The sequence below is a fragment of the Paroedura picta genome, chromosome 13, assembly GCF_049243985.1.
Source record: "Paroedura picta isolate Pp20150507F chromosome 13, Ppicta_v3.0, whole genome shotgun sequence".
Lineage (NCBI taxonomy): Eukaryota > Metazoa > Chordata > Lepidosauria > Squamata > Gekkonidae > Paroedura > Paroedura picta.
This window is the reverse complement of record NC_135381.1, coordinates 46,577,089-46,715,775: the sequence shown is the minus strand read 5'-3', so window position 1 is coordinate 46,715,775 and position 138,687 is coordinate 46,577,089. Positions and strand designations below refer to the sequence as shown.

Genomic DNA, 138,687 nt, shown 5'->3' with positions numbered 1-138,687 from the left:
AACCGCACTCAAAGAGTTGTTGTCAATGGTGTTTCATCAGACTGGAGAGAGGTGAGTAGCGGGGTACCTCAGGGCTCGGTGCTCGGCCCGGTACTTTTTAACATATTTATTAATGATCTAGATGAGGGGGTGGAGGGACTACTCATCAAGTTTGCAGATGACACCAAACTGGGAGGACTGGCAAATACTCCGGAAGATAGAGACAGAGTTCAACGAGATCTGAACACAATGGAAAAATGGGCAAATGAGAACAAGATGCAATTTAATAAAGATAAGTGTAAAGTTCTGCATCTGGGTCAGAAAAATGAAAAGCATGCCTACTGGATGGGGGATACGCTTCTAGGTAACACTGTGTGTGAACGAGACCTTGGGGTACTTGTGGACTGTAAACTAAACATGAGCAGGCAGTGTGATGCAGCAGTAAAAAAGGCAAATGCCATTTTGGGCTGTATCAACAGAGGCATCACATCAAAATCACAAGATGTCATAGTCCCATTGTATACGGCACTGGTCAGACCACACCTGGAGTACTGTGTGCAGTTCTGGAGGCCTCACTTCAAGAAGGACGTAGATAAAATTGAAAGGGTACAGAGGAGAGCGACGAAGATGATCTGGGGCCAAGGGACCAAGCCCTATGAAGATAGGTTGAGGGACTTGGGAATGTTCAGCCTGGAGAAAAGGAGGTTGAGAGGGGACATGATAGCCCTCTTTAAGTATTTGAAAGGTTGTCACTTGGAGGAGGGCAGGATGCTGTTTCTGTTGGCTGCAGAGGAGAGGACACGCAGTAATGGATTTAAACTTCAAGTACAACGATATAGGCTAGATATCAGGAAAAAGTTTTTCACAGTCAGAGTAGTTCAGCAGTGGAATAGGCTGCCTAAGGAGGTGGTGAGCTCCCCCTCACTGGCAGTCTTCAAGCAAAGGTTGGATGCACACTTTTCTTGGATGCTTTAGGATGCTTAGGGCTAATCCTGCGTTGAGCAGGGGGTTGGACTAGATGGCCTGTATGGCCCCTTCCATGATTCTATGTAATATGGTCATTGAAGGAAGGGAATTATTTTATTCCAGGACATGGCAACCTCTTTCACCAATTGCAATTCTAAGAATATTATATATTTATTATTGCTTTGTCCATAAGGTTGGAATACATTGAAATGTCTACTGAATGTATAGGGAAAAGTATTACACAGATCTAAAATTAGAGAGAAAACTGATGCTCCTTTAAGTTCAACATTTTGTTTGCAATGAATCATTCAGCCGATGACATTAGGGTTTTTTTTTGTGATTTATAAGTTCATCTCCAATTCATTTCACCAGACAGATGTCCATAATATTTTATTTTTAAAAGGACGCTTTCTGAATTCATAAATTATAAACAGTTTCCCCTCTGGATCTAGATAGCGATCTTGACTTATCCTGTTATTCATAAGTTTGTGCTGAAGCATTCTCAGTCTTACAGTACTGTAGTGGCTTTCCCCTTTAAATTTAGTCACTCCCATTTGCTGAGCAAGAGCCTTACTGTAAACATAACAGGCAAATTTGCTGCTTGTATTCTGATAAACTTGTGGTCTCTGTTTTAGTTATTTCGGGTAGACTGCCAAGGTACATTTTGATAACAATATTGTAAGTTTTGCTTGCATGCTGGTGCTTTAACTCGGTTCTCGGTTTACAGTTCACAGCTTATCAGGAAAAAAGACTGTTACCCGAAATGCTCCTGTGACATGCGGGTTCAAGTTTTGGGCTACAACTGGCTTAGCTTTGTGAGAGGTTGGGTAACTTAGCGTTATAGGATCATTACCTATGTCCACGAGGTAAATTACACCCGTGAGCAGACTCAAGATGGACAAGTCAATAAGTTGCAAAAATAACGGTCTTTATTGAAGTAAGAAAAACAATAAAAAGCATAAAATACACTAACACGCTAACATACAGTCGGATAGGGAAAGTAATAGAGTGGGGACAAGAGGTTCAGTATAGTTACCTTCCGTCAAGTAGAGAGGCAAGAGAGCAGCGACACGTCCTGCGTGAAGGGAAATTTCCAAGGGTCCCAAGGTGGAAAAACTCATAGTGACGGTCTCGGGCCACTATTTTTATGGGGTCCCAAAGGGGAGGGGACCTAGGACTGGGGCATGGGCGGTGTAGGTGATTGGACAGGAGGGGTGCAGGTGGGTGGACATGCGGTGTGCATGTGATGGGGTCTTCCCAGGGTCACTGCATTGGGAAATGTCCTTGCCAGGACAGGAGATGGGTGTTAATGGCTCTAGACAAAGAGTTAATGGGCTTAAACCGGATGGCTGCAGGGTGTCAATGGTAAGTGTTTGAGGAAGAAATTCCCCTGGCAGACAGGCTTAAGTCAAGAGACAAAGAGATATGCCCAGGGTCCCTGGGGCATACTGGCTAGAACCAAATCACTCTATCAGTAGTACAGTGGGGGGGGGGGGTCGAGAGTAGGGCATGGAGGCACCTGGATTTCCAAACCTGTAGCTGAGAACAAGCCTGGGCTTGTCCTGGTTCTCAAGATGGAGTCTGCTCTGACATTGCCCTGCCAGAGTGACTTGGTCTGTCCTGTAGCTTGCTCCCAAGTCTAGACTGTTGTGTTGCGCTATTGGTTAAGGAGTACAGTGTGCCAAGGCATAAGGCAGGGATCCTGCCATGCGTAACAAGACTGTGCTGGATCGTTTACCACAGCATCTCAAATAGGGAGTATTCCCAACGGCACTACACTGACTCTTGAGCAAAGGCAAATATTTTTGTCCATATTATTTGCCTGAAGTCGTATTGAAACATGCATTATACAGAATTCACATAGCATAAACGTATTAGAATTTGTGAACTTTTGGAATCCATTTGTAAAATGACTTTAAATTTGTTTATCTCTAAAAAGGACTGTAAATTTTGAGCATTATTTTCATTGTGCATAAATTGGTCTATTGAATTTCAGTGTATTCTTATATGATACTTTCATTCTTGGTCATTTGACATTCATTATATGTTCTATTCATATATTTCTTTTCTGACTTCCGATTTTTGTTTTGTTATATTCACCATGTAGTCTTTTGGATACAGGGCTGTATTTGAAGTCCATTCCGCATGACTTTAATGTAGCGGAAGGCTTTCAAATTGTAAACGCTACTAATTTGCAGTTCTGCAAAACGTCGCACACAATCTGCAACACTCCTGCAACAGTTCCACGAAAAGCGATTCGTTGTAGCGCTTCTAGGGAAATCAGGAAAAGTGGATTCACCCTCCGAAAAGCGCTACACTCTTGCGAACAATCTGCAACACTAGCGAAAAAGACCTGTGCATTCCCATTGTTGCAGTTCCAACGAAGTCCCTCCCCCTGGCTCTCTCCTCCAAACTTCCAGCGAAGCAATCGCCATTTTTTTTTCTCGGAGCGAGCGAGGAAAGCAACGAACCAGCGAGGCTTCATTCACCCAGCGAGGCTTCTCCGGCTACAGTCCCTCCACATAAGTGCTTTAAAGCTCCCCTAAGTCTCCAAGCACAACACAGCCCTGTTTGCAAGTTCACTTTATTTTTGCCTGAAAATCGCGCCCGTGCGGGGGGGGGATTTTTTTTTAACTCGGGGGAGCGTGGTAACGATGACTCACCATCTCACATGCCAGCTAGATGGGTCTCTATGATAGGAAGAATCAAGGCATATTCATTGCAACGTGTGTGTGTGTTTTTTTTAAAACTGTGCTTAAAGGGAAAGGGGCTTTTTGGGAGCATGATAACAACCGCCCGTTGGCTGTTCCGTTTCCCGCCAGGGGCGGGACCAAGCACAGAAAAAATCGCTTCCTTTCTAGCGATTCCTGCGAGACCGGAACCCTGTGGGGAACGAATGAAACGCGACTGGATTCCACTACAAAGGCAGGTATGCGGAACGCCCAGATTCCACTATTTAAAATAGCGTTTCCACTTTGTGGAACCAATTGGCAACATTGGTCCTTGTGCAGAAACACCCTGAGTTTTCTTTTTTACACTGTGACCCCACCTATTAAAGTGCTTATGTCACACAACACAACTGAATCCCTTATATAATAATTGTTGCTTACTCATTTCTAGAGTACATTTCCCACTCCAATAAGAAGAGACCCCAGCAGCAAATAACGCTTTAAAACAAGAGTTAGAACAGTGGGGTTGAAGCCCCCCATACATAACACCTGCCTCACCTCACAGCCAGCTGCACAGCATCCACATCCAGAAAACTCTGCCAACAGAGAGAGCAGCACAGTGGAAGGTAGGCTCTGCAAGGCAGCCTGGAGACCTGCCTGGGGCCAGGCTCCTGTTTGGGGGGCTTTCCCAGCTCTGCCATACCTACCCCATAGCTGGCCAGGCAGGCAGGCAGGTCTAGTAGCCCTCTCACCTCCTGAACCACCAGGATGCACAGGAAGGAACTACAGAGAAAGGACAGCCAGCTTCCCCATTTGTGGCAGAATGATGTTGTTTAATGGATGTATGGGGCAAAACAGGGTCAGGCTGGATGAGGGGAGGGTACAAGTCCCTGTCAGGGCACATGGATTTCCTGCCTCCTCCCTACAGCCATCTATTTGGAGTGAGTCCCAGGCCCAGGAGGGAGTGCTGAGGCCAGGCCAGGGACCAGAATCCCACATTATCTGTCCATGGCGCAGGGCGGAAGGCCAGAAACACTAGCCAACAATTTGCATCAGAGGGTCAGACCAATGGGGTGAAAGTAATTCAGAAGAATTTTTGGCTAAACCTCCGGAAGAAGTTCCTGACTGTAAGAGCGGTTCCTCAGTGGAACAGGCTTCCTCAGGAGGTGGTCAGTTCTCTGTCCTTGGAAGTTTTTTAGCAGAGCCTAGATAGTCATCTGACAGAAAGGCTGATTCTGTGGACTTAGGCAGATGGTGAGTGGGTGAGCAGAAGGGATTGTGTCTGAGCTTGGCTCTTGTGGCCCCTTCTAGTATGCCCAGGGAGATGCCAGTTGGGAGGCAAATTTCCTCCAGACCAAACTGGCCAAGGATTCTGGGCTTTTTTGGGGGGGAGGGCATAATCTGGGCATGAAATTGGGGTCACTGTGGGTGGGCAGGTAGTTGTGAGTTTCTTACATTCTGCACGGGGTTGGACTAGATGACCCTGGATGTACCTCTATAATTCCATGAGAGCTCCCTGATGGATGAAATTTGAAGGAGAGGGGTTCATGCCAGGATTACATGGGGCAAATTGGCAGGGCTGGTAATTCCTCCTGATGGGCTCTCAGAGAGACCCAGCAATATCTGCCCCAGCCCACATTTCTTGAAGGGCATAGTAGTAGTCAGGGAGCTTGAAGTCATCTTGACATAACTGGAACGAGGATATGAAATGCTACTGTCCCAACTTTATCTTATTGCATTTTATTATCTTCTTTTATTGTGCATGTGGCATTATTGCTATGAACCGCCCTGAGTCTCTATGGGACGGGGGTGGTATAGGAATTCAATAATAATATGACTGAGATATGGGAAAGAAGGCTGCAGAGAGGGTGGTTCTGGTGCGCCCTCACTAACGTCCCTCCGAGAGACAGGTGGGGAAGGTGCTCTCGGCTCTTCCTCCCCTTCTCTTGCTCAGCCTTCTTGTGCTGTCCTGCCAAGAACATCAGAACCCTGCATATTTTCAGCACAATCCTGCCCTTTCAGAGAAAAACAGCAACAGTGGGAGACAGAGGCAAAAGAGGCTGTCCAAGACACATCTGGTTTGTCATTTCCCATCATGCCTGAGAGCCGTTCCCTGATCTGGTAATGGATTGCTGATAGAAGGGGGGGGGGAATCGGTGCGGAGGAGTCCCATGGTCTTTCTTTTTATTAAAAGCTGGTTTGCTTTTCTGGCAACCCTAAGCCACAAGCTTGGATGTCGGCCACAGGACATCTTGTTTTTCCTGAGCTACTCTTGCTGGTTACATCTCTTGTTCGTCCCACAAAACTGTCTAACAAAGCAAAGGTAAGAATGAAGCCCCTTTCTTCCTCGGGGGTGGAGGGTGATCAGTGTGCACGGGACAGAGCTGGGTGGGGGGTTTCTAGAAGGGACGGGGTTGACAACTATTGGGTGGGGCATGGAGGAGAAGCCTCCACTGGCAGGGAGGGAGCCAAGCAAACGAAGGCAGCGGCTACCGTGATGGTAGGAGTAGGAAGTCACAAAGTGGGGGAGAATCCCGTCCGTGTTTATATCTGTGAAAGGGGACTTCTTGTCCTTCCCTTTTCTTGCAAAGCATTTCTTGTGAAGCAAGAAATTGTTTGCTGTCTTGAATACTGGATTTCATATTTCCTATTCCTGCACAACTGAACTTTTGTTATGTTATGTTGACAGTTTTGTTGCCAACAGGTCTGGAAAAACGTGTCCCGTTGTTTTAACAGAGACATAATCTGTGGATAGATTCAAGTGGGTCACCATGTTGGTCTGAAGTAGCACAACAGAAATAGACTCCAAGAGCACCTTTAAGACCTACAAAGATTTATTCAAGGCGGGAGCCTTCGAGGGCAGGCACTCTGCAGCCCCAGGACTTTCCACCAACAGCAATTGGGGGGGGGGGGGTTACTGCTTGCAAAAAATTGCAGGTCATCCAGTAACAATTTTTTGTCATCTAATCTGGAGAGGAAAGCTATGCAGTTGAATCATGCCTACAATTGCAGTGTTTGCTAAGGACGGGCACTCAGAAGGTTGGCAGAAGAATTTCTGCTTCAGAGGGTCAACCTATTGCAACAGAACAAAACAGGTTCGGCCGGGCTTTCAACAGAAGCTCTCAAGAGCCAGATGCATCCTCCAAAGACATGTTGGAATGAATTTCATTAACCTTTCCGGTCTTGGTGGGCTCCTGTTTCATTTAGAAGGGTCTTCTGTTTGTGTGAAGCCAAAATGCACTTTTGCACATGGAGTTTTAGAACTCTTTACTTCTGTTGAAGTTGATTCCTGACCATTGTTAACAGAAAAGGGAATAATGAAAAAGGAATCAAGTACATATTGCTTTTAGGTTTTAGACTGCATTCTCCCACTCCTTCCCTCATATGTTATAGATTGTTTCATGTATTGTTCATATGTTCCATGTAAACCGCCCTGAGCCTCCAGGGAGGGCAGTATATAAATATAATCAATAAAAATAATATAAATTTTAAAAAGTGTGAAGCCAACTTTTATGAAAATAGATTTGGGGAACCTTTCGCAAAAATGACTCTCGGCTGGCAACTGGAAGAGCTGGAGAAAAGACAGACCTCCAGAGCAGCTTCTTATGCTGAACTTGCCTTATTCAGAGTTCTGGATCTTAGAACCAATTCGAAGGGATTGCCCCCGACATCTGACATCTCAATCTGACATCTCAATTCTGTCCTCTCCCTCCAACCCAGGGCACTTCCAGAGAGCCGAAGGATGAACTCCTCCAGAGGGAAGATCACCTTGAATGTGGGTGGAGTCCGGCATGAGACCACCCCGGCGTCCTCCAGGCCTTCCCACAGACCAAGCTCTGCTGCCTCACGGAGCCCCAGGCCGAAGCCGTCTTTGACTACGACCGTGACTCCAAAGAGTTCTTCTTTGACCGAAGCCCTCAGCTGTTCAGTGCAGTGCTGAACTACTACAGGACCAAGCATCTCCACTGCCCAGAGGATATCTGCAAGTCTACGTTTGAGGAGGAGCTGGCGTTTTGGGAGATCAGCCATGTGCCCGTGGCTCCCTGTTGTTGGCAGAAGGTGGCAGCTGCAGAGTCCAGGGCGGCTGAGGACCCTCTCTGGGAGGAGAGAAGTGAGGCTGTCAGCCAGAGTCTCCTTGGCCCAGGGGAAGGAAGGCATCTCAGCAGGCAGGCCAGGCAGCAGCCCAAGATCTGGGCTCTCTTTGCAAAACCCTTCTCTAGTTGGCCTGCAAAGGTGACTTGGCTACGTGGGTTCCTTTAAAACGAGGGCAAAGAGGCGGCAGGACGATGGGAGGGGGAGGCTGGAGAAGTCTTGACAACTCTAGGGATGCCACAGCCACCTTCCTCTCACAACTGCTGAGGAAAGTGGGCCCCAGTGTGGGTCTGCAATATCTGCCAATCTGAGCTCTGAAATCCAAACTCTCCCTAGAAGCTAAAATGACCAAGCTGAAGATGTTATACTGGAGTCACATGATAAGAAGGCAAGGGAAATAAAATTCTGTCAGGAAAAGGGGTAAACCCTTCCTCTACTGTATCCTCACAACAGTCCTGTAAAGTAGATTAAAAGGAAGGAGACAGTAAGGTCACTCTCTGAGCTTCCATGGAAGGGTAGAGATTCAAACTTGAGTACCTAAGGCCCCAATCCAAATTCCTTAATTATTACCTCATCTCATGTCTGACTGATTTACTCTACAACTAGAATTGTAGAGTTGGAAGGTGCCCCCAGGGTCATCTAGTCCCACCCTCTGCAGAATGCAGGAAACTCACAGCTACCTGCCCACCCACAATGACCCCAATTCCAGGCCCAAATGATGCTCCCCTCAGAATAAATTCACCTCCCAGCCCCAGACTGGCATTTCTCTCAAGAGCCAGGCACTGACACCGTCCCTCCTGCCCACCCACTCCCCATCTGCCTGAATTCACAGAATCGGCATTTCTGTCAGATGGCCACCAAGCCTATGCTTAGAAACCTCCAAAGAAGTTTCCTAGGAAACGGATTCCTCTCAACCTCTGTTTCCCATCCATACCATGGGAATAATAATGACCAATTGAAACTGGAGTGGATCAAGCCTTCCTCCATTTAGCCTCCGGAAGCTTCCTGCAACTTAACCCTTCGGTTGTAACCGGGAGGAAGGCTTAGGACTTTGCCTGGTGTTTTATTTATTTCATTCACCACCCACCACGTGTCGTGTCACCAGGAGGGCTGAGGATTGCCTCGCAGAAGGGGAATCATAGAATCATTGAGTTGGAAGGGGCCATACAGGCCATCTAGTCCAACCCCCTGCTCTACGCAGGATTAGCAGGATCAGCCCTAAGCATCCTAAAGCATCCAAGAAAAGTGTGCATCCAACCTTTGCTTGAAGACTTCCAGTGAGGGGGAGCTCACCACCTCCTTAGGCAGCCTATTCCACTGCTGAACTACTCTGACTGTGAAAAACTTTTTCCTGATATCTAGCCTATATCGTTGTACTTGAAGTTTAAACCCATTACTGCGTGTCCTCTCCTCTGCAGCCAACAGAAACAGCATCCTGCCCTCCTCCAAGTGACAACCTTTCAAATACTTAAAGAGGGCTATCATGTCCCCTCTCAACCTCTTTTCTCCAGGCTGAACATTCCCAAGTCCCTCAACCTATCTTCATAGGGCTTGGTCCCTTGGCCCCAGATCATCTTCGTTGCTCTCCTCTGTACCCTTTCAATTTTATCTACGTCCTTCTTGAAGTGAGGCCTCCAGAACTGCACACAGTACTCCAGGTGTGGTCTGACCAGTGCCGTATACAATGGGACTATGACATCTTGTGATTTTGATGTGATGCCTCTGTTGATACAGCCCAAAATGGCATTTGCCTTTTTTACCGCTGCATCACACTGCCTGCTCATGTTTAGTTTACAGTCCACAAGTACCCCAAGGTCTCGTTCACACACAGTGTTACCTAGAAGCGTGTCCCCCATCCAGTAGGCATGCATTTCATTTTTCTGACCCAGATGCAGAACTTTACACTTATCTTTATTAAATTGCATCTTGTTCTCATTTGCCCATTTTTCCATTGTGTTCAGATCTCGTTGAACTCTGTCTCTATCTTCCGGAGTATTTGCCAGTCCTCCCAATTTGGTGTCATCTGCAAACTTGATGAGTAGTCCCTCCACCCCCTCATCTAGATTATTAATAAATATGTTAAAAAGTACTGGGCCGAGCACCGAACCCTGAGGTACCCCGCTACTCACCTCTCTCCAGTCTGATGAAACACCAGTGTTCAGTGTTCAGATGTGGTTTGCCATTTCCTTCACATCATGACCCCTAGTGGACGTTGGACAAACTCCATCCCAATCCTCTGTGGTCTCCCATCCAAATACTAGCCACGGTCGGCCCTGCACAGCTTCCAAGATCTGATTAGATTAGCTTGTTGGCTATCCTGGTCAGAGCTCGGTCCAATGGAGGGGCACAACAGGGGCAGAACCAGGTTCCCAGTGACTAGATAAGGGTAGGATGGAGTTCTGCTGTAGGGCAACACTCACAAAATAATTGGGTGAGATAACTGACGTTTCTCTCTCCTCAGTGCCTGGCTGCTGTTTCTCTACTCTTCAACGTTGGCATAGTCATCATTTTTGAGGAGAAGAGTCGTGCACAGATACACCATCTCCATCATGAAGGCATCATAAATGATACAGACCATCAGATCCCTTCTGTCTTCTACCAGCCAGCTAATAACTTCTTATACTTGGAGTTTTTCTGCATCCTCTGGTTCACATTTGAGTTTTCTACACGACTCACATTCTGCCCAGACAAAAATAAATTCCTTATGAACCCTCTGAATATTACAGATTTCCTTTCTCTGTTTCCCGTTTTCATTGAACTCTTCTTCACTGGACATGTCGTGAATATGCTAAGCCTCTTATCTTGGCTGGGCCTGCTCCGGGTACTCTACATCGTCAAACTCTTGAAGGTCTTTCGGCTCCTGGAGACCCCCCTGATGCTCCGAATTCTGCCCTTTGCCTTCCGGTCCCTCTTGAAGGAGGTCTTCATTCTCCTGATGGTTTTGACCTTTGAGGTCCTTTTCTTCGGTGCCCTCTGCTACCACGCAGATCTCCTTGAACCCGACACACACTTTGATGGAATGGTCTCTTCTTTCTATTGGGCTACGATCACCCTGACCACGGTTGGCTACGGAGACATGTATGCCGTCACTCCCTTTGGCAAAGCCATCGCCTGCTGCACAGCAATCTGTGGCATTTTGACCATCATTGTTCCTCTCCCAATCTTTTTTTGCAAGTTCCAGGGCTATTATGCCACTGCCATAACAAAGGAGAAGTTGAAAAGCAACAAGAGGAGCAGCTGAGAGGACCACAGAGCAGCAGGATGAAGGAATACATTTCTGGAGAGTTCACACTAATATACCACAGTTGTATCTTACCATTTTATGATATAGTGCTGCTATTTAGGATTTAAAGATTATTCTTACGTACCAACGGCGATTTTGAGAGCCAACATGTTATAGTTATTAAGTTCCAAGTGTTTCAAGATTCAGACTAGCATCCCCCAATATTAGCTGGTTGCCCAATCCCTATACTCCTTTATGCCGATGATGCAGTTCTTCTTTCAAGAACCCCCATAGGGATTAGGCGAATGCTCAAAAAACTTGCCCAACATTGTGAAAAAGAATACCTCGAAATTAACTACCAGGAGACCAAGGCCATGGCATTTGGCAAACGTCCAAAATCTTGAACATGGATGCTAAATGGGCACAAAATTGAACAAGTGACCAAATTTAAATATTTAGGTGTATATATTCAAGCCTCTGGAGCAAATAGCATCCATTATTCATATGCATTAGAACTAGGGCAAAGAGCAGCAAATAACATATTGAAATTATATCGAACAAAGGGCAGATTCCATATACCAGCAGCCCTGAAACTATATTCTGCTATATCTCTAGCCCAACTCCCTTACGGTGCAGGGTGTCTCTTGTAGGGAGAGGAAGGAGAAAGTGTTGGCAAGCTGCTCTGAGCCTCCTTTGGGTAGTAAAGACCAGGGTACAAAATACCCAACTCTTCTGCATGCCTTGCCTCTGCTGGGTATGGTTGGGGTTCAGAGAAGGAAGATTCCAAATGAAGTATGGAGAGAATCCCAGAGTGGGAAGTCTATCCACTAGATCCAAGAGCTGAAATAGGAGTCAGGCTGAAACTCACCCATTGTAGCTGGGGGTGGGTTTCTCTCACGCTGAGAGAAAGCCATGGCTGCAAGCCAAGTGATGGTTCCGATTTGCTCCACACCCACCTTAGTTGCAGAGCCAACAAAGCTACAAACCTATATGCTCCAAAAAGAACACACAGGAAGGCAGTTTGGATGCATCCAATAGAAGGTTTAAGAGCTGGAATTAGGGTTGCCAACCTCCAGGTGAGGGCCTGGAGAACTCCTGGGACTACAACTGACCTCCAGGCATGAGTTCTCCTGGAGAAAACAGCTGCTTCGGAGGGTGGATTCCAGGGCAGCATAACCCACTGAGCTCCTACCCGCCCCTAAACACCCCTCTCTGCAGACTTCATCCCAACCCAGAGTAAGCAATCCTAGCTTGGATCCAAATTGGGTCATGTTTTTGGTTTTAAATACTTGTGAGGGCAAAGGAATGCAATACCAGCATGAGAGAAAAATAAGCAATTAATAGTTGCAAGACGGATCCTGGGACTGGCTGGTGCGTGTCAAGAGAAAAAAGGAAGCCCAGATAATTCAATGCACGGACTTGTTCAAGAGAATGGACATTGACTGTGTTGGGTGCCCAATTTGTGATAAGGATTCTGACACATCAAATCCAGCTTTGTATAAAAGCTATGCTTATGCATGTTGCATTTTAATTCAAAACATTAAAAAGAGGGTTGTTTTATCCACGTAAGCAGAACCTTTCCACTCCTAACACTACCTGTTGAATACTATTTCCCTCTGTTGTATTTTTTTTGCCTTCACCTGCATTTTGACTGCCCTGGTAAATATTTAGTAAAAGGGGATTAATCAATATACCGTCTTACTTCAAGAAGAGGTACGTTGGGGAAACTGAAGGTGGGAGGCATTTTTACAAACCTAGCAGAATTGGTGCAATAAGCCCAACTGAACCAATGCCCTTGGAGCAATGCAAACTCAGCAGGACTAAGGTCAGAGAATCTTTGTAGTAGAAATTGAAGTGGGGGATATTTTTTCAAGCCCAGAAAAACCTGTGCCATGTACTAATGCCCAGCAGAACCCAATGCCATTGTGCTAATGCCAGCTCAATCACAATCTAAGGGGGGGAGCTGAAAACTCAGCAGGACAAGTGCATTGTGCAGCAGAACCCGGTACCAATGTGGCAATGCCAGATAAAACTCCATCTAAGCAAGGGGGACATTTTTACAAGCCACAGCAGAACCCAGTGTCACTGGCATTGGAAGCTTAAAAGGACTGATATCAAAGATCCAAGTCACAAAATCCAAACAAGAAGGGAGGGGATTTTGCAAGCTCCATGCAAGAAAAGAGCCCAACAAATAGGAAGGGGAACCTCTTGAAACTGACATGACAAGTGTGCAGCTGACAACAATGTTCCCAAGGTTGGAGAATTCCATGTCCCCCTCCCCTTGTTGCTTTGAAGTTTGGTAAACATTTTGCTTGAGCACAGACTGTCTGGAAAGTTATCTATTTACAAACCTGCATGAACCTCCACAAACAGCAACTTTGTGCTGGTTGACCTACCTTGAACTTCACAAAGCACAAGCCAGCCAAAATTCATCACAGAAATTAGTTAGTTCATGCCTGTCTTTAATCACTTGCTCTCATAGTTGTGTGTGCATGTATATAAACAGCCAAAATAGAAGCAGTTCTGTAAACCACTGAAAAGCCAGTAGATGATGAGGTAACCACTATATGTCTCCTCCAAACCTGAACGTTAAGCTTCTTGAAATGGGGCTACCATTTCATCTCCTTAGGCCCCTAAGTCCCACAAGCTGTGTAAGAAACTTTTCTATTATTATTATTATTATTATTATTATTATTATTATTATTATTATTATTATTATTGACTTGGATCCCCCTGCAGTTTTTCAGTATGATTTTGACCACACCCTAATAATAATAATATAGTGATAATAAAATAACTATTTTTATAGTCCGCCCTTCCCTGTTGGCTAATCTGCATGCCCATCTTCCCAGTGTGAAGAGATATGGGGCTACCATGGAATTTGGACAACAATTACCACATTTTGTTTGTGCAGCATCCACATCCAAGGAGTCCTTTCTGGAGAAATCAGGTAGTGCCAACAGTACAAGAACTATGATCTCTGCCGGACTAGAAGAGAAAGTCGTCTCTCTCTAGATTGTTGGCAGTCACTGACCACTGAGAACATTTGGATGTTTAGTGCCTGGAACCTGGAACAGCCTGGAACCTCCAGTTCTGCTCTTCCCCTTGTCCCAAAATTTCTGCTGAAAATATGACTCAGCTCCGTGTCTCCAGTTTTGTAATCCCGAATTATTAATCAAAATCTTCCCTTCCTGCGACCCTTCCCCAGTATTATTGAGTCATTTCTAATGCTTTCTCTTAGATAATTTTCCAGCTCCTCTGTTGTAATCTTTTGTTTTCGAGGGGCGGGAGCACTTTATCCTGTGGGCCAAAACCAGGAAAACTATCCTGGCTTTATAACCAGTAACTTGAGTCTGACTTGGGTTATAAACAGCAATTCAGGCTCCCCGCCTATTGAATCCATCTTTTTTCCATCTGATTTCTACATTATGGCAGGTCTAACTCTGCTCCCCATCCATCTTTTACATTTTATTTTTCAAACCACACTGCCTCACACAGAGACCGCCTCTGCTGTTTAGGCCACGCATCCAAAAGCCTGGGACCCTCTGTCCTAGAAACATTCCACATCTGTCTTGTTCCTCATTGTAGCTCTAGCTTAAAGGTAATTCTTCCTCCAACAAAGGCAGAGTCTGCACTTACTTTCTTTATTCCATTGTCAATCCTGTTGAATTCAGATCGCTTTGAACTCGGGTCTTCCTCTCCCTCCCCCATTGAAACAGGAAAGTCTTCTGCACGTGGTTAGGGAGGCTCAGAAGAGGGGGGAGGAGGCAAATGGAAACTCTTTCTTCGTTTTCTTGAAGGGGGGAGAGGATCCAAGAAGTCAGAGGAGGGAGGAAAAAATCCTTTCTTTTCTTGAAGGGGGGGGTGTAAGAGGATCGAAGAAGGCAGAAAAAAAAATCCAAGACCAACAGAAGTTGAGAGAAATTAGGGGCTTCTCCTTTAAGGCAGGCTTATCACATGACCACCTGTGGCCAATCATGGGTCCCCTACCACAGAGGAGAGCCCAGATTCAAAACAATGCGATTTTATAATATATTCAGGATTAAAAGCACTCTATGATATCGCACAATAAAGGTAGGGTCACTCCGGATCAATCCTTCTTGCTGCAGAAGGAAAATTTAAATCGCCCAAAATCCAAACAGAAATCACATTCTGTGTAGAGGGCAGGGACTGAATCGACCCGGGGTTTACACCTAGGGGTAGCTGTAGTCAATCCATTGTTATATTCAGGTGGGAGGCAGTGTCGTCTGGAGCCACTGCATGGCGTACATGTGGGGAAGTGGTAAGAGGAGAATAAGTTCAAACTTTCTAGAGCATCTTTGCACAAGAGTTGCTGATTGCTTCCTCTTATGTTTGGGTCTGATTATTGCTGAACGAATCTGAGGAAGATGTCCTCCTCTTCAGGAAGATAAAAAATAGATATCAGAGAGAGCAAACTCCTCAAAGCCACAGATGGTGAAATTATTATTATTATTAGATTTATAGCCCGCCACTCCCTTGCGGAATCAACATGGAAGTGACACATGCCACCTCTACGGAAAACGGTAACATAACTGGAGTTCCAGGACAAGAGACAGACATTCCACCTGAGAAAACCTCGAGGCATGAAAAAACAAATGGCTCCAAAGGAATATCCCCGCATATTGAAGGTTCACAGCTGGAAGAACAGGCTACAAATTCCAGCTCCGAGACACCCCCTCAAAATGAAAAGAATAATGACATTAATGGAAAATCTCTACCCATAGGTAACCCACAGCAAAAGCAAAAACATCTTACAAAAAGCGTTACCTCCAAGAAATTTCTTGGAGGTAACATCATTACCTCCAAGAAATGGCTGCGTTTACTCTGACCCAGAGGGACAACTAGATCTGATCAACTGGGATTGACTAGATAAGTCAAAACTCGAGGGTGGGAATGTGGGCATGCAGAAACTTGTATTATTGTCATTCCAGGGGATGGGCCAGTAGAAGTAGTGACCCAGAAGTTCTTAGTTTTCTTACTAAATCTGATATCATTATCCTCCAGGAGACTTGGCTTTTGCTCCCACCATATCTGCCTGGCTATAAAACATTTGATCTCCCTGCAGAACCCTCTCTCCATGGAAGATCTAAGAGGAGGTTGGCTATTTTAGTGTCCACTCAACTGATGATGAAATCAGAAGCTCTACCAAATTATGGGCAGTCATCTATGGCTGTGGCTATCTCATTTCAACATGCATTCTACCTCCTGGTTAACATCTATTGTCCCCCAGGGGGAACTAAAGCACAGATAGAGTCCTTCTGGGAGGGCTTTGAGATATATTTAGAGGATCTTTTGATTAAATACCCATCAGCATTTCTCATATTAGGAGGGGATTGTAATGCCAGGATGGGTTGCGACGACTATACTCTCTTCACTAGCTACAACTTACATACTCCTGACTCTGAGATTTTAACTTCACTACATAGAAGATCCTTCAAAGATACTAAGCATAACTTCTCAGGTCTTAAGTTGACCCAACTGGTATATAAAAAGTAAAGGTAAAGGTATCCCCTGTGCAAGCACCGAGTCATGTCTGACCCTTGGGGTGATTCCCTCTAGCGTTTTCATGGCAGACTCAATACGGGGTGGTTTGCCAGTGCCTTCCCCAGACATTACCGTTTACCCCCCAGCAAGCTGGGTACTCATTTTACCGACCTCGGAAGGATGGAAGGCTGAGTGAACCTGGAGCTGGCTGCTGGGATCAAACTCCCAGCCTCATGGTCAGAGCTTCAGACAGCATATCGCTGCCTTACCACTCTGCGCCACAAGAGGCTCTTTTAATTGGTATATAGATTGGACCTAATTATTCTGAATGGTTCAGTAATAACAGATTACCCAGCAGAATTTACCTTCTGGTCGGGAGACAGAATGAGCACCATTGACTATATAATAATATCTAAAAACATGATGCAGAGCTCTGTAGAATTTGAGGTATTCTCTTTCTATGACAGTGACCATTTTTCACTTATAGTGCGCTGTCCCATCCCTACTAAACAACTCCGCTTATTACAGCGATATGAAGGCATGTCTAATGAGGAAAACTGCATTCCTAAAGTTAAGTGGAATATGAAGACAGATAAATTTATCAGCAATCTGTTAGGCTCTCAGTCCTTCATTAACAGGACAGAAGAGTTCCTATTAAGCAATGAAAATTCTATGTCCATATGTGCCTTTGATACCCTTGCAGAGAGCCTTCAGGAGACCCTAAGAGGCATAAAAACAGAATCGAGCAAGCACGCACATGGCCATTCTAAAATCTGGTTTGATCAGGAGTACAGGTCCCTCAAAAAAACACTGAGGGCCATTCCGCACTCCTTCAAAATTGCACAATGGTTGCCAATTGAAATCGCTACTGATTTGCCGTTATGCACAACGTCGTTGACAATCTGCAACACTCCTGAAACCGATCAACAAAAAGTGCTTCGTTGTAGCGCTTTCTGGGAAATCGCCAAAAGTAGATTCACCCTCCGAAAAGCGCTACACTCTTGCAACCAATCTGCAACACTAGCGAAAAAGACCTGTGCGTTAACATTGTTGCGGTTTCTGCAAAGTCCCTCCCCCTGGGCCTGTCCTCCAAACTTCCGGTGAACTGTTCGCCATTTTTTTTTTCTCGGACCGAGCGCAGATCAACGAATCAACGAGACAGCGCCTGGCTTTCCAGCACAATCGCTTTCGGAAATTGTGCCCGAACAGCACAATAGTATTTCAAAAGCACAGTAGCACACACCGTCAGGGCCCCAAAATATGCCCACAGCTTAAAACACCGTCTACCATCGGCCAGACCTTCGGTTAGCGGAGTCACCGTTCAGGGAGCATTTTTAAAAACTTTTCTCGAATGATCGCCGACCGCAGTCTACTGTTTAGCTTTGGGGGGTGCAATATATATGATGCAATGTAATATCATGAGGGACGGTTTCTGTGTTGTGGTTGTTCGTGTGGTTCTGCGTGCGTGGTTGTGCTGGGGTGTGGACAACCCCTTCCATCATCGGCTAGACCTCTGTCTGGCGGAGTCACCGTTCCCCGAGCATTTTTGAAAAGTTTTCTCTAAGCATAGCAACGAATAATCGCCAATCACATGTCATGTTTGGTGGATTTAAGTTTTGGCTGGCGAATATGATTGGGAAACTGTCGAGTATTGTGGTACTGGTTGCTCTGGGTGGACACCAGCGTGCGTTTGTGTAATGGCAGACATTTCAGCAAAATGGCTCCTGCTGCATGTCCATACTGCTCTTCTCGTGTGTAAATGAATCTGCGCATGCGAGAAGTCAAACAATAAGAGCTCCAAGCTGGCCATTAGAGACAGCTCTGGTTCCCGCATGAGGAGTTTTGAATGTGACATGTGACCTCATGTGGCCAATGTACGTGTCCCCGACTGCCCCCCTCCAATCAGGAGCCGGCTAGTCCTTTTGTCTTTGTGTGCAGGAAGGTATATGACCCGTTGCACCCCGCACCTCCATTTTGCTTAGCCACTTGCGAAGGCAGTATGGACTCCGTTTCCCAGTCGTCGTCCGTCCAGGCAACCGGCAGGGGACCTACATGGAAGGACGCCGAGATACGGGACCTGATGGCGATTTTCGCCAAAGAAAAAATTCAGGACGCCTTCCGATCCTCGCATCGGAATCGGGAGGTGTTCGAGCAGGTGGCCATGCGGATGCATGCCCTGGGCCACCACAGGACCGGCCTTGAATGCCGGTCCAAAACTGAAACGATGCGGGCAGAATACATGCGGGCCGTGAACCACAACAAGACGTCTGGCAACACGAGAGTGACATGCCATTATTTCGATCAGCAGCGGGAACTTTACGGTGAGGGGGACGGAGACGGCCGGCCAAAACGTGTGGGGAGGAGCCTCAAGGTTGTCCAGAGGCCGGCTGCTCCTGTGGAGGAACCAGCCACTGAAGAGGATCCAGGAGAGGGCACCTTGTCGACCGTCCAGCCTCCTCCCCAGGTCCAGCAACGCGGGGTGGACCTCATCACATTGGACCTGCTTGCCATCGTTCCTGGCGAGCAAACCAACGTGTCGCAGCAGACACCCCTTGCCTCCGGTAAGCACTTTTAACTTTGTACAAATGTGTGCTGTGACGTTTAGGAATCGTTTTCGCGTGTATTCGTTGCAACGCATAATATGCTAGGCTGTTTGTAGACTGTTTGCTATGGTAGCTTTTTAAAACGGTTATGTTTAACTAACAACCCCAAAAGATTTGATAATGGAGCAGATATTAAAGGAAGCGATCTGCAAACATCTGGAGGACAATTTGGTGATCCAAGGAAGTCAGCATGGATTTGTCTCCAACAGGTCCTGCCAGACCAACCTAGTTTCCTTTTTTGACCAAGTAACAGGTTTGCTGGATCGGGGAAATTTGGTTGATGTCATTTACTTGGATTTTAGTAAAGCTTTTGACAAGGTTCCCCATGATGTTCTGATGGATAAGTTGAAGGACTGCAATCTGGATTTTCAGATAGTTAGAGAACCGCACTCAAAGAGTTGTTGTCAATGGTGTTTCATCAGACTGGAGAGAGGTGAGTAGCGGGGTACCTCAGGGTTCGGTGCTCGGCCCGGTACTTTTTAACATATTTATTAATGATCTAGATGAGGGGGTGGAGGGACTACTCATCAAGTTTGCAGATGACACCAAATTGGGAGGACTGGCAAATACTCTGGAAGATAGAGACGGAGTTCAACGAGATCTGAACACAATGGAAAAATGGGCAAATGAGAACAAGATGCAATTTAATAAAGATAAGTGTAAAGTTCTGCATCTGGGTCAGAAAAATGAAAAGCATGCCTACTGGATGGGGGATACGCTTCTAGGTAGCACTGTGTGTGAACGAGACCTTGGGGTACTTGTGGATTGTAAACTAAACATGAGCAGGCAGTGTGATGCAGCGGTAAAAAAGGCAAATGCCATTTTGGGCTGTATCAACAGAGGCATCACATCAAAATCACAAGATGTCATAGTCCCATTGTATACGGCACTGGTCAGACCACACCTGGAGTACTGTGTGCAGTTCTGGAGGCCTCACTTCAAGAAGGACATCGATAAAATTGAAAGGGTACAGAGGAGAGCGACGAAGATGATCTGGGGCCAAGGGACCAAGCCCTATGAAGATAGGTTGAGGGACTTGGGAATGTTCAGCCTGGAGAAAAGGAGGTTGAGAGGGGACATGATAGCCCTCTTTAAGTATTTGAAAGGTTGTCACTTGGAGGAGGGCAGGATGCTGTTTCTGCTGGCTGCAGAGGAGAGGACACGCAGTAATGGGTTTAAACTTCAAGTACAACGATATAGGCTAGATATCAGGAAAAAGTTTTTCACAGTCAGAGTAGTTCAGCAGTGGAATAGGCTGCCTAAGGAGGTGGTGAGCGCCCCCTCACTGGAAGTCTTCAAGCAAAGGTTGGATACACACTTTTCTTGGATGCTTTAGGATGCTTAGGGCTAATCCTGCGTTGAGCAGGGGGTTGGACTAGATGGCCTGTATGTCCCCTTCCAACTCTATGATTCTATGATTCTATGATTCTATGATTTGCAGCATGCCTCAGCTATAGGCCTTCTGCAGTTCTATGGTATACTACTTTGGGAGCATGCTGTGTGGTTCAGGTTGTATGCTTGCTCCTTTTTCACTATTGTCTGCTGTTGTCCACAGAGACACAGATGCAATGCACAGAGCCCTGCGAGTCTACAGCTATGGGCGACATAGATAGCGATTCGGGGGCATCGACGAACCTTGGTAAGTATTTATGAGAATAATGGGGGGGGGGTGCTGTGTAAACTGCTTTGTGCTTTTCTGTTTGTGCAGGGGGCAGTTGCCCTGCTAGGAGAAAGAAGAGGGTACCTCTACATTGCTGGTGTTGCATTTTGAAGCTTACTTTACCACCCTTTGTTCCTAAAATAGTTTTTTTTTCTTTTTTACAGATTTCATCCCAGGAACACAGAAGGAGGAAGAGCGTGGGGTGCCTGGACCTCCTGCCCAACGCTGGCGGCTAGAGATTCGAGAGGGTGAGCATGCATGAACTGTTCCTGTCTAACCATAACTGCAGGACAATGATACAAACCACTAACCATGTGCTCCCTAGGCATTGTTGAGAGCCTTGCTGTGAAAATAGGCAACAAAAAAACCCACCATGGGCACCATGGGCGGTGTTGGTTGTATCAATGGCACTAACGGTTCTATTTCTCATTTTTACCAACAGAGGTTCTTTCGGATGAGGAGGAAACCCCCCCGGGTCCTGCCAGCCCACCACCTAGAGGTGCACTCCCAGCGGAGGAGAGGCTGATGAGGGACTCGGCTGAGGCACGTCTCCGTCTTAACAAAAGTTGGGGAAAGACACATCTCACTTTTATTATATGCTGACGACTTAGCCATATTTGCCAGAACCCCTATAGGACTGAGAAGAGCCTTAAGAGCGCTAAACTCCTACTGTCAATTGAATAGCCTGGTAATTAACCATGATAAGACCAAGATCATGGTATGTGGTAAGAGACCTAAATCTCATATCTGGAGACTAAATGGCACCCTAATAGAACAAGTCCAACATTACAAATATCTTGGCATTATTTTCCAGGCAACCTATTCAAGATCTGCCCATATTAATAACATCTCTTTAAATGCACAAGAATACCCAGATGCAATATCTAAGAAAAGTGGTAAATCCTGAGCTCAGGAGATCCTTTACCCTCCTTCATCACAATGCCCTACCCTCTGCTTACTTGAGTGGGAAATTTGATGGACTCCCTCTCAAGGATCAGCTCTGTATCTGCAAAGAGGGTCAAGTAGAGAATACAGAACACATCTTATTTGAGTGCAAGCTGTATAATCATATTCGCACAGGTGCATTAGTACCAATGCTTATAGAATGCCCTCACGACCTGAGAAAGCATCGCATGCAAATATTGCTATCAGATACAGATAATTTGTTAACTAGGAAAGAAGCAAAATTTGCGTGGCTAGCTTTAAGAATTAGGAAAGAATGGGTCACTCACGTATAGCCATAATAGGTCCACAGAACTTCTTATGTTTTTTGGTTAGTAGATGTATCGCACGTCTCTTAATCTTGTCTTTTGTTTTATATTTTAACAGCTTTATTAGTTTTATTGCTTTTATAGCTCATTTTATCCACGTAAAATAGTCAACAGCAGTTAATGCTTCTAAATGTTGGCTTTTATGGTGGAGAAGTTTTAAGTTTTATTGTTAATGCATTTTTAACCTTTTAATGTATTACCTTCCCTTTACAAACTGCTATTGTATAGTAGTGCTTCTATACTTTTGGTCTAAATGACCGTAAATAAATGATTTGAAATATCAGAGAGAAGTATCTAGAAAGAAAACAAGAGGAACAAAACAAGTTGTTCTTGCTTGTTGCTTCCCTCCCCTGTTGCACAACAATTCTGTCCAGCCAAGAAAGTTTGAACTCGACCTACTTTGAGACCCCGGTTGCCTTTGATGAGCCGTGGATGGTGATGAGAACCAATTGGCACAGGGCTTATTGGCTTCTTTCCAAATTGTTCCCTGAAGAACCACTGTTGATTGGCAAGTCCAGTGCAGTGGTGAAGGGGAGTGGTGTTGAAATAGGTTTTTCATCCAGCTCTCTGCTTCTCTTGAAGTCCTCTGCTCTTTCTCCCACTCTGGCTACACACAGCTGAAGGGTGAAGGTAAGGAGCTGCTTTTTCTTTGGGATATTTTGCTGAGAGCATGTTCTTTGTAACAGAGAGGCCTGATGATTTCCGGGCAAATGGAAATGCAGGTTGGCAGGAAGTGGGGCAGCAGAACTGGATGCAAATACTGTTGGTAGTTGGAACAATCCCTCACTCTGAGCGGAATTTGCCCCAAAACTTCAGCATGCCTGCACCCCATTATGGCTTGGCTATCATCTCTCTGGACTGGAAATGTACTAAAAAGTGCCAGTTTCATCCCAAAAGACTGAACACAATATCTGCACGCAAGCAGTCTTGGGAAGAGGTATGCTTCAGCCACTCTCCACGTTGTCCAGCAGGTAATTTTGCAGCCAAACTAGGAAGGGCCCCTTCTAATTCTTCCTTTTCCCAACACAGCAGCAATGCATTATTTACAAGACTATGGCCTGCCCCAGAAGAACTCTTAATCCCAGCTCTGGCTTTCCTAGTTCCTATTTTCTTTCCTATTGCAACCAGAGCAAACACCCCCAGGCAAACCTACCCCAGGAATGTCAAGCACCCATTTGTAATTAAGCATCTATTCTAATGGATCTTTTGTCTTTGCTTGGGAAATCCATCCTCAGGCCTTCCCCAACGATTATAATCAAGACATGGTGTCTGTAGGCAGGAGATAGTGGTCATCTTCTTCTTCTTCTTCTTCTTCTTCTTCATCATCATCATCATATTACTACTACTACTACTACTACTACTACTACTACTACTACTACTACTAGGAATAAAGCCTATTTTATATCTAAATAAAATGGGCACTAGGCCCCCGTCCCCGGGGAAGCCTTCGCAGGGCGAAGGTTTCCGGGGGGAGGGTGGTGCGGGTAGTGGTGGGTGACCTGGGGTGTCCTGGCACCGTCCCGGGGCATTCTCCTGTCCCCGGGAGCAGCCTCATTGTGGTGAGGCTGGTTCCGGAGGCGGGAGAAGGGCTGCGACCGGGCACCCACCTACCCTGAAGGCTTTTAAAGCCTTCTCTGTGCCCTGGGATCAGGTTCGCAGCAGCAAGGCTGGTCCCGGGGCCCAGAGAAGGCCGGCAGGAGCCCCCCCCCCCCCCATGAAGGCTTGGGAAGCAGGGACGCGGGACGGGAAAAGAGCAGGGATGCTGTGTCTTCGACGCAGCGTCCCTGGTCCTTTCCCAAGGTGGAAGAGAGGGCAGGCCGGAGGACTTACCGCACGGGCTGGCTGTTCAGTCTGCTTGGAAAGTCCGCGGCCAGGGCAGGTGAGGCTGGGCCAAGCAGCCAATGGGGAGCCGTGCTTTACACGGCTGCCCATTGGCTGGCTGCCCCTGGATGGACACTCGGAGGGGCCAATCAGGAGCAGGGCCCGCCCTAACTCCTCCCCAGGTGGCCTTACCCTTTTATTTAATCCGCTCCGCAGGAACGGTTAAAGATTGTTGTTGTTGTTGTTATTGTCTTACTCACATACATACAATGAACACATGGCTTCTGCTATAGCTTTTAGCCATTGTGCACTCAACTAATTAAGGGAATATTGCTCTGATATTCCAACAATTCTGGCTTTTTCCAGTCTATTTCAATAACCATTCTTGCTGTTGTAAATAAATTTAGTATTAATTCCAAATCATAGAATCATAGAATCATAGAATCATAGAATCATAGAGTTGGAAGGGGCCATACAAGCCATCTAGTCCAACCCCCTGCTCAACGCAGGATCAGCCCAAAGCATCCTAAAGCATCCAAGAAAAGTGTGTATCCAACCTTTGCTTGAAGACTGCCAGTGAGGGGGAGCTCACCACCTCCTTAGGCAGCCTATTCCACTGCTGAACTACTCTGACTGTGAAAAACTTTTTCCTGATATCTAGCCTATATCGTTGTACTTGTAGTTTAAACCCATTACTGCGTGTCCTCTCCTCTGCAGCCAGCAGAAACAGCATCCTGCCCTCCTCCAAGTGACAACCTTTCAAATACTTAAAGAGGGCTATCATGTCCCCTCTCGACCTCCTTTTCTCCAGGCTGAACATTCCCAAGTCCCTCAACCTATCTTCATAGGGCTTGGAATTAGATTAATACATAATCTATGTAACCTCTCCAAAAACACAATAGTCAATTTTGGTTCAAAATCCCTACCCAGCATTTCATTCACATAATTTGCCAGTGTCTTCCAAAATGTTTGTATTTTAGGGCAACATCAGAAAATATGGAACACACTTACAAAGGAACTATTACATCTCTAGCAGTTATCATCTGTTGTTCTCTATATAAGGGTTAATTTATGAGTAGGTACTATTGGAGAAATAATTTATTCATGTTTATAGACTAGTTGATGGTAGTTAGGAAGAGTTCTTTCCCAAAGCCAGCTCCATTCTGATTCTGTGATTGTAATTGGCAAATCCTTTCCTTATTTTCTAATATAGTTCACTGGATTACTATCCATATTAATTACCCAAGAAAACAATGATGCAATAGCACCTTTGACATTACCAGAGAATGTAAGAGTTGTTTTAGATTTTAGATTTTAAAACTACATATTTCCTTAAAGTTGCAGGTACTAAATGTCTGATTTGGGAGGGGGGAGTGAAATAATGGGGGGTTATCCCTCCTCCTCATAAACACCACTTCTTCATATAATAATATATATTGACCTATAGTTACTTTCTGTAAAGTATCCAAGTTATATTGTTTCAGGTTTGGAGATTACCTGAATTAGATTGATCTTGTATCTATTATTTAAAGATAATAGATCTTTAAATTATAGATACAAGATCTATAATAGATCTTTAAATAATAGATATTTAAAGATATTGATGTCATGAGTGACAACCCTGCACTAAACTACCCTTTCACTTATATCAAACTGCCCATAACCAATATTTCTATTATCATATCAATATTACACCATCTTGAATATTTTCCAAATATTGATTTTCTTCATCATATGTATACCATTCTACCATTTCTACTAGTCTCACTACACTATAATATGTAGTAATATGAAGTACTCCGAGTTCTCCTTTAACTCCTGATCTTATTACAATGTTCATAGCCACCCTAAATGTTTTTCCAATGAAATTAATTCTTTAAATACCTATTCCCAGGCCTTAAAGTATATTTAAAGTATATTTGACAGGTGATGTTAGATAAATAAAAACAGGATTCTAGATAAAATATTCATTTTCAGCATTGCCATTCACCAAAATACTAGCTCCTCTTTGATTTCTTCAAATATTTTTTGGTGAGTTTATTCGACAATAGAATCAAGATCTTATTTTCACCAAATTCCTAGATATTTAATTGGATGCACTGTCCATGGAAAGTAGCAAATCTTAGAACTGTCATTATTTTGCACTAAATATATATTTACCCAACCATTCCAACTTCCCCAAAATTAACCTCATAACTTGAAACAGCCCCAAATAAATGTATCAGATTCATAACTCCCATAGTTGTTCTCTTGGTTTAGATAGTGTGAGTATTATATATCAGCCACATATAAATACATATTAGAGATGTACACAGCTATGCTTACCAACCATATTCTGAATGATTGCATGACTTCTGGGGTTTCTCAAAGCCTGAAGAATGTTTCAGGGGTTTATCAGAGCTAAAAAAGTTGAGAAAGGCTGTTCTAACCTATCAAATGCCTTATCTGCATTGAGAAAATGAAGCATGATTTTATCCTGTGTTAATTGACCTTTATATATTACATTTATACCCCTCCTCAAATTTCCAGGCATCCCTCTTCTCCACAACAATATATTTATTGTTATATATTATAACAATGTATATATTATTTACTAAATAATATATTTAGTAATAACATTATCCTAGATATTATAAATGACCATATTTTGAGGCATCGCCCATCTGTAATAATAATGGTTTTCTGGATATACTTATGGAATCCTACAGTCTAATCCATGGAAACCAACCTGCAAAGTAGGAAATTGTGTTAATTGTATGGTTCTGACAGAAAGGCCTAGCAGTGGGGAGCTGTTATTCTTAACCATCACCACCATCCCCCTCCATTTAGACCACAGGCCAGTTTTCCAGTAAAGCAATGTCTAAGGTATTTGCCCATTTAGTACACCAAGTCTGGCAATGATATGTCTGACATAATTAGCCCCTTGGAAAGATCTATACATGTAGTCCGGCCTGCAAGGATGTGCCAATTAACCCTGTAGTTTGCTTATTTGTGTTATTGTATGGCATGTGTGTCATGTAGCCAAGAGATCCTTCAAGTGCCTGGCAGCCCAGTAAGGGATGTTCAGAAGTTGTCTGCTATTGCCTGCCCCCATGCCGCCACCCTGGGAATCCTTGTAGGTTGCCCTTCCGACTACTAGTGAGGATCAGTCCTGCCTAGCTTGTGAGATCTGATGGGATTGGGCTCCCCTGGCTAAGAGGTCCGTTCTGGAAGGCCAGTGCCAATGGCCAGCATGCCAGTGAGTGCCTGTCCAGGAAGAAGACGGTCTGATTGACATCAGTTGTCACATCTGTTGTGTTAATTAAGACAAGATAAACTTGACAGTTGTGTTCTTTGTGTTTCTGCTAGGCCAAGGGCAAGATGGAGGCCTCCACAGAAACAATTGTCTTGAATGTTGGAGGCATCAGACATCAGACTTACTGCAGCACCCTCAAAACCTTCCCAGGGACCAAGCTGTGCCGGCTCACGGAGCCCCAGGGCCGTGCCCAGTTCGACTATGACACGGACAACAACGAGTTTTTCTTTGACAGAAGCGCCAGGCTGTTTGGTGACGTGTTGAACTACTACAGGACCAAGCACCTCCACTGTGCCGCAGATGTCTGCAGGTCCCTCTGGGAGGAGGAGATGGCCTTCTGGGAAATTCCTCCAGCCCAGCTGGCCCCCTGCTGCTGGATGAAACTGAGCAACCCCGAAGGCCCCCAGGAGGAGTTTCTTCTCAGGGACGACAGTGACGATAGCCAGGAAGACAGCTTGGCTCTCCTGGGCCAGGTGGAAAGGAGGGGCCACCATTCCTGGGATCGGTGGCAGCCCAAAATATGGGCTCTCTTTGACAAGCCCTATTCTTCTAAACCACCCCATATTGAGTCTGGCAAACCACCCCATATTGCTGGCAAACCACCCCATATTGAGTCTGCCATGAAAACGCTGGTGTGATGTATGTATTTTTAAGAGGTTCATTCTCTTAGCACACCTGTGATGCATTAAAGCAACCTTGTTTTTCTGGTGCGGGGTTCTCTCCTTTCGCTATCGCCTTTTTGTTGCTGCTCCAGCTTTCTTTTAATCATCGTGCAAATAAACGTACCTGTGTTCAACAAGACAATCTGGACGTTGGTTCTTGGGCCAGAAGAGACATTACATGGTGTCAGAAGTATGGATTTTTTTCGACCCCCATGTCCGCTTGTTTTGCAAGGTAATTTGGCTGAGAACTGGAAATGCTGAGAGCAAACTTTTCGACTATATTTGACTGCAGCAGGAAATGATAATGTTTCAAACAAGTGGCAAGTGGCTATTTTGTTGAATTGTGTTGGTGATGAAGCTTTGTTAATTTATAATACTTTTGTTTTTTCTGGTGGAGAGCCAGAGGATGTAGAAGAAGTCCTTGAAGAGTTTAAGAAATATTGCACTCCACGAAAGAATGTGATATTTGAACGTTATTCTTTCTGGAATCATTCGTGGAGACAAGGAGAGACTGTGGAGCATTTTGTAACTGAGCTTAAATTAAAAGCTAATAATTGTGAATTTGGGTCTGCTTTTAATGAGATGGTTAGAGATAAAATTGTTTTCAGTGCAACCGAGAGACTGAAAGAGAGGCTGTTAAAGGAACCTAACCTTAACCTTGAGAAAGCAATTGAGATATGCCAGGTGGCTGAAGCAACAGCAAGTCAACTGCAAACTATGGCAAGTGTTTCTAAACAACTGCATGAGGCAACAGTGATAAAGGAGGAACATGATGAGGTTCCAGTACAAACGCTTGGAAATAGAAGACCACGTGCTGAGTGGAGACATGACAATGGAAGGGATAAGGAATGTTTCCAGTGTGGGATGGTGCACAAGACTCAAAGGTGTCCAGCATATGGAAAAAATTGTCACAAGTGTGGAAGAAAAATCATTTTGCAAGACTATGTGCTGTAACATCAATAGGACATGGCAAAGGACAGCAAAAAAAGCATGTTCATAATTTGGATTTACATAGTTTATTTATAGGAGTGTTGTCCCATACTGCTGGTGAACCGGATGCATTTCAAGCCCCTGGATGGTATGCAGATGTAATAATAAGAGGACGTACAGTAAAGTTAGATACTGGGGCTGAAGCAAATGTTCTGCCATTAAAAGTATATAATGACTTGCCAGTTCGGAAAGCATTAACTAAAAGTGATACAACTCTAGTGGCTTATGGTGGAACAAAGATAAAACCTTTGGGCACTATTGTCCTTGCAGTTCATACCATAAAACAGGAAGCTGAATTATTGTTTCATGTAACAGACAAATCAACTCTTCCATTGTTAGGTAGGGTGGCTTGTGAGACTTTGGACTTGGTTCGTCGTATAGATGTTGTAAACCCAATTGAATCGTTGTCACGTGAACACTTGTTCACAATGTATTCTGATGTTTTTGAAGGTCTTGGGGAGTTTGAAGGTTCCCATCATATACACGTTGATCCAACAGTTCCACCAATGATTCAAGCATGTAGAAAGATACCTTTTGCAATATTGGACAGACTTAAGGAGACATTAGAACAAATGGAAAGGGTAGGTGTGATATCTAAAGTTGATGGGCCTACAGAGTGGGTAAATAGTTTGGTCATCACAGAAAAAAAAAATGGGAAGTTGCGTATATGTTTAGATCCCCGTGACCTGAATAAAGCAATTCGTAGGCAGCACTACACCATCCCTACGGTAGATGATGTGCTGAGTCAGTTGGCTGGAATGAAAGTTTTTACAATTGTAGATGAAAAAGATGGTTATTGGCAAGTGAAACTGGATGAATCATCATCACACTTATGTACATTTAATACGCCATGGGGAAGATATTGTTTTAATCGCTTGCCATTTGGGCTCAAATCCTCTAGTGAAGTATTTCAACAGAAAAATCAAGACGTTTTTGGCCATATAAAAGGAGTATTCATGATAGCTGATGATATGATTATAGCAGCAAAATCTTCTGAAGAGCATGATCAGATTTTGGTTCAAGTAATGGAAACAGCAAGGGCTAAGAACATAAAACTTAATAAGGAAAAGATTCAATTTAAAGTGGATTCTGTTAAGTACATGGGGCATATAGTAACAGCCCAGGGTGTTAAGCCAGATGAAGAGAAAGTAAAGGCCATTAGAGAGATGCCACCTCCACAGGATAGAAAAGGTGTTCTCAGGGTTTTGGGGTCTGTACAATATTTGTCAAAATATATCCCAAAAGAGGCAGAGCTTACTGCCCCTCTAAGAAATCTGTTTAAAAAGGATGTCTTATTCCAGTGGATGCCTGAACATCAAGAGGCTTTTGAAATGGTTAAGCAGCAATTGTGCCAGGCACCTCTGCTTCAATATTTTGATCTAAAAAGACCTGTGGTTGTTCAGGCAGATGCATCAAAAGATGGGTTGGGAGCCTGTTTACTTCAAGAGGACAAGCCAGTATCCTATGCATCTAGGGCTCTTACAGCATCAGAACAAAATTATGCTCAAATAGAGAAGGAGTTACTTGCTGTGCTATATGCTATGAGGAAGTTTCATCAATATGTATTTGGTAAGGTTGTTTTGGTCCAGACTGATCATAAGCCATTAGAAGCTATTTTTAAAAAACCAATTGGTAGTGCTCCTGCTCGGTTACAACGTATGCTCTTACAGCTTCAAAGATACCAACTTAATGTGGTGTATACTCCCGGGAAGCAGATGTATCTAGCTGATACCTTATCAAGAGCCACTGTGGGTGCTCCCGTAAGTGATGAGGAGCAGGTAGAAGGCGAAAGAGTGGTACATGAAATAAATAGTCTAGAAATGAGTCCAGAAGGTGTAACAGCTATGCAGGAAGCAATAAATCAAGATGGCCAGCTCCAAGCATTAGTGACTGTTATAAAACAGGGATGGCCACAATACCGTAAAAGTGTTCCTCCATATGTGAAACCTTTTTGGCCAGTAAAGGATTCAATCCGTTATGAAGAGGGTATTCTCTATGTGGGTGAAAGGGTGGTCATTCCTGTGTCTCAAAGGCAGAATATACTTTCTCAGCTTCATGAGTCACATCAAGGAATCCAGAGAACCAAAGCTAGAGCAAGAGATTTAGTGTATTGGCCTTGCATGAATGATGACATTGAGGCATTTATTGGAAAGTGTTCGGTATGTGCACAGCTTGCACCAAGGAATCAAAAAGAACCACTTATCCCACATGAGATTCCTAATTTGCCATGGGAGAAAGTAGGAGTAGATATATTCGAATATGACCTCTCTCCATTTCTTCTAGTGATTGACTACTATTCAAAATACCCAGAAGTAGTCTCACTACCAGATAAAACGGCAGGAACGGTGATTGCCAAACTCAAAGCAATATTCGCTCGGCATGGCATCCCCAAAAGAGTTGTAAGTGACAACATGCCATTTGCTAGTCTGGAGTTTCAGCAATTTGCTCGGGAGTGGGGTTTTGAGCAGTGTTTTAGCAGTCCAGGATACCCACAGTCAAATGGGATGGTGGAAAGAGCAATACGTTCCATAAAACAACTCATTATAAAGGCAGAAGAGGGGCAAATTGATGTATATTTGGCATTGCTTGAATATCAAAATACACCTATCACAGGAATGGCACATTCTCCAGCTCAGATGTTGATGGGTAGAATGCTTAGAAGTAATCTGCCAGTAACCACTGAGCTGTTGCGCCCCAAAACACTGAGTGAGGTAAAAGTTGATCTTCAAAGGATACAGGAGAGACAAAAATATTTTTATGATCGAACAGCAAGATTCCTTAAACCATTACAAGAAGGGGATCAAGTATGGGTGGAAGCTAAAAAGGGGTGGTTTCCCGCCCTGGTAACAGAAAAATGTAATCAGCCACGCACATATTGGGTAATGACCCCTGATGGACGTAAGTACCGGAGAAATAGACGTAAGTTGAAGTATTGTGGTTCTGGAAGTAATGATGTGGAGCAAGAACCGGAAGTAGCTATTGAAGGGCAGTCTAACATTGTAATACGGAGAATGGGAGTATGGAGGAAGTTAAACCGGATGGAAATGATTGTAGTATAATGGGTGAAACACAGAATAGGCGAACTGAAGAAAGATCTCCCAAATATGTAACATCTTATGGTAGACCTGTTTTCATACCAGAAAGATATACACCATGAAAATTGTACAATTTTAAGGAAGATGTTTTTATAAAAGTGTTTTTGTTGTACAGTTCTATGGAAGCTTTGTTATCTGTGAAGGGAGATGTGATGTATGTATTTTTAAGAGGTTCATTCTCTTAGCACACCTGTGATGCATTAAAGCAACCTTGTTTTTCTGGTGCGGGGTTCTCTCCTTTCGCTATCGCCTTTTTGTTGCTGCTCCAGCTTTCTTTTAATCGTTGTGCAAATAAACGTACCTGTGTTCAACAAAACAATCTGGACGTTGGTTCTTGGGCCAGAAGAGACATTACAGCTGGAGGGCGTCACCCCAAGGGTCAGACATGACTCGGTGCTTGCACAGGGGATACCTTTACCTTTACCTTTATTCTTCTAAAGCTGTCATGGTAAGGAATGCTTCTACATGGACCCTTAGTGTGGGACGGTCTGGGAATGAAGGGATGCTTTAGGATGATCCTGCATTGAGCAGAGGGTTGGACTAGATGGCCTCTATTATCCCTTCCAATTCTATGATTCCATCCTATGAATCAAACAAATAACTTAAGAACAGCCCTGCTGTATCAGGCCAATGGTTCTCTTGTCCAGCATCCTCACTCACATAGTGGCCAACCACGTCCTCTCAAGAGCTAGCAACAGGGCAGAGAGTCTGAAGTCTTCCCCTGATGTTGCCTCCTGGCTCTGGGATTTACAGGTTCAATGCCTCTGAATGTGGAGGTTCCCCTCAGTCATCATAGCTCATAGGAATGGATAATTCTCCATGAATCTATCTAATCTCCTTTTAACACATTCCAATGGCCATCACTACACCCTCTGGCAACAAATTCCACATTTAATCCCTCTCTGTGTAAATGAGTATTTCAACTTGTCCATCCTCTAGTCAAGTGCACAGCCTTGATTGGTTGGTGAATTAATTCAGAGTCCTCATTGAAAAATAGTAATAGTGATGCATTTCTAAACTGAGGAGTGTTAAGAAAAAAATAATTGAGTCCTTTATGAGCAAAGGCCACATCTTTGAACTTTAGGCTCAGATTATCCTGGATTCTCCTCCCGAATCTACCCTTAGGAATAACAATTAATAGCAGAAATGTATTTTGGAGGCCTGGAACAGCCATTGTTGCTCCAGAATTTCCAGTTCTTGCAAGTTTAGAGGATTGATGGGGGGGAGGGAGCAATGGAAACTACATTTCCTATGGTATGGCGAGGACTGGTGGTGGTTTGGGGGGAGGGTTAGGAGTTTTTAGATTTTACTCTATTTTTATTGTCTTTTAAAGTATTGTTGTGAACTGTTGTGAGTTGGCAGGTCTAGGAGTGCTGGTGTACAAATGTAGTTATAAATATAAATAAATAAAATAATTGGGTGGAAGGGGGAGCTCACCCATCAATATTTCAAGGTTTCACTGGTTGGTCTCAGGTTAAGGCTCCAGCAAGTTCCCAATGCCCATGTGCAGCCAATGGACATCTCCCTACCCCCAATCTGGTGCATCCATGGCCAACAGGACCATCTAGACATCTATTACCAACTTTGGACACCATCAGATGAGGTTGTGGACATTCACATGTATTGTTCTAGGGAAACTGAGATGTTGGGAAATGGTGAATGAAGAAAAGCTAACATTATTTGGTGCTTGCTCTTCTAATGGGTTTTCCCATCTCTTTGCAGTGCTTGATGATAATTTCCCTGCTGTTCAGTATTGAAATCCTCATCCTCTATTTCATGGAACCAAAAACCTACTCAGCTGTCAACCTTTATGAAATTTCAAAAGACAACGGCAGTGTTACTTAGAAGCGTATCCCCCATCCAGTAGGCATGCTTTTCATTTTCCTTGGCTCCCCATCACAAAAGTAATTCTATGAGGACATGGTCACTTCCCCCTAGGGTCCCCACCTCCTTCACCTCATCCACCAACTCTTGCCTGTTGGTCAGTATTAAAATAAAGTAAAACGGATCACTACCCATTTGTGATGGTCCATGTGGGAACAAATGACATGTCCCTGAATACCATTGCTCCTATTAAAAAAGACTATCAAGATGTAGGGAGGAAGCTCAAGCAAATGGGGGCACAAGCGGTATTCTCTTCAATCTTGCCTGTCAAGGGAAGAGGAATGCGTCGGGAGAGGAAGATAATGGAGGTGAATCACTGGCTGCGTAGTTGGTGCCGGCAGGAGAGATTTGGTTTCTGGGACCATTATTATTATTATTATTATTATTATTATTATTATTATTATTATTATTATTATTATTATTATTATTATTATTATTATTATTATTAATTGGATTTATATCCCGCCACTCCCCGTAGGCTCGTGGCGGGTCACAGCAGTCCTATCCCCATTAAAATACCCATTAAAAGACTTTAAAACAATCCCAACATGGCGGAACTTATTATTCCCACCCCTGCTATCAGAGTGGCAGGGAGGGTGGGGAGGAGATGCTAGGTCCGGGGGGGGGGATGTTGGCACTCATTCGCTGACCCCGGCCTCAACCAAAAACCTGGCGGAAGAGCTCCGTCTTGCAGGCCCTGCGGAAAGCTGGTAAATCCTGCAGGGCCCGCAGCTCACCCGGGAGCTCGTTCCACCAGGTAAGGGCCAGGACCGAAAAGGCCCTGGCCCTGGTCGAGGCCAGGCGCGCTTCTCTAGGGCCAGGAACAATCAGGAGATTCTCCCCCGCTGAGCGTAAAGCCCTGCGGGGGATATAGGGCGGTAGGCGGTCCCTCAGGTATGTGGGTCCCAACCCGCGTATAGCCTTAAAGGTCAAAACCAGAACCTTGAACCTGATCCGGGCAGTAATTGGCAACCAATGCAGCTGCCTCAGCACAGGCTGGATATGGGCCCTCCAAGGTGTGGCAGTGAGGACCCTGGCAGCTGCGTTTTGCACTAGCTGGAGTTTCCGGATCAGAGTCAAGGGTAGGCCGGCATAGAGCGAGTTACAGAAATCTATTCTGGAGGTGACTGTCGCATGGATCACTGTAGCCAAGTGGTCAGGGGACAGGTAGGGCGCTAGTAGTTGGGCCTGGCGAAGATAGAAAAATGCCTGACCTGCTACTCTCTTGATCTGAGCCTCCATAGTCAGGGAGGTATCACCCCCAAATTCCTGGCCTGGGGCGTGATAGTAAGTTGCGTTCCTGCCAGGGTGGGTAAGCGCGCTGCCTGGTCCTGCCCTCTGCTTCCCAGCCACAGGACCTCCGTCTTGGAGGGGTTGAGTTTCAGGCGACTCTGCTCGAACCATTCAGTCACTGCTCCCAAACATCTGGCGAATGGTTCCGGGGGGGAGTCTGGGCGGCCATCCATGAGGAGATAGAGCTGGGTGTCATCAGCGTACTGGTGGCAACCCAGCCCAAAGCTCCGTACCAGTTGGGCCAGAGGGCGCAGAAAGATGTTGAATAACGTGGGGGAAAGGACTGCGACCTGCGGTACTCCACAGGGGAGTCCGTAGGGACGCGAGAACTCTTCCCCCACCGCAACCCTCTGGGTCCGGTTCTGGAGAAAGGAGCGTATCCAGCGCAAGGCTGTGTTTTGTATCCCCGTGCCGGCGAGGCGATGGATCAGAAGGTTGTGATCCATGATGTCAAAGGCCGCTGATAGATCCAAAAGGACCAACACGGCCAACCCGCCTCTGTCCAGCTGGTGACGGAGATCATCCAAAAGGGCGACCAACACCGTCTCCACCCCGTGGCCAGGACGGAAGCCGGACTGATATGGATCGAGTGCCGAAGTTTCCTCCATGAATGCCAAGGGCTGGTCAGCTGCAGCCCTCTCCACCACCTTGCCCAAGAACGCCAGATGCGATACTGGGCGGTAGTTGGCAGGGTCCTGCGGGTCCAGCGTTGATTTTTTTAGGAGAGGGCGAACCACTGCCCCCTTTAGCCGCTCAGGAAACTCCCCCGAACTTAGGGAGGAGTTGATGATGTCTCTGAGCTGGCCTCCTATCCCCTGGCCACCTCCCTTGAGGAGCCAGGAAGATCAGGGGTCAAGGGGGCAAGTGGTCACCCTGACCAATCCCAGCAACTTGTCCACTTCAGGAAGAGAGAGCCGCCTGCAGCCATCAAACCTCACTACCAAAGGCGGCCAACAGGTCTCCAGTTCATTTACTGTATTAATTGTGGCGGGAAGGTCGCGACGGAGTGACAAGACTTTATCCGCAAAATGGCTCGCAAATGCCTCGCAGCCGAGTGCCAATTGTCTAGTATTTTGGCGCCCCTCAAGGGCGGTGAGTGATCTAACTACCCTGAATAATTGGGCCGTGCGAGAACTTGCGGACGCGATTTCCGTGGCACAAAACTCTCATTTAGCCACTTTCACCGCCATCTCATACGCCCTCATAAGCGTGCGATAAGATTTTCTTGTAACCTCATCATGAGTCTTCCGCCACACTCGCTCCAGTCGTCTCACTTCCCTTTTCTTCTCCCGGAGCACCCCCGTGTACCAGGAGGCCCGTTTGAGTCGAGGGCAGAGAGGACGTTTAGGGGCGATCTCATCTATGGCAGCCGTCAGGCGGGACTGCCAGTCCTCCACCACGGCCACTAGTGAGTCGCCAGGAGGCATCAGGTCCCGCAGAGCATTCCGGAATCCAATCGGATCCATAAGTCTCCGCGGGCGGGCTAAAATCCGCCCGCCGCCCAACTGGGGAGGGGGTGGTATACTGAGCCGAGCCCGCAGGGCGTAGTGGTCTGACCACGGCACAGCCAAGGCTGCATCCAGAACCACCTCTATCCCAGCACCAAAAATCAGATCGAGTGTGTGGCCGGCGTGATGGGTAGGGCCGGTAACAAATTGCGAGAGCCCCAGCGTTGCCATGGAAGACACCAGGTCTCCGCCAAGTCCTGAGGACGGCGCGTCTGCATGAACATTGAAGTCACCCAGGATTAAAAGCCTGGGAAACTGCAGCGCCCAGGCGGCCGCCGCCTCCAGCAGGCGGGGCAGGGCATCTGGCTGGATGTTGGGCGGACGATATACCAGCCAGATAGCCAAGCTCTCAACCGAGCCCAACTCAATACCGACACACTCCACTCCCCCGATTTCCGGCCCCGGGAGAGCCCTGTAGGAGAGAGCCTCCCGGACCAGGATTGCCATGGGATAGGCTTTCTTGAGGAAGGCCTACTATCACCTGATGGACTGCACTTATCAAAGCTGGGGAAGAATGTGTTTGGCAGGAACCTGGGGAGATTCATCAAGAGAGCTTTAAACTAAAGCCACAAGGGGAAGGAGACGATCAACATAGGGAGTGTAAGGAAGGAGAACAATCGGAGGCAGCCCAACCGGCAAGGCCAGCTCATAGGGAACCAAAAGTAAAAGGATTCAGTTGTCTTTATACTAAAGCCCGAAGCATGGGCAATAAAAAGGAAGAGCTGGAACTTCTCATGTTGATGGAAAGGTATGATCTAGTAGGCATCACAGATACTTGGTGGAATGATTCTCATGACTGGAATGTAATGGTGGATGGATATGAACTGTTCAGAAAAAACAGAATAGATCAAAGAGGTGGAGGAGTGGCACTGTATGTGAGGAAAGGGCTTACCTGTCAGGAAATTCTAGTGAAGGAGAGCATATCTACAGTGGAAAGCATCTGGGTGAAAATAAGCGAGGGGAAAACAAACAGCGTGGTGGTTGGTGTCTGCTACCGACCGCCTGACCAACAAGAGGATGTGGATGCTGCACTTTGTGAGCAGCTTGAGAAAATATCCAAGGGGCAGGACCTTGTCATCATGGGTGACTTCAATTTCCCAGATGTGTGCTGGGAAACAAACTCTGTGAAGCGTCCTCAGTCATGCAAATTTCTGACCTGCCTGGCTGACAATTTCATTTATCAAATGGTAGATGAACCCATAAGAGGTTCAGCCATACTGGACTTAATACTGACCAACAGGCAAGAGTTGGTGGATGAGGTGAAGGAGGTAGGGACCCTAGGGGGAAGTGACCATGTCCTCATAGAATTCCTTTTGCGATGGGGAGCCAAGGAAGCTTGTAGCCAGACGCGGATGTTGGCTTTTCGTAGGGCAAACTTTAATAAACTCAGAGACATTATGAGTGTCATACCATGGACGAGAATGCTGGAAGGGAAGGGAGCATGTGAAGGGTGGGCGCTACTCAAACAAGAGCTATTGCACACTCAATCAATGACTATACCAGAAAGACGAAAAATCTGCAGCCAAAGATGGAGAAGTTCTATACAGTAAGTAAAAACAAGACCAGGAGCTGATTGTGGTTCAGATCATCAGCTTCTTGTTGCAAAATTTAGGCTTAAATTGAAGAAAGTCAGGAAAAGCACTCAGGTATGAACTAAATAATATCCCCGACCAATATACAGTAGAGGTGACAAATAGATTTAAGGAATTAGATCTGATTGACAGAGTGCCTGAAGAACTATGGATGGAGGTTTGCAACCAGACTGGAGATAGCAACTAAAACCATCCCAAAGAAAAAGAAATGTAAGAAATCAAAATGGCTGTCTGAGGAAGCTTTACAAATAGCTAAGGAGAGAAGGGAAGTGAAAGGCAAGGGAGAAAGAGAAAGATACACCCAATTGAATGCAGAATTCCAGAGAACAGGCAAGAGTTGGGGATGAGGTGAAGGAGGTGGGGACCCTAGGGGGAAGTGACCATGTCCTCATAGAATTCCTTTTGAGATGGGGAGCCAAGGAAGCTTGTAGCCAGACGCGGATGTTGGATTTTCGTAGGGCAAACTTTAATAAACTACGAGACATGATGAGTGTCATACCATGGACGAGAATGCTGGAAGGGAAGGGAGCATGTGAAGGGTGGGCGCTACTCAAACAAGAGCTATTGCATGCTCAATCAATGACTATTCCAGAAATACGAAAACACTGCAGGAGCTCTAAGAAGCCTATTTGGATGAACAGAGAACTTCAAGAGGAACTAAGAAAGAAAAGGAAAATGTTCAGGAAACGGAGGGAAGGACAGAGCTCTAAAGAAGAGTACCTACAGGTTACTAGGCACTGTAGATCAATCATCAGAAAGGCCAAAGCTGAGAGTGAGCTAAGATTGGCCAGGGAAGCCCATTGTAACAAGAAAAGATTTTTCAGTTACGTGAGGAGCAAATGTAAAGTAAAGGAGGCAATAGGCCCGCTGTTGGGTGCGGATGGACAAACTCTAACGAAAGATGCAGAGAAAGCAGAAAGGCTTAGTGCCTATTTTACATCTGTTTTTCCCACAGGTCAAAGTGTTTATGCACATCTAGAGATGGCTGTAGCCAAAGGATAGTGTCTGGGTGGCAGGTTAACATGGATAGAGAGGTTGTCGAGAGGCATTTAGCTGCACTGGATGAGTTCAAATCCCCTGGTCCAGATGAAATGCACCCGAGAGTACTCAAAGAACTTTCCAGAGAACTTGCACAGCCCTTGTCCATCATCTTCGGAACCTCTTTAAGGACTGGAGATGTCCCGGAGAACTGGAAAAGAGCAAACGTTATTCCGATCTTCAAAAAAGGGAGGAAGGATGACCCGGGAAACTACAGACCAGTGAGTCTGACCTCTGTTGTGGGGAAGATAATGGAGCAGATATTAAAGGGAGCGATCTGCAATCATCTGGAGGACAATTTGGTGATCCAAGGAAGTCAGCATGGATTTGTCTCCAACAGGTCCTGCCAGACCAACCTAGTTTCCTTTTTTAACCAAGTAACAGGTTTGCTGGATCGGGGAAATTCGGTTGATGTCATTTACTTGGATTTTAGTAAAGCTTTTGACAAGGTTCCCCATGATGTTCTGATGGATAAGTTGAAGGACTGCAATCTGGATTTTCAGATGGTTAGGTGGATAGGGAATTGGTTAGAGAACCGCACTCAAAGATTTGTTGTCAATGGTGTTTCATCAGACTGGAGAGAGGTGAATAGCGGGGTACCTCAGGGTTCGGTGCTCGGCCCGGTACTTTTTAACATATTTATTAATGATCTAGACGAGGGGGTGGAGGAACTACTCATCAAGTTTGCAGATGACACCAAATTGGGAGGACTGGCAAATACTCCGGAAGATAGAGACAGAGTTCAACGAGATCTGAACACAATGGAAAAATGGGCAAATGAGAACAAGATGCAATTTAATAAAGATAAGTGTAAAGTTCTGCATCTGGGTCAGAAAAATGAAAAGCATGCCTACTGGATGGGGGTTACGCTTCTAGGTAGCACTGTGTGTGAACGAGACCTTGGGGTACTTGTGGATTGTAAACTAAACATGAGCAGGCAGTGTGATGCAGCGGTAAAAAAGGCAAATGCCATTTTGGGCTGTATCAACAGAGGCATCACATCAAAATCACAAGATGTCATAGTCCCATTGTATACGGCGCTGGTCAGACCACACCTGGAGTACTATGTGCAGTTCTGGAGGCCTCACTTCAAGAAGGACATCGATAAAATTGAAAGGGTACAGAGGAGAGCGACAAAGATGATCTGGGGCCAAGGGACCAAGCCCTATGAAGATAGGTTGTGGGACTTGGGAATGTTCAGCCTGGAGAAAAGGAGCCTGAGAGGGGACATGATAGCCCTCTTTAAGTATTTGAAAGGTTGTCACTTGGAGGAGGGCAGGATGCTGTTTCTGCTGGCTGCAGAGGAGAGGACACGTAGTAATGGGTTTAAACTTCAAGTACAACGATATAGGCTAGATATCAGGAAAAAGTTTTTCACAGTCAGAGTAGTTCAGCAGTGGAATAGGCTGCCTAAGGAGGTGGTGAGCTGGAAGTCTTCAAGCAAAGGTTGGATACACACTTTTCTTGGATGCTTTAGGATGCTCAGGGCTAATCCTGAGTTGAGCAGGGGGTTGGACTAGATGGCCTGTATGGCCCCTTCCAACTCTATGATTCTATGATTTTATAGAAAAGCTAGAAGAGAAAAGAATGCCTTCTTAAATGAACAGTGCAAACAAAAAGAAGAAAACAATAGAATGGGGAGGACCAGAGATTTTTTCAAGAAAATTGGAGATATGAAGAGAACGTTTCATGTGAAGATGGGTATGATAAGGGACCAAAATGGTAGGGACCTCACAGAAGCAGAAGGGATTTTAAAAAGGTGGCAAAATGATACAGAAGAACTATACAAGAGCGAGCTTAACATCCCTGATAACCACAATGGGGTAGTTACTGACCTGGAGCCAGACATCCTGGAATGTAAAGTTAAATGGCCCTTAAGAAATCTGAGCAACAATAAATCTAGTGGTGGTGACAGCATTCCAGTTGAACTATTCAAAATCTTAAAAGACGATGCAGTAGAAGTACTACACTCAATATGCCAGCAAATTTGGAAAACTCAACAATGGCCACAGGGTTGGAAAAGGTCAGTTTATATTCCAATCCCAAAGAAGGGGAATGCCAAAGATTGTTCAAACTACCGCACCATCATACTCATTTCTCATGCTAGCAAAGTTATGCTCAAAATTTTACAAGCTAGGCTCCAGCAATATGTGGACCGAGAACGTCCAGAAGTACAGGCAGGATTTCGAAGAGGCAGAGGAACTAGAGATCAAATTGCCAACATACGCTGGATCATGGAGAAAGCTAGGGAGTTCCAGAAGAACATCTACTTCTGCTTCATTGACTATGCTAAAGCCTTTGATTGTGTGGAGCACAACGAATTGTGGCAAGTTCTTAAAGAGATGGGAATACCAGAGCATCTTTTTTGTCTCTTGAGAAACTTATATGCAGGTCAAGAAGTAACAGTGAGAACTGAACATGGGATCACTGATTGGTTCAAAATTGAGAAAGGAGTTCGGCAAGGCTTTATACTGTTGCCTTGCCTATTTAACTTGTATGCGGAGCATATCATGAGAAAGGTGGGATTAGAGACGTCACAAATTGGGATCAAGATTGCAGGGAGAAATATCAACAATCTCAGATATGCAGATGATACCACTGTAATGGCAGAAAGTGAAGAGGAACTAAAGAGCCCGTTGATGCGGGTGAAGGAGGAGAGTGCAAAAGTTGTCTTGAAACTCAACTTCAAGAAAACAAAGATCATGGCATCCGGCCCTCTCAATTCCTGGCAAATAGATGGGGAAGAAATGGAGATAGTGACAGATTTTATTTTCCTGGGCTCCAAGATCACTGCAGATGGGGACTGCAGCAAAGAAATTAAAAGACGCTTGCTCCTGGGGAGGAAAGCTATGGCAAATCTAGACAGCATCTTAAAAAGCAGAGACATCATCCTGCCAACAAAAATGCGTTTAGTCAAGGCTATGGTATTCCCAGTTGCAATGTATGGCTGCGAAAGTTGGACCATAAGGAAGGCCGAGCATCAAAGAATTGAGGCTTTTGAACTCTGATGCTGGAGAAGACTCTTGCGAGTCTCTGGGTCTGCAAGGCGAACAAACCGGTCAGTCCTAGAGGAGATCAGCCCTGACTACCCCTTAGAAGGCCAGATTGAAGATGAAACTCAAATACTTTGGCCAACTCATGAGAAGGAAGGACTCCCTGGAGAAGAGCCTAATACTTGGAGCGATTGAGGGCAAAAGAAGAAGGGGACGCCAGAGAATGAGGTGGCTGGATGGAGTCACTGAAGTGGTAGGTGCAAACTTAAATGGACTTCGGGGAATGAATGGGGACAGGAAGGCCTGGAGGATCATTGTCCATGGGGTCGCAATGGGTCGGACATGACTTGGCACCTAACAACAACAAATCTCCTCATTGACATCTGGTAAGTCCCCAGGGGAAGATCTGATCCCTGATGATCTTTATAAAGTCTTTCCATCATCGTGGTCTCTATACTAGCAAAAACCTTTTCACAAATTAACAACACAGGTCAAATTCCCCCTGGATAGAAACTTAGCATTGTGGTGTTGATTTACAAAAAAGGGGACAAATCAGCTCCAAATAACTACAGACCTATTAGTTTGTTCGATATAGCAGCAAAACCTTACAGCAAGTACTTACTCATTAAGCTGGAAGAATGGGTAGATGAGAATGATATTTTACACCCACATCAAGCTGCATTCAGAAAGGTCCTTAGCACCATTGACCAATGTCAGATACTTCAGCAATTGGTATATTCAGGGATAAATGGCCCTAAGAAAGTGTTGTATGTGGCATTCGTTGACTTGGCTGTAGCATTTGATTCTATAGATAGGCAGCACCTATGGCAAAAATTAGCAGACTTGAATATTGATAGGCGGCTCATATTTCTGCTGCGGGAGTTGCACTTGGACACTTATGCTCAATTTAGAGTGGGAATTTCTGGCTCCCTAACCAACAAAATTCCAGCATGCAAGGGTGTCAAGCAGGGATGCGTGTTAGTTCCCGTGTTGTTTAATTTATACATAAACAACATTGTAGAAAGACTCTCTGGTCCAAAATTTGTTTCTCCTACACTAGGAGGTCAAAAAAATATCTATTTTAGGAGAGACGACTGAAGATGGCGCCGTAACAGCTAGACTTCTGGCCGGTTCTTAAGCCATGCTGAGGGTCAGGAGCAACCGCACCTGGCAGACCTGAACAGATACACAAATCTGCTCGCCGGTCGCCCCAGGAACCGGGAACGGCATCCTGAGGGTCCTACAGATCCGTGGAGTGGGAGGGAGACCAAGCTCTCTGGATCCAAACCGCGGCATGTGCTCAAGGTCATGATGGCGCCCTTGTCGTAAATAACTTTCTTAGCTTGAAACGACCAGCTGACACTACATTCTTCCCAGATCATCTTTTACCATACTGACAGGAGCTGAAATTTACAACCGTAAAGACCGTGAGTGTTCTGGTTTTTCCTCTCTTTTCCCCACAAGCTCTTCCCCCCCTTCTCAACCAATTTACAAGTGAATTCTTTCGTTAAGTGGGAGCTTCCAGATAATCACACCCATTAATCAAACAAAGCAAGAGCTTAAAGAAAAGAGAGACTTTAAATATTTGTTGGAGAGAGTTCAGTCGGGGACGTTGACTTTATACGGAGATCGACAAACTGATAATTTTGGATCGCTCGAGCTCCCGCGAGACCTCACGAGACTTTCTGTTTATAATCTGTGACTGCCTAGAACTATGGAAGAATTAACTAAGGCACAACTTCTCCATTTATTATGCGAAGGAAGCTCAAAGATACTGAAAGCAGTCAACAAGCTGGAAAATGAAATCCAAAAGACTAAGAAAGAGCTTTTAGACAGAACCGACACAATTCAGCCAACAATACTTCAAACGAGAATTCAATGTCTGGAAGTTAATCAACAGGAGGGGGAGAGAGCTAGAGACGTAAAAATCAAAAGCACCTTGGAAGAACTTGGGAAAACAGATTTAAGGAGGGAAAGCACCGAAAACCTGGAAGTCTATTTAGAGCAGGAAGTGATTTGGATCAACAAAATAAATAGAGTCTACTCAAAGGCGACAGCACACAGGAAGCTATCAGGAGATATCTCTGTGCGACCAGAGGAAGAGATCCGGATTGACAAAGTATACAGAGCCTATTTAATGGCGACTGCAAGCAAGAATCAAGTAAGAGACTTATTTGGCCCTGAAAATACTCTACTATGGAAAAAAACACAATTTCATTTTCTGCGACCACCTGAAGGATGTGAGGAACAGTGGAGCATTCTCCTGGTTTCCTGTAGGGAAGACAGCAGCAGTAACTTTTAGGACAGGACCAATATATGAAGGGAACTGACTTTATATCATCTAAGACAATAATAGAATATATTCTTATAATAGACTATACTCTCATATGTATCAACAATTACTCTGCTAAGAAAGATGGTAATAATTTCTAGATCAGGATCAATATGTGATGGGAACTGAATATGTATGCCAATATGTATGTTAAAAGAGGATGGCAAACTATATTTCAAATGTATTAACAAGACAGCAGCAATAACTCTTAGGTCAGGGCCAATTTATGAAGGCGACTGACCTTATATCACTTAAGATAATAATAGAATATATTCTTATAACAGATCATACTCTCATATGTATTAACAATCATTTTGCTAAAAAAGATGGTAAAAACTTCTAGATTAGGATTAATATGTAATGGGAACTGAATATGTATGTTAAAAGAGGATGGCAAACCATATCAGCTGGTCGTTTTTTTCTCTTTATTTTCTGTAAATGCTTCATATAATAATAAATAATAAAATTATATTTAAAAAAATATCTATTTTAGTGTATGCGGACGACATGGTCGTAATTTCCCTCACAAAGATTGGGATGCAAAGACTATTACAACAACTTGGTGCTTATTGTAATGAAGAAGGTCTTAAAATAAACTACGATAAGACAGAAGTAATGTCTTTAAAAAAACATATCTGGAAATTCTGTTAGCCAGTACAATTCATTTAAATATCCGGGTATCACATTTAGTGAGAGCCTGAATTGGAGTAGAGGTCTGGGGATGGAAGGAAAAAATAATACTTAGGCTAGAATCTGTTCAAAATACATTCTTAAGGCAAATTCTAGCCCTACCTAGGGGAACTCCGGCTGTTTTGATCAGGGCAGAAATGGGCAGAAACTCTCTTAGTGCCTGGGTACATTTTGCAATTCTAAAATTGTGGGAAAACCTTAGGTTAGCCAACTCAAACAAATGTAGTCACGGCATAGCCTTATTAATAGCCTTCATGCATGTTACTTCATCCCCGATGATCTCCTAAATCCATCAGCTAATAACTCTCACCTTAGAGACAGGATTTTCAAAAGTGATGCCCAGCTAGACAGAATGCAAATTTTGAAAATCAACTCAGCAACATGGTTCAAGCAGTTTAAATATGACCACCGTAGATCCTCTTACCTAATTAAGATTACTAACCACAAACTCAGAGCAGCTTTCACATCACTCCAATTTGAAACGATGCCCACAGAGGTTTTAGCTGGCCATTTTAACCATGTGCCAAAAAACCAGTGTTTTTGTATCTATGGTGTACAAGCTCTGGAAGATTTACCCCATCATATATTTGACTGCCTACTTTACACTCAACCCAGGGCCAAATTCCTCAACGAGATTTTAAGGGGCTTAAACCTGCCCTCTGTTGCTGAAAAGACAGATCTTTTATCTGACCAGGTTGATAAAGTATCATATAAAACCATTCTTTTTGCTTTGGCTGCAAGGAAAATAAGGGCCAACACTGTTAAGGCAAGCTCTTCTCTTGCACTTTGTACTCATGTATGCTGCTTCAGTTCTTTGGTCTTAAATTTTATATTTTTATACAGTTCTTTTATTCTATTTTATTGTTTTTAATTTGTATTTATCAGATGACCATCAGGTATACTACTGTGGACAAGAATCTCGCAGAAGAAATGGAGTAGCCTTCATAATCAATAAGAGAGTAGGAAAAGCAGTCTTGGGATACAATCCCCAAAATGACAGAATGATCTCAGTTCGAATCCAAGGCAAACCATTCAACATCACAGTGATCCAGGTCTATGCCCCAACCACTGCTGCTGAAGAGGATGAAGTTGATCAGTTCTATGAAGCCCTACAACACCTTCTAGAAGCAACGCCAAAAAATGATGTGCTTATCATCATGGGGGATTGGAATGCTAAAGTAGGAAGCCAAAAGATAACCGGGATAACAGGCAGGTTTGGCCTTGGAGTACAAAATGAAGCAGGACACAGGCTGGTAGAATTTTGTCAAGAGAATACAATGGTCATAGCAAACACTCTTTTCCAACAACCCAAGAGACGACTCTACACATGGACATCACCAGACGGTCAACACAGAAATCAGATTGACTATGTGCTCTGCAGCCAAAGATGGAAAAGTTCTATCCAGTCAATAAAAACAAGACCAGGAGCTGATTGTGGTTCAGATCATGAGCTTCTTGTTGCAAAATTTAGGCTTAAATTGAAGAAAGTAGGGAAAAGCACTAGGCCTCTCAGGTATGAACTAAATCATATCCCCGACGAATACACAGTAGAGGTGACAAATAGATTTAAGGAATTAGATCTGATAGACAGAGTGCCTGAAGAACTATGGACGGAGGTTCGCAACATTGTACAAGAGGTAGCAACTAAAACCATCCCAAAGAAAAAGAAATGCAAGAAATCAAAATGGCTGTCTGAGGAAGCTTTACAAATAGCTAAGGAGAGAAGGGAAGTGAAAGGCAAGGGAGAAAGAGAAAGATACACCCAACTGAATGCAGAATTCCAGAGAAAAGCTAGAAGAGATAAGAATGCCTTCTTAAATGAACAGTGCAAACAAATAGAAGAAAACAATAGAATGGGGAGGACCAGAGATCTTTTCAAGAAAATTGGAGATATGAAGATAACATTTCATGCAAAGTTGGGTATGATAAGAGACCAAAATGGTAGGGACCTCACAGAAGCAGAAGAGATTAAACAAAGGTGGCAAAATTATACAGAACAACTATACAAGAGCGAGCTTAACATCCCTGATGACCACAGTGGGGTAGTTACTGACCTGGAGCCAGACATCCTGGAATGTGAAGTCAAATGGGCCTTAGGAAGTCTGAGCAACAATAAAGCTAGTGGTGGTGACAGCATTCCAGTTGAACTATTCAAAATCTTAAAGGACGATGCAGTAAAAGTGCTACACTCAATATGCCAGCAAATTTGGAAAACTCAACAATGGCCACAGGACTGGAAAAGGTCAGTTTACATTCCAATCCCAAAGAAGGGCAATGCCAAAGAATGTTCAAACTACCGCACCATTGCACTAATTTCTCATGCTAGCAAAGTTATGCTCAAAATCCTACAAGCTAGGCTCCAGCAATATGTGGACCGAGAACTTCCAGAAGTACAGGCAGGATTTCGAAGAGGCAGAGGAACTAGAGATCAAATTGCCAACATACGCTGGATCATCAAGAAAGCTAGGGAGTACCAGAAGAACGTCTACTTCTGCTTCATTGACTATGCTAAAGCCTTTGATTGTGTGGAGCACAACAAATTGTGGCAAGTTCTTAAAGAGATGGGAATACCAGAGCATCTTATTGGTCTCTTGAGAAATTTATATGCAGGTCAAGAAGCAACAGTGAGAACTGAACATGGAATCACTGACTGGTTCAAAATTGAGAAAGGAGTTCGGCAAGGCTGTATACTGTCACCTTGCCTATTTAACTTGTATGCAGAGCATATCATGAGAAATGCGGGATTAGAGGAGTCACAAATTGGGATCAAGATTGCAGGGAGAAATATCAACAACCTCAGATATGCAGATGATACCACTCTAATGGCAGAAAGTGAAGAGGAACTAAAGAGCCTGTTGATGCGGGTGAAGGAGGAGAGTGCAAAAGTTGGCTTGAAACTCAACATCAAGAAAACAAAGATCATGGCATCCGGCCCTCTCAATTCCTGGCAAATAGATGGGGAAGAAGTGGAGATAGTGACAGATTTTATTTTCCTGGGCTCCAAGATCACTGCAGATGGGGACTGCAGCAAAGAAATTAAAAGACGCTTGCTCCTGGGGAGGAAAGCTATGGCAAATCTAGACAGCATCCTAAAAAGCAGAGACATCACCCTGCCAACAAAAGTGCGTTTAGTCAAGGCTATGGTATTCCCAGTTGCAATGTATGGCTGCAAGAGTTGGACCATAAGGAAGGCCGAGCGTCAAAGAATTGAGGCTTTTGAACTCTGGTGCTGGAGAAGACTCTTGCGAGTCCCTTGGACTGCAAGGCGAACAAACCGGTCAGTCCTAGAGGAGATCAGGCCTGACTGCTCTTTAGAAGGCCAGATCCTGAAGATGAAACTCAAATACTTTGGCCACCTCATGAGAAGGAAGGACTCCCTGGAGAAGAGCCTAATGCTGGGAGCGATCGAGGGCAAAAGAAGAAGGGGACGACAGAGAATGAGGTGGCTGGATGGAGTCACTGAAGCAGTAGGTGCAAACTTAAATGGACTCCGGGGAATGGTAGAGGACAGGAAGGCCTGGAGGATCATTGTCCATGGGGTCGCGATGGGTCGGACACGACTTCGCACATAACAACAACAACAAATTTGTATTTTATATTTTGTAACATACAAACTCACCCCCCTTGGGAGTCTTACTCCTAAAATACCAATCAACAAAGGGGTAAAACAAGGATGCATTTTGGCTCCCCTCCTATTTAACCTTTTTATAAATGACCTTGCTCCATCCTTATCCCCCAATTCTGGCCATAGCCCCAAAATTGGTTCTCTTCACATCCCACTACTTTTATACGCAGATGATGCGGTAGTGCTGTCCCATACACAAATTGGTTTAAAACGCTTACTGGTTCAATTCCTGGATTTCTGAGAAGTAAACAAACTTGCTCTGAACTTTGAGAAGTCAAAAATTGTGGTTTTGGGAAAGCCTTGGAAACCTCTTAAATGGAATGTAAGAGGTAACAACATTGAACAAGTTAAAAGCTTCAAATACCTGGGAATATTTTTTCACCATAATGCAAATTGGGCTACACAGAGGAATGGGAAGGCGACTGTAAGCCGCTTTGAGCCTCCTTCGGGTAGGGAAAAGTGTCATATAAGAACCAACTCTTCTTCTTCTTCTTCATATGCAATCACATCTGCAAAAACTAGTGCCCTGGCAACACGTTTCTTCTATACCAGTGGTAACCAGTACGTGCCAGCAGCCCTCAAAATATTCAATGGGAAACTAAGTGCCCAACTGCTCTATGGCATCCCTATTTGGATCAACGCTTTTAACCAAGCAGTCGAAAGTCTCCAATCTGTCTTCCTTCATAAAATCCTTGGGACCCCGAACTGTGTCTCTTACGCAGTCCTATGTCTAGAAACCAGCCAAAGACTATTGGAAACCAGAGCATGGTTGTTAACAATCAAGTTCTGGCTTCGAATTCATTTTAGATCTGACCCCAATAGTCTAATTTCCCTTGCTATCTGAACATGAGTCATCTACTTGGTTAGGACACATTGAGGGAAAAATTAAATCTATAGGGATATCTTTAGACTCCTTGTATCTGATATCTGAAAAGACTGCATTTAATTTAATTAAACGCAGACTGTTAGACATAGAACTGCAGGAACAGCAGTAAAGCTAGAAACGTTTGCTCACCATTGAGCTTGGGGATCTCACCAAGCTCTCAGCCCCTAGCTGCGTACTTCTACCATCTAATCATCCCACAACAGCGTAGAGCATTCATGCTAGCTAGAAATAATGCTCTACCTTCTGCTGTTCTAAATGGGAGATTTCAACAGATCCCGTATTCAGCTAGGTTGTGCCCATGTGGACAATGCTGTATAGAATCAATTACACACGTTTTCTTCCATTGTCCATTTTATTCTTTGATCCGAGCCAAATTTCTTAACTCACTGCTGTTTAAAAGAGAACTGCATTCGGATGAACGAAAGACTCAGTTTCTTTTGACATCCCAGAACCCTGATATAATTGAACCAGTAGCAAAGTTTTTACATCTTGCCATGAGAAATCGTGAATGTATTATGTCTAAAGCATGATCTTTGCCTTTGTTTTCAATAGCAGTGGATCCTTTTGCACTTTCCCTTCTTATATTGTACTTTTATATGCTATTAAAGTCTTGTTGCTGTTGTTGTTGTATTTTGTAACAACTGTGGTTGTTGCTTGTTTGGTTTCACTGTTAGGGCCTTGCAGGGCCAGTTTTGGCCAGGTGCCACCGCCTTTGGGGTAGTGCCCTGGGTAGCTGCCAGCTGGTTGGTTTTCTAGAGATTGTTTCCTGGAGAGATTGCTGTGTTCTTCTTGGGGTGCCCAATTAGGACTGACCTTTTAAATAGGCAGTAAAATACATAGTTATAGGAAACATTAAGTGCTAATAATTTTTTTAAATAGATAGCTTCTTTCCTAAGTAGCCAGGACTGCACTTATAAGATATCAGTGAATTAGGACTAGTAGCTTAATAGTTTTAAACTTGAAAACAGCAGGAGCTGTGCCTTCTGTCCATTGAAGTCCAGCTTTCCTGGTAGAGACAGGAATTGATTTAGAGGCCACCAGGTTCAGGGGTTCTTCTTAGCAGATCAGGTGGGGGCTTGGTGTACAAATCTGCTCCAGCCTTCCTCCTAGCTAGTAACACTCAGGAAGCTTAAAACACTTTAAACGTGTAAAAAGATTTTTTTTCTAATTTTTCCCTGCTGTAGGTTAGGTAGGGCTATTTAAATTTAGCCAAGCTTAGTACAGACAGGTTCCTTAAGTTAAAAAAAAAATCTGAGAGAGAACAGGAAAACTCCATAGAAGTCAGATCAGCTTAGGGTCTATCTAAGAAAACAAAATAGGTAGCTGGTGGGAGGTTTTAGAAGTTTCCAGCAAGGTTTCCTTAGAAACAGGTGTTAGGGCAGTTAGTGGCAGGGCCTAAAAAATTTTCTGTCTCTTAGATTAGACAGTTTGTCCAAGGAAACAGACATGAGTGGCAGTAAGTAAGGTCAGGCTAGGGGCCCTGGGGGAAAGGCCCTACAGAAAACTAGAGGGGTGGAGGGGACTGAGAGGGGGAAGGAAGCGTCTTTCCCCCACCTGAGAAGAGGCCTGTCTTGGGTCGACCTTCCACCACTCCGACCTCTGGCCGGAGTGGTGCAATAAACAGGGTCCGCAAGGGTCTCTTTATTGAGGCGGCTGCCGGGGCGCCCCCTTCTAAGGTGCGTCAGGCAGGGGTCTTTGCTGGCACTTCTGCGGGGCCTGCTGATCAGGCAGCCCCTCGTGTCGCTCCTTTTGCTAGTGAGGCATTGGGGCATCAGGAGGAGTTACCTGATCTCTCCCTTGGGGTGAGCCTTGGGGACGTGAGTGGCTTGTCCTTCATGACCACAGGCATCACCTCGGGGGTGCAGAGAGCCCTGGAGGAGATGGGTGAGGGACTGGCCCGCCAGTCTACTCCCCTTTCTCTTCCAGGATCCAGCAGGCTTCAGTTGGGGGGGGGGAACAGGAGCAGATGGTAGAGGTGGTGCAAGAGGGAGAGATGGAGGTGGCACCCCATGCCCCGCTATCTCGACCCCTTTCCCCTCTCTCACCTCCTTCTGTCCCCACCTCGGGACATGGTGTGTCCAGCCCAAGCTCTTCACAGCAGGCAGCTCAGGGGACTTCCAAAGCTGCAAGCCAGCCTGTGGTGTCCAGAGGCTCCAAAGTCTGGAATTACTTCCAGATAGTGGAGGGCACACACTTCGCAGAGTGCCAGCTCTGCAGGCAGAGGGTTAGTTGTGGAAGACAGGAGTGTCACTACATGACTAGTGACTGATAGTGCCCTCAACATGACCAAGGCGGTCAAGGAAATGGGCCTGAAGCACATCTCCTGTGCGGCCCACCTTCTCCACCTCGTGGTTAAGGATGCCCTTGGGATCGGCTCCAAGGGAACCGGTTCATCCGCTGAAGCCATTGACTTCAGGCATCTCATCGAGAAGTGCCAGAAGATCATGGCGCATTTCTCTCACAACTCGTACGACGTCTCGAGGCTGGAGAGAAAGCAGGTCCTGATGGGCGTGCCGCAGCACTGCCTTATCAGAGACGTCAGCACACGCTGGAACTCCACCCGCGCCATGCTTGAACGCTTGGTGGAGCAGAGGAGAGCCTTAGACGCCCTTGTCCAGGAGACGAGGATGTTTATGCCTGGGGAGTGGCTCACCCACCGAGAGTGGGAGATCATTTCTCAGAACGTGGAAGTGCTTGGGCCCTACAAGACTTTCACGGAGATGCTCTCGTCTGACACGGCGAGTTTGGGTCTGGTCGTGCCCATGGTCCACAAGGCCCGTGTGGTGCTGGCCCCCTTCCTGTACCCAGCTCGAGGACATGCAGACGCTGTTCCAGCCATGCGTGCGCTTGCAAGGAGGCTTCTGAGAGGGCTTAAGAGCCGCTTTGAGCCCCTCTGCAAGTCTGTGACATACAGGCTCGCCGCCATGTGTGATCCACACATTAAGGGCAGCATAGTGGAGAGGGAGAGGAGCCTTTCTGAATAGCGCAAGTTGCTCATTCAGAGGCTTGCCTGGTGGAAGTCCAAGGCCAGGCAGAGGAGGAAAGAGCCAGAACGTCCGCTGCTCCTCCGCCCCCTCCAGCCTCTGCTGCTACATCGGCCACCACGCACCACCCCAGCAAGAAGGCTGAGCAGGGAGACTTCTTGCTGGGGTTCCTCCAGCCCACACTTTCCCCTGAGGTGCCCAAGGGAGGACAATGCCTCTGGGATGGTGAGGGCTTACCTTGGTGAACCCCAGGAATCTGAGAACTCCTGTCCCTGAAGATACTGGGCCAGGATGGAGGCGGTCTAGCTGGCCCTCTCCTGCCTGGCCCGTGTCTACCTTTCGTGCCCGCCAACGAGCGTCCAGAGTGAGTGGGCATTTTCTCATGCTAGCAGCACTGTCGGCTCTTGGCCATCCAGAACTATTCTTGGAGGAGAACTGAGGTGAGCACAGAATTGCTGTCACTGCATCCCCTCTTAGTCTGTTCTGGGGGTCGGGGTTGAAAAATGCTCGCCCAAGGTTAAAATTCAGAGACAGGAGCAGTGCCCTGCCCAATCAAAATGGGCCACCCACCCCACACACAAAAATTCTGTGCTCACTCACTCACACACACACCAAATACCAGAGGGTCAGAGATCTAATCTGGGTCCCTCAGTCATGCCACCCATTTTGAAAACTTCTCCCAGTCCCAATGGAGCCTTAGAGCTCATCTTAAACCCAAGAAGTAATTCATCATTTCTCAGAGGGTGGAGTTTGTTGTCGTGTGCATGGTGATTTGTCTTTTTGCTGCCAGGGCTGTTCTCCCAGAGCAGCTCTGTCAGGGCTCTCTCAGGGTGTGGCCTGAGTAGAGCAGGTGAAGTTGTGGTGGTTGAAGGTGGTGGCCTGAGTGGAGGAAGGGAAAGGTGACTGGAAGCTCCTTTGAGACACCTTTGGGTTGTGAAAAGCAAGGGGCTTTTTGCACGCCTTCAAAATCGCACAATGGTTGCCAATTGAAAACGCTACTGATTTGCCGTTATGCACAACGTCGTTGACAATCTGCCACACACCTGAAAACGATCTGCAAAAAGCGCTTCCTTGTAGCACTTTCAGGGAAATCCCCCAAAGTGGATTCACCCTCCGGAAAGCGATACACTCCTGCAACCAATCTGCAACACTAGCGAAAAAGACCTGTGTGTTAACATTGTTGCGGTTTCTACAAAGTCCCTCCCCCTGGTTCTCTCCGGCGAAGCGATCGCCATTTTTTTTTCTCCGAGCGAGAGGGGATAAACGCACCAGCGAGCCTCTGTTTAGAGGCTTCCCCGGCTTCAGTCCCTCCCCTTCAGTCACTAAGCACAAACAAGAGAAGCCCGTTTGCTGATGTATTTTCCCTTTATTTTTTACACATTCATTCAGCCGAAAATCGGGCCCGTGAGAGGGGGGGGGTTTCACTCGGAGGGAGCGTGGCAACGAATAAATGACAGCTCAAACACACCAGGCAGCTGGATGGGTCTCTCCGTTGCAACGAATCAACACAGATTCGTTGCAATGGGTCTGGTTTTTTTAAAAAAAAACTTTCTAAAAGGGAAAGGGGCTGCCCATTGGCTGCTTGACGGCCAGGGGCGGGACGAGCTTGGCAAGAGCGCTTCCTTTCTAGCGATTTTTGCCGAGACCGGAAGCCTGTGGGAAACGCTACAAAACGCAACTGGATTCCACTACAAAGGCAGGTATGCATAACGACGAATTCCACTATTTTAAATGGCGATTCAGCAACCAATTTGCTACAAAGATCCCAGTGCGAAAAGCCCCCAAGTCTTCCTCTTGTTCTGTATTTGTTGGGGGGGGAGAGGGATGGGAGAGCCAGTGATGAGTCTACAGCATGGATGAAGCACCCAGATTATCCTGAGCTCCTCCATTTGCTTTCTGAGGCTCTCCCGGAGTTAGTGTTTCAGCGCCATGAAGTTTTCCAACTTCACAGGGGTTAATTGCCAATTTCCTGGTTAAATTCCTGCTGAAATTATTTTTCCCACCTTTAAAGTCTATGGGGAATGGTGTCACCCTATTTGGGAGCCCCTGGGATTGTACCCCCGGGTCCAATCTTCTTGAAACTTGCAGGGGAGATCATGGAGGGTCTTCCCTGAGTCCCCTGTAAGATCCAGGAAGATTGCACCAGGGGGTCCCATCCTAGGGACTCCCAAAGACCATCCCCCATAGAAGTCTATGGGGAAACATGTTCAAACCAAAGAATCTGACTTGCCATTATATCCAATGGAGCGGATAGGGGTACCCTCTTTGGGAGCTCCTAGGATTGGACCTCTTGGTCCAATATTCTTGAAATCTTCAGGGGAGTCAGGGAAGACCCTTCCTGATCTCCCCACGAGGTTTGAGGGGTGCAACGTACACCCCCTCCCCCCAGCCCCCGGGAAATGCGGGGGAAGGATTTCCAATGCAAGTCAATGGTCCCATTGACTTGCATTGGCTCCGAATCGATTTGGAAGGCTCCCGATTCAGATCGATCCGAATCGGGCCGATTGAAATCCGAAATGATCTGAATCGGGGGCCTTTCCACAAGCCTAGCTGGAGCTTCTAGAACTGTTCGGTATGCAAAACAATTTGCATCCTTTTTTATTGAAACGATACCAGGCCTTTTACTACCCTTTTTCTGCTTTTTTTTGCAAAAGCAGACCTGACATCTCCTGAACCCATTCACGCAGGGCTTTTACCTTATTTGCATACATACATAGCTTCAACATGGTAATTCATGGAGAGAGAAGCTAAAAAGTTCAGTGATCTGGGTGCCTAAGTTTTTCTGGCTAGCAAGGCACCTAGAATGGCCAAAATGCAATTAAGGAGGATAAGAACCAGAGGGGGCTGACAGAAGGAACCAGGGAGACCCAAACAAACCATGCTGCTGTGGTCTTTTTTGCAAGAAAGGGACAGGATGAGCAGCAGTAGGTGGTGTCTCCTGAGGCAGGAAGAACAGGATGGGTTGGAGGGGAAATGCCCTGAGGGGGGTAGCAGCAGACAAGCAGGTGGGAGGGCTGCACAGAAAGAGGTCAGGGGCTGCATGCAGCCCACTGGCCTCAGGTTGGGGACCTCTGTTCTAGGACAAGGGCGGCCAAATTGTGGCTTACCAGATGTTCATGGCCTATAATTCCCATGGACCCCTGTCAGCATATGCTGGCAGGGGCTTATGGGAATTGTAGTCCATGGACACCTGGAGAGCCACAGTTTGACCACCCCTGTGGGAATCTTCAAACATGAGTTGTTGACTGTCTCTTATTACTTTGGGGTCTGATGATTACTGAACATGTGCAAAGATGACCTCATCTTTCTAAGAAAATAAATATCACAGGGAAGTCTCTACCAAGATTTTAAAAAGAGGAACAAAACAAATTGTCCTTGCTTGTTGTTGCCCTCCCCTGTTGCACAAGAATTCTCTCCAGCCAAGAAAGTTTGAACTTGGTCTGCTTTGAGACAACAGTGGCCTTTGAGGAGCCGGGGGTGGTGATGAGAACCAACTGGCATGGAGCTTATTGGCTTGTTTGAGACTTGTTTCCTGGAGATGGGCGACGCACTGTTGATTGGAAAGATTAAGTGTGGGGGGGGGAGGGGGGAGGTCGAAATGGGTTTGCTGTGTGATTGGCTGGCTTTGCTTTCTGGCACTCCACAGTCCCTCACTTGGATGTGAACCACTAAACATCCTGTTTTCTTCCAGCTCTCTGCGGTCCTTTGCTCTTTCTCCCTCTCTGGCCACACACAGCTGAAGGGCGAAGGTAAGGATCAAAAGGGCTGCTTTTTATGTAGGATTTTTGGTGGAGACCATGTTGTTGGTGACAGAGAGGCACGAGGACTTCCAGGCAGAGGAAAATGCAGGCTGGCAGGAGGTGGGACAGCAGAAACAGCTTGCAAATACTACAGGTGACCACTGTTTTAGCTGGCCTGTGTGAGAAAATGGGAGGTGGAGGGGAACCGTTCCATGGGATATTTGCAAAAGGATAGATTCAAATGGTGGGGAGCCATGTTGGTCTGAAATATCCCAATAAAATCAGAGTCCAGGAGCACCTTTAAGACCAACAAAAATTTATTCAGGGCGGGAGCCCTGGACTCTGATTTTATTGGGATACTTACCTTACTCACCCACTGGTACATGTAGTCAGTACTTTAAGATCTGACATCCTTTTCTACTATTTGATCGTCTTTTGTACATTCATACTTAAAATGTGTTTTTAATGTTGGTTTTATTCCATTGTTGATATTGTTGCAACATTATTGCTTCCTTCATTGGGTCCTGAGATGCCTAGGAGAGAGATGGGTTTAATATTGAATTAAATAAATGTGTCTTTTTACCCAGAAGTGCTTTTGTGCATTTTGAATATAGAAAGTGATCCCCAGGTAGAAAAAATCCTAATATTTTAAGAAACTTTATGAAGTTGGCAAAACAAAGAGTGACCAATAACCCCTTTGGTGTATCTAATTGCTCTTAGAATTCAGAATCAGAGGAATGTTCTTTGGGTAGCAAAGGGAATGCTTAATCAAAATTAGTTTTCAATAAACACTTGACTCAGTTGCAGAAAACACAGCATTTCCTCCCCAGGAAAAACAGGAGGGAAATTTCTAAAAGCACACAGACACACACACATGCACAAACAGAGAGGCTATCAATTAAGTGATCGACATTTCTCTGTGTGCGTCTATACATCTTCAAGTTAATACCAGGTTTCAATTAAAACAAAATGTTGAGGAATTCTTAATGGTTTGGGAAAAACATCCAAAGGGAAGTCCAAAGAATTTTGATTAAAAGCTAATGTCAAACGTCAAAAAGGAGCGGGGGTATGTATTGAACCAGTCTCAGCCGAAAACGACCTTCAAGTTAACATGACCATCCCTAAAGCATTGCAGATTGGTCTCCAAATAAATTTGGAAACTCCACTCAGTGCAGAATGCCACATCACACCAATTATGAGGAGCAAGATGGAGTCTGCATAATACTCCCATTCTGCACTGGCTGCCCATCAGTCTCCAGACTCAATTTAAATTCCTGGCTATCCCCTACAAAGCCCTTCCTGGCCTTAGAATTCCTCTTCCCGTCTTCTTCCCACCCCAAAGCTCCCAGTTCGAATGCCACAGCTGTATGGAGAATCCCTGAAATGGTTCATTGATACACAAATCTCAGTGATACAGCCCAAGGATCATGTTCTCCTTTGAGTTTGGGACTTTTGCCAAGCTTAACAGACCCCCAGCTGTGGCAGGCATTTTGGTCTGTAAGGTTTAATGCTCTCCCCTCTGCTGTTTTCTGAGGGAGATGCTTGGGCAGCTCGTCAACCCACTTCTTCCTAATAGCATGGAGGTGATGATGAGGCGAAGTTCATTTTCTCACTAGCAAACAAAAACTCTCTAGTAATTGAGCCGATTGTCGAGTTTCTACAGCTGGCTAGGAGGTCTCCTAATTGTAGAACAATCAACACTTTGTAACATATGTTGTTTTGGTTTTGTATGCCAGTAAAGGTCTTCTGAACTGAGGATCGTTGATCCCCCTGAGTGGGAATTCACATCAAGAATAGTATATGGCTTTGCATTTGGTTGTGCTTTGCCAGTATTTTGTTGTCCTTTCATATTAGTTGATGGATGTTATATGGTTTTGACATTTATCCATAGAAAAATCAAGGCTAAGGTGGGGTGTAGGCAAAAGGCAGGCATCTTTTGACGCATCTTCTCAGTGCAATACTAATGGTGTTCTGGTTTCATTTATGGAACCCCACTGTTGGATGCACAAGAGCCACCTTGTAGGGTGGAGAATTGGGGCAGCAGAGCGTGTCTGGTTCTGATAGGAAGACCCAGCAGTGGGGAGCTCTCCTTAGGGGTCTGCCATTCTTCACCACCACCACCACATTCCACTTACAGCACATGCTGTTTCTCCAGTAAAATAATGGCTAAAACCTTTGCCCATTTAGCTCACTACTATCTCATTAAGCTACTATACAAAAATATAATGAACACAATGGAAAAATGGGCAAATGAGAACAAGATGCAGTTTAATAAAGATAAGTGTAAAGTTCTGCATCTGGGTCAGGAAAATGAAAAGCATGCCTACTGGATGGGGGATACGCTTCTAGGTAACACTGTGTGTGAATGAGACCTTGGGGTACTTGTGGACTGTAAACTAAACATGAGCAGGCAGTGTGATGCAGCGGTAAAAAAGTAGAATGCCATTTTGGGCTATATCAACAGGGGCATCCCATCAAAATCACAAGATGTCATAGTCCCATTGTATACGGCACTGGTCAGACCACACCTGGAGTACTGTGTGCAGTTCTGGAGGCCTCACTTCAAGAAGGACGTAGATAAAATTGAAAGGGTACAGAGGAGAGCGGTGAAGATGATCTGGGGCCAAGGGACCAAGCCCTATGAAGATAGGTTGAGGGACTTGGGAATGTTCAGCCTGGAGAAAAGGAGAAAAGGAGAAAAGGAGAGGGGACATGATAGCCCTCTTTAAGTATTTGAAAGGTTGTCAATGGAGGAGGGCAGGATGCTGTTCCCATTGGCTGCAGAGTAGAGGACACACATTAATGGGTTTAAACTTCAAGTACAACGATATAGGCTAGATATCACAGTCAGAGTAGTTCAGCAGTGGAATAGGCTGCCTAAGGAGGTGGTGAGCTCCCCCTCACTAGCAGTCTTCAAGCAAAGGTTGGATACACACTTTTCTTGGATGTTTAGGATGCTTAGGGCTGATCCTGCGTTGAGCAGGGGGTTGGGCTAGATGGCCTCTATGGCCCCTTCCAGCCCTATGATTCTGTGATAATCCAGCCAATCATGTTTGGCAATAAGACGTCTGACGTAATCAGGCCCGTGGAAAGAGCGATGCATGGATGCCTGTTTACAAGGATTTGTAGGATAAAATTCATTTTCGATTATCTTTTCCTCAGTGGCAAGTCCTTTCTTCTTTTAAGCGCAATAAATCTAAGTAGTGTTTCTTCCATCTTATTTTCACCAAATTCCTAGATATTTAATTGGATGCACTGTCCATGGAAAGTAGCAAATCTTAGAACTGTCAATATTTTGCACTAAATATATATTTACCCAACCATTCCAACTTCCCCAAAATTAACCTCATAACTTGAAACAGCCCCAAATAAATGTATCAGATTCATAACTTCCATAGTTGTTCTCTTGGTTTAGATAGTGTGAGTATTATATATCAGCCACATATAAATACATATTAGAGATGTACACAGCTATGCTTACCAACCATATTCTGAATGATTGCATGACTTCTGGGGTTTCTCGAAGCCTGAAGAATGTTTCAGGGGTTTATCAGAGCTAAAAAAGGTGAGAAAGGCTGTTCTAACCTATCAAATGCCTTATCTGCATTGAGAAAATGAAGCATGATTTTATCCTGTGTTAATTGACCTTTATATATTACATTTATACCCCTCCTCAAATTTCCAGGCATCCCTCTTCTCCACAACAATATATTTATTGTTATATATTATAACAATGTATATATTATTTACTAAATAATATATTTAGTAATAACATTATCCTAGATATTATAAATGACCATATTTTGAGGCATCGCCCATCTGTAATAATAATGGTTTTCTGGATATATTTATGGAATCCTACAGTCTAATCCATGGAAACCAACCTGCAAAGTAGGAAATTGTGTTAATTGTATGGTTCTGACAGAAAGGCTTAGCAGTGGGGAGCTGTTATTCTTAACCATCACCACCATCCCCCTCCATTTAGACCACAGGCCAGTTTTCCAGTAAAGCAATGTCTAAGGTATTTGCCCATTTAGTACACCAAGTCTGGCAATGATATGTCTGACATAATTAGCCCCTTGGAAAGATCTATACATGTAGTCCGGCCTGCAAGGATGTGCCAATTAACCCTGTAGTTTGCTTATTTGTGTTATTGTATGGCATGTGTGTCATGTAGCCAAGAGATCCTTCAAGTGCCTGGCAGCCCAGTAAGGGATGTTCAGAAGTTGTCTGCTATTGCCTGCCCCCATGCCGCCACCCTGGGAATCCTTGTAGGTTGCCCTTCCGACTACTAGTGAGGATCAGTCCTGCCTAGCTTGTGAGATCTGATGGGATTGGGCTCCCCTGGCTAAGAGGTCCGGTCTGGAAGGCCAGTGCCAATGGCCAGCATGCCAGTGAGTGCCTGTCCAGGAAGAAGACGGTCTGATTGACATCAGTTGTCACATCTGTTGTGTTAATTAAGACAAGATAAACTTGACAGTTGTGTTCTTTGTGTTTCTGCTAGGCCAAGGGCAAGATGGAGGCCTCCACAGAAACAATTGTCTTGAATGTTGGAGGCATCAGACATCAGACTTACTGCAGCACCCTCAAAACCTTCCCAGGGACCAAGCTGTGCCGGCTCACGGAGCCCCAGGGCCGTGCCCAGTTCGACTATGACACGGACAACAACGAGTTTTTCTTTGACAGAAGCGCCAGGCTGTTTGGTGACGTGTTGAACTACTACAGGACCAAGCACCTCCACTGTGCCGCAGATGTCTGCAGGTCCCTCTGGGAGGAGGAGATGGCCTTCTGGGAAATTCCTCCAGCCCAGCTGGCCCCCTGCTGCTGGATGAAACTGAGCAACCCCGAAGGCCCCCAGGAGGAGTTTCTTCTCAGGGACGACAGTGACGATAGCCAGGAAGACAGCTTGGCTCTCCTGGGCCAGGTGGAAAGGAGGGGCCACCATTCCTGGGATCGGTGGCAGCCCAAAATATGGGCTCTCTTTGACAAGCCCTATTCTTCTAAAGCTGCCATGGTAAGGAATGCTTCTACATGGACCCTTAGTGTGGGAAGGTCCACCAGATGCCTGGAAATGGGGAGGGGTCAAAGAAAGGGCATTAGTGGGGACATATTCAGTCTGGCCATTTATCAAGGGCTCTTCTACCTTTGAGGAAGTTTAGGCTGACTGTCCCATAGTTACCCAGTAGGTTTTATGACTGGCTTGAGAATTAAAGGCCAGGTCTTTGCCATTGAAGTCCAACACAACATAATGTTAACTGGCTAACCCACGCTACACAACTTGTCCCAACACAAGGGACTCCTCATCTGGTTTATGCCATGGCTTTTAAGAACATGTTACATGGGGCAGACCGAGTGGCTGCTTCATTCTACTCTTCATAATAACAGCAGACTCTGATCTGGAGAGCTGGCTCTGACTCCCCACTCCACAAGTAGCCAACTGGGTGACCTTGGGAAGTTCCAGTTCTCTCAGAGTGTCCTACCTGCCTCACAAGGTGCCTGTTGCTGAGAGAGGGTGAGGAGGCAATTGCAAGCCTCTTTGAGATTCCTTTAGGTAGTAAAAAACACATGAGAACAGATTTTTGCCCATTATGTGGTAACACATTCTACATAATGGGTGCAGTGGCAGCTGTCAAGGGCCAGTGCTGAGCCCCGCTTGCTGGGCCGCCTCCGCTGCCCATCTGCCAAGGCTGGCCCTACACTCCTGGGGGCAGGACTGGCTATGGCGTGCTCCCTGCAGCAGGACAACTGATGTCTTGTCCGTAGCCATATCCATTTCTGGGCTGCACCAGTAGATGTGTTTCCATATCAAAAAGCAGGATATGAAAAACCTCCTTTACCCCTTTTCCTTCTTCTTCTTCTCCTCCTTTAGAATAATTCCCCCTTCCTTTGGAAATGGGGAGTTCTGGTCAAGTGCAGAGCCTTGGCTGGTTGATGAATTAATTCAGAGTCCTCGTTGAAATCTAGCAATAGTAATGCAGTGCTAGAGAGGGTTTTGAAATCACCCCCAGCTTAGAACTCCTTGATTTCTTTCTGAGTGTCTACAAGTTCCCGCAACTTTCCCTCGGCTTGTAATGGGTCCCCCTGAAGCCACTTTTCTTGGCTGTTTATTCCCCTTCCCCAAATTCAGCCTTGTAAAGAACAATAAATAATCAGAAGGGGTTGATATTTCAATGCTGGAAGTAGCCAAGAGGGATCCTATTACATTGATCCTACAATCTCCACATTGGCTTAAAGCAGGTGATGCTTTCCATTTGTCCAGGAGCCAGCTTATGATTGAGGGAGGAGGGGGAGCCAAATTCCTCTCTCCAAGATGTTTGAAAAGACTGAGTCAATTATAAAGATTGCTAGATCTGCTGTTTTTTGGTTCAGATTCTGGTCAGTGGGGTGTAGTGGTTAAAGAGTGGCAGACTTTACTCTGGGGAATGAGGTTTGACTCCCTACTCTTCCACATACAGCCCGCTGGTGACTTTAAGCTAGTCACAATTTACTGAGAGTTGTTCTCACAGAGCAGTTCTCCTAGAACGTTAGCAAGGGGCTAACATTATTTGATGCTTGCTCTTCTAATGGGTTTTCCCATCTCTTTGCAGTGCTTGATGATAATTTCCCTGCTGTTCAATATGGGCATCCTCATCCTCTATTTCATGGAACCAACAACCTACTTAGAGTACGTCCATTTTAATGATACACAAATCTATGGCATATTCCACGTTACTCTGAAAGAGTCATTCAGAGAATCTTTCACCCTGTTCTATGTAGAGTTGTTCTGCATCCTCTGGTTCACATTTGAGTTTTCTACACGACTCACATTCTGCCCAGACAAAAAGAAATTCCTTATGAACCCTCTGAATATTACAGATTTCCTTTCTCTGTTTCCCGTTTTCATTGAACTCTTATTCATTGGACATGTCGCGAATATGCTAAGCCTCTTATCTTGGCTGGGCCTGCTCCGGGTGCTCTACATCGTCAAACTCTTGAAGGTCTTCCGGCTCCTGGAGACCCCCCTGATGCTCCGAATTCTGCCCTTTGCCTTCCGGTCCCTCTTGAAGGAGGTCTTCATTCTCCTGATGGTTTTTACCTTTGAAGTCCTTTTCTTTGGTGCCCTCTGCTACCACGCAGAGCTCTTTGAACCCGACTCATATTTTGATGGAATGGTCTCTTCTTTCTATTGGGCTGCGATCACCCTGACCACGGTTGGCTACGGAGACATGTATGCCGTCACTCCCTTTGGCAAAGCCATCGCCTGCTGCACAGCAATCTGTGGCATTTTGACCATCATTGTTCCTCTCCCAATCTTTTTTTGCAAGTTCCAGGGCTATTATGCCGCTGCCATAACAAAGGAGAAGATGAAAAGCAACAAGAGGAGCAGCTGAGAGGACCACAGTGCAGAATCATTCCAGATAAAATTTTCAAAACAATTTTGGGGGTAAATTCTTTCTTTTGTTGGGGAAAAAAATAGGGACTATTCCACACCCAATTTAAAAAGTGAGAGTCCTACTGTTTGCAAACACCATATTTTTTGCATTTTGTATAATGTCATAAACATCTAGCGTTACATCTGCAAACCTGCAGCTACATCCTCCATTTTAAAGTGCTTGCCGGGATATCCACAAAACTGGGTATTGTATTGCAGGAGGGCTTGCAGTAAAAAAAGCCCTATGCATCCATGAATAGATCTATGAATAGATGCATATGTGTATAAATGAATAAGTCTCATTAAAAAAATAGCGGACATCGCAGTTCCTATAAAAGAGCATTTCAAGCAGACATGTGAAAAGCCAGAAAGCGCGAAAAGTTCCTCCAACGAATATTAGGGGTCAGGATGACCACCTCGGTTCTCCTGGTTAAGTAAACAGATCAGGCTGCATTTTGCATGGCTGAGAAGACCTATTGCAAAAGGCCCTCGTTTTTGAGTGCTCTGTGGCGCTCTCTGGCAGCCTGGAGTTGGGTGACTCTTCACTTAACAGCCTCAACCAAAGGCTTGGCTCTCGCTATGAGAGTCTTGAAGCAGGTCTGATGCCACGGCAGAAGGTGTTTTATGATTGGGTTGTGGGGGGGGGGGTGGAGTCTAGGCTGCATTATTCTGCAAACTGTTTCTTTTCTGAAGCCTTGGAAACAACCCAATTCAGCTTGGTGGGTGGGGCAAGCATCAGAGCTAGATGATTTTAAATGGATTGTTATGAATTCATATTTGTAAAAATCACGGCTCTAGATGTTTGCATTCCAGAACCTTCCAGGCCAAAATCCAGTGGATCCATGGGGACTTTTACGATTTTTTCAAAGGGATGCCGGTGCCAGGAGATGCTGGATTCTTGTTTCTTATAGTGCCTTCTGGAGATGTCGTCTTGCAGTGCATTTTGTTGGACTCCCTGTAAAATAATAAAGATCCACGAGGACCTGTGACTTGAATCCAGGGTTTCACAAGATGGCAACACCACAGAACATGGGATCTGTGAGTTTTGGGACCCAGCCTGTTGAGAAAGGCTGAACCAAAGGAAGGTCACGTGGAGACCTCTGCAACTTCACATTCCTGTTGCTGCACAGAAACAGAAAGACCCATGAGGAAAAAGGCAGCGCTCTGAAAGAATGCCACCATTTTACATGGATGGCCGAAGCCTTTATATCACAATGGCCATTCTGTATTAAAGACTCATCATGTGCTTTTCTGCCTGGTCTTTGATTGAGCTGCGCTCCATTTGCACACAATGTCCTTGTTAAGTGTGGCTGTTATTGAAACATTTCGCAGTTGTCTTCTTTGAATTCCAAAAGAGAGACTTGATGGATTGTGGCCCTTCCACCTACGGCTGCCTGGGGACACCCCCAAATTGCATCCTCCTGTGGGGCCACAACAGCGTCTGGGAAGCCCTAGGATGCCAGCTCAGTGGGCATCCTAAGGTCAGTGGGCATCCTAAACTGGTATCCTAAGCTCCCTGCACTCAGGCTCCTGCCTCACCCGTGACTTTGATCTGGGGTTACAAAACGGGTGATGTGAGTTACAACCTCTCCCCTTGATCTCAACTTAGAGGCAAAGGATGGTGCCCCTCCCCCAGCCAGTTCAGTCCTAAGAGAGGAACTATTCGAATGGATTTTGCAAATAGTCCCAGTTCCTCAGTGTTAGACCTGGGACCTTTACTCGTTCCTTTCCAAAACAGAGGGATGCATCACAGGGGTGGTTGTTTTAACAGGAATCCTGCTTATTCATACCTGACCCGGATAGCCTAGGCAAGTCAGATCTCAGAAGCTAAGCAGGGCTGGCCCTGACTGGCACTTGGGAGGGTACTTCTAGAGAATACCAGGGGGGTGGCACAGGGGCAGGCCATGGCAAACGTGCTCCAAATGTCTCTTGCCTTGAAAACCCCATGAAGGGTTTCCCTAAGTCAGCAGCAGCTTCACCTGACCTGGGCTGATTCTGCACTTACTCTGTTTTTTTCATTGTCGATCCTACTAAATTCAAATCAATTTGAACCCAGGTCTTCCTCATTGCTTTCCCCCTTATTGAAACAGAAAGTGTTTTGCACTTGATTGGGGAAGCTCAGAGGGGGGAGGACAGAGGGGGGAGGTGATGTCCAGGCGGCTTTTTTCCTTCTCTTTTGACTGCCAGTGGAGAAGCCAAGTGCAGCAGGAGGCTGCTTGTCTCTTTCTTTCTTTCCTTAATGAGCAGGAGGCAGGGGGGAAGCCAGCAGCAGCCTCTCAGAGAACGAGGCAAATCTCTGCTGAGAGAAGTGAGGGATTCTGGAGCACACTCACCTGGAGCACAGTCATTTGAAAACAGATTCCAAAAGGAGGGCAAAATAAATCTTGGGAGGAAAGTTTTGCAACTGGGAACCAGGAAGTCTTTGAACTGGAGCCCAGCCAATCAGGGACAGACTGCTTCTCTACCTCAGCAGCTTGATCAATTATACCAAGTTATCTCCACTCCTGGATATCATGGGAAAGGTAGGGTCACTGCAGCTCAATCAGGCATACTGCAGAGGGAAAATTTAAAGCGCCCAAAATCAAAATGGGAATCAAATTCAGTGTAGACGGGGGGGGGGGATTTATTCCGACTGAGGGTGCATAAAAAGCCCCGTGCAGATTCTGCCATGGGCAGCCTCCTGCTTTGTTCTTCATCAGCTTGTGGACGGTGGACAGAGACCAGTCAGAGTCTGAGCCAATTAGTTTGAAAGGAGCCTCTGAAAGGGCCACACAGACTGCAACAAACTTCCAACTTCCTTCTCTTGTTTCTGCAAGTTACGGGAAGCTCTCAGTCAAGCTCAGGAGCCTGCTGATTGGGTGTGGTGAGTTTGGGATGTTTCCAGATGGTGTGTGAACATTTCTCTTTTGTTTCCAGCAGAGGGAGACTGCAGACTGCGCAGGAGAGACAAGGGAGGGGAAGATGAAGGCAGGACCAGAAAGAGAAGTGCGGCAGCAGAGCAGCTCCCACACATATTTCAGGGAAGCCTCATGCAATGCAAACGTCAGGGGACTCCCTCCCAAGCAGAGAGAGACAGGACCAAAACCCCCTCTCCTGCCAGGCCTTGGCCAGGCCCCATTCAGTCCTGGTTAGCCTGAGTGTCTTTGTGTTTGACTGCTCATCCCTGGGACCTGATTAGGCTTTTTGGCATTTTTAACTAGGTCGTGGAAAATCCAGCACCCTCCCATCCAAATAAATCCAACCAGTCTTGAAACCTGCAGCAGCAGGGCAAATGGGGCTTTTCTCTAGACAGTGGAGAAGCCAATGGACTGAATTCCCAAGCAGGGAACAAGGTTCCACCCTCCGCTTCCTCCAGAGCATGATTCTGCAGCTGGGCTGGCTGAGGTGTGAGTTCCTGCACTGTACAGGACGTTGGACTAGATGACCCTCTAGGTCCCCTCCAACTCCATGATTCTATAACTCCGCATTGCTGCTCTGAGGGGCTGTGTGTGGTACAGGGTTGCCAGCTCCAGGCTGGGCAATTCCTGGAGATTTGGGGGCCTGTGGAGGGTGGTCTTTGAAGGGAATGGCCTGGAGTGAGGAGTAGCTGTGGCTCAGTGAAAGAGCCTGTGCTTTGTATACACAAAACCCCGGTTCAATCCCCAGCAGCCCAGGATTTCCTATGTGAAGGGCAGAGGGGGGGCTTCTAGTCCCTCCTTCCCTCCAACTCCTCCTGTATTCAAATCCCACCTCTCATTGCAGCTGTTCTCTTCCAGTATTTTGCATGGGCAGAAGGTGGGGACAGAAAAAGTGAAACCAAAAGGCACAAAGCTCTTTAAATTTATTAAATGCAATCCTGAATAATTTTGCAACCAGAACGGGGTCCCAGGTATTCAGTCCCGCTTTCTATTGCTTCTTCAGTGGTGGCGATTGTGGTCTTAATATAACATCATATAATATCACCAGTATTACAGGTACAGGATCTTCAATTGAAGAAGTGACTCCTTTACTAAAGAGCGGTTGCCTAGGTGATATCCTGTACCTGTCCTGGTGATATTATATGGTGTTATATTAATAAATTTAAAGAAGACACAACTTTTTGCCTTTTGGTTTCACTTTTTCTGTCCCTTTTGGTTTTGTTTGCTTTGGGTGTGTTTCTGCACGGTATTTCTTCATATGGACTACAGACAAAGTGAAGGCAAATCCTCTGTGTATAATATTTTGTGTGGCTCAGTGGTCTCCTATGAGAAAAATTAACAGCCATTTTTCCTGCTTGTGAAATCTCAGCCCTGGCAGCATCGCGTTGGGTTCAGTGAGGGGACTTGCCGAGCTCCGCGGACTGCCATGTAGGGTTGGAAATTCCCCCGATTTAGCTGAAGGGGCAGGCTGGGAAGGCAGACTTTCCCTCCTCCTGAGTGATTCAAGGAGGCCCTGCAATGATGTCACAGTACGTTTTAGGCTACAATAACAGGAAATTGTCAAGTGTTTCTACGGACAGCTTGGGGGGACCTGTGCTGTGGCCCTCCCCACCGGCCCCACTTCCTTGGCATATCTGTTTCCTCTGATTAAAATACTATGGAGGGGCAAAGAAAGGGGGAAGGGAGACAGAGAGGCATAATTTAATCCAAGGGGATTAAAAGCCTGGCATAGTGTGCGTGTCCACATGGGCACATGGACACATGCTGTAATTATGCATCACAACTAACAGGCAATAAGAGAAATAGGAGTAAAAATTAGCTGCTTCAGCCTATAGCTGTGAGCTGAGAGAATTCTGAGAGAACTGCCGAGAGAGCTCTGTGAGAACAGCTTTCAGGCAACTGTGACTGGCCCAAGACTACCGAGCTGGATTTGGGAGGGGGTGTGGCAGGGAAAATTTAGGAGGGATATCAACCTTGAATCTACAGTGGGGTCCACAGTGTGATGCCTGTGGGTGCCCCAGCGCCCTCCATCACCTTTCTTGGTGCTCAGGGAGTGGGTGGGGCTGGATGGGGCTTTTGCCTGGCAGGGCTTCTGATTGGCTGAGCAGATTAAAACAGCATCCTTTTCAGCCCTGGCCCCAGCCCTGGGGAGACCAGGGCCCTGCAGGACCTAAATCAGTCCTGGAGGGTCTGCAAGATGGGGCTGTTCCACCAGGCTTATGGTCGAAGCCACAGGCTCCTGTGGGTTCCATGGGCAGCAAAAGTTTCAAACAAGGAAACACTACAGCGCAGAAAGCAAAATCACGAAACTCCAGCTCCCTTCCTTTGGCCATCTCATGCGATCCAACTCATTGGAGAAAGCAATTATGCTGGGACTGATCGGTGGTAAAAGGAAACCAGGCTGACCAGGAATGTGGTGGTGAGAGGCAATCAAGATGGACACCGCGGCTGTGGCATCTGGGATCACGGCGACAGCTGGGCCATGGCATTGACAAGTCAGACAGGACCGAATGCCTGACAAGCTTTACACCTGAAGCGGCAAGATGTAATTTCCACAGAGTGAGTACACAGCAGGAATCACACAAACTAATTAAGAACCAGCAAGCTTTATTAATGAACTGCCACACGGAAAGGAGGGAGGAGAGCCAGCATCCCAACTGCATGACTAGAGAGGGGAGTTATGTATTCTTCGCAAACACGTGAGAAAATAGTCCTCAGCAGAAGGAGGTAGAAACCCATTTGCCCATCTGATTAGTGCTCCAAGTGCTGTCACCTTTGGGAGGTTCTTCACTTCTTTTCTAAGAGTGGCAGATAGAGTAGCGAGCCAGGTTTAATTCCCCACTCCCCCATATGTAGCCAGCTGGGTGACCTTGGACTAATCACAGCCCTAATAGTGCTGGTCTCTCAGGCGCACCTACCTCTGTCTGTTGTGGGGAGAGGAAGGGAAGGCAATTGTAAGCTTCTCTGACACTCCTTCGGGTAGAGAAAAGTGGGTTATAAAACCTACTCTTCTTCTAACACACAGTCATTGCTCTCTACCTATGCCCCCCAAAGAGCATGATGCTCTGTCAATACTAACAGCTTGGTGATTCCTGGCCTCAACCAGGGCCAGGGCTTTCTCCGTCTTGGCCCCCACCTGGTGGAATGAGCTCCCAGATGACATCAGGGCCCTGCCGTAGGTAAAACAATTCTGCAGGGTCTTCACAAGGGAGCTCTTCCACCAGCTTTCAGTCAAGACCAGTGAACAAAGCCCAGAGGCACTTCCCACCATCTGCTGCACTAACAGAAGAAAAGAAGAGAATCATAGTGCACAAAAACCTGAGCAGCTGATTGCTGAATGCTATAAATGGCTTTATTCGATACAAGTTCTCATTGTTAAAGATGTGTTTAAATCAAGATGTTTATCGTATCGTATTGTTTTATGAAAGTTCACAATGTAAATCATTGTGAGCCAAAAGGGAGGGTGGTATATAAATATAATAAAATTAAAAAATAATCCATAATAATTGCATAATCCTAAACCCACCAATACTTTTCCTTGCACCCACAAAGTTATTTGAGGAATCAGGTAGGGGTTCTGCTCAGCAGGGCTCATGATTGTCCAGTGTGTAGACCTGATCTGATTATGCAGATGTTTTAAAAACACAATTTCAGCAGCGCCTCCCCTGCAGCGCAAGGACCCTTGCTGTGTGGCCCAGTAAAGGGAAGCTCACCACCTCTGCAGCCAGCTGATGCCACTCTTGAGCTACTCTGTGAAAACCTTCCTACCCAAATGTTGCAATTTTTTATGTCCTGCTTTGCAGACTTTAATGGGGATTTATTGGGGGACTATTTGTCACCTGCCACAAGTGGCAGAAAATAAAAATCTAAATAACAACAACAACAACAACAGGTGGATTGACCTGAAGCCTGTCCCCTCTCTCTCTTTGCTTCTTTTAATAAAACCTTTATTAGGAGATTTCTTAAAGATACAACACAGACCCAAAAAATAAAGTTTACAAATAGACAAGAAATAGGAGAAAAAATAGAGGCTTCTGATATTATCTATGATAAATCAAATTGTTATATTACACTATGCTAATATAACAAAAGTCTAAAGTATGTTTTCCTGTCTTCATATCCCACCCCAAGTCCTCAAAACCACATGTCAACATTTCATTTTTATTTGCACCATGCAGGAAGTCCATTAAAAGTTTCTACCTAAAATACTGCAATTGCCTTTCCATTAATTAAGGCAGTAAGTTTAGCCATTCCGGCCAGTTTTACCATATTTATCCATTTGTGAATCTTAGGTAATAATGAATGTTTTCATGTTTTTGTATATAACAGTCTCCCTGTCTTCTCACTCTAGGGATGCCAGCCTCCCGGTGGGACCTGGGGATCCCCCATAATTACAGTTCATCTCCAGGCAACAGAGATCAGTACCACTGGAGAAAATGACCACTGAGATCTCCCTTTGCCCCAAGCCCCATCCACTTTTGGCTCCACCCCCAAAGTCTTCAGGAATTTCTTAACTCAGAACTGGCAACCCTAACTCTTTGCTGCAAAAGGGTTTCTGCTGGTTTCTCCACTCCCCATCTTCTGCAGAAGGCCTGGCATTGGCTCTCATAGAGTCTCCCCCTTGACCAAGGGCAGCTGCTACAGACAGGCTCCTTGGGGATGGCTGGCCAGTATCGGGTCCTCTTATCTCCCTTCAGAGGGCTGGTGGGAGCAGCTCATTGTCCTTCACCACATTATCAATTGTGAGCAAACAGGACGGTGCCAGAGCCAAAAGAGAATCAACAAACAAAGGATAAGCTCCATGCTTTGTTGATCTTTCCTAACCGCAGCCAAACAAAAAGGGGAGGAAAATATTCCCTCGTCTTTGGCAGGGATTTTTAAAATTGTGGCACATACTACAGTGCAGAGAACCATTGCTTTACACAGATATCTCCCTCTGTGCAGGGAACGCACAAAGATCAATAGGCATGCACTTTTCCCACAAACCCTGGGCAAGAGCAAAAAGAGCCATGAATGAGGCTCACTTGTGCCCTAGAGCAGCGGTCCCCAACCCCTGGTCTGGGGACCGGTACTGGTCCGTGAATCAATTGGTACTGGGCCGCGGCTCCTCCTCATCCTCCACCCCGGCTGCTGCCTCAGGGGCTGCCCTGCCACTCTGCCACCGGCTCACCTTTGGTGCTCTCCAGCGGCCTCCGTGGCTGGGGCTCCCCCTTGGCATGGCACTACGCAGCTGCTGCTGGCAGCATCCCCCAGCGGGCGGTGGGAAGTTGGGGGCGCCGGCGGGAAAGCAAATGGAGCAGGGGCTCAGGCGGTGGCAATGTCCCTCGGCAAAAGACTACCCCCCCTCCCCGAGGCCCAGTAAAATTGTCAAGCATTAATCGGTCCCTGGTGATAAAAAGGTTGGGGACACCGCCCCAGAGCCTCAGAACATCTCTGCTGCTAATCAGGCCTTGTCACCAAAAGCTTTCAGGCACAGAAAGATTCTGTGAGGCTGAACAGAGACTCTGTTCCTGGAGACCAGAGACTCATGTAGTTCTGTCTGGGGAGCCTGCCACTCTATGCCTGCTTGACACATAGAAGAATAAACGGACTGTTATATTGCCTATTGATTTTTTGGGTGGGTGGAGCCATGTCCCCTGGCCAGCTCGTTTGAGTCTCAGTCTTAGGCAGCCACGCATCTTAGGCAGTCTTAGGCATCATCTGCAGTGAGATAACATTTTGCCTGGGCGTATCTTGATAGGAGAGTTCTGGGGGCCCAATAGATGTTGCCACTGACCTTGACCAAATGCCTGGTGGAAGATCTCCTTTTTGCACGTTCTGCGCAACTGTGCTAGCTTCGGCAGGACCCTGGTCTCCTCTAGGAGCTCGTTCCACCAGGTGGGGGCCAGGATGGAAAACGTCCTGGGTGTGGTTGAGGCCAACCATGCTTCCTTGGGCCAGATTTCACCAGCTGGGTGTCATGGCTGAGAATAGAGCTCTTTGGGGGATATAGGCAGAGAGGCAGTCTCACAGGTATGCTGGACCCAGACCACATATGGCCTTGAAGGTAATTAAAGGTAAAGGTATCCCCTGTGCAAGCACCGAGTCATGTCTGACCCTTGGGGTGACGCCCTCTAGCGTTTTCATGGCAGACTCAATACAGGGTGGTTTGCCAGTGCCTTCCCCAGTCATGACCGTTTACCACCCAGCAAGCTGGGTACTCATTTTACCGACCTCGGAAGGATGGAAGGCTGAGTCAACCTTGAGCCGGCTGCTGGGATTGAACTCCCAGCCTCATAGGCAGACAGCTTCAGACAGCATTTCTGCTGCCTTACCACTCTGCGCTCTTGAAGGTAATTACCAAGACCTTAAGCCTGATCTGGGATTCAACTGGTAACCATTGAAGATGTTGCAGTATGGACCAAATGTGGGCTCTCCAAGGTATTTTTGTGAGGACCCTGACTACTGCATTCTGGACCAGTTGTAGCTTCCGGATCAGGGATAAAGGTACATCTGCATAAAGCAAGTTGTAGGAATCCAGTCTAGAGGTGACTGTTGCATGGATCACTGTGGCCAGGTGTTCTGGGGCCAAGTAGGGTGCTAGTAGTTTGGCTTGGTGCAGGTGGAAGAATGCCAGCCGTGCTACTCTTGTGACCTGGGCTGTCATGGAGAGGGAAGCATCCGGGATCATGCCCAGATTTCTGGTGGAGTGCGCCACTGACAGTTGCACCCCGTCCAAGTTGGGTAGTTGCGTTTCCTCACTTTGGCCCTTCCTGCCCAGCCCCAGGACCTCCTCCGTCTTTGAAGGGCTGACCTGCAGACGACTCTGCTTGAGCCATCTCGTCACTCTTTCCAGACATCCTCTTGTGTTCAATGGTCTTGGTCCTTAGGATTGTAGCCTAGGGGACCCTAAGGCCTACTCAGAAGTCAGTCCTATGATATTCAGTGGGCTTCATAGGCATCAAAGTGTTTTTAAGATTATGACCAAAATTAGCAGATTTACAGACTTCTGGAAACTTGTTGAAAAGTACAGAAGCCAAAGTTTATTTCATTTTTTTTTTATGTTCTCAAAAAGCCACTGACGGGAACTATCTAGCAACTCCCTGGTTATTTTTAACTTTCTAAAAATAGATTGCCTCAAAATGAAGTGATCCAAAGCTGGGATGGAAAGAAGCAGCCCAGGGTGAGCCAGATCTGAGGACAGAAGTGACGGCCGGCCGCCTAACCCCACCCTCTGGGACTCAAGCTTACTTTTTATTTTTCTCTTATTGGGACTCTATGTGGATTCAACACGGGGCTGAGCTCTCAGTCCAGTCTGACGAAGAAGCTCTTCGTGCCACGGCTGGCTAGGGTGTGCAGCCAGGAAAATTTCCCTAATGTGTGATCCATCTCTCAAATAGAAGATATTTGGTGTGTGTGTGTGTGGGGGGGAACATTAACAGACAATCAGGACCATAAATCCGGGGGGGGGGGATCTGGAAAAGGGCAGTTGGTACCACCACCAAACAGTCCACCTGGCCATAAGACTCTGGCCTGCCTGCCTGCCTGCCTGCCTGCCTTCCTTCCTTCCTTCCTTCCTTCCTTCCTTCCTTCCTTCCTTCCTTCCTTCCTTCCTTCCTTCCTTCCTTCCTTCCTTCCTTCCTTCCTTCCTTCCTTCCTTCCATATCCCACCTTTCAGTCCTTACAAGGGCCAACAAGAGCCAGTTTGGTATAGTGGTTAGGAGTGCGGACTTCTAATCAGGCATGCCAGGTTCGATTCTGCACTCCCCCACATGCAGCCAGCTGGGTGACCTTGGGCTCACCATGGCACTGATAAAGCTGTTCTGACCAAGCAGTGATATCAGGGCTCTCTCAGCCTCACCCACCTCACAGGGTGTCTGTTGTGGGGAGAGGAAAGGGAAGATGATTGTAAGCCACTTTGAAACTCCTTCGGGTAGAGAAAAGCGGCATCTAAGAACCAATTCTTCTTCAGTAATCTCAGGGCTCTCTCAGCCTCACCTCCCTCGCAGGGTATCTGTTGTGGGGAGAGGAAGGGAAGGCAACTGTAAACCGCTTTTGAGACTCCTTTAGGTAGAGAAAAGATGTTGTTGTTGTTGTTAGGTGCGAAGTCGTGTCCGACCCATCGCAAACCCATGGACAATGATCCTCCAGGCCTTCTTGTCCTCTACCATTCTCCGGAGTCCATTAAGTTTGCACCTACTGCTTAGGAGACTCCATCCAGCCACCTCATTCTCTGGCGTCCCCTTCTTCTTTTGCCCTCGATCGCTCCCAGCATTAGGCTCTTCTCCAGGGAGTCCTTCCTTCTCATGAGGTGGCCAAAATATTTGAGTTTCATCTTCAGGATCTGGCCTTCTAAAGAGCAGTCAGGGCTGATCTCCTCTAGGACTGACCGGTTTGTTCGCCTTGCAGTCCAAGGGACTCGCAAGAGTCTTCTCCAGCACCAGAGTTCAAAAGCCTCAATTCTTTGACGCTCGGCCTTCCTCATGGTCCAACTTTCGCAGCCATACATTGCAACTGGGAAGACCATAGCCTTGACTAAATGCACTTTTGTTGGCAGGGTGATGTCTCTGCTTTTTAGGATGCTGTCTAGATTTGCCATAGCTTTCCTCCCCAAGAGCAAGCTGCAGTCCCCATCTGCAGTGATCTTTCTTTGCTGCAGTCCCCATCTGCAGTGATCTTGGAGCCCAGGAAAATAAAATCTGTCACTATCTCCATTTCTTCCCCATCTATTTGCCAGGAATTGAGAGGGCCGGATGCCATGATCTTCGTTTTCTTGATGTTCAGTTTCAAGCCAACTTTTGCACTCTCCTCCTTCACCCGCATCAACAGGCTCTTTAGTTCCTCTTCACTTTCTGCCATTAGAGTGGTATCATCTGCATATCTGAGATTGTTGATATTTCTCCCTGCAATCTTGATCCCAATTTGTGACTCCTCTAACCCCGCCTTTCTCATGATGTGCTCTGCATACAAGTTAAATAGGCAAGGTGACAGTATACAGCCTTGCCAAACTCCTTTCTCAATTTTGAACCAATCAGTGATTCCATGTTCAGTTCTCACTGTTGCTTCTTGACCTGCATATAAGTTTCTCAAGAGACAAATAAGATGCTCTGGTATTCCCATCTCTTTAAGAACTTGCCACAATTTGTTGTGCTCCACACAATCAAAGGATTTAGCATAGTCAATGAAGCAGAAGTAGATGTTCTTCTGGAACTCCCTAGCTTTGCCCATGATACAGTGTATGTTGGCAATTTGATCTCTAGTTCCTCTGCCTCTTCGAAATCCTGCCTGTACTTCTGGAAGTTCTCGGTCCACATATTGCTGGAGCCTAGCTTGTAGGATTTTGAGCATAACTTTGCTAGCATGAGAAATGAGTGCAATGGTGTGGTAGTTTGAACATTCTTTGGCATTGCCCTTCTTTGGGATTGGAATGTAAACTGACCTTTTCCAATCCTGTGGCTATTGTTGAGTTTTCCAAATTCGCTGGCATATTGAGTGTAGCACTTTTACTGCATCGTCTTTTAAGATTTTGAATAGTTCAACTGGAATGCTGTCACCACCACTAGCTTTATTGTTGCTCAGACTTCCTAAGGCCCATTTGACTTCACATTCCAGGATGTCTGGCTCCAGGTCAGTAACTACCCCACTGTGGTTATCAGGGATGTTAAGCTCGCTCTTGTATAGTTCTTCTATATCATTTTGCCACCTTTTTAAAATCTCTTCCGCTTCTGTGAGGTCTCTACTATTTTGGTCCGTTATCATACCCATCTTTGCATGAAACATTCTCTTCATATCTCCAATTTTCTTGAAAAGATCTCTGGTCCTCCCCATTCTATTGTTTTCTTCTATTTGTTTGCACTGTTCATTTAAGAAGGCATTCTTATCTCTTCTAGCTTTTCTCTGGAATTCTGCATTCAATTGGGTGTATCTTTCTTTCTCCCTTGCCTTTCAATTCCCTTCTCTCCTTAGCTATTTGTAAAGCTTCCTCAGATAGCCATTTTGATTTCTTGCATTTCTTTTTCTTTGGGATGGTTTTAGTTGCTACCTCTTGTACAGTGTTGTGAACCTCCGTCCATAGTTCTTCAGGCACTCTGTCTATCAGATCCAATTCCTTAAATCTATTTGTCACCTCTACTGTATATTCGTTGGGGATATGATTTAGTTCATACCTGAGTGGCCTAGTGCTTTTCCCGACTTTCTTCAATTTAAGCCTAAATTTTACAACAAGAAGCTGATGATCTGAACCACAATCAGCTCCTGGTCTTGTTTTTACTGACTGTATAGAACTTCTCCATCTTTGGCTGCAGAGCACATAGTCAAACTGATTTCTGTGTTGACCGTCTGATGTCCATGTGTAGATTCATCTCTTGGGTTGTTGGAAAAGAGTGTTTGTTATGACCATTGTATTCTCTTGACAAAATTCTACCAGCCTGTGCCCTGCTTCATTTTGTACTCCAAGGCCAAACTTGCCTGTTATCCCGGTTATCTTTTGGCTTCCTACTTTAGCATTCCAATCCCCCATGATGATAAGCACATCATTTTTGGGCGTTGCTTCTAGAAGGTGTTGTAGGGCTTCATAGAACTGGCCAACTTCATCTTCTTCAGCAGCAGTGGTTGGGGCGTAGACCTGGATCACTGTGATGTTGAATGGTTTGCCTTGGATTCGAACTGAGATCATTCTGTCATTTTGGGGATTGTATCCCAAGACTGCTTATCCTACTCTCTTATTGATTATGAAGGCTACTCCATTTCTTCTGTGAGATTCTTGTCCACAGTAGTATACCTGATGGTCATCTGAATTAAATTCACCCATTCCTGTCCATTTTAGTTCACTGATTCCTAAAATGTCGATGTTCAGTCTTGTCATCTCTTGTTTAACCACGTCCAGCTTGCCTTGATTCATGGATCTGACGTTCCAGGTTCCTATGGAATAAAATTTTTTACAGCATCGGACTGTCTTTTCGTCACCAGTTACTTCCACAACTGAGCGTCCTTTCGGCTTTGGCCCAGTTGCTTCATTCATTCTGGGGCTACTCGTAATAGCCGTCTGCTCATCCCCAGTAGCATATTGGACACCTTCCGACCTGAGGGGCTCATCTTCCGGCGTCATATCGTTTTGCCTTTTGAACTTGTCCATTGGGTTTTCATGGCAAAGATACTGGAGTGGTTTGCCATTGCCTTCTCCAGTGGATCACCTTTTGTCAGAGCTCTCAGCTATGACCTGTCCGTCTTGGGTGGCCCTGCACGGTATAGCTCATAGCTTCACTGAGCTACGCAAGCCCCCTTGCCACAACAAGGCAGTGATCCTTGAAGGGGGAGAGAAAAGATATAAGAACCAATTCTTCTTCTTCATCAAGGCAGCTGACAATTTAAAACATACAAGATTAAAAAACAACTTTTAAAATATTAAGATCACCCCCTTAAAACCCCCACTCATTGCTAGAACAACAAAAAGCAGTTAGAATTCATACAAAACCCTGATTAGGAAGGAGGGACCAGAAAAGGCTTCCCTTGTGGCAGAAGATGGCAACAGAAGCCAGAAGAAACTCCCTGGGGAAGGAGCCTGAGTGCTTTGGGGCCACGGGTGAAGAGGCCCTCTCCTTGGTGGCCTCCAAAGGCACGGGGGAGCTGAGGCTGGGCCTCTGAAGAAGACCATCGTAGTTGGGCAGGTTCACAAGTTCTCAGCCAGGACTCCTTGACTCCCTGGAGGCAAAAAGGCAAATGCCATTTTGGGCTGTATCAACAGAGGCATCACATCAAAATCACAAGATGTCATAGTCCCATTGTATACGGCACTGGTCAGACCACACCTGGAGTACTGTGTGCAGTTCTGGAGGCCTCACTTCAAGACGGACGTAGATAAAATTGAAAGGGTACAGAGGAGAGCGACAAGGATGATCTGGGGCCAAGGGACCAAGCCCTATGAAGATAGGTTGAGGGACTTGGGAATGTTCAGCCTGGAAAAAAGGAGGTTGAGAGGGGACATGATAGCCCTCTTTAAGTATTTGAAAGGTTGTCACTTGGATGAGGACAGGATGCTGTTTCCGTTGGCTGCAGAGGAGAGGACACGATGTAGGCTAGATATCAGGATAAAAGGTTGGATACACACTTTTCTTGGATGCTTTAGGATGCTTAGGGCTGATCCTACGTTGAGCAGGGGGTTGGACTAGATGGCCTGTATGGCCCCTTCCAACTCTATGATTCTATGAGTTTCTTGATGGCCCTGGAAGGGTTTCCCAAATGGGTGGGAGTTAATTCTTTGTATATATTTTGTAAATGTCTTAAACATGTATTGAGTGATATGACCATATATGGTCATGTTGACCCCCCTTCTGCCGGGAGGCTTAAAAAGGCTTAAAAAATTGTTCGGAGGCTTAAAAAGGGCTACTCCTCACCAGAGGCAGAGCTCAGACAACTGAGAGCATGTGGAGAGAGCTACTGGGGAGAGTTGCTGCTGACCAGGTGAGGCTATTGTGCTGCCTGGGTGAGGTGATTGCTGGGTAATTGTTGGGAGGCTTAAAAAGGGCTGCTCCTCGCCAGAGGCAGAGCTCAGACAACTGAGAGCATGTGGAGAGAGCTACTGGGGAGAGTTGCTGCTGACCAGGTGAGGCTATTGTGCTGCCTGGGTGAGGTGATTGCTGGGTAATTGTTGGGAGGCTTAAAAAGGGCTGCTCCTCACCAGAGGCAGAGCTCAGACAACTGAGAGCACATGGAGAGAGCTACTGGGGAGAGTTGCTGCTGACCAGGTGAGGCTATTGTGCTGACCAGGTGAGGTGATTGCTGGGTAATTGTTGCGAGGATTAAAAAGGGCTACTCCTCACCAGAGGCAGAGCTCTGACAACTGAGAGCACGTGGAGAGAGCTACTGGGGAGAGTTGCTGCTGACCAGGTGAGGCTATTGTTCTGCCTGGGTGAGGTGAATGCTGGGTAATTGTTGGGAGGCTTAAAAAGGGCTACTCCTCACCAGAGGCAGAGCTCAGACAACTGAGAGCACGTGGAGAGAGCTACTGGGGAGAGTTGCTGCTGACCAGGTGGGGCTATTGTTCTGCCTGGGTGAGGTGATTGCTGGGTAATTGTTGGGAGGATTAAAAAGGGCTACTCCTCACCAGAGGCAGAGCTCAGACAACTGAGAGCACGTGGAGAGAGCTACTGGGGAGAGTTGCTGCTGACCAGGTGAGGCTATTGTTCTGCCTGGGTGAGGTGAATGCTGGGTAATTGTTGGGAGGCTTAAAAAGGGCTGCTCCTCACCAGAGGCAGAGCTCAGACAACTGAGAGCAGGTGGAGAGAGCTACTGGGGAGAGTTGCTGCTGACCAGGTGAGGCTATTGTGCTGCCTGGGTGAGGTGATTGCTGGGTAATTGTTGGGAGGCTTAAAAAGGGCTACTCCTCGCCAGAGGCAGAGCTCAGACAACTGAGAGCACGTGGAGAGAGCTACTGGGGAGAGTTGCTGCTGACCAGGTGAGGCTATTGTGCTGCCTGGGTGAGGTGATTGCTGGGTAATTGTTGGGAGGATTAAAAAGGGCTGCTCCTCGCCAGAGGCAGAGCTCAGACAACTGAGAGCACGTGGAGAGAGCTACTGGGGAGAGTTGCTGCTGACCAGGTGAGGCTATTGTGCTGCCTGGGTGCGGTGATTGCTGGGTAATTGTTGGGAGGATTAAAAAGGGCTACTCCTCACCAGAGGCAGAGCTCTGACAACTGAGAGCACGTGGAGAGAGCTACTGGGGAGAGTTGCTGCTGACCAGGTGAGGCTATTGTTCTGCCTGGGTGAGGTGAATGCTGGGTAATTGTTGGGAGGCTTAAAAAGGGCTACTCCTCACCAGAGGCAGAGCTCAGACAACTGAGAGCACGTGGAGAGAGCTACTGGGGAGAGTTGCTGCTGACCAGGTGGGGCTGTTGTTCTGCCTGGGTGAGGTGATTGCTGGGTAATTGTTGGGAGGATTAAAAAGGGCTACTCCTCACCAGAGGCAGAGCTCAGACAACTGAGAGCACGTGGAGAGAGCTACTGGGGAGAGTTGCTGCTGACCAGGTGAGGCTATTGTTCTGCCTGGGTGAGGTGAATGCTGGGTAATTGTTGGGAGGCTTAAAAAGGGCTGCTCCTCACCAGAGGCAGAGCTCAGACAACTGAGAGCACGTGGAGAGAGCTACTGGGGAGAGTTGCTGCTGACCAGGTGAGGCTATTGTGCTGCCTGGGTGAGGTGATTGCTGGGTAATTGTTGGGAGGATTAAAAAGGGCTACTCCTCACCAGAGGCGCGAGCCGAAGGGTGAGAGACAAAGGGCTCTTGGCCTGTGGCTCTTAGCCTGGGGTTCTTGGCCGAGCAATTAGAATCAGTAGATTATATTTCCCTAGTACTTCCACTGCCTAGACATTACAATGGACCTCCAGGACACTCATCCCATCATCTGCAGTGAGTGTGACATGATTGCCTTCCTCCCAGAAGACAAGATGGACTACAGCTGCCCCAAGTGTAAGCTGGTAAGACTTCTGGAGGAAAAGATTAGGGCACTAGAAAACAGAATTATTACTCTGACCCAAAGTAAGAAAGGGGAGGTGTTCGTAGTCCAGAGCTCTGCAACATGGAATAAAGAGAATAAAGAGAATACAACCAGTCCTGAAGAGGACAAGGAGATTGACCACAATAGGGAGCCTCTGCAGGCAGTTCGGAAAAAAACTGAACGGCGAAGGGCGAGACAGTTCTCGGGGCCTTTGGAGCTCCAGAATAGATTTCAGGCCCTTGCAGAGGAGGTGCAAGGGTCAACAAGGGAAGAGGTCCCAAAACAAACTCTAAGACAAAGGGAAGAGGCCATGGGGACAGAAGGAAATGGAGTTGAGAAGAAAAAAAAAGGAGAGTACTGGTAATTGGAGACTCCCTGCTAAGAGGAATGGATCGCCATGTGGCTGGGCCCGACCCCCTAACCCGAGAGGTGTGTTGCTTGCCAGGGGCGAAAATTAAAGATGTTTCAGAAAGGCTGCCCAAACTCCTCAAATCTACGGATCGCTACCCATTTGTGATGGTCCATGTGGGAACAAATGACATGTCCCTGAATACCATCGCTCCTATTAAAAAAGACTATCAAGATCTGGGGAGGAAGCTCAAGCAAATGGGGGCACAAGTGGTATTCTCTTCAATCTTGCCTGTCAAGGGAAGAGGAATGCGTCGGGAGAGGAAGATAATGGAGGTGAATCACTGGCTGCGTAGTTGGTGCCGGCAGGAGAGATTTGGTTTCTGGGACCATGGGATAGGATTTCGTGAGGAAGGCCTACTAGCACCTGATGGACTGCACTTATCGAAACTGGGGAAGAATGTGTTTGGCAGGAACCTGGGGAGATTCATCAGGAGAGCTTTAAACTAAAGTCACTAGGGGAAGGAGACGATCAACATAGGGAGTGTATGGAAGGAAAACGATCGGAGGCAGCCCAACCGGCAAGGCCAGCTCATAGGGAACCAAAAGTAAAAGGATTCAGATGTCTTTATACTAAAGCCCGAAGCATGGGCAATAAAAAGGAAGAGCTGGAACTTCTCATGCTGATGGAAAGGTATGATCTAGTAGGCATCACAGAAACTTGGTGGAATGATTCTCATGACTGGAATGTAATGGTGGATGGATATGAACTGTTCAGAAAAAACAGAATAGATCGAAGAGGTGGAGGAGTGGCACTGTATGTGAGGAAAGGGCTTACCTGTCAGGAAATTCTAGTGAAGGAGAGCATATCTACAGTGGAAAGCATCTGGGTGAAAATAAGCGAGGGGAAAACAAACAGTGTGGTGGTTGGTGTCTGCTACCGATCGCCTGACCGACGAGAGGATGTGGATGCTGCACTTTGTGAGCAGCTTGAGAAAATATCCAAACGGCAGGACCTTGTCACCATGGGTGACTTCAATTTCCCAGATGTGTGCTGGGAAACAAACTCTGCGAAGCGTCCTCAGTCATGCAAGTTTCTGACCTGCCTGGCTGACAATTTCATTTATCAAATGGTAGATGAACCCACAAGAGGTTCAGCCATACTGGACTTAATACTGACCAACAGGCAAGAGTTGGTGGATGAGGTGAAGGAGGTGGGGACCCTAGGGGGAAGTGACCATGTCCTCATAGAATTCCTTTTGAGATGGGGAGCCAAGGAAGCTTGTAGCCAGACGCGGATGTTGGATTTTTGTAGGGCAAACTTTAATAAACTCAGAGACATGATGAGTGTCATACCATGGACGAGAATGCTGGAAGGGAAGGGAGCATGTGAAGGGTGGGCGCTACTCAAACAAGAGCTAATGCATGCTCAATCAATGACTATTCCAGAAATACGAAAACACCGCAGGAGCTCTAAGAAGCCTATTTGGATGAACAGAGAACTTCAAGAGGAACTAAGAAAGAAAAGGAAAATGTTCAGGAAATGGAGGGAAGCTCTAAAGAAGAGTACCTACAGGTTACTAGGCACTGTAGATCAATCATCAGAAAGGCCAAAGCTGAGAGTAAGCTAAGATTGGCCAGGGAAGCCCATTGTAACAAGAAAAGATTTTTCAGTTACGTGAGGAGCAAATGTAAAGTAAAGGAGGCAATAGGCCCGCTGTTGGGTGTGGATGGACAAACTCTAACGAAAGATGCAGAGAAAGCAGAAAGGCTTAGTGCCTATTTTACATCTGTTTTTTCCCACAGGTCAAAGTGTTTAGGCACATCTAGAGATGGCTGTAGCCAAAGGATAGTGTCTGGGTGGCAGGTTAACATGGATAGAGAGGTTGTCGAGAGGCATTTAGCTGCACTGGATGAGTTCAAATCCCCTGGTCCGGATGAAATGCACCCGAGAGTACTCAAAGAACTTTCCAGAGAACTTGCACAGCCATTGTCCATCATCTTCGGAACCTCTTTAAGGACTGGAGATGTCCCGGAGGACTGGAAAAGAGCAAACGTTATTCCGATCTTCAAAAAAGGGAGGAAGGATGACCCGGGAAACTACAGACCAGTGAGTCTGACCTCTGTTGTGGGGAAGATAATGGAGCAGATATTAAAGGGAGCGATCTGCAAACATCTGGAGGACAATTTGGTGATCCAAGGAAGTCAGCATGGATTTGTCTCCAACAGGTCCTGCCAGACCAACCTAGTTTCCTTTTTTGACCAAGTAACAGGTTTGCTGGATCGGGGAAATTCGGTTGATGTCATTTACTTGGATTTTAGTAAAGCTTTTGACAAGGTTCCCCATGATGTTCTGATGGATAAGTTGAAGTACTGCAACCTGGATTTTCAGATAGTTAGGTGGATAGGGAATTGGTTAGAGAACCGCATTCAAAGAGTTGTTGTCAATGGTGTTTCATCAGACTGGAGAGAGGTGAGTAGCGGGGTACCTCAGGGCTCGGTGCTCGGCCCGGTACTTTTTAACATATTTATTAATGATCTAGATGAGGGGGTGGAGGGACTACTCATCAAGTTCGCAGATGACACCAAATTGGGAGGACTGGCAAATACTCCGGAAGATAGAGACAGAGTTCAACGAGATCTGAACACAATGGGAAAATGGGAAAATGAGAACAAGATGCAATTTAATAAAGATAAGTGTAAAGTTCTGCATCTGGGTCAGAAAAATGAAAAGCATGCCTACTGGATGGGGGATACGCTTCTAGGTAACACTGTGTGTGAACGAGACCTTGGGGTACTTTTGGATTGTAAACTAAACATGAGCAGGCAGTGTGATGCAGCGGTAAAAAAGGCAAATGCCATTTTGGGCTGTATCAACAGTGGCATCACATCAAAATCACAAGATGTCATAGTCCCATTGTATACGGCACTGGTCAGACCACACCTGGAGTACTGTGTGCAGTTCTGGAGGCCTCACTTCAAGAAGGATGTAGATAAAATTGAAAGGGTACAGAGGAGAGCGACGAAGATGATCTGGGGCCAAGGGACCAAGCCCTATGAAGATAGGTTGAGGGACTTGGGAATGTTCAGCCTGGAGAAAAGGAGGTTGAGAGGGGACATGATAGCCCTCTTTAAATATTTGAAAGGTTGTCACTTGGAGGAGGGCAGGATGCTGTTTCTGTTGGCTGCAGAGGAGAGGACACGCAGTAATGGGTTTAAACTTCAAGTACAACGATATAGGCTAGATATCAGGAAAAAGTTTTTCACAGTCAGAGTAGTTCAGCAGTGGAATAGGCTGCCTAAGGAGGTGGTGAGCTCCCCCTCACTGGAAGTCTTCAAGCAAAGGTTGGATACACACTTTTCTTGGATGCTTTAGGATGCTTAGGGCTGATCCTGCATTGAACAGGGGGAGGGACTAGATGGCCTCTATGGCCCCTTCCAACTCTGATTCTATGATTCTATAACCCCTTGCAAAAGCGGCTGCTAGGTCCTCGGCACTGCGGGGGACTGAAGGGGCGGCCCCTCCCCCGGCCGGGCTCAGCCGCTTGGATGGATGGCTGGCTGGCTGGCCGGCCTGCCCAGCGCCCTCGGCCGCATCCGAACGGCCCCATGGAGAACGTCCTCCGGCTTCGTCCGCGAAGGCGCCCGGCTCAACTGTAGCGCCCGCCGGTCGGCGAAACAAGCTCTCTGCGGCTGTCGGCGGCCTCGCCCGGCGCCGCTCTCCTGGGGCCTGAGTCTACCTCGCGCGGCTGTTGTGAGGGCTTCGGCCACGACAGCGTCTCTGGGGCGCAAGCGCCGCCCTCTTGGGGAACGCCGCTTTCCGCGCCTGCAGCACAATTCGAGCCCTCGCTGCGCTCCCGCGAAGCCCCCCGACGCCCCCCCCCCCCGGCCAGGGCAGGCGGCGCGCACCAAGCGACCCTCCCTCAGCTCCGCAGCGGCGGCGGGGGGGGGGGGGGTAGGGGGGTCTGGTTCAGGGCGGCCGCCCAGGCGCGGCGGGGCTCCTGCGGCGAACGGTGCCCGGCGTTGCCCCGGCAGCCTCGCCCGTCTGGCCGGCCGTTCCCACGTGCGCAACCGCGGGGCCGGCCAGGCGCGCTGCTCGGGGAGGGAGGGGGGGCGGGGCGGGGGCTGCGGGCGCCGGCCCCGAAGGAAGGCGGGCCGCGGGGCCGGCGAAGGCAAGGGGGCGGGCGGGCGCTGCTCAGTCAGGCTCCGGGTCCCGGTCGCGAGAGGCTCCGCGCTCCGCCGCCAGAAGCCGCCAGTGCCGCGCCCAGCCCGCCGGCAAGATGCCCAAAACGGTACGAGCCGCGGGGCTCGCGGGTGGCCTTGGGGCGCCTTCGCAGGGAGGCTCGGCGGGGCCGCCCTGCTCCGCCTGGGAGCCCGGGATGGGGGGGGGGATGGGATGGGGATGGGCGTCTTCCTCAGCCTCTGGGCCCGCGACGGGAGGCCGAGCGGGAAGACCCCGTGCCCCGCTCTCCTCTGGCCTGGCTGCGGCGACGGGAGTCGCCCGGGGAGGGGGGGGAGCTCGCGTGTGTCCCCGTGGCTGTGGCTGCGGCCGCCCGGGGGGAGGGAGGGGGGGAGGGCCGACGGGGGGGGGGTCCGCCCTCCGGTGGGCCTGTGGCTTCCCGCGGAAATCTCGGCCGGGCTGCCTTGCTGCTCCCCCGGGGGCCAGGCGCGCATCTCCGCAGCCCACGAGGAGACGCAGGAGCGCCGGCCGGCTGGCCTCCCGTCCCTTCCTTCCTTCCTTCCTTCCTTGTGGGCCTCGGGGTCCCGGGCGGGGCGGGGGGGGGCTGCCTCGCCCTGCCTCGCCTTGACTCGAGCGCGTTTCTGGGCTGCGCCTTTCAGCTGCCGAGTTCCCTTCAAGCCCCTACTTGACTCGGCGGAATGAAGGAGCCGCCTGGGCGGCTGAAAGCGGCGGTGCCGGGGGGGGGGGGGGCGGGGGCGGGGGCGGGGGAGGGGCGGCGAGCCGCAGAGTCCAGCTGGAACCCGCGGCCGGGAAAGGGAGGCTCTGGATGCTGGGGGGGGGGGGGCTTCTGGATTGGGGCCCTCGATGCAGCATGGCTTCTGTTATGCTCTTATGGCCGGTTCCTCGGGGGAAAGCGCTTTGAACAAAGAGGGAAGGGGCGGAACCATACAGCGGCTCCCGGGGAGCAGACCTGGAGATCCTACAGGGAGAGGCTTCAAGAAACGTGTAGCAAGAAGGGGGCAGTGCTGTGCAAGAGGGCTCCTTCCTTGCCACCCTGTTCGTGGCTCTCCTTATTGCCAGCCTCAGTGGATCCCCCAAGGGTGCTAAAGAGGAGGCCGGGGCATCCTTCCGCGCAGACTATGTTAGTGCCAGCTTCATGGGGATGGGTGGCTTCTGGACTTGCATCAGCCCATAGTGAGGAACGTGCTGTGGGCGCCATGCCTGACTGCAGAACGTCCCCGGGCCTCTTGCCGCAAAGACATCCTATGTTGTAACCAGGTGTCTCTTCCTGTTTCAGTCCCGAGGCACGCCCTTCTGCAGCTACTGGGAGGAGCAGTTACTTATGGGCTGCTTCGGCCACCACTGAGAGCAGCGGCTGGACAAACCATTCACAATTTATGCAGATGTCCCGCTGACTTCATATCTTGGGAACTGCTTCTAGAGACAGCCGTGGATACTTAAAGCTCCAGTTTGGAGTTATGCTGTCAGAGGTCTTGTCATTGGTTGCCTGGCTCTTATGCCCCTGTGTCACCCTCTTGGCAGCATATATTTTCCTATCACGATAAATGTTTAATACATTAAAAGAATATGTCACTCGTACCCATTCAAGAGACCCTTCCAGGGCCATCAAGAAACCCCAGGGCTTCATGAAACCCTGGTTGAGAAAGCCTGGTTTAGCTAGATTAAGAACTTCCTGATGTTCTTCAGATGATCTTTTGTGTCCTGTTTGGCTGGACTGGTGACTTCCTCCCTGCTTGCATCCAAAACAGACAAAATGAACAAAGCACCATTAGAAAGTTAGGTTTGTTTCTGTTCTTAATAAAGCTATTTTATTCTTTTAAGCTGTCTGGTGCTCTGATCTTTGCAAATTTAAGCTGTGTCAACAAAAATAGAGCCTCTTGTGGCGCAGAGTGGTAAGGCAGCCGCCTGAAAGCTTTGCCCATGAGGTTGGGAGTTCAATCCCAGCAGCCGGCTCAAGGTTGACTCAGCCTTCCATCCTTCCGAGGTCGGTAAAATGAGCACCCAGCTTGCTGCTGGGGGGTAAACGGTAATGACTGGGGAAGGCACTGGCAAACCACCCCATATTGAGTCTGCCATGAAAACGCTGGAGGGCGTCACCCCAAGGGTCAGACATGACCCGGTGCTTGCACAGGGGATACCTTTACCTTTACAACAAAAGCACCACTTTGACCCACGGTCACCAGCCAGCTTCCCTCACATAGTGGAGATTTGAAGCAGGGACTTTCTAATCATGCTCTTCCAACCCTGCTTTCTGGTCCTGTGATGCTTCCTGATAAATGTAAAACAAAAAAATCTGGAGTGTTTCTACGTACAAGGGAGTACAGTTCTTCTTCTATGCTGCTTAGGATTCCTGCTCCATCTTCTTCAGCATGTGAAAGAAACTGATCTCTGTTTTGGAAACATAAACATCAGATCAAGAAGGAAGCTTCCTGTGACTGGAAAGAAGGGTTATCTGCACAGATCTTCAGTTCTGATGCTCGGGGAGACTGAAAAGAAAAAGAAATCAGATAGGATAAGAACAGCCTCTTTTCAGAAACTAGCTTGTGCTTAGAAGATGATCTTTGGCCCAGCTGGGGGGGAGGGGGCTTCATTTGGGCTTTGCCCCACCTTCCCTGTCACCTCTGGGAGCAGCTGTCTGTATTTCCTTCATTTATACTTTCCCTTTCTCCCCTGTGAGTTTACGGAGCAGATTATGTTGTTCTCTTTTCTCTGTTTTATCCTCACAGCAAGCGTGCACGTTAGGGAGCAAAGTTTCCATGGCAGAGAGGGGATTTGAACCGGGGGTTTCCCAGGTCTTGGTCTGACACAGTGTTCTTCTCTCTGGAATGTGCTGGCTGCACGGAGAGGGATTTGTGGGGCAAGAGTCTGCTTTACCAGACTGATGCTTACTAACAAACCCTCCCCTCCCCCAAGTTTCCCAATAGCTTGAAAGTTTGAAACATACAGTGTAGCTTGCCGGTCCCTCTTTCTGTAACAGAGAATCTCTGGGTACTGCTAAATGCAGGCAGAAGTTATGAGGAGGGGTGACTCGAATAAACTTCAGGGTAGTTCTAGCCCACTTTTATATATTTATTATTCATTTATTATTTCGATTTTTAGCCTGCCGCTCCCAGTTGGCTGGTTCGCACAAAAATGCACATCATTAGATTTCTCTCTGCTTAATTGTCGGCTGCTGAATATATGAATGGGCTCCACCATAAACACTGTTTGCACAGATGCAAATCTACCCTTCCAAGGAGTTACTTCTACAACGGTCTATTGGTGTGTGCCGTTAATCACTCCGCCATGTGGACATAAAACCAGGTTCATGTGTGTGTGAACCTTTCTGTTTGTTCAGGAGAGAGTCTTCTGTGCTCAGGGCAGTCCCGGCTGTGAGTAGGAGTCCGGCATTGCTAAGGACTGAAGAGGCTGGTAGAGAATTTTCTTTTTTCCATTCATTTCTTTCCTTCCCAACTGGGATCCAAAGCAGCTTACACTTTCCCTTCTGCTCACAACAACCCTGTGAGGTTGGTTAAGCAGAGAATGTGTTTTTGGTCCTGGGTCGGAGAACAAGCTTCCATGCCACAGAGGTTTCCTAGAGTCTTGCGTGGCACTCCAGTCATGACGTTTGCTGTCCAGAAGTGGCTAAATTTGTTGTTAGCTTCCTGCTGGCCAGAGCTGTCTTCTTTCTTCCCCCTCAGCGTCCAATCTGGTCAGGGTTGGATCCCCTCTGCCACCCCCACCCCCCTTGAGAAAGGGCCAGGGAGATGCCATGCCTGAGTCCAGTGAAGCCCCTTCTTGAAATCCTTTGGGGACAGCAGCGGTTGACCCTGCTTGCTTGATGGACTGGTGCATTGTCTCAGAGCAATGCAGAACAGAGCCTAACACTCTGGTTGGGGTTGCTGGTGCTTTGTTTTGTTTGTTTGTTTTTTTGCAATGTTAATAATTTATTTTGAACTTAATTCCATCTTCTGTTGGCATGTTTGTCCTGATTTGCTTGCAAGCCGCCTGGAGCAGGATTCCTGGAGAGGCAGCCTCAAAATGTTCTTTGAAAGCCCTTCTGGAATCTCCATCTCTATGACTTGATTCCAGGGCCGCCTGCCAGTCCCAGGAAGCCAAGATTTAGTTCCTCCTGGCAAGCAAAGGTCTTGTTGCTACGGAAGCAAATCCCTTCTGATCTGCAGCAAAAGCCTGCTGAAATCAGTGGGAGGGGCATGCGTGGGAGTCCTGGAGGTTGCTTGGTCCTCCTGCCCACGGCTGTTCAGTAAGCCCTTGGCTCTTGGGGCCGGCCAGTCCTCCTGAAGGTCCAGGGTCTGGCATTCCACTAGCTGAGCAATTTATGGCTTCTCCGAAAAGCACTGCCTGGGATAGTGACCTTCCGAGGATGTTGGTTTGCAGCCCCCCCCCTCTGAGTTGCTGTGCTAAAGAACTGGGGAGTCTTGTCCCACTTCCTCCTCTGTGCACCTTCCCCAGGTAGCAGCTCTCTATAGGTAGCTCAGGGTTATGTGAAACCTGGGGCTTCTTGACAGCCCTGGAAGGGTTTCCTGGATGGGTGGGAGTTAATTAATTCTTTTTATACTAAGACCCAAGCCTGTTGCATTCAGGAATACAACGGATACTAGATTGGATGTGTGTCTGTGTGAAAGAAATCTGTGGATGGCCTCCCCCCCCCCCCCCCCGCCCTTAGGATCTGGAAAGGCTGCAGGCAGCTGTTAGGGAACTCACTGGCAGGGATCTGCAGCCTCCGAGCCTCAGAGGGAAGTGGAAGGAGGAGGGGGTGATGGGGGACGGAAGGCGATTGGCTGGCCACTGGACAGACAGGTAAGCCGGTTGGAGGAGGAGGCACTCAGGGGCAGGACAGCTGCCCTGAGTGGGTGTTAAGCACTGAGTTGCTCTTAAGCCATGAGACCAGCTCCTCCTCGAAGGCCTCACCAGAAATGTTAAGCAAAACATATTTTAAAATTGTTAAACATTTATCAAGTGACCATATATGGCCATGTTGACCTGCCCCCCTTTCCCCAAATGGCGGGTGAAAGGGGGGCAGGGGAAGGGGCCCTGGATGGGTGTGGCTCTGCTCCCAACCACATTCGGCACCATCACGCCCCTTCTGGGGATTCTCAAAGCCTGAAGAATGTTTCAGGGGTTTCTTAACGGTAAAAAAAGTTGAGAAAGTCCCAGTTATCTGCTCCAGGAGTTTTTGGAGATCTATGGGGGATGAACTGTACTGGAAAGCAGCAAATGCAGCCCTGTTTGGTGCACTGGGAGCAAATCGGCAAAATAGAAAGCGCAGGGCTTAGCTGGGCATATGCTGGCTGGGAAAACTGGGCGTGTGCTTTCTTCCGTGAGTAACGGCTGCTGCTTTCGAAGTGGGGGTTGAGTCCTAGCCCATGTGGCCTCTGTGCATGACGAGGCTCTGGCTGACTCACGCAGGGCCGTGCTCCCAAGACCCATCGCCCGAAAGTGAGCATAGACCTGCTGGGAATGGCTCCCTGTGGCTGTGCAGTGGTTGGTTTTCCTTGGCTGATGATGGATCAGAGGGATCCCTAGCGTGGGTTAGAATTGAGCCTCCAGGGAAGGGTGGGGTATAAATGTAAAGATAAATATTTAAAACTGAGCCCCTCTAAAGGTGCTCAGGATGGCAGCTCTTGGAACTGCAGGCCACGGGCAGTTTCTGTGCATCAGAGTGGCAGGAGAGTTCGCCCAAGTAAAAGGAAAGCTCTGCTGCCTTCTCCAGCACCACAAATTGGCCCCTTCAGCTTAAACGCTGGAGCCCCATTTGAGGGGCTGGTCCCTCCTCCGGAAACTGTTTCTGAGGGTGGAGGAAGCAGCAGGGCCAGGAGGCGCCTTGCAGGGGATCTGCAGCGTGCGCGCCGTTCTTTAAGCTGAACTGCTGCGTTTCTTCTTCCGCTAAGTGCTTTAGTGACTTCCTGTAGCCATCCTGGGCTCCCCCCTGCTGGACTCTTCCTGTCATGCTGGAGGGCCCTTCCTGGCCGCCAGCAAAATATCTCCAGCCTGTAGCAGGAAACCGGATTTCATTGACCACCTGCCTGAAGAACTGAACTTTTTGCTCCTTTAGTAATTACTCATTCACGTGTGTTTATATGAACGTCATGTAAGATCCAGGGGGTGGCCCTGTGGGTCTGGAGCAGCAGGACAAAGCCTGAGTCTGGGGCACCTTGAAGATCCCCAGAGGGTCATTCTGGGGATAATCTTCCCTGTGCCTGAGGACTTCTCCAGGGGGATCCGGGGGGGGGGGGGGGGGTGGCCCTGTGGGTCTGGAGCAGCAGGACAAAGCCTGAGTCTGGGGCACCTTGAAGATCCCCAGAGGGTCATTCTGGGGATAATCTTCCCTGTGCCTGAGGACTTCTCCAGGGGGATCGGGGGGGGGGGGGGGGGGGTGGCCCTGTGGGTCTGGAGCAGCAGGACAAAGCCTGAGTCTGGGGCACCTTGAAGATCCCCAGAGGGTCATTCTGGGGATAATCTTCCCTGTGCCTGAGGACTTCTCCAGGGGGATCCAGGGGGTGGCCCTGTGGGTCTGAAGCAGCAGGACGAAGCCTGAGTCTGGGGCAACTTGAAGACCCCCAGAGGGTCATTCTGGGGATAATCTTCCCTGTGCCTGAGGACTTCTCCAGGGGGATCCAGGGGGTGGCCCTGTGGGTCTGGAGCAGCAGGACAAAGCCTGAGTCTGGGGCACCTTGAAGATCCCCAGAGGGTCATTCTGGGGATAATCTTCCCTGTGCCTGAGGACTTCTCCAGGGGGATCCAGGGGGGGCCCTGTGGGTCTGAAGCGGCAGGACGAAGCCTGAGTCTGGGGGCACCTCGAAGTCGGGTTTATTCTGAGTCTTATTCTGGGTGTAATGATTTAAAGATAGAAGTGAAACTCTTGGTCTTACAAGAGCGCACACTTTGGTCATGTGGAGTGTTGTGTGGAGTGTTTCCTGGAATACGGTTGTAGTTTGAACAGTTTGCCTTCCTGTTTTCAAATGGGGCAGGGGGCTGCTGTGGGAGGTGATTCCTGTCTGCCTGGTGGGGGCTGTGGTCTTGGGGGATTCTGGGAGGCCAGTTTTATTGGCCCGCTCTGGGGACCAAAGAGACAACAGGATTGCACTTAGCTGTCTCTGCTATTCATCAAGTGGTTTTCTGTACAATCACACATGGTTGTGTGTCACTAATGGTTGTGTGATTGCACAGAAACTGTGAAGATGAACTTGGCATGCCTGAGCTGGCCTTTCTGCACAATCCATGGATGCCCTGTGAGCTTGTTTTGGGGAGGGGGCAGGTCAGCTCACCTGATGATGCTGGGACCTGGAGATTTCTCACACAAGTGATTACTAGACTAGAGAAATTACTTCCACTAGAGGAAATGACAGCTTCAGAGGCTTCTGTGGTATCATGCCTGGTTAATCCTCCTCCACAAGTGTCCCCAGGCCCCATCAATTCTCCAGGAATTTCCCAAAATTGGAATTGATAACCCTACCGCCTGAGCCGTCTCCTCTGGGGTGGGCCACATTGTGTGAACCAGAATGACGTGCTGAGAAGCATCTGTGTATGGGGGGAGGGGGGGTTGGCTCTCTTAGGTGGGCTGTGGAATGTGCTTCAACCTGTTTGGACTGGTAAATGAGATTGCAAGAATTTGGTGATTCGCAGCCTGCCGAAACCCGCCCCTTTGTCTTGCGTGGGTGGGTGTGAGCCTCTGTGTGTGAAAGAGATGGCCCTTAGATCTAAATGGGTCTCTTTTTTGTTACAGTTTCTAAAAATCTTCCCAGAATAGCAGAAATAAATTCCCCTTCCTGTCCACGCTGACTTCCCTTCCTCGGAGGCCTGTCGAACGCTCCCTGGTGCAGGGAATGCAACTCGGCTGGCAAACGAAGCCCAGTTGGGCCTCCCCCCCTCCCCCCCAGGAAACGAGGCTGCTGCCTCCAGAGGAAGCTGCTCAGCTTTGTGGTGCCTCCTCTTCCCCTGCGTGCCTGGCAGGAAACGGCGGCCCTTGAGCCAGAAGGTGTGCAGTTTTGAAACTGGCTTATTCAGCCCGTTTGTGGTGGGCAGGCTTCCCTCCCTCCCCCCCCCACCTCCGCCCTCCCTGCTCCCAGCTCTGGCGGGATGGGCAGATCAGAGACTCCTGCTGGCTGCTTTCCAGCATTTGAAGAGAGCCTGGTGACTAAATGCTTCCTCTGAGTGATGTCAGCTACTGGACTCGTCCCTAGTCTGGTGCAACTCAAAAAAAAGGCCTTATTTGGTGCTCCCCATTCATGGGGCCCTCCCCGAATTAGCACAATAAAGCCGCTGTTATCTGGAGCTGAATCATTCCCCCCCCCCAATCCCCCCCCAGGCTCCAGCAGCCAGGCCCGCTTGGAGAGAAGCCCTGACTTTATCACCTGACAGTTTTGCAGGCCTGAGCCAGTCCAGCCTCCCTTCCTCTGTTCCCACAACAGCCGGGCCATGGCTTCTCACCTGTTGATTCTCTCTGCGCCAGCTGTGCTCCCTAATGCAACCCAGAGCTGTGCTGTGGAGGGAAGAAGGGGTCTCACCTTCCGCCTACTCAGCTTTCCTGGGGGGGGGGCATTATTTGTTTCAGCATCCTTGTTAAACATGGTGGATTTTTTTTAAGGTCCTGGTAAACCAGTGTTTATTGAAGTTTGCCTAGAACAGAGAAAAGAGACAAGAAGATGCATAAACCATAGACTACAGTCCGTTATGCCTTGCCATTCCTTAACTAACTGCCGAGACAGTCAGCACAATAGCTCCAGAGTTCCCGGAATTCATCTGCAGAGCGATTGTTCATTAGGCTTGTGAGCTTAGCCATTCTGGCCAACTCTCCCCGTTTCTCAAGCCAATCCCCGCCTTTTTGGGTGTGCCCTGGTGTTTCCACATCCTAGCCACCACCAGCCATGCTGCCGTCGTTGCAGTGGGATCATGGAGCTGCAAATGGTCACCTCCGATAACCTCTGGTTGAAGATCTCACCTGATTGCTCTCTATTTTTATTTATCGCATGTGTTATAAGCCAGGAGATCCTGAGATTGTCTGGCTGCCAGGCAAGGGGTGTTCGGAGGGGGATAACTAAAAGGGAAGACCCCAACTGCATTTTGGAGGGCAGATCAGTGACTTCCCCAGTGACCAGGCAGGTGTCCTGTACACTTGGGTACTGTCCTTGCTTCCCCTGAATCCTTGGCTGGGTTTGTCCCAGGGCTGCTGTTTTCTTTCGGAGGGCTTTATAAAGCTCGTCTCTTTGCACCATCTTCAGGTCACGTGAAACTGCTGATTGGGTGATGCAGTAAGTGTGTTTTTGCTTGTCCCCATCTTGTCACCTGGCTGCACGCCTTCCCTGATCAGTTTTTCTCAACCTGGAAAGAGCAGCCATTCCTCAACACTGTGCTGCAAAAGCAGCTTGCTGTTTGGTCTCTGGCAGTCCTGACAATGTCTTGAAAGCGGGCAGGACCCGCCCTGCCCTGCCCTTGCCCTCCGGCTGGGGTGAAGTCAGTGATTCTGCAGAAGACGTTGTGGAGAGGCCCAAACGGAAGCTTGGCTTCTCCCAGTTGATGAAACTCATGCCCGGGCAGAAGCTGAACAGTTGACAAGGGTTTGCTGTGCTAGTGTTGCTCATAAGCGGCAGAAGGCCGTAAAAGTCTACATGGCACATGCACAGTTCTCCACCGACTCCTGGTTGTTGTGGGGAGAGAATTCTCTTGTTCCTGAGGCTAAGGCATAGGAAGAGGAGGGACTGTGGCTTAATGGCAGAACATCTGCTTGGCATGCAGAAGGGCCCCAGTCCAGGCCCTGAGAGCTGCAGTTTTAAAAAGACCAGTTAGTACTTGGAGACCCTGGAGAGCTGCTGCTGACTGCCTGAGTAGGCAACACTGATGGCCCAAAGATCTGGTTGAGTACAAGGCAGCTTCCTGCCCATTACCATGTGAAATGCTTCCCACTAGCTCCAGCATTCGTGGTGGAAGCAGCCCTGTAGCTGAAGGCAGCCTCTGTAGGGTCCTTCTCAAATAGCATTCTTATAATACAGGCCGCTCTGCTTTCAGTCCCTTTCCTAATAATCCCCAGCAGAAGTGCTTTTGTCCAGGTGGCTCACGGAGTGGCTGTTTTCATTGACCCGACCACTGCAGCCCCTCACAGGACTGCTGCCAAAGCTTTCTCATAAAGGCAGGGCTAGTGATTGTGTAAGAGGAGTGTGTGGCGAAGTGCAGACATGAAGATTACTGTGGCTGCTTTGCAGCATTGCCCTGGAGTCTGTGTTGAATGACGGCTCCTTCTTGCTCCCCTGATCCCTTTAGGGAGAGCGTATAATCATTGTCTCACTTGGGTGGGGAAGGGCTGGTGCATCAGTGATACACCAGTTCAGAATTAAAACAGATGCAGTTTGGTAAAATCCCCCTCAAGAATGCAAAGGAGATCATTGTGTTTCCCTTACTACTTTTTCGGCTCCCTGGACCAGGGGCCATAGCTGCTGGGGACAACATGTGGTGGGCATGCAGCTTTTGAAGAATCACGTCTGTCTCTCTTGCTGTCCTGGTGAAACTCCATGATTTGGTGGCAGAATAGTTTGAAAGGTGAACTGGCATCGCCATAATTTAGAATGCTGACTGAAGCCTTTTCCCAGAAAGTTCGAGGCCCTGGCATGTAGCATCCCTATTGTTGCTTTATTGGCTACTTTTGTTCTGTTTAACAAAACTGGAGTCCAATCAGGCACCTTTAAGACCAACCAAGATCTATTCAAGGCACAGGCAGTCTTCCTCACATTTTTATCCCATCCTTCCTTCAAGGGACTCATTGGTGCATGGTTATCCATCTCTCCGTTTCATTCTTGGAAGCAGGTGAGGCCAAGAGTGTGACTGGCCTGAAGGCAGCCCAAAACTTCATCGCAGGATCAGGATTTGAGCCCTGACCCCTCCCTGTTGCAGCCTGGTATAACCACTGCACCGGGCTGGACCTGGTCCTGCCAAAGTATTTGTCCTGCATAGGGTGCTGCTTTGGGAAGCTGCACTGTCCTTTGAGTTTGCACACTCATGGGCACTGCCGAGGAGAGCGGCAGATGGACCAGCACCTTGAGATGCCTTCCATTCCACCGCTGTGGGTTTCGGGGTGCAAAAGGGTGCATCGTGGTGTGAAAAATGTGGTCATCAGTTCCTCAAAACAAAAGGGAGGCGGCCTTCTAGTTGAAAAACGTGGCCAGTGTCTTGAGTGTGGGGAAAATGTGAGTTTGGACCAGGCTCTGCTGTGAAGTCTGCAGGGTGGCCTTGTTGAGAGGTCAAAGGCTTTCCTGGCTTCGTTGGATGGTTGTGAGCTGACCATCATGAGTTGCCAAAAAGAGCGGCATTAGAAAGAGGCCAGGGGAGTGCTCAAGCCATGGTGAGGAGGGGAGGGGCGTAGATGGCTCAGAGCAGTGGTCCCCATCTATCATGGTGCCCATGTGCCCCAGGCGCCCTCTGCCACCCTTTCTGGTGCCCACCCAGTGTTCTTAGAAGGTGGGAGCAGCCATGTGGCACTCTGGCCCAGGAGGGCTTCTGTTTTGTCCACTGGAGGTCAGATAGGCCGGACAGATTAAAGCCACCTTGTTTCAGCTGCCGCTGCCACTGGAGCGTTGTTTTGATTCCCTCTTGCTCCTCTTCCCCAGTGCTTGTTTTTTAAATTGTCCCTGCTTCCTTGCCCATGGGGGGCTCCCTCTGTGTGTGGGGGGCGTTGCTTGGCAGCCAATGTGTGTATGTGTGCTCACCGCCCTGTGCCAGGATCCCAAAGTGCTCAGTGGCTCAGAAAGATGCTTGGATATCATAGACCCAGCAGGGGCCAAGGAGGAGGCAGCAGAGTGTTGTGGGGAGAGGAAAGGGAAAGCGGATGTAAGCCACTTTGAGACTCCTTCGGGTAGAGAAAAGCGGCATATAAGAACCAACTCTTCTTCAGTAATCTCAGGGCTCTCTCAGCCTCCCCTCCCTCACTGGGTGTCTGTTTTGAGGGAGAGGAAGGGAGGGGGATTATAAGCCACTTTGAGACTCCTACGGGTAGAGAAAAGTGGTATATAAGAACCAACTCTTTTTCTTCTTCAGTGATCTCAGGGCTCCCTCAGCCTCACCCACCTCACAGGGTGTCTGTTGTGGGGAGAGGAAAGGGAAGGCCACTGTAAGTCGCTTTGAGACTCCTTCTGGAAGAGTAAAGCAGCATAGAAGAACCAGCTTTTCCCCTTCTAAATACCTTGGTTGTCCTCACATACCCCCAGCTCTGTCACACTGGCTGTGTAGGATATCAGCCACATCCTAGTTGGTTGGTTGCGCGTTGGCTGCAAATTGGTGTGCATGGCATCTTTGCATGCACCCAGGGAAAGTCTTGACTGCAGGGCTAGAGCCTTACCCAGTTGTGGCAGGTTAATCCCAGAGAACAGAAGCTTTGGGGAATTATTTCAATGTTTATAAACTCAGCGGCAGACAAAGCCGCTCAGTGATTTATGAGCCGTGCTTTGAACCTTCAGCACCAAGAGGCAAAGGTGAAGTCCAGGCAATGTGGGCTGAGTTCTCCAGTTTTCACAAGGGGTGTGTGTGTGTGCGTGTGTGCCGGGGGGGGGGTCATTTGATGTTTCTCCACGCAGCGGAAGCTGGAACAGCCAGCCAGACCTTCCGGCAGGGGGAATTGCCATCTTTGTGTTCCCCACAAGCTCAGCTTCTCCAGATTCCCAGAAGCCCTCTTTCATGCCCACGGCCTAGTGAGGCGTGTGGTGCCCAGTGGATTTGCATTGCTGTACATTCAGGGCCCACGTGGGGCCCTGCCTCAAGCCTTTTATTTGCACTCATTAGGAAGAGCACATTTGTGGGAGTTTGAACCCATGAAAGGGAAATGGCTGGATTTCCAGACACATCTCGTGAACCTTTATGGCACTGGACTCTTCAGCAGTGTGCCCCAGGGGTTCTCAGCCCTTGTGGGCCAGGGGGCATCTTCGGAGATTTGCGATGGGAATGCCACTCCAAAATGGCTGCTCCCACAGTGCCTTCCTCCAGCCAGCCAAGGCCACGATCCATGCTGCACTGACTGGCCAGTGTTCATGGTGACCGTCTTTCAAGTGATGTCTGTTTTCGTTATTTTAGCCCAAGAGCTGAGGATTGGTTGTATTAGGAGAAAAACATACATATTTAGCATCTCATAGGATTTGAATATAAAAGCTAACGTTAAATTATTTATCAATTTTAATGTAAAATGCAGGAATCAAATACACCGTAATATTAAGGGACACTGTTCAGATTCTGCATGCTGCCTGAGGGGAGAGGAGGGGGCCAAGTACAGAAAAGTCAGCTTGGTGGCATCAGGCAGGGAAGCCAGTTGGCTTCCTATACTAGAAATCGCTTTATTTGGTGGGGGCTGCTGTATTATTTTTTATAAGAAAAAGGCTGTTTTTCAAAAAAGACAAGGAAAAGAAGGAAAGCCTGAGTGGGGGGCACAAAAAAAAGTAAAAAAGTGTCCCCATATCATCTGAGGCACAGCTTTTCTCAGCTTTTTTACCATTGAGACGCCCCTGGAACATTCTGGATTTTTCTCAGGCTAATTAAGCTGAACTGGACACTTGCAGAAATCCTTGCTCATGAGCTACAGCAGTAATGGCAAAGTAACCGTTTTAAGTGCATTAGCTTAATTTTTTTTGAACCTCACAAAACCATTTTCCTCCTTGTTTGATTCAGTGATATCAGCTCGGAAAATGGGCATGAGGAGGTTGCTAGAAATCCAGTTATTTGGCTTTTGTGGACAAGCTAAAAATTCACCACCATATCATGTGGCCAGTAGCTTAGGCCGCTTTCCAAGAACATTGGTCAGACTGGGGGAGTGGTTGACGGTGAGTGGTAGAAGCAGGGGAGGCCCGCCCTCCTGAGCACTGGAGTGACACTCCAGAGAGTTTGGAGAAAATGGTGTGCAAGGTGGGTCTCCGTGGGGGCCGTGGAGCTGCACACGTTGGATATTGTGAAATCCTTTGACCGCCTGAGTTCACCCATCGACTTGTTTTCTCCGTCTTTGCTTATCTCGATGAATGCATAATTGCTGTCGCATCAGCCTGCCCAGGAACCTTGCCTGTTGGCAGAAATGGTGCTGAATCCAGTAGCATAAGAGCACCCACTTAATTTTTTAAAAATAGTTCAGAGGTTGACAACCAGAACTCTGCTGACTGGAGCAGGCTGTCTCAACCAGGGTTTCTTGGTTTTGGATTCCAGCTAAAATGTCCTAGAATTGCAGGTCTTGCAGCCTTGGCAGTGGAGCGGAGGGCTAGGTGCTCCCTTTCAGGCCTGGAAACTTTTCCCTTGCAACTTTGCCATGACGGTACAGGCCGCTGCTAGCATGGAGCCTCCCATAGCATTTCAGACACTTGTGGCTTATCGAGCCCTGCGGTGTTGGAGAAAGCTTTGAAACCATCAAACTGTAACAATTAAAATGGTGCTTAGTGAATGAAATGGTTTTATTTACAAAATATGCATCTTGTAACAGTATTCAGGAAGACTGTTCCCAGAGAAGCCCCAAAGCCCCAAGTAAAAGGTGGCATAATAAGAGCAACGGGGTGGTCAGTAGGATAGCCGCCAAACTGGCTCACCAGCATCCTCTTCCTTACTCTCGGAGAGGAAGGCCGGTCTGAAAAGCCATTTCACTCGATTTCGACTCGCCCGCTTTCTGTGCCTGCTGTGGAGGGGGAAGGCGGCTACAGAAAAGCCTTTGTGTTGCTCCCACAACCTGGCTGGAAGCAGACAGTTGCCGTAGCACAGGCTGGCAAGCAGCTCTTTGCACACGCAGGTTTCCCTGCAGGCGGGGGGGGGGGGGGAGAGCTGACCTGCAGCATTCTCCCCCTGCCCAGAGCTTCCTGAAGCCATCTACCGTATATACTCACATATAAGCTGACCCGCTTATAAGCTGAGGCACCTAATTTTACCACAAAATCTGGGCAAACTCATTGACTTGCATATAAGTCAAGGGTGGGAAATGCCCCACCATCCCAGGCTCTCCATCCAGCGTTGCCATTTCTTCTGCCATTGAAGGCAAAAGGGAGAAAAGATCAGAGTCGCTCAGTCAACCTGTTGATGTCCTACAAGCTGCCAGAGCAAGCTCAGCCTACAATACATTTGCCAAGTACAGTGCAATGAATGGCTGGTGGGAGCAGGCTGTTATTTCAATTACCGTATATACCCGCGTATAAGCCAAGGGGAGCCTTTTCAGTGTGAAAAAAGGTGCTGAAAAACTAGGCTTATACGCGAGTATATAGGGTATTTCTGTTTGAAAAGGCACAGCAACAAGGAAAAGTTGGAAATGGAGCAAATGAAAAACGAGGACATAAAGAAGGTTAGGCGAAGCACACGGCTGGCTGGCTGGCTGGCTGGCTGGCTCCCAACCACGGTTGTGTGCTTCGGCCGCCAAAGTGGCACACAACCCTACTCCTAACCCGCATGAAACCCTGTGTGGGAAAGGCCCCTGCTCTCAAGGACCTCTAAGGCAGGCGGTTGCTTTGCGTGGCTTCCCCTTGAGGCATGAGTTTGAGCTAGGGTGACAGAGGATGGCTTCACTGTGTTTAACTGAGGGTGCAGGGGACATGTGGCAGAGGGGCTGCTGCATGGAAATTAGCACAAAATTCTGGCAAGCTGCACGGGCAATCCAAAATAAAACGGCCCAAGAGAGCCTCCCTTTCTGGGCAGACAGAGCCTTGGGTGGGGCACAGCAAGCGTTTGGCCAGCTCAGACGTTCTTCTGAGCAATTGCCCGGCAGCCACCCTGCTTGGAAATAACCCCTGCTTACTCACCACATGACCCTTGCCTGCCCAGACTATGAAGTCTTGCTCCAAATATATCTTTAACCAGAAATGGTTATATCAGAGAAGCTGGTGAGATTTCGTTTATTTCAAAAAAAAAAAAGAGGAAGGAAGGAAGGAAGGAGACTCAGGGGTCAACGTGCAGCACAGTTTGGTAAGCAGGCTGGCCCTTCGGAAAAGAGGAACGGGTCCATTGCCTGGAGGACCTCTCCATGGGAACTTCCTGGGCCCACAACCAGAGTTATAAGTGAGTTCAAGCAGGGGAAGCAAGAGGAAAGTGGAGGGCAGAAGCCTGTCCTGGGGGAAAAGGAGAGTGAACCTTGAGTGTCCTCCATGCGGCTTCCTTGTCGCTTTAGACAGCCTTGCTTGGACCGGCACCAAGGACGATGAGGCACAGACAAGGAACGCTGTTGACCAGATGGCTTGAAAGGTGCTTCAGATGAACGATGCACAGGTGTCCTGTTGGGCTGTGGACCCTGAAAGGCAGGACCCCCATTCGGGATGAAAGAGGGAGAGTCCAGTTGGTAGCCTCCTCACTCTCTGCTTGGGCATCTTCTGCAGCCCTTTCCAAACTGGAGGCTACCACTGTGCCCACTGAAGGGCTTGTGGCACACATGCTGGTGCGTGGGAAGGCTGCCTCTTGTGCTGGAGGAAGGAGGCAAGGATGCATGGGAGTCCCCGCATTCTTGGTGTGCTCAGACACACCCCCACTTTCAGGAAGCAGGTTTCTGTAGCTGGGCAAAGAGAAGAAGACGCAGAGAGGCAGCCTTAACCAGCTGCAGTGGCCAGGGAGGGCCTGCCTGCAGTTCTGCCTCCAGCTTGAATTCAGAAAGCCTCTTAGAATCATAGAGTTGGAAGGGGCCATGCAGGCCATCTAGTCCAACCCCCTGCTCAACGCAGGATCAGCCCTAAGCATCCTAAAGCATCCAAGAAAAGTGTGTATCCAACCTTTGCTTGAAGACTGCCAGTGAGGGGGAGCTCACCACCTCCTTAGGCAGCCTATTCCACTGCTGAACTACTCTGACTGTGAAAAACTTTTTCCTGATATCTAGCCTATATCGTTGTACTTGAAGTTTAAACCCATTACTGCGTGTCCTCTCCTCTGCAGCCAGCAGAAACAGCATCCTGCCCTCCTCCAAGTGACAACCTTTCAAATACTTAAAGAGGGCTATCATGTCCCCTCTCAACCTCCTTTTCTCCAGGCTGAACATTCCCAAGTCCCTCAACCTATCTTCATAGGGCTTGGTCCCTTGGCCCCAGATCATCTTCGTCGCTCTCCTCTGTACCCTTTCAATTTTATAGACGTCCTTCTTGAAGTGAGGCCTCCAGAACTGCACACAGTACTCCAGGTGTGGTCTGACCAGTGCCGTATACAATGGGACTATGACATCTTGTGATTTTGATGTGATGCCCCTATTGATACAGCCCAAAATGGCATTTGCCTTTTTTACTGCTGCATCACACTGCCTGCTCATGTTTAGTTTACAGTCCACAAGTACCCCAAGGTGTCGTTCACACACAGTGCTACCTAGAAGCGTATCCCCCATCCAGTAGGCATGCTTTTCATTTTTCTGACCCAGATGCAGAACTTTACACTTATCTTTCTTAAATTGCATCTTGTTCTCATTTGCCCATTTTTCCATTGTGTTCAGATCTCGTTGAACTCTGTCTCTATCTTCCAGAGTATTTGCCAGTCCTCCCAATTTGGTGTCATCTGCAAACTTGATGAGTAGTCCCTCCACCCCCTCATCTAGATCATTAATGAATATGTTAAAAAGTACCGGGCCGAGCACTGAGCCCTGAGGTACCCCGCTACTCACCTCTCTCCAGTCTGATGAAACACCATTGACAACAACTCTTTGAGTGCGGTTCTCTAACCAATTCCCTATCCACCTAACTATCTGAAAATCCAGATTGCAGTCCTTCAACTTATCCATCAGAACATCATGGGGAACCTTGTCAAAAGCTTTACTAAAATCCAAGTAAATGACATCAACTGAATTTCCCTGATCCAGCAAACCTGTTACTTGGTCAAAGAAGGAAACTAGGTTAGTCTGGCAGGACCTGTTGGAGACAAATCCATGCTGACTTCCTTGGATCACCAAATTGACCTCTAGATGTTTGCAGATCGCTCCCTTTAATATCTGCTCCATTATGTTCCCCACAACAGAGGTCAGACTCACTGGTCTGTAGTTTCCTGGGTCATCCTTCCTCCCTTTTTTGAAGATCGGAATAACGTTTGCTCTTTTCCAGTCCTCCGGGACATCTCCAGTCCTTAAAGAGGTTCCGAAGATGATGGACAAGGGCTGTGCAAGTTCTCTGGAAAGTTCTTTGAGCACTCTTGGGTGCATTTCATCCGGACCAGGGGATTTGAACTCATCCAGTGCAGCTAAATGCCTCTCGACAACCTCTCTATCCATGTTAACCTGCCACCCAGACACTGTCCTTTGACTATGGCCATCTCTAGATGTGCCTAAACACTTTGACCTGTGGGAAAAACAGATGTAAAATAGGCACTAAGCCTTTCTGCTTTCTCTGCATCTTCCGTTAGAGTTTGTCCATCCGCACCCAACAGTGGGCCTATTGCCTCCTTTACTTTACGTTTGCTCCTCACATAGCTGAAAAACATAACTCACATAACTCTTCCGCAGGCATCAGAAACCTGGTGATGGTCAGTCCATGAGCCCTAGGCTAGGGGTCCCCAGTGGGTGCTTGGGGGTGCTACGGGGCCCACTGACACATTTTCCTGGTGCTTGTTGGTGTTTTAGAAAGTGGGTGGGGCCATTTTGCCCAGCAAGGCTTCTGATTTGCTGCCCCCCTCCCAGGTGCTGAAACTATAACAAAATTCCCGCATGCTCAAGAGGGTGGGAGTGGAGCGATGGAAGCGGCTGGCTGTCTTGTAGCTGAGTCCATTAAGGAAGGAGGAGAAAGGCTGCAGACCCCCCCCCCCCGCCCTCCAGGGCTCTTGTGGACCCCTGGGAAGCCATGAACCTTGCGTTGAGAATCCCTGATCTGGAGTCATCTGCAGCTCCAACTGTTTTGAAATCAGAAAATGAACCAGAAATGACCAGAATGCTGGATAGTCCATGGGACTTCCTGTAAGCAAAATGCTTCTCTGTTAGAAGACCATTTGAGTCTATCGCAGCTGCAGAACCAACTCAAGAACAGCTGCTAATCCCTCTCATGATGCTTTGGGGATTTATCCGTGTCACTGTCTTTTCATTATAGCTTTTAGACTATCCGTAGTCAGTGACACCAGATGGTTATTGGCATTGGCTTGAAAGAATTCCCTGTGGGAAAGGTTTATCCCTCTTCTAAGCTGACAGGGGGCTACAGAGCAGCCCACTACAGCTGGTCCCAGGCAGCAAGGACTGATGGCTCTTGGAGTCATTCTTCCTTGGGCTGTGATTGCAGCTGGTACAAAATTAGCAGTTTAAATCCTATCTCCAGTAGCCAGTCAGAAGCTGTGTTGGCCCCACCCACTTTGTAAAAAGAAGGTGTTGGCAGCTGGAAGGTGTTGCAGGGCTGGGGGAGGGGTGCTGATTCCAGACCCTCCTCATTTGAAAAAGTCCTAGGCCAGCAGGGGCTGGAAGGGCATCCTTTATTACCTCTTTTGCAGGGGTGACTTGGCTCTGCAGGAGCCTTTCCCAAGGCCAGGATCAGCCTTCTTCAACCGTTTGACCCTGGAGGAGCCCCTAAAATAAATGTTCAAATGTTGAGGACCTCCAGAAGTGATGCCAGCTGGCCACGCCTCCCTGCCACACCCTTGGAAGCAACGTAACCAGAAGTGGCCTGCTTCCCTGGGGGCCTCCTGGGCACAGTCTCTCTGCTTCCTGTTCTGGGGCCAGCCCTGCCACTGCCTTGCCCACACAGTGCTGAGGCAGGCAAGTGGGGGCAGCGGGCCGCGGCTGCTAGCGTGGACCCTCCCCTCAGAGCACTCCAAAGGCTGCCCATTTTATTCTTCCCCTTCTCCGGACCCTTCTAATCTGTTGACCAGCCCCGTTCATGCAGATCACATATCAGTTGGCTGGGTGGGTGGACATTGAAAGTGCCGCCCTGTGGATCGTCACACCTCTGGCCAAGCTGCTCCCGTCCCCGCGGGCTGTGCTGGATTAGATTCCGGTCCAGCGGGCTGGTGGCTTGGGGGGGTGTGGGCAGGGAGGAGGCCAGCTTCTGCTCTGCAGCTCTCTGGGAGGATGGAGGGCTGGTGAGTGCGTGCAGACCGGGCAGAGGGGCCAGGAGGAATGATTTCTCTTTAGGTTTAGCCCAATGAAGGCTCCTGAACTCACAGGCCCATCCAACGCGGGGGAGAGAGAGTTGAAGGAGAGTTTCCCTGCTGTTCAAACAATCAGGAGATTGCTGCTCATGCGGCTACGCTGTGGGGGGGGGGCATTGCCAGGTCTCCCCACTGAGCCCCAATGGTGGGAGGGCTGCCAGGTCCAGCTTGGGAAACTCTTAGAGATTTGGGGGTCGAGTCTGAGGAGGACAGGGGGCCCCAGGCCACAGAGTCTCCCCTCCCAAGCAGCTCTTTTCTCCAGGGGAACTAATCTCTGTGGTCTGGAGATGAGCTGGAATTCCAGGGGATCCCCAGGCCCCACCTGGAGGCTGGCAACCCTATACTGGCTTCTTTCTTCCAGTTCACAGCCTTGCACTTGGCTCTGCTAGATGCCCTGGCATCTCTATCATGCCGGGAGGAATTCTGGGGGTGGCGGGTTTTGCCTTGCAATCCAAGGGGGTGGGCTTTTATCATTCAAAAGCCACCTGGACTTTTTTTTTTTGTCTTGTGGAAGAAACGTGTCTATTAGGAGTAGCTCCAAACAGTGAGCAGTTGGCTCCCCGTAGTGCAGAAGGCGGATGGTCTGAGGAACTCCTCCGCTCCCCCAGGGGGAGGTGGGTCTTGTCGGCTGGTGGCCTGGGCGCTGGGGCAGGAGTGGAAGGAGGTCCCAGCCAGCCAGGAACTGGGCCTCCTCCGCCTGGAGGGCTCAGGCTGTTCTGCCAGCTGGGACCCCCGAAGTGCCTCCTGGCTGGCATTCTGTCGGCTGGTCAGCTGAGGGCGATGAAAAGGCTGGTTTAATTAAACGTAATCCCTTCAGCAATGGCAAGCACTTTCATATGACCCAGAGCCAGGCCACTCTGCCTTGAAACCCACGCTCCCACGGGGTGTCTGAGCCAGGGGAGCCAGGGAAGGGCTGTCGGAAGAAAGGGCCACGATGTCTGTGAGTATCTCCGGAGCTGCAGGGGGTGGCTGAGCTGCACCAATCGGTGGATGCTGGGGGGAGGGTGCCTTGTGCTCCACCCACCGGGGAATAATGTGGAGGGCAGCTTTGTCCTTGGGGGGGGGGTGATGGTGGAGGTTTCTGGGCCTCTTAAAATTGATTGGATACTCAGTCTTGGCACAGTGACCATTAACTTTCGAGGGGGTTGAAACCATTGAGGTCCAAGGGGGTGGCAGGTGACCGTGGATGAGCGAGAGGGCTGTGAGTGTCCTGCATAGTGCAGGGGGTTGGACTAGATTAGGTCCCTTCCAACTCTTGTGATTCTAACAGAATCATAGACTCATAGAGATGGAAGGGACCTCCTGGGTCATCTAGTCCAACCCCTGCACTATGCAGAACACTCACAACCCTCTCGCTCCTCCACTGTCACCTGCCACCCCCTTGAGCCTTCACAGAATCAGCCACTCCATCAGATGGCTATCAAGCCTCTGCTTAAACATTTCCAAAGATGGAGAACCCAGCATGTGTTGGCAGGGGCTCATGGGAATTGTAGTCCTCTCTACCCACCTCCCAGTGCTACCTCTCCTCAGCCTTGTGTGCCAGGAGTTATGGGCTTCTCTTTCAAACAGAGGATGCCCCCCCCACTCCCTGAGAGGAACTGAGCTGCTCCTGACCCCAGGGGCATGACGCACTCCCTTGTTTTCTGCACCTTTGGGGCAATCGGCTGCCCTGTTTATTTGCTCAAAATCTGCCTCCTGCATACAATGCCGAAGTCAGCTGCATTTGAGAACCCAGCCATGGCTATACATGCCGGGAGATTTCCCTGCAAGGGGGTGGAGGGAGCACTGAAGTTGGTCTTGATGGCAGACCAGGGGGAGGGGGGGGGATTTGGGCTGCTCTGTTTGCTCTTCCAGCAAGCCTAGCTATTGGGCAAGGCAGAGGCAAGGTGATCCAAGAAGGAGATCCCTCTAGCGTAGCCAGGATTAAGCCTCGGATGCATTTTGCAACCCATCTGAGTTGTGTCTTTGGTGCCTGTGAAGGAGAGGCGGGGGAGTGTTCCCAGGATGCAGTTTCCCAGGGGCCCTGCAAGAAGTCGTGGCACCAGGCACCAGCTAGCGCTCACCTTCCAGTGAGATACGCCCGCCCGGGGAAAGGCTGCGGGAGAGGGGCCGTCCAGCTGCTGCCTCTTTCCCTGTGGAGCAGCTGCCGCCCCGGCCTGGGAAGAGCAGATGCAGAGAAGTGACTGCAAGGACTCTGCCGTTCCCCCAGTGGGAGCCCAGGGCCCAGGGCAGGCGTAGGCGCCTCTGGATCTGTTTCCTGTCACTGATGTCAGGGAGGCAAAGGGGCAGCTTCCCTTTCCTCTGAGTGTGTTCGGGTGGAGTCTCTGTGGCTGGAAGAGATCCCCCCCCCTTCCCTGCTTGGGCACAGCTTAGGAGGGGGGTTTGCTGACACTGTGAACACACAAACACACCCCCTCAGCATTCTTTCTGGCCAGTAGATGTGCAGATTATTTGTCCAGAGCTAGCAGTGGATGTTGTGTGTGTGTCACAGGCGGGGGCGGCGGTGGGGGGCTCCTTACCCCAGGGTGGGTTCAGGTGGGTCGCCGTGTTGGTGGCAGAACAAAGTCTGAGTCCAGGGGCACCTGCAATACAACCAGGTTTTATTCTGGGCAGAGGCTTCTGTGTGCAGGCCCACTTTGTCAGGTACCATACAAGCACACAAAAACTTACAGCTTGAATAAAACTTGGTTTGTCCTCAATGTGTCCCTGGACTCAGACATTGTCCTCTCGTTTTCAGGGTTTGATGATATATCTCCTTTGAGATTCCCCTCAAAGCCATCTAAAACAGCGGTCCCCAACCCCAACGGGATCGGTCCGCGGCTCCTCCTTGTCCTCCCCCCCCGGCTGCTGCCTCAGGGGCTGCCCTGCCACTCTGCCCCCAACTCACCTTTGGTGCTCTCCGGCGGCCGCCATGGCTGGGCTCCCCCTCAGTGCGGCAATGTGCAGCTGCTGCTGGCAGCAGTCGGGTGCCGGCGGGAAAGCAAGCGGAGCAGGGGCTCAGGCGGCAACATCCCTCGGCAAAAGACCCGCTCCCCCCAGGCCTCAGTAAAATTGTCAAGCATTGACCAGTCCCTGGTGATAAAAAGGTTGGGGACCACTGATCTAAAATGTCCCAAATTGTTTGATCCCAGTGTACATGCATAGATGCTTAATTGTATCACATAACCATCAACCCTACAGTCCATATTTCTGTAGTGAAGTGAAATTTTAGAAGTGTATGCTAAAGTGCAGAATTGTTGGGGGGAAACACCTTACATATGGCTCTGGGTTGGTTTGCTGGAAAAATGTTTCTTCAAGTTCCTTAAACCTACAAGTCACACGCCAAAACTCGCAGGAGGACAAAGGGGAAGGAACCAGATAGCAGGGAGCTGGAAATTGCCAAAGTGCTTGTAACATGTTTGTACATACACCTTTTAGGTAGAATTGGGTGAGGCTGCTCTGGGTGAGACAAATGCCAGGTGAAGTAATCTGTGCTAGCCATGTTTAAAACCATTTTAATTTGTTTTTACGCATGATCTATGTATCAGCGGACACTAATATAATTTAATGTTCTTGTAATATTTACCATTCCAATTTGCCAATTTATGTGGATAATGACCAGCAAACCGCATACAGCAGTGGTCCCCAACCTTTTTATCACCGGGGACCGGTCAATGCTTGACAATTTTACTGAGGCCCGGGGGGGATAGTCTTTTGCCGAAGGACATCGCTGCCACTACCTGAGCCCCTGCTCCACTTGCTTTCCCACTGGTGCCCCTGACTTCCCGCCGCCCACTGGGGGGCTCTTGCCAGCAGCAGCTGCGCAGTGCCATGCCGAGGGGGAGCCCCAGCCATGGCGGCTGCTGGAGAGCACCAAGGTGAGTTGGGGGCAGAGTGGCAGGGCAGCCCCTGAGGCAGCAGCCGGGGAGGAGGATGAGGAGGAGCCGCGGCCCGGTACCAACTGATCCATGGACCGACACCGGTCCCCGGACCAGGGGTTGGGGATCACTGGTATACAGTATAACAAACACCAAGTGAAAAAGCAAACAGATGCTGATATAAAAATGCAGCAAACACATAAGATCAGCTAATTTGTTTAGATAAAACTTTATTTTTTCAAGAGGCGAAAAAGTGATACTTTGCTACATTGTTTGAGACCATTTTTTCCAACAGTCCAGTAGAAAATTGTATTATTGACAACAGCCTGGTAAGGTAGGCTGCTATTGTGCCCATCAATAAAAGCTACGCAGCTAACAGAATGGTACTCTGAACATGTGTGAAGTTCCGAGTTTTCAGGAACGATTAATTAGAATGGATGTTCAGAAACAAATAACGCGGGGGGGGGGGGGTCTGCAGGCCCGTGTCAGGGAGAGCTGCTTTCTGAGGATTTGGCTTAGCGAATTTTGGAGAAACCTGAATTGGAACTTCTGTTTCAAGGCTTTTTTCTTCTCACCATGACACCATACACTCCTTTCCTATGAAGAGAACCAGAATTCCTCAGATAGGTTTTGCATGGTCCAAGGTATTTGGTGTCGGTGTTGATTTAAGATTGGTGAACCAAGCGCATATTTGTCATTAGCTTCCTTTCAGTAGCAGCTGGAAACTTTCTGCAGTCGTAACCGTTCAGCTCGGCCCGACATGGGTTTCACTGGAATAAAAATAGGGCCAAGATGTTGAGCGGGAAGATCCCGAGGGTGGTCGTTGTTGGGTGTGGCCTCTGGGGTGGTCTCGTCCTCAGATAAGGCGTGAATACGGTGCCGGATGATCTTGGAAGCGGAGCAGAAAGGGCCGGTCAGTTCTCGGGTGAGAGGCCAACGGAAGGCTTCACGGTTGCTCTGGAGAGGCCAGCAGGGGTGGTCCAGGCCAGCTCAGTCTCGGGTTATTTCGGAGGCTTAAGCAGGGTTGGCCCCGGTGAGCCATTATTCACGGCCGCCGAAACGGCGATTTCGGGTCACATGGAAAATGCGGAGGGGGAAGACGTGAAGCAAACCGCTTATGCACGGGACAGGACGCAACGGCGGCAAAACCCAGAGTAACCGATTATGCACACTTCGACCCCGGCACCACTTCTGGTTGCGCCCAGGTTGCCCGGAAGCTGCGCTTTCTTCCACGTTTCGCTAACGCAGCTTTTTTGGCGGCATGCACCGAATCTGCAGCCGGTTGCAGCCGGCGCCGTGCTTTATCGGTGATTTTAGGCGACGCCATTCCACCCCGAATCACTATAAGGCAGTTGTGCTCCATGGCACTTTCTCCCACTCAAGGGTGGCCAAAGGGTGGCTCTCCAGGCGTCTACATGGAATCGGAGTCGGGGCATCTGGAGAGCCACACTCTGGCCACCCTTGCACCTAGATAAACAGAGGACAGCATCTTTGCTTGCTGCGACATAATGTCCCTGGCAGACTTACTGGGGTGGGGCATCGGGTTTTATGCACATAAAATAATGGCTGTTTCCACTCACTCGCCCATCTTCAGCTGGCACCGTCTAAGAACTGCATGTTACAATTGGGGTGGGGCTGCAAAGAACCAACCAGCCTTGTGGCCACCCATTCTCTGATTTGCATTGGACCTGCAGTGTGGGTTTCGTTAGTGATTTATTTGGCTTTTAGGCTGCCCTGCTCCAGAGTGGTCTCAGCGCAGCTTATAACAGTTTCAGAAAATCATAATCAGATGCAAAACACCCTTTCAAACGCTGCACACTTTCCACACACCCAGCTGCAGTTCACCATATGACGAAATTAGCTTATTTTTTCCCCCTGCCATAGGTTGGCAGAGTTTAAACGTGTGGAGTACCAGGCTGTTCAAAACAATAAAATAGGTATATTAATGAAGAGAAACAACTTTGTGCAGAAAGGACAGAAAGCGACCTAACTAACTGTTCAAACCGTTAACTGCAGCCATTTTTCTGTTGTTCAAATGCTGTTCTGGAGGCAAGCAGGGAGGAAGTAGGCTCAAAGGAGCAAGAAGTCTCCCGTGAGCCCGTCAGGTTGCAGGAGGAGACTATTTGAAAACTATTGGGAAGTTTCAGATCTATTTCCTCCAATGCCCCGTGTAGGATATTCTTCCTTACGCTGTTGAAGCATGCACACTGCAGATCTGGCACGTTCTCCCAGCAATAGGCTCTCTGAGACCAGATTTCCATCCAGAAAACACTCTGTAGGATTTTACAGTTGCTTGGTACTGCTGAAGAAGGTCTTGAAAAACCTGTTTGTGCATATCTTGCATCAGATGTTGCTTGACCCTTGGGGAGACAAATTTCGCGCTTAACTATGAATAGACCTGGGTAGCCCAGACCAGACTGATCCAGTCAGATCTCAGAAGCTAAGCAGGTTACTGTGGCTAGTATTTAGATGGGAGACCTCTAAGGAGGAGAATGACCTGGTGGAAGGAGCTCCCGGAAGAGCTGAGGGCCCTGGAGGAGCTTTCATGGTTCAGCAAGGCCTGTAAAACAACTCTTCCGCCAGGTCTTTGATTAACCCAGTGTGTGGAAGAGCTACATACACTCATACACCTTCATATCTACATATACATCTGTTCAGCTGCATAAGGCATCTGAGACCACGCTTGGGGCACTGGGTATGTGAAGGTTCGTGGTGGGGGTTTTATGCCACCGGGATTTTTACTAACTGTGGGTTTTAATTGCAGGGGGTTATGCTTTTATGTGGGCTTTATGCTCCATGACTGTAACCCGCCACAAGATGTTTTTTTATAGCAGCAGGAAACAAATCTAATAAATTAAAAAAAATTGTCCTGATAGTCTGACTCTCAGGGGAAATGTGGGACACACACCTTCTCTGGAGAGACTTGGTCAGGGCCCTTCTCTTGGCTGCTTGCTTTCAGGGATTTTGAGTGGTGTTATAGTAACTGGAAATGTTTCTTCTCCTATTTCAGATCAGCGTGCGAGTCACCACCATGGATGCTGAGCTGGAATTTGCCATCCAGCCCAACACAACAGGGAAGCAACTCTTTGACCAGGTAAGGATGGTCCAAGAACCAGACCTTAGAAGCTTCTCAAGGTTACTGGAAGCCTCTGGTGGGTGTTTGGCTGTGGCTCTTTCATCCTTGTTGCTATGGTATACAAGGGAGATGCTTTTAATCCTAATTTTGGGGGAAGGGAGTGTGGATTTTTGTGTACATCACTGGCATTCGATTGAGAGGTTGGTACCAAGCTCAGATGTTTGCTGCAGCTTCAGGGGGGACAGGTGGAGATGGTGACAGTGGCTTTGGGCAGGGGCTGCATGAGAAATGGCACCTGCCAGAACCTCCCACTTCAGCCCCTCTGAAAGGTAGGGAACTGCCCTAGATCCTCACCTGTCCTCTTAGAGGGAAGAAAAAGGGCATGGTCGAGTATAAAGTTGTTTCTGCATCTGACCAAGTTGAAGGCAGCCTTTCTGAATGTTGATGTGGTGGGTCTTGTGTGAGCAGAGGAGAAAAGGGGTGTCTCCAAATAGTCCTTTCACAGCAGATGAGGGGTTCATCTCCTACAAAATGCCCAGATAGTTTTTTGCCCTGATCTGAATGGCCCTGTCTCGTGATACCTTGGAAGTTTGAGCAGGGAAGGCCCTCCTTGGGTGGGAGACCCACGAGGAAGTTCAGGTTGCTGTGCAGAGGCAATGACGTGCCTTGAAGGCCCCGTGGGGGGTCACCAGAAGGTTGGTTGCGCTGAGGCAGAAAGGGCACAAGGTCAGTCGGTGGCTGAGGCAGGGCGCTGCGGGAGTGTCTCCTCGGCAGCCAGGCAGCGTCTAGGTGCGAGGCTGCATGAGCACCTCCCGGCCAGCTTCTGGAGGTGGGCACTCCGGGGGGCAGGCCCATGCAAGTGGAAGGGCAGGACGGGCCCCAGACATGTCCCGGAAGAGCTCCTCCCACAGGGGCTCTTTAGAAATACTAGGAGCCACTAATGGATAGGATTCGTAATTAGATTTATAGGACCGCCCCTCCCGGTCCAGCCATCCTTCAGGTTATATAACAAAAATGGAGTCTGATAGCACCTTCAAGACCAGCAAAGGTTAATTCAGGGCGTGAGCTTTCGAGTGCAAGCGCTCTTCCATTTAGTCTGACAAAGGGTGCTTGCCCTCGAAAGGTCACGCCTTGAATCAGCCTTTGTTGGTCTTAAAGGTGTTATTGGACTCTGATTTTGTTGTGCTGCTTCAGACCAACACGGCTCCCCATTTGAATCTATCAGGTCATATATCAGTTTCCTAATTTCATTTTCTGATTCCATGATCTTATTCACATTTTGAGTGAGTAAAGCTCTGTCTGGAAAAAGCTGGCCATTCATTCCAAATGCGGATGGTTTTCGGCAGTGTTCTAGTGCTGCCCCCTAACCTCCCGTTTCTCCACTGAAAATTCCTGGCAGGGAAGACACGAATGTATTTTCTTTCTCTGCTCTTGCTTCTCTGGGTTTCCAAGACAAAGGCTGTCAGGTGATGCATGCACACGTTGTCTGTTGGCCTCGCTTTTCCATGTGGACTCCAGGACTGGGCATTGCTTAGCACTGAGGGCTCTTGGCCAGGGGTAGTCAAACTGTGGCCCTCCAGATGTCCATGGACTACAATTCCCATGAGCTCCTGCCAGTGTTTGCTGGCAGGGGCTCCTGGGAATTGTAGTCCATGGACATCTGGAGGGCCGCGGTTTGACTACCCCTGCTCTTGACGGTTGTGACAAAGAAGATCTAAGTAGGCAAAAGGGTAGATTATGCTGGAGGAGAACCCGCAAAATGCAACTGTCAGGTCTCAGAAAACACCATCTCTTCCTGAGCAAAACATTTGTTTTAGGGTTTTTATTTTTCTATACTTCCATGTCCTTTGCCTCCTCAGCTGTAGCAATACTGCCCCCTCCCTGGGCTTCTCTTCCATCTGTCCAAACAGCAGTTCCTTTTGCGGGGGCGTTCTTGACTGACAGTCTTCCCTGGCTTGCTTGTGCACGCAAGACGGGTGTGGACAGGCTGTAGCTCCTCCTCCCTCCCTCCCTGTAGCTCCTCCCTCCCCAGCGGGAAAGAGAAGCGGGAGGAGCAGAGCTGGGCTCCCAATCTCCGCAATGGTTTGTTGCCACAAAGGCTGTGCAGGCTGCCCTTGATCTCTTGCCTGCTGGAGTTTCTCTCCTCTCATTCTCACTGCACTTAAGGGTGCCTCCAGCCCTGTGTCAAATTCTCAAAAGTGTGTGCAGTCTCAAAAAGGTTGGGGACACCTAGGCTAGATATTGGCCCTAGAAAATGACTGCTGTCATGGGGGGGGGGTTCATTTCTATTCCACCTTTCTCCGTAGTGGAGCCCAAACGGCTTAGCCATTGTACCTTGATTGTATGACGCCATGTTAAGCTTTTGGGAAGAAGAAATTCTGAGCTAACCCAGTGAGCCGACGTCCAGATGAAATCCCGTCCCTCTGGGCTAGCTGTGATCCTGTGTCTGGGAAACCACCTTCCTGACACGCAGATTCTCCCGGCCGGTCCCAGCAGGTGTGGAGAACTGGGCATGGCACAGACTTGGGAGCGGAGATGTGGCCACCACCTTTGTGGTCTTCCCTGTTTCCAGATCCCTAGGCATGCAGCCACACTGATCAAATCATTCTCTATCCCTAAAGTGCCCAGAAGTGGCCCAGCTCATTGTACATTGAATTAAAAGGTACATTGTATCTTTCAGACAAAGGGGGAATGAGTTAGCCACAGGTAAAACCCCAGTTCTTAAGCTATGTGCTGTAATCAAAGTGAATTGAGTTTTTTCAAATAATTAAAAATTGAATTAGATTCCTTGAAATGGAAACTTGTTTCCGTGGACAGAAATTTCCCTTACAAACTGATTTCAAATGATCCCTATGTATATCAAAGCTCTTAAAGCTGAATTCACATGCCGCTGCCTCCTGTGTCCCTGCTCAAAACCTTGGCCTCCTCGTGCTGCCAGAAGAGCACAGCTTACAGCCAGATGCGATGTCTACTGCTTTTAGCTCTGTGCAGTGAGGATGCGGGGTTATTTTATGTTTTTAATCTATTGGTTTTATTGAATACTTTAAAACATTTGTTGTCAGCCACCATGGGATGGGAACCCCAGGAACGGCAGCATAAAAACCTTAGGTAGAGCCTCTTGTGGCGCAGAGTGGTAAGCGGCAGAAATGGTGTCTGAAGCTGTCTGTCCATGAGGCTGGGAGTTCGATCCCAGCAGCCGGCTCAAGGCTGACTCAGCCTTCCATCCTTCCGAGGTCGGTAAAATGAGTACCCAGCTTGCTGGGGGGTAAACGGTCATGACTGGGGAAGGCACTGGCAAACCACCCCGTATTGAGTCTGCCAAGAAAACGCTAGAGGGCGTCACCCCAAGGATCAGGCATGACTCGGTGCTTGCACAGGGGATACCTTTACCTTTACCTAGGTATAAATAAATAAGTAAATAAGAAAGTAAGTACGCATTAGGAAGAGTAGAGAAAAAAGAAGAACAGGCCGAAGGGTAGGAGTCATGTGTGTCATGCAGCCAGGCTATCCGAGGTCGTTTGCCATGGTCTTTCTCTGCATCACCCTGACCTCTAGGTTTGTCGGAGGGACTACCACCCCAATCTTTGGAGGCCCCCCATCCAGTTACTAGCCAGGGTGGACGCTGCTTAGCTTCCAAGATCTGACAGGGTTAGAAAGCAGAGGCCAGCACTTCTGAAGGACTTTTCCCTTGGAGGCACCTCCTATGGCCCTCCTGGGCATTTTCCAGCTGAGATTTGAAGCACAGCCTTCCAGGTTCACGTCTCGGCCTCTCTGCTGCCACTCCCTGGTCACTTGTCTGCCTTGCAAAGCTCTGGGTCTCCTGATGGATGCCTGGAAGGGACCCAGAGGGCTGGGACCGGAGGCTCTCCGAGGTAGCTGTGGGGTGAGGGAGGCATCGCTGTGCCCAGCAGCCCAGCCCGGCTGAAGAAGAAGGAAGGCGTTCTGGGAGGGGTGCCTGCCGCAGGACCCAATTGTGCTTTTCCAAGACCGGCCTGGAATCCAGCAGCTCTCTGTCTCTGGACAATTGTGAGAGGAGGAAGCTGATCTGCAAAGGAAATAAGCCAGTCAACTCTGGCCCACAATGGGAAATGAAAACGATTGTTCCATACTCTTATTTTTGCTGCCTGACAGAATGTTCTCACTTGCCCAGCCTATCACTTTGTAAAAATAAATAAGCTAGTCTGTGTGTGTGTGAGAGAGAGAGAGGAGATATGCATTCATTCTGAGCCCTCGACTAGATTGCCAATATTTCTCTTTGAGATGGTGAAGGACTTTGCAAATTGTTAAATCAGCAGAGATATCTCTGTTCCAATGGCAAGTGAGCACAGCATGTGGTGAAAGTGGCATGAATCAAATTCTGGTGTCTCCCAATTCCACTATTTTTAAAGAGGAACCCTGGACTTGGACGGAAAAGACAGAGAGTTTAATGGGATTTTTAAACCACCAATTCACCAATTCTCTGCTGTAATCTCTAGGTGTCAGGAGATCTCAGTTAACACCCCCACACACACATCCACAAATCTGTTTGGGTGATCTTAGGCCAGTCTCTCTCTCTCTCTCTCTCTGCCTCTCTCTCTCTCTCACAGACACACACACACACACACCCCACACCTAAACACCTTTTGCAGCTTAGCCTCCCACCAGATTACCTGGAAGAGGGGGAAATCAGGTGTCCTGCTTCAGATACCTCTGGAGAAGGATGAGATCCAAAACGGGTAAATCATAGGGATGGGAACCGGCCTTTGGAAAAATACCCTGCCCTTTTCATAGAGGTTTAGACTGTGGAAATGGAATGAGGAAGCTTTTCATGGCATGGAGGTAAAGAGCAAGCAAATATTTTTTTTTCCTACAAGAAGTTTGTAATCCTATTAGTAAGGTTGGGGGGGGGGGACTCAGCCTCAGCCTAGTCCTCTCAAATAATGACTTGATGCAGGTAGACTGTCTGCACTGGGGTAAACGAATAATACCTAAATTTGAATGCTTGACAATGTTTGGTCAAATTGGCATTGTAATATTACCTGAATATTTTGAAGTGCATAGTAATATCCTCAACATCTCTACTGTAAAGACACTGAGAAATAACCAGTACTGATGTGCAAATTTAATGAGAGACATAACATTGTAATTGTAATTGCCTATACAAGATTAAATGGGTAAATCTTTAGGAATCTCTCTTTGTTGGAGAGAATGAGAAAATAGGAGTGGGGCGAAATGACATAGGAGAGCAAAGCAGCACGTGACCCTGGTGGGTCCTCTTTGGAAACTGCAGGCTGCTCTGTTGTTCCGGGAAGGTGGCTTTGCACCCACTGGCCTTGGGCCACAACACCCCGGCCGACCTCAAGGCTGGCTGAAGTAGCAGGCCTTGCAAGGGGCAGGCAGTAGACAGGAGCCAAATAGCTCCGGCCGGGCAGGCCGCTGAGTTACTCCTTCCACAGTCAATCGGGAAGAGAACAGGAGTTGTGGGTTCAGTTGGGATTACGACCTCCTGCTGAGGCCGGCTGAGAGAGCATATTCTAGGGCAGGGGAGGGCACATTTTGCATTCCTGGGAGCTACTCCATCTTTTCCAAGAGGCTTGGGAGCGGCCCATCACAAAATGGTGGCTTGGAGAATAGAGCCAATCCTCAAATGGCGGCTTGCTCAAAAATTACAATGTTTGAGAGTAGCTTGGGCAGGGAAACCTTCTTTCTCCCGTTTTCCCAAATCAAAGTTCCAAATTGTAACTTGCCCTGCAGGGTGAAAACATGCAGCGACCTCCACGCTACCTGGAAGAGGCAAATAGCTGCTGCGTTGCAGGGAGAAAGGTTTCGTTGCATGCGCTTTTCCTGAATCAAGGGCGCACATGTGGGTGCACAGAGGAGAAGCACAGAAGAGGAAAGCTGCTTTGCTATGCGGACGCCGGAAGCTCGGGTGTGAGAGCTTAGGGAGGGACATGCTTGCTACCGCTATACTGAGAACGCACATGTCTTTTTCGGATGTGTTGCAGGTTGTTCTCAAGAGTCTAGCGGGTTTTTTTAGGGGGGGTCCACTTTTCTGGATTTCCTGAAAAGTGCTACAACAAAGTGATTTTTGCAGGAGTGTTGCAGACTGTGTACGACGTCGTGCGTAACATTAAAAAAATAGCGTTACACAATGGTAACACTTCAGCAACATTAGCGCTGTGCGGAATGGCCCTGACTTTCCCTGGCATTTCAGGCCGAGAAGGGCTATCTGCTCCAGAGGAGAGAAATGACAGGGTAGCTAAAGGAAATCAGCAACGGCCAGACAAACAGGAAGCCGAGGAAACAATGGCGGGTGGAGAAGGGACTGGAGCACTGTGCTGCTGGTGGGCCAGGAATTCGGGGAGGGGGCTGTGGCCTCAGAGAGTGCTGGTCTGCCTAGCCCAGAGACCCTCCTCTAGTTCTGTGACGTGGTGAGGCTCCTGGGAGTTCGCAAGGACTTTTCTTTCCAAAGGAGGCAGCTCTCTAGGCTGTCAAAGCCCTGGCTCCCTGATGCCTCTTGTTCTTCTCCAACTATTCAGGGTTTGGGGCTTGGCTGGGGGTGGGGCTGGCGCTGTCCACTGATGAAACCCTGCCTGGGTGAGGAACCTGCTTCCTTAAGTGCTGGTGGAGGTGGCCAGAATGCCCAGTGGTCACTGCATACATTGCAGCCTCCGTTTGGAACACTGTGGTTCCTTAGCAGGCTGGAATGTGCCTGTCTTTTCACAGCATGATGTCCACAGAAATCTGTAGGGCTCCTCCTTCTCCGTCTCCGCACGGGCTGCTGCTCTGGAGGGCAGGCCCCACTGAAGGGCCCCTCCCCTTATCAGAAGACAGGAGCAGGGCTTGCTGCATGCTGCTCGTTGGAGTTCGCCTTCCTCTCCCCCACACTGGCCCCTGCAAACTCCTCCTCCTCCTCTTGGCTGGTCCAGGGGCAGCCTCAGCGGGGAAGAAAAGCCCTTTTGTGAAGCAGCCTCCGGGGGGGGGGGGGGGGCTCCTGGCAGCCCCGCCCCCTGAACGCCCAAACTTATGGCTGCCGGCAAAGGATGCTGGCAGTGGCAGCCTTGGGGAGTGTGTGTGTGTGTGTGGGGGGGGGTGCCCCCATGCTGGCGAGCACACAGAGCTCTCATTTAGGCAGTTGGTTCTGCCTCCCCCCCCCCCTCGGAGCTCCTCGTAGGCTTCGGTGCCCCCTCAGGCAGAAAGCCTCCCTCTCAAAGGCCCAAGCTCCCAGCTTCTGAGCCCGTGGGGTGGTGAGGAATGCTCCACTGGGCACCAGGCCAGGAAGAAATGCCAGATTTTGAAGCATGGAAAAATAAGCTCGTGAAGCTGGCTTAAATTTTAAGAACGGAGAGAATTCTTCCCATTATTGCCTGGGGACCCCAGCTGTGCCGCTACCCCTCATTCCAGGAGCCCCTGAGAAGGATCCGGCCTCCCCACCACCTTGCTTCTTCCCACTGTGCCTTCCTGGGCTCATACCACTCAGCTGGCATCGCGAAATATCTGCCAGGACTTCACCTCTGAGTTGGGGTTTTTCCAGCTGGCCAGAGTGGGCTGATAAGGCCCGGCCAAGGAATGTACCGAGGGCTTCTGGAGACATTTCTGTGGCCTTTCAGTCAGCTGTGTGTTTCCTCCAGAATGCCAAGGGTGCCAGCAGAACTGGACTATGGCGTCCTGGACGGGCCAATTTCATCAGATCCTGTGAGCGAAGCAGGGTCAACCTTGGTTATTCCTTGGTTGGGAGACATACGGGGTTGCTGTGCACAGGGAGGCCACAGCAAACCCCTTCAGTTTGTCTCTGCCCTGACTTGGAGGATCTCCAGCCTGCAGCTGGAGGTTGGCAACTAGGATCCCTGCCTGCTTGTAAATTGGAGGGGCTCGATGGTCGTCCATGCTGCTTTTCTTCCCCAAACTCCCATTTCATCTCAATTTGACATGAACAGGGATGCCTCCTTGCGTGGCGGCCGCTGAGGGACGGGGTGTGCTGTTTGAAGCTCCTCGCAGACGTGTTGGTCAAGGCGAGAGCAAGCACGTGGCCCTGCTGTCGTGGCTGTTCCTACTTCCTGACCAGGGGCCAAGCAGGACTCCTCCTCCTCTCTCCTACTGAACGTGCAGCTCCTGTTAAGCTGCCTGGTGCCCTGCAGGGGCCTAACCCTTCCCTCGGCCTGGGCACACGCTGGGCTTGTGACAGGTGCTGAGGAGCTGGTTTCTGGCTTCCCTGACAGGTTGTGAAAACCATTGGCCTGAGAGAAGTGTGGTTCTTTGGACTTCAGTACCAGGACACGAAGGGCTTTTCGACATGGCTGAAACTCAACAAAAAGGTACTTTGCGCTCTTGTTCTCTGTCTCCTTCCTTCATGTGAGAATTGATGGGGGTGAGACACTGGTTTTTGAGCAAAACTCTGTGGTTAAAGCTAATTTTCTTTTGCCCAAAAGCCAGAGCATTGTCACTGATGTGCTGATGTCACTTCTGCATGACATCAGTATGTTTTGGGACTCCTCCCCACTTCCAGGGAGTCCTCCCCTTCCCCACTGGCAGCTGTGAGGGTCTTGTCAGAAGAAGAAGAGTTGTTTTTTTAGCCCGCTGTTCATTGCCCAAAAGCTGCTTGAAGCGGCTTCCAATCGCCTTCTCTTCCTCTCCCTACAACATACACCCTGCTAGGTAGCTGGGGCTGAGAGAGCTCTGAGAGGACTGCTCCGTGAGAGCAGTTCTATCAGGACTGCGATGAGGCCAAGGTCACCCAGCTGGCTGCATGCAGAGGAGGGGCAGAGACCCCTGCTCTTACCCAGGCTGGCTTTTGATGGGAGTTAAAGCAACAAGGGACAGAGTATTTGACAGTCCTGGCCTGCAGCAGCTGTGTCAGACGTTAAGCCATGCCCTCTGACAGGAATGCTGTGTCAAAGCGGACTGTGGCCGGGGATGAAGGGAAGGCTGGCAAGGAAGGAGCAAAGGACGCCATGCGCCTGGGAATTCTGGACTGGTCCTCAGCATGCTCATGGGCTTCCTAATCCCAACGCTGTCTCAGAGCTGCTCCTGCCCCAAACGCCTTGGGAAGAGAGTTTTATCAGAGGCAGCCCCTCCCACCCAGGATGGTCCACCTTCCCAGAGGGGGAATCGGGCACAGAGCACCGCAACTTAGTCCCGGGAGCTCAGGCTGTGTTGAGGGTCTAGGAACATCCCTCTAGGAAGAAGAGGCCGCAGAGGGCCAGGGACAGGGAAATGGGAAATGTGCCCCTAGAACCATTACAGCTGCTTTGCACATCCAGTTAGAGAGTGACAAAGCTGTACCTGGACTGACTGGGGCTGCCTTCTTGAGCCAGTCCTGCCTCCCGTTCTCTGCAGGTGACGGCCCAGGATGTCCGGAAGGAGAGTCCCCTGCTCTTCAAGTTCCGGGCCAAGTTCTACCCGGAGGACGTGGCAGAGGAGCTGATCCAAGACATCACGCAGCGCCTCTTCTTCCTCCAAGTGAAGGAAGCCATCCTGAACGATGACATCTACTGTCCCCCGGAGACTGCAGTCCTCCTGGCTTCCTATGCAGTCCAGTCCAAATATGGGGACTTCAATAAAGACGCACATAATCCCGGCTACCTGTCAGGGGACAAACTCTTACCTCAGAGGTACGTCACATCGGGTGCTCGTCTGGGTGGTTGTTGACCTGTTCAGAAGCAGCTCCCCTCCCAACTTATTTCTCCATTCTTTGCTTCCTAGAGTTTTGGAACAACACAAACTCTCTAAAGATCAGTGGGAAGAGAGGATCCAGGTGTGGCATGAAGAACATCGGGGGATGCTCAGGTGAGACTGGAGCTCGTGGAGTTCTGACTTTGTGTGTGTTCTGTGACTGAGTAGAGCCGGGATTTAATGACTATTTATAGGGCTGTTTTTGAGTGTGTCCAGGTCTTAGCATGGCCTTGTGGTCCTTGTACCAGCATCCCATGTGATAAGTGAGAAGGATTTAGATGAGGAGGACCCATTTTGCTTAAGGCCGTTGGGTGAGTCTTATATACCGAAGCAAGATTTGGAGTTGGGGGCTTCCTTGCCCGTGACCACATCCATGGAATTTCATGGGCTTCCGTGGCCTTCGAGCCAGGGCCTGGGGCCAGCCACTTGGGTCCTCACAAAGACCCCTTGGAGGGAGCGCATTTGACCAACCCTCCCACAGCTACAGGGATTGTGACACTGAGCACATGTTTGCAGAAGTGAGATGGGCTGGGGCTTGCGCCCTGCTGTTCTGTTCCACATGGATGCCAGTCATGTTTCCTTGCTCAGATTTTGCCTCCATATCTCAGCTACATAGATATTCAGAAGAAGAGTTGGTTCTTATATGCCGCTTTTCCCTACCCGAAGGAGGCTCAAAGCGGCTTACAGTCGCCTTCCCATTCCTCTCCCCACAACAGACACCCTGTGGGGTGGGTGAGGCTGAGAGAGCCCTGATATCACTGCCCGGTCAGAACAGTTTTATCAGTGCCATGGCAAGCCCAAGGTCACCCAGCTGGTTGCATGTGGGGGAGTGCAGAATCGAACCCGGCATGCCAGATCAGAAGTCCACACTCCTAACCACTGCACCAAACTGGCTCTCAGCCGTTGTGCTCTGTATAAGGTGAGTAGCGGGGTACCTCAGGGTTCGGTGCTCGGCCCGGTACTTTTTAACATATTTATTAATGATCTAGATGAGGGGGTGGAGGGACTACTCATCAAGTTTGCAGATGACACCAAATTGGGAGGACTGGCAAATACTCCGGAAGATAGAGACAGAGTTCAACGAGATCTGAACACAATGGAAAAATGGGCAAATGAGAACAAGATGCAATTTAATAAAGATAAGTGTAAAGTTCTGCATCTGGGTCAGAAAAATGAAAAGCATGCCTACTGGATGGGGGATACGCTTCTAGGTAACACTGTGTGTGAACGAGACCTTGGGGTACTTGTGGATTGTAAACTAAACATGAGCAGGCAGTGTGATGCAGCAGTAAAAAAGGCAAATGCCATTTTGGGCTGTATCAACAGAGGCATCACATCAAAATTACAAGATGTCATAGTCCCATTGTATACGGCACTGGTCAGACCACACCTGGAGTACTGTGTGCAGTTCTGGAAGCCTCACTTCAAGAAGGACATCGATAAAATTGAAAGGGTACAGAGGAGAGCAACGAAGATGATCTGGGGCCAAGGGACCAAGCCCTATGAAGATAGGTTGAGGGACTTGGGAATGTTCAGCCTGGAGAAAAGTATGTTGAGAGGGGACATGATAGCCCTCTTTAAGTATTTGAAAGGTTGTCACTTGGAGGAGGGCAGGATGCTGTTTCTGCTGGCTGCAGAGGAGAGGACACGCAGTAATGGGTTTAAACAACGATATAGGCTAGATATCAGGAAAAAGTTTTTCTAAGTCAGAGTCGTTCAGCAGTGGAATAGGCTGCCTAAGGAGGTGGTGAGCTGGAAGTCTTCAAGCAAAGGTTGGATACACACTTTTCTTGGATGCTTTAGGATGCTTAGGGCTAATCCTGCGTTGAGCAGGGGGTTGGACTAGATGGCCTGTATGGCCCCTTCCAACTCTATGATTCTATGATTCTATTATTCTAATCATGCCGGCTGAGCAAGCTGTCAGTTTTCTTTGTGTGGAACTAGCTGCAGCTCGACCTTGCAGGGGCAATCAGCATTGCTCCCTTTTCATTGCTCAATGTTCAGCACTCCCTGTGTCCTCTGGCAATCCCAACAACCCCCCTGCAGTATGCCAACGGTATCATCTCCTTATTGTGTTCTGTTTTCATTTGTGACTCCTGTGGAACCAAGAAATGAAAGAGGTTTATATGTGTGTGTGCTTTAGGGAAGATGCCATCTTGGAATATCTGAAAATTGCACAGGATCTAGAGATGTACGGTGTGAATTACTTCAGCATTAAGAACAAGAAGGGCTCTGAGCTCTGGCTGGGAGTAGACGCCCTCGGACTCAACATTTACGAGCAGGACGACAGGTAACCAGAGCAGCCTTAGCCGCCCTGTATCTGCAGAGAAAGAGGCCTGCTGCATCCGCCTGCCTCTTCCGAGCCCAGCATGCTGGTCCCAACAATACACCTTCTCAGGAAACTCACAGGGAGCCCTTGAAGCTGCATCCCCAGGCCCTGGCATTCACAGGGATGAATTGGAACTGTAGACTGCGTCAGAACATGGAGGTTCCATTCAGCTGTGACATTCCATGCCTATATGGGGGGGCGGGGTGCAGAACAGACAGTGCTAATCCTCCGCTGCCCTTCTTCACCCCTGAGACTAAACTCTGTGTCACTTCCCATGGCCAGTTCTGATCAGGCACTTGGCCCTGATTCCTTCCCCAAAGTCCTGATTCATGCTCTTGAGTTGGGAACGTGATCCTGCCCCCTGAGGTACAGGAGTGTGCATTTCTTTTGCCTCCGCTTGTTTGCAGGTTAACACCAAAAATTGGATTCCCCTGGAGCGAGATCCGAAATATTTCATTCAATGATAAGAAGTTTGTTATCAAGCCAATTGACAAGAAAGCACCAGTAAGATTTTCTTTATATCTTGCCACTAATCCTCTTTCTGTTTCTCTTGACAACCTTTTCTGCTTTTATCTTGCCCTCCCACCGAGCCTCTCCGGCTCTGCTCCGCTCAGTCCCTACAGCCCTGGGATACCACGCTGGCCACGGGTCCTCCTCCGCGGGGTGTCCGGAGTCCCTCCAGCCAGCTGCGTTTAGAAAACGACCAGGCCTGGGGGGGGGGGGGTTGCCACAGCAAGCCTTCCGATTTGCCACTAGAGATCTGATTATTTTTAAATCTCCACTTGGGCAGCAGCGGCCACCGCAGCACAAGGATTGTCGCTGTGCGATGGAGGGTAAGCAGCAGCAGCCGTTGCCTAGCAGGCTCCGCCTTCTGCGACTGCCATTTTGTGGCTGCGCCCGCCATGCTGTGTCATAAGGTGCCCAAAGGCTGAAGGAGAAAATGAGTCTCCCATGACCGTCAAGGCAGCTTTGAACCTGGGCCGTCACTCCGACCACTGTGTGCCACAGAGGGGGGAACTGTGTGGCCACAGTCGATCTGGCACCGCTTGCCCTCCACGCTAGAGCATCAGGGACAGGCTGCAGCAGCGTTGGCTTGAGGAGGAAACTGCCATCCATTTGTAGAGTTGCCCACTTGTGATGCCTCTTGCTCTTCAGCAGTCCCAAAAATCCAGTGTTGCTGTTAACATTTCTCCGAACTTCGGAGCATGGTCTGCTTACATCAACACCGCACTGTGGCCCAAGGACACAAAAATTTCAGAGCGGTTTCCTGCTACTTGCAGAGTAGTTGAGTCACCACTAGGTGGCATTTCCAGTCCTAAATGTCGTCAGTATTTGTTCCGATAATGAGTGTGATCTGCTGAGGTGTGTGAACCCTGTGCTTTATCTACACTCCCCCCCCCCACCCCACCCCCCCAGTGCCATGGCTGCAGTGGCATTGCATTTCGCGTTGCAAGGGCTTGCCTTTGAAGGCAGGTGACTGTCACCCCATTCTCTACCTGGGCAGGTTGCATTTGCGTTCAGCGGCAGATGAGCGTCTAGAGCCCTAGAGGGCCTGCTGTCTTGTAAATGCAGAGGACACCTGGCCACCCGTCTCCCGCTTTGGAGGTCAGGGCATGAGTCCTGCTTGCCCCATGAGGCCCCCAACAATACTCTTTGGTGACTGCTGTTTTGATTGGGCTGTAGCTCCCTTTATCTGGCTATGCAGTCCTGGTTCTTTGGGTGTTTGTTTAGCAAGCAGCTCTCAGAATGTCTGAGCCGATGTTTGGAGTGAGCCTGGAAAGGTTTTTCTTGCCATTTGCTTTGAGAGAGGGCCGCTTCAGACTTAACTCTTGCATCTTTCTGGCCCCCAAAATTTGCCGGAGGGCTGTTGGGCAGCCTGGTGTGAACAAGTTAAACGGATTGGAGGGAATTAACGTAAGCCTGCAGTTGTTCTGCAGAAGAAGAGTGTGAGTGCATTTAGAATCCTAATCCTGGACTTCCCCCTCCTTCGTCTTGCAAAGGACTTTGTCTTCTATGCCCCACGGCTAAGGATTAACAAGCGCATCCTGGCCCTGTGCATGGGGAACCACGAACTCTACATGCGCAGGCGCAAACCAGACACCATCGAAGTGCAGCAGATGAAGGCCCAAGCCCGGGAGGAGAAGCATCAAAAGCAGATGGAGAGGTGGGTCCTGTTGGGTCTGGGTGAAGTTTTCCCCGGAGGGACCAAGAATGCTTTTGGCATGACTGCAGGTCAGTGGTGGGACTAAATATTCCCAAAATTCTGCAACTGAAGAGCATTAGGTAGAGATGCCAGGCTCCAGGCAGGACCTGGGGATCCCCTGGGATTACAGCTCAACTCCAGACTAAAGAGTTCAGTTCCCCTGGAGGAAAGGGCTCCTTGGGAGGGCAGACTCCACAGCATTAAACTCCTGAGGTTCTCTCCTGCTCCAAATGCCATGGTGGGCTGCCATAGGGGTCCATGCCAATGACCCAGCAGAGCTCCCAAGACCTAGTGAGACCATGCTTCCCATGGCCATCCATGTTGGGGCAACTGGGAGTGCACACAGGACAAGTTCAAGGCCAGATTGCAGCCTGTCTGCTTCCTTCGGGAATCTGGAGAATGAACAACTGCAGAAGCGACTGGGTGGGGGGAGCACGGGGAAGGATAGTTTGTAGGCAGCTGGGAAATGTTCTCCTCCTTAACAGCGTGCTTTCTGGGTAATGACCTCCCAAAAGGGCCTGGTTTCACCAATGTGCCTTGAGCACTCTTGGATGACCTTCTGAGAAGGAAAGCAGCATTTGGGTCCAGTCAGGTGCCTTTAAGACTTTGATGAAGATTTATTCAAGGTGTAAGCTTTTGTGTCTGATGCTATGCTCATGAAAACTTACACCTTGAATAAAACTTGGTTGGTCTGACAGGTTGTCTGACTAGACTCAAACGCTGTTCTATTTCTTCAGACCTACATAGCGACCCCCTTAGAATCATGGAGTGGGAAGGAGCCAAGCAAGCCATCTAGACCATCCCCTGCTCAATGCATGATCCGCCTCAAGCACCCAGGAAAAGCACCTGCCCACCCCCTTAGGCAGCCCATCCCACTGCTGAACTAGACTCACAGAATCCTAGAGTGGGAAGGGGCCACAAAGGCCATCTAGTCCCACCCCCTGCTCAATGCCGGATCCGCCTTAAGTACCCAGGACAAGCACTTGTCCAGCGGCTGCTTGAAGACCACCAGTGAGGGGGATCTCCCCACCTCCTTAGGCAGCCCCTTCCACTGCTGAACTAGACTCCTAGAATCCTAGAGGGGGAAGGGGCCATGCAGGACATCTAGTCCCACCCCCTGCTCAGTGCAGGATCAGCCTCCAGGATGAGGATCTGTCCAGCCGCTGCTTGAAGACGGCCAGTGAGGGGGAGCTCCCCACCTCCTGAGGCAGCCCCTTCCACTGCTGAACTAGACTCCTAGAATCCCAGACTGGGAAGGGGCCATGCAGGACATCTAGTCCACCTCCTGCTCAGGGCAGGATCAGCCTCAAGCATCCAGGAGAAGGATAAGCTAATTTAACATGCTGTCTCCCCCCCTCCCCCCACCGCTGCCCTTTAGAGCCTTGCTGGAGAATGAGAAGAAAAAGAGGGAACTTGCGGAGAAGGAGAAGGAGAAAATTGAGCGTGAGAAGGAAGAATTGATGGAGAGGCTTCGGCAAATAGAGGAGCAAACCAAGAGAGCTCAGCTAGGTATGGGGCAGACCCCCCAAGCAACAGCATCACCGGAGGACTCTCCTGAGCTGGTGCTGTGGGAAAGGTCCACTGTGTTTCAAGCCGGGAGGGGTGGCTCTAGGTCTGAGTTCCTGCTTGGGGAGGGTTGAGGGTGGCTGTGCTCTCTTTGAGAACAAGCATGGTTGGGGGTTGAAAAGCGGTAGCCTCTAATCTGGGGAGCCTGGTTCGATTCCCTCCTCCTCTTCCCCCTGCAGCCAGCTGGGTGCCCTTGGGCCAGTCCCAGTTCTTTCAGGGCTCTCTCAGCCCCACCTCCCTCACAGGGTGGCTGTTTTGGGGACAGGAAGGGAAAGGCCGTTGTAAGCTGCTTTTGGACTCCTTTGGGTAGGGAAAAGTGGGGTATAAAAAGCCAGCTCTTCTTCTTCTTCTTCTGCCCCTTTAGAACTGGAAGAGCAGACCCGCAGAGCACTGGAGCTGGAGCAGGAAAGGAAACGAGCTCAGGAGGAAGCGGAGAAGCTGGCGAAGGAGCGGAAGGAAGCCGAGGAGGCCAAGGAAGCCCTGCTGAAGGCTTCGCATGACCAGAAGAAGACCCAGGAGCAGCTGGTAGGCCGGCCTTCTCCTCCGCTGGGCGTTCTGCTCAGGGTGCTGCCAGAAGAACAGGCGCCAGAGACACACCGAGGGGGCTGGCCCCAAGGAGCGGGAGAGCCAAAGGCTAATGAGAAGAGATGTCGCTTTGCCTTGTTTGGGGCGGGGTGGCTAAGGGCCTGGGGGGTGGCTAAGGGCAAGTGGTGGCCATGGTCAGGAACCCCAAAGTTGAGCTGCAAAACAATATTAAAAAATCATTGCACATATTTATGAAACAAAGTCCACCAATAATATATTTTAGTAAAAACATCACCTCTCTAACTGCACATGACAGAGCAGACCAAACACATTTCGACCCACAGGGACCTTCCTCAGGGGTCGACATACTGTGTGAAATGCTCTCTTGTAGAAGATCAAAAATGAGCCTCTTGTGGCGCAGAGTGGTAAGGCAGCCGTCTGACAGCTTTGCCCATAAGGCTGGGAGTTCAATCCCAGCAGCCGGCTCAAGGTTGACTCAGCCTTCCATCCTTCCGAGGTTGGTAAAATGAGTACCCAGCTTGCTGGGGGGTAAACGGTAATGACTGGGGAAGGCACTGGCAAACCACCCCGTATTGAGTCTGCCAAGAAAACGCCAGAGGGCGTCACCCCAAGGGTCAGACATGACTCGGTGCTTGCACAGGGGATACCTTTACCTTTACCTTTAGAAGATCAAAAAGAGCCTCTTGTGGCGCAGGTTGGTAAGGCAGCCGACACGCTGTCTGAAGCTCTGACCGTGAGGCTGGGAGTTCAATCCCAGCCGCCGGCTCAAGGTTGACTCAGCCTTCCATCCTTCCGAGGTCGGTAAAATGAGTCCCCAGCTTGCTGCTCGGGGGTAAACGGTAATAACTGGGGAAGGCACTGAGTCTGCCATGAAAATGCTGGAGGGCGTCACTCCAAGGGTCAGACATGACCTGGTGCTTGCACAGGGGAGACCTTTACCTTTAGAAGATCAAAATCTAAAAGGCTTGCTGGGTCCTGTGCACTTAGCTATGTGTTGTTTTAACTTTTTTTAAAGACATTATTTGTGCCGTTTGTTTAATAAATATTTGTAATGATTTTTTTATATTGTCTTACAGCTCCACTTTGGGGTTCCCAGCTTCTGTTCTGTTTCGGTTCCCCATTTGGTTTTGGATTGTAGGTGGAATTCAAGCAAGTGACGGCAGAGGCCATAGCACAGAAATTGGCCTGCTTTCTGCAGAGTCTGCACCAGCGCAGGGGTGGCCACCCTCAGGGGAGCGGGTGGCTTGCGGCCATCTCGTCTGCTTCTGGTGCATCAGGCTTTCCTTGGGCCCTGGATGGCAGGGTGGTGCACAGCATTCAAATGGGACATGGAGTTTGGCTAGCAGATGCCCTAGACAGGTTTAGCATGCTGGATTGTCTTTCCAGAAGAGTGGCGGGCGAGCGGGGGAAGGTCCTCTATCCCAAGAAACCGCTGTCTCTGTGAGGAGCAGGCACATGTGTGGCTACCCACAGGAGTGGCCGAGGTGACTCAGTAAACATGTTGCCTCCCTCTGCTGCAGAGCATGTCTCCTGGGCACAGCTGCTCAGGGAGGGGGTGCAAATGGACACGGACGGACACACACACATATCTCAAAACTTGCATTAGAGAACTGCCCGTAGTTTTGCTGAGAAGGCTGATCCTGCACTGAGCAGGGGGTGGGACTAGATGGCCTGGATGGCCCCTTCCCACTCTAGGATTCTAGGAGTCTAGTTCAGCAGTGGAAGGGGCTGCCTAAGGAGGTGGGGAGCTCCCCCTCACTGGCCGTCTTCAAGCAGCGGCTGGACAGATCCTTCTCCTGGATGCTGGAGCCTGATCCTGCCCTGAGCAGGGGGTGGGACTAGATGGCCTGCATGGCCCCTTCCCACTCTAGGATTCTAGGAGTCTAGTTCAGCAGTGGAAGGGGCTGCCTAAGGAGGTGGGGAGCTCCCCCTCACTGGCCGTCTTCAAGCAGCGGCTGGACAGATCCTTCTCCTGGATGCTGGAGGCTGATCCTGCCCTGAGCAGGGGGTGGGACTAGATGGCCTGCATGGCCCCTTCCCACTCTAGGATTCTAGGAGTCCAGTTCAGCAGTGGAATGGGCTGCCTCAGGAGGTGGGGAGCTCCCCCTCACTGGCTGTCTTCAAGCAGCGGCTGGACAGATCCTTCTCCTGGATGCTGGAGGCTGATCCTGCCCTGAGCAGGGGGTGAGACTAGATGGCCTGCATGGCCCCTTCCCACTCTAGGATTCTAGGAGTCCAGTTCAGCAGTGGAAGGGGCTGCCTAAGGAGGTGGGGAGCTCCCCCTCACTGGCCGTCTTCAAGCAGCGGCTGGACTGATCCTTCTCCTGGATGCTGGAGGCTGATCCTGCACTGAGCAGGGGGTGGGACTAGATGGCCTGGATGGCCCCTTCCCACTCTCGGATTCTAGGAGTCTAGTTCAGCAGTGGAAGGGGCTGCCTAAGGAGGTGGGGAGCTCCCCCTCACTGGGGGTCTTCAAGCAGCGGCTGGACTGATCCTTCTCCTGGATGCTGGAGGCTGATCCTGCACTGAGCAGGGGGTGGGACTAGATGGCCTGCATGGCCCCTTCCCACTCTAGGATTCTAGGTGTCTAGTTCAGCAGTGGAAGGGGCTGCCTGAGGAGGTGGGGAGCTCCCCCTCACTGGGGGTCTTCAAGCAGCGACTGGACAGATCCTTCTCCTGGATGCCTGAGGCTGATCCTGCATCTATTTTTGTTTTTCCAGGCCGCAGAGATGTCAGAGCTCACCAACAGGATCTCGCAGCTGGAAGTCGCCCGGCAGAAGAAAGAGAGCGAGGCAATGGAGTGGCAGCAGAAGGTGAGCTGGGCTTTTCTCTCCTTCCCTCCCCTTTGCCTGCATCACAGCAATAGAAGTGTGATTTCTACGTACGTACGTACGTACGTACGTACGTACGTACGTACGTACGTTAGTTAGTTAGTTAGTTAGTTAGTTAGTTAGTTAGTTAGTTAGTTAGTTAGTTAGTTAATTAGTTACAGAATGGAAGGAGGACCAGTGTTTGGTTCTGCTTTGCGTGGGTGCTTACCCGTTCGTGATTTCCGATGCACGCTGTGTTCTCCTGCATGCCTGCCAAGGCAAGGTCAGCTTCTTTTTAGTATTTGAAGACCTAGTCGGCCTGAACATGCTTCAGATATCATGGGCTTTTTCAGTCTTACGGGGCCACAGAAATGACTCGTCTGGCCCAGGGGAACTTTAAGAGTCTACCTGACCACACACTCCCTGCCGAGTCATTTGGGGGCAGATCTTACCTGCTGCACCAGGTGGTCATTAACAAGCCCTGAGTTTTGATAAGAAGGTTTTGTGTCTCGTCGGAAACCTACAGCTGATAACCCTTCTTAGTTCATTCAAACTGCTCTTTTTTCCTGCAAACTTTCAGCCAATACTTATTTCTCTTTCACCCACCAAGGTCTGCCAAATCTGCCAAATCTCATTCGTTGAGAGTCTGCCAAATCTCACTCATTGTGTAAAAGGAATTCAGTTCCAGCAAACATGAATATAACTTACAGTCTGAAAGAAATGTCCCTACAATAACAACACAATTATAGCAGTAATAGCAATTATAGCTTCCCCCGATTTCCCCTGTCACTCATTAACCATCCATGCAGGTAATTGTCAGTTACCTGGAGCAGGTAATGGCTGCCCAGGCTCCATCTGCATCTGGCATCCTTCCCCCTCATCCCCCGCTGGTAGCCAGGGAATACCTGCTGACCCTAGTTACCAGTGTGTTTGATAGGGAGGCCAGAAGTCCAGCGTGTAAATAATTTTATGCTACAAAATGAAGTGCCCTCAACGAAGAGCTCTGTGCCAGCTTTTGGTCGAGAGGTGCCAGTTTTGGAGAGGGAGCATCCCTCTTTCAGCTCCTCATAGCCTGAGACTGTGCCTGCGTCACACGTCCTCCCTTACTGCACCTGCATTTTTGGGCTGGCCATCCTTCCAAAGGTCCCATTTGAGCACAAGGCAGGTGGAGACGCTCCTTTTTTTTAAAAAGCCAAAACTTGGTCTTCTGCATGCAGTGGTGTGCAGAGTGGCGTGCTCTGGCTGAGTAGCAGCATGCCTTTGAGCACTCCCTGTGACTGGCCAGCACCTGTGGAAAGGCAGGGCAAGTGAAATATTTCCGAGCTGGATCAAGGGAGATTATTAGGCCAGGACTTCCAGGGGCATCTCATCCCCCCCTTCCCCACCATTCCTTTTTCCTTCCCGTGAAAGCCCTCTGTTGACCAAGGGGATGCTGTCTTCTCCTTGCAGGCCCAAATGGTCCAGGAAGACCTGGAGAAGACCAAAGAGGAGCTGAAGACGGCCACAAGCACCGCTCACGTCCCTGAGCCCATGCAGTCTGAGAACGAGCACGATGACGAGCAGGACGAGAGCGCAGCCGAGGCCAGTGCAGAGCTCAAGGCTCACGCCTCCATCAAGGACCGCAGCGAGGAGCAGCGGACTACGGAGGCAGAGAAGAACGAACGGGTGCAGAAGCACCTGAAGGTAAGGGAGGGTGTGAGGAGGACCGTGTGGCTCTCCTCAGCTATGGCAGCCCACCATATCTCACACGCAGAGTCTGTCGGGAGCATCAGGACGTAGAAAGCCGAGGGGTTCTTCTCTGCCAAGTTTGTCACAAAGTCTCACATTAGACGCAGTTGGGCAGCCCCTCTCTCCTAGCCCTTCTGCGGCTGAAGAGACTGCGCTGTGAGGAATGGCCACTGGGTCTCCCGCCTGAACGGACGGTGTGAGAAAGATCCCAGCTACAGTATTTTTGGGGTCATCAGTCTGTGGCTCTGTTCCTCCCGAGACTGAGGCCACCCAGGGACTGTTCTTTCAGCCATCGTCCTGTACAGGAGCACACAGTCAGATGAAACAAACCCAGAAAATGGTTTTCTTAAGATGCTGACAGATATTTGGCCACCTGTATAGCAGCTTGGTTTTCTACATCTCTTAGTAACAAGAAATTTCCTCATCTTGGGAGTCAAAGCCAGTTCCCAGTACTGGGAGAATTAAGTTGGTTCTTAAATCTGAAAATCTGAAATGATGTGGTCTGGACCATAAGTACCCAATCTGACAGAGAATGGTCTACCTTGATACCTTCCTGTTAAAATTGCAGGTGGCTATGCATTCTGTCCAGTGCTCTTCTGAACCTTGTTACTGTCAGCAGAAGAAAATATCCTGGCATTTTAATTGGGGGGGGGGATACCAAAAATGGAACACAGACTCCACACTCTGAGGATCGTGTTTCTGTAATCTAGATTCTTCAGATGACATTTAAACAGATTTCAGGAGGGAAAGTGCCCTGGATGCAAATGGGATCCCTGGTTGTGGGCGAGGATGCACCCCCAGGCAGCCTGACTCACTTCGTCCTAAGCCGTTGACGAAATCCCTGCCAGCCGCTTTTCTGATCAGATGACAACCAGGATCCTAGAGTGGGAAGGGACCTCCAGGGTCATCTTCCCTGCAGGAAACTCGCATCTACTTGCCCATCCACAGTAACCCCAGTTCCATGCCTGCCGGAATCTTCCTTTCAAAGGAGCCAAAGGAAACAAACCTTGCCAGCCACTTAGGGCAGCCCTTGCACATGTCCCCGCTTCCTTGAGGGAGGGGAAATATTGGGGGTGAAATAAACAATTGAGAATTGAGAATTTATAGGAGTTGATAGGAGAAGGTTCCCTATGTCAGGGGTAGTCAACCTGTAGTCCTCCAGATTATTATTATTATTATTATTATTATTATTATTATTATTCGATTTATTTCCCGCCACTCCCTACAGGCTCGTGGCGGGTAACAATAGTCTTAAAATCCCCCATTAAAACCCTCGTTAAAAGACTATAAAAATACCCAACACGGTGGAAAATACCACTCTCCCCTACCCGAACAAGGGCATTGGGGGATGGAGGGTGATGATGACTACTTCAACCCCCCCAGGGGGGCAATGTTCTTCCTCGCCAATCCCAGCCTCAACCGTAGACCTGGCGGAAGAGCTCTGTTTTACAGGCCCTGCGGAACACTGACAGCTCCTGCAGGGCCCGCAGCTCACCCGGGAGTTCATTCCACCAAGTGAGGCCAGGACAGAGAGAGCCCAGGCCCTGGCTGAGGCTAGGCGCACTTCTCTGGGGCCGGGAACGACCAATAGGTTTCCCCCCGCAGAGCGTAAGGGCACTTGGGCGATAGGCAGTCCCTCAGGTATGTGGGTCCCAACCCGCATAAAGCCTTATAGGTTAAAACCAAAACCTTGAACTGGATCCGGACAGCAATTGGAAACCAGTGCAAATGCTGGTAGGGGCTCATGGGAATTGTAGTCCATGAACCTCTGGAGGACCACAGGTTGACTACCCCTGCCCTGTGTGATTGGCTGAATGACTCCTCCCATGCTTTGAACTCCACCTGAGGGATGGTGAAGGGGCCACATCTCCTGCTTTCTCGCCCCTCCCACAGGCTCTGACGTCTGAGCTGGCCAACGCCCGGGACGACACCAAGAAGACAGCCAACGACATGATCCATGCGGAAAACATGAGGCTGGGCCGGGACAAGTACAAGACGCTGCGGCAGATCCGGCAGGGCAATACCAAGCAGCGCATTGATGAATTTGAGTCCATGTAACCCCTCCTGCTCCCACGGTCCCCCTCCCCGCCTCTCTTTTCCCTCGCTACTCGTGTGTCACTGTTACGCTGGAGAATGGGCCCAGTCAGAGTTCTGTGCAGCTGCCTTTATTCCACATAGGACCAAACAGTCCCCTGTGCCTTCTTTCGACTTGCTTACGGCGGGCTAAGCCAACACCCCAACTCCGCCTGGCTCTTCGATGCCTCAGATCAGCTGTGTTGCTGTGACTGGCCTCTCTTCGAGCCTTTCCTGCAGCCCGGTCTCACCCAGGTTGCTACAAGGCTGTTGACTTGGTAGAGGAAGGTCACTTCGGCATTGAACGGCAGTAGGGTTCAACAGAAGCTGGGCTAATGTAGAATACAGCATTTGTGCCTTTCTCCTACCTACCAAAGGTTGTTCATGGCTTCCCAGCCTGATCTTCCTTATCCTCTTGGTGCCTTGTCCGTCCTGCTCTAAGAGGCTGCCTTCCTTTAGCCACCTATTCTGGGTTACACCCTTGGGAACACCTGGCTGCAAAATAACATTTTTTTGCATCCATAAGTAGGGAAGTTTTGTACAGCCGCAGAGGTTTGTGGCCAGTGATATCACCAACGTGCCAGATGGAGTCTTTTTTCTAGGGGGTGTTAAGAGCCACAATTTCCGGGAAAGCAGGAGCAAAATGACACAACTCGACCTTCAACAGAGAGATCCCAGAACGCAGTAGACGTGGTTCATCTGCCTCAGGGAGGTCTCGTTGACTCAGATGGTCCATGCCTCTCTTGCTTTCCCTTCTCTAGGTCTCTGGCCATTGTCTTGGATTTAAAACCAGTTTTGGTTCTTGCTACCTTCTAGCTTGTTGTCTTGGAATGCCTTTTGCTCTTATTGGAACAAGAATCCATAGCTATGCTTTTTAAAGATTAAAGATGGTTGGCTAGAGCAGGCTTCCTCAGTGAAACCCTGGCGCTTCTGGAGGATTCTGGAAGGGTTTCCTGAAAGGGTGGGAGTCAATTTTTTTTAAAGGTGTTAAACATTTATCTGGTGGTGTGACCATATATGGTCATGCCAACCCCCCTCCCCAAATGGCCAGTGATGGGCCTGGAGGGGGTGGGAAGGGGTCCCAGGCGAGCATGTACACAGCTCTGCTTCCCAACCGTATTCTGCACGATTGGGCCACTTCTGGGATTTCTCAGTGGTAAAAAAAGTTGAGAAAGGCTGGGCTGGGGTGAGGGTGAAAGCTAGAGTTGCTTGTTTGCCTCCTTTCGGATACAATCCTGTTTGTTTGGTTTTGTTTTTTCCCCATTCCTGCCGATTCAGGACCACCTCCGTTCATTGGAGGAAGAGTCCGGTTTCATGAGGGCTACACAAGGGTGATTGTGGCGGGCCCAAGCAGCATCTTGGGCCCTGGGTGCTGTTTCTTCTGAATGGTTCAGAGCCGGAAGAGCCTGGGGAGTGTCAGCAAGTCCGTTGCCTTCAGCTCTTCCTTGATCTTGCCAGTATTATGTACTCCAGTGGTATCTAATGAGACTGATTTCATTCTTTTCTAGCTATGCACAATTAGAAAACATTAGTTTTGGAAGTTTTCTTTGGGACGGGGGGTGAGGGACACTTTCCTCCCTGGAAAATGTATACTGTATTGTAAAGAGATAATATTTTGCAAGGAAATTAATGTTAAGAAGCATTCAGTATTACCGTAAGATTTCTAGGCACAGTTCTTTATTATTATTTCTTAGGCTACATGGAGTTTTTGCCTACCCCCTCCCCATTTTGTTTACTGATATTTGGATATATACTGTCCTCCTAGAGGGGGCTGCCCTATTAAGCATTTTGCTTGGCTTTTGTTTGTGTTTTGAGTTTTACTGTAAATTATGCCTCCTTTTTGACCAGCCTTTTTACGTGCCGTGTTAAAAGATCAGCCCTCTGGACAGGCCCGCGTATTTGTGGCTAACACAGAACTCCTCACCAGTCTGACCCCGGGTACTGTGAGGGGTTTGCACAGCCTGTTCGTCATCCGGTGCCAATAAAGTTTAGACCAGCGGAAGGAACCCTTTGTGTCCTCTGTGACTGCGGCCTTGTTTCCCGTCTCTTCACTTCCCGGATCCCACTGCTGCTGATCTGAAAAACGCACAAGTGAAAAAGAGCCCAACGGCTGTGCCAGGGACTTTGAGCCGATTGGCTGGGAGTCACCCTATTGCCCAGCTGGGAAGGAGGTGGGGGGGCAGCAAGGGAAGTCATCCCATCAGTTCACAGGGAGTCGTCTGGTGGGTGGAAGATGCTGTCAGATTGTAGCTGGATTTATGGCAAGGTTGGAGTGTTTTCCAAGCAAGAGATGTTCAGAGTTGGTAGGCCATTTCCTGCCCCTGGGTGGCAACCCTGAGTTTGCGTGGTGGTCTCCCATCAAGACATTAGCCAGGGCCCACCCATGTCCTGGGGGGTCACCGTAAGTCAGCTGTGAATTGACAGCACTTTCCATCCTGTGTGGGGAGGGTGGCCATCTAGGTCTCCCATCACTAGAGAGATGTTTTAGGCAGAGAGCTACAACAACGTTCCCATAAAATGGTACTTTTGGTACAAGCTCTGTTCCTAGTCCCTAGCGAAGGCTGCAGCCAGTCTGCGGCTGATGCTGAGGACCGTCTTCCCTTCCTCTCCCCACAACAGACACCCTGTGAGGGAGGGGAGGCTGAGAGAGGCTGAAGAAAACTGCTGTGATATGGCTGGTTCTGATCCTGCAAAGCCTTCATCTTGGCAGAGCCAGCAAATATTTCCTGTTCCTCTGCTGGGTACTGGGAAATCCTGTTGTGTGCTTCTCTGCGGAAAGGTCCAAAATGCATTCTTATTTCCCTTTATGGTATTTCTTGCCATTGCCTGCCCCTGCATCATGGGCTTGGTATTCCCTGGGGATTGCCCTTCAAAGTGCCATCCATGCCTTAAACTGGAGGTGCAAAGAGGGGAGGGGAGAGGAAATAGACCGGGTAGCCACTGCAGCACTTCCTGTCCCGTGTCCTCCGGTTGTGTGCAGGGCCTGAAGCATTCACCGAAGGGGCAGCTTTGGGGGAGACCTTTATTCTGGGGGGCTGTGCCAGGCCCAAGGGAGAGATCAGTTAGGGACCAGGAGATGCTGGAGGGGGGGGGAGAGCGCCAAGGGCT

At 48.6% G+C, this 138,687-nt stretch overlaps 3 protein-coding genes across 4 annotated transcripts; all 3 read left to right on the top strand.

The window, feature by feature from the left end:
- Nucleotides 1–5,045: 5,045 nt before the first annotated feature.
- On the top strand, nucleotides 5,046–12,489 carry LOC143822946 (voltage-gated potassium channel KCNC1-like). The gene is given in 4 exon segments (XM_077308662.1): nucleotides 5,046–5,937; nucleotides 7,335–7,414; nucleotides 7,417–7,847; nucleotides 10,168–12,489. Coding segments are annotated over 4 exon segments (1,443 nt in total). The 5' UTR covers nucleotides 5,046–5,785; the 3' UTR covers nucleotides 10,948–12,489.
- Nucleotides 12,490–56,257: 43,768 nt separating this feature from the next.
- LOC143822832 (voltage-gated potassium channel KCNC1-like) lies at nucleotides 56,258–65,276 on the top strand. Of its 2 annotated transcripts, none has more exons than XM_077308465.1 (3): nucleotides 56,258–56,405; nucleotides 60,901–61,410; nucleotides 62,984–65,272. In XM_077308465.1, exons 2-3 carry the CDS (start codon nucleotides 60,913–60,915, stop codon nucleotides 63,764–63,766), a joined length of 1,281 nt encoding a protein of 426 aa, XP_077164580.1. In that variant the 5' UTR covers nucleotides 56,258–56,405; nucleotides 60,901–60,912; the 3' UTR covers nucleotides 63,767–65,272. The 2 variants fall into 2 exon arrangements, with proteins under 2 accessions (XP_077164580.1, XP_077164579.1); XM_077308464.1 differs by lacking the exon at nucleotides 56,258–56,405 and adding an exon at nucleotides 56,418–56,550 and having other exon boundaries at nucleotides 62,984–65,276.
- A 20,378-nt stretch (nucleotides 65,277–85,654) lies between these two features.
- On the top strand, nucleotides 85,655–137,585 carry MSN (moesin). Its single transcript, XM_077307257.1, has 13 exons — nucleotides 85,655–85,812; nucleotides 112,608–112,691; nucleotides 120,872–120,967; nucleotides 121,989–122,263; nucleotides 122,355–122,438; nucleotides 124,468–124,614; nucleotides 125,061–125,157; nucleotides 126,654–126,817; nucleotides 128,235–128,365; nucleotides 128,787–128,947; nucleotides 131,689–131,781; nucleotides 133,228–133,461; nucleotides 135,400–137,585. The coding sequence occupies exons 1-13, from the start codon at nucleotides 85,801–85,803 to the stop codon at nucleotides 135,562–135,564; spliced, it is 1,743 nt and encodes a 580-aa protein (XP_077163372.1). The 5' UTR covers nucleotides 85,655–85,800; the 3' UTR covers nucleotides 135,565–137,585.
- Nucleotides 137,586–138,687: the final 1,102 nt, after the last annotated feature.

What these genes read in the sequence shown, in the direction of transcription:
- LOC143822832 (XM_077308464.1), top strand. Translation starts at nt 56,500, where the DNA reads ATGCAGGCTGGCAGGAGGTGGGACAGCAGAAACAGCTTGCAAATACTA. An exon ending in ACAGCTTGCAAATACTACAG is followed by an intron (nt 56,551 to 60,900) that starts GTGACCACTGTT and finishes TGTTTCTGCTAG; the next exon opens with GCCAAGGGCAAGATGGAGGC. An exon ending in ATTCTTCTAAAGCTGCCATG is followed by an intron (nt 61,411 to 62,983) that starts GTAAGGAATGCT and finishes ATCTCTTTGCAG; the next exon opens with TGCTTGATGATAATTTCCCT.
- MSN (XM_077307257.1), top strand. An exon ending in GAACATCGGGGGATGCTCAG is followed by an intron (nt 122,439 to 124,467) that starts GTGAGACTGGAG and finishes TGTGTGCTTTAG; the next exon opens with GGAAGATGCCATCTTGGAAT. An exon ending in CAATGGAGTGGCAGCAGAAG is followed by an intron (nt 131,782 to 133,227) that starts GTGAGCTGGGCT and finishes TTCTCCTTGCAG; the next exon opens with GCCCAAATGGTCCAGGAAGA.